At 40.2% G+C, this 144,179-nt stretch overlaps 1 pseudogene; it reads right to left on the bottom strand.

The window, feature by feature from the left end:
• Positions 1-132,648: 132,648 nt before the first annotated feature.
• Positions 132,649-132,986, bottom strand: LOC122898895 (annotated as a pseudogene).
• Positions 132,987-144,179: the final 11,193 nt, after the last annotated feature.

Genomic DNA, 144,179 nt, shown 5'->3' with positions numbered 1-144,179 from the left:
AGAGAGGAGCACATCTGATGAAGAACTATGCCTTGTAATGCACATGTATGTCCGTAGTTCTTGTAAGGCAAAGATTTTTTTTTCTTTTTTGCAAGCAATTATTTGAAAAAGTTAACTTTGGATTTCAGAGATTATAATTTATTATTTTTAAATTATTAATAAATACCGAGGAGCTAATTTTCACCTCTGCTAATGAACAAATATGTAAGTTTTGCACTATTGAACATGTATTTGCAAAGTACATCTCCAGCTGGAGGCTCTGATTTAAATAATTGCTTTACATTTTACCGAATCCAAAGATTAATCTTATGGAACGAGCTCACTAATATGAAGCTCAAAATACTGGCTCAGCATCTTGAGTCCTTTTTTTTTCCCCAAAACATAGTTACGTAGTGCAGAACTGAAAAATGATATGAAGGGGGAGATTACAGCCCTGAGGTCTCTCTTCTCTCATAAAAGAAGCATCTGATTTTTATAATCCTAGAATGTTAGTTTGCCATCTCTAAACACACACACGCTTCTATTTTGAAAATGAAAAATTAAGATTTTTAAGTGTATGAGCTTATTAGAGTGAACATGAAATTTGTTCCCACCAAGAAAAACACTGAATATGAATTTAAGGGGCGCCTGGATGGCTCAGTGGGCTGAGCCTCTGCGTTCGGCTCGGGTCATGATCTCAGGGTCCTGGGATCGAGCCCCACATCAGGCTCTCTGCTTAGCGGGGAGCCTGCTTCCCCCTCTCTCTCTCTGCCTCTCTGCCAACTTGTGATCTCTGCCTGTCAAATAAATAAATAAATAAAATCTTTAAAAAAAAAAAAAAGTGACTCTATAGGAAGTACTGGCTAGAATATCATCTAGGCTTTGTCTCCACCTATGGCAGTGGCCCTGTGAGAAATTGCATTGACTTCTGTTTGTTTGCACGTTCATTCCAGGACTGTGACAGGAAGTTGTCTTAAGAGCCAACTTAAGGGGTGCCTGGGTGGCTCAGTGGGTTAAAGCCTCTGCTTTAACCTCACCGGGCTCTCTGCTCAGCAGAGAGCCTGCTTCTCCATCTCTCTCTGCCTCTCTCTCTCTCTGCCTGCCTCTCTGTCTACTTGTGATCTCTGTCTGTCAAATAAATAAATAAAATCTTTAAAAAAAAAAATTTAAAAAAAATTTAAAAAAAAAGAGCCAACTTAAGGCATAAAATTTAGTAACTTAAGGCATAAAATTTAGTAACTTTCCTAACAGTCCAGGATTTATCACCAGAAAAGCGGCCTTGTGAAGTGATAGAAGAAAATGAGTCACTCAGTCTCCCTCTCTAACTCAAGTATGCTAGACCCAAATAGATATGGCTCAGTGCTTCAGAAAGAGTTCAGTGGCTCTGGTCAGTGGGGTCTGGAGGTCAGTTATCCTGGCCTCTCTCTACCACTGGCTGCCTGGTCACAGGACATCTGTGCTTCTGGGGTCTTCAGAATAGGTGATCTAGTGGCTATCATTTCTTTCGTTTTTTAAAGATTTTTTTTTTTTTTGAGAGAGTGTGTGTGAGAGAGAGAGAGAGAAAACACAAGCTGGGGGACCAGCAAAGGGAGAGGGAGAAGCAAACTCCCCGCTGAGCAAGGAACCCAACCCCAGGGCTCTGGGGTCATGACCAGAACCCAAAGTGGATACTCAACTAATTGAGCCACCCAGGGACCCCAAGGCTATCATTCTAATTGCACTATTAGAAAATTAAAATTAACCTCTATTTGTAACCAGTTCCAATAATTTCTTGTGTATAACCTTAGAAATAATACAGAAATGTTAAGTCTCTATTTCTTCCATTATTAAATGTGGATGATGAAGTCGCTGCTCTGTGATAACAGGTTCAGGGTTCCTCTCCCATTGGGGTGCTGAGCAGTTCTTACATCCACAAGTTGCTTAGGTGCTGTGTGTTCCAGATTGTGCAAGAGAGGAGAGTCCAAGTACTTACACATTGAGTTGACATAATGATTAAATAAATTGGTGTGCATCAAGCATTCCAAATTCTGTATGAAATTTGAATAAATATAGCCTTTTGTTACCTATATGGACCAACAAAACAGCTGATAGATACGAAGCATCCAGCCCAGTACCTGGTTCATAATAAACACATAATAAATATTAACCGTCATTATTATCAGCTTTTCTCTATTGATTATCATAGGTATTCTTGATAATATTAAAAACAAATAAAATATTCCATTTGGAAAAAAATTACTTTTTTTTTTTTTAAAGATTTTATTTATTTATTTGACAGAGAGAGATCACAAGTAGACAGAGCGGCAGGCAGAGAGAGAGAGAGGGAAGCAGGCTCCCTGCTGAGCAGAGAGCCCGATGCGGGACTCAATCCCAGGACCCTGAGATCATGACCCGAGCCAAAGGCAGTGGCTTAACCCACTGAGCCACCCAGGCGCCCAGGAAAAAAATTACTTTTAACAAATAAAATTCTAAAAGATGATGGTTGAAATAAAATTCCACATTAAGGGTATATTGATGTCTAAACAAGGTTTAATTTAACACATCATGTATCACTGTGTGTTTTATGCAACTGATAAATTATGGAACACTACATTTGAAACTAATGACGTACTATGTGTTGGCTAATTGAATTTAAATAAAAAATTATTTATAAATGATCATAGGATAGTTTATTATCGCCCAGAATCTGGGAGATAATAAATGTTTGTTGTTTTAAGCAGCAAATAAATAAATAAGGTTTAATATCTGTATAAAACCTTGATAAAATTTTGTTTTCTCCTGTTCGACAATAAAACAATGAAATTAAATTCTCTGATTTTTTTAAAATATTGTTAATTCCCATCCCTTAGTTTTCTAATGTTTTATTTACAAAACTATACCAGTATTTTCTATTTTCCTTCAGTAGAGTTAGGACAGCCTATCCCAAAACTGATTTTTCCTTTGAAAGAAAAATCTTCATTATTCTATTTTATTAAATAAATTCTTCAAATCTTTGTTATCGTGACTTTTATATTCTACTTCTGTTTTTTCTTCCTTACCTAAAACGAAGAGTTAACATTAGAATCTTCATCGTAGCTCTTACCGTACCTGATTAAGATAGACAGTTATGGAGAATATGTTTAAGTGACAGCCATTATAATTAAAACAAAGGGATCCTCCAAGGTCACTTCATCTTTAGTCAAAGAAGTGTTTTTGGAGCTGATTCAAAAGTCAGTCCTTTGCCATTCAAGGTCTTCCCTCTTCTGATTCAAATTCATCTCTTTCTCTATCCTCATTTCAGGAAAACTTCTTGTAACTGTGGCCGTTTTAGTGCAGTTGTGGTTGACAAAATCTACAGTCTCAAGAGAGTCTGGCACAGCTGGGTAAAGGCGACAGATCCCAAGCATGGTCCGTGGCTGGCAACGGTAAGGCCCACTGCCACCGCGCAGGAGGTAAGTGTTGATCTCAAGAACAAAAATCAGCCACATCATGAACAACAGGTAAGTCACTGGACGAGGCTTTCTCAGCGGAGGAAATACTGTGTGGATTTGCATCATCCACAAAGGTTGTAGAGCAAGAGTAGAGAATTACTGATATAGATCATACTCTCTTTGCTATGATCACAAGCTGTTTTGGCCATGCACTGGAGGGTCAAATTTTTATTATGTTTGGTTTTATTTCTTGGTTTCGGTCAATGTCCCAGCAGGAGACCCACGACTTCACATGCACAGAATTAAGTGAACCAACATGAGACAGGGGAGCCCCAGGGTGTCCCCAGTGGGGGCAGCTGCTTTCAGTTTTGAGGCCTGAAAACTAGGGGCAAGGAGAGCTCAGGCTAGAACCAGGGCCAGAGAAGACGGGCCTCATCGATTGGGCTAATAGCTGTGGCAAAGGAGGGAAGCCACTGTCACCAGCAAGCCAGCAGCCAAGGGCGAGGGAAGTAGTTAGTGTCTTTAGTGTTCTCTGTGACACTACAGGGACGTTTGGGAGATCATAGGTCATCAAGGGGATCTGACTCATAATAAAGTATTTGTCAACAACAGAGAGCTTATCGAACCCCCCCCGTCTGGATGTTTTAATAATGTACATGGAAGATGAAAGTGGGTTTTGAACCAAACATTATCTCCACACCATTGTAAGTGCAGCAAACACTAGCAATTAGATATCCCCTAGGACACATTCTTACCTGTTCCCTTGTGAAAACAGAAATGCCATGTTTTAACAGAGCAAATGGCTACTCACACAGTCTCTAGCTTTGCTGGACCTCCTTGGTAATAGGTATGTTTCCATGTAGCTGAATTCTGTCCAGGTGCATGTAAACTAGAGCTACATGTGTAAATTTAGACTGATGTCCTTAAAAAAAAAAAAAAAATGTTTACCTCCCAGTGTCTGTTTCTTCCTTATTAGGACCTGAATATGAGTGTGGATGTGGGGAGCCAACTCTTGAGACATATAGACCAGGAAAACACCCCTAGAGGACTGCAGGACAACAAGGTGGCAGGCCTTCTGTCCATGCAGTCCTCCGAAAACACAAGCCCCATCAGTATGTGTGTATGTAAGAGAGAGAGAGAGCAAGCGAGCCAGTCAGAGAGCCAGAGAGATGGAGGGTGGGCACAGGAGACAGAAGGAGAACTTCCATCCTATTTATGCCACCAGTATCTGGTGATATGGTAAGGCAGCCAAACATATAGAAAAACATAGTATCCAAAGGTTGGAATGATTAGAATAAAAACACAGAGTTATGAGACCAAAAATAATTTTGGAGGCAACATCATTCAGTCAAAATTTTGCACTCTAGGACCACCCAAAATGTATCTGGAACTTGGTTCTATATCAGCTGTGTTACCTTTTTTTAATGACTTAACCTCTCTGAAACTCCATTTCTTCCTCTGGTAAATGGGAGGGAAATGTCCCAAAGTGTTGTGATGAAAATTAGGTAATATGTGGAAAGTTGTTTTCACAAAGACTGACACATTAAAATCTACAAGTGTTGTTTTCATCAACAGGATCGGTGTCATGAACCAAGTACTGTGATTAACTATTATTTATTATAATGAGTGATACCGGCTCCATCCATTCAGCACAGCTAACATGGAAGTGCTGTAGATACATTGTGAAATACAGATCTTTTGATCTTCTCAGAAGACACTAAGGAAGAATTTAATAAGGAAAACAAGAAGACAGGCAGGTAAGAAGGAAAGAAGCCACATGGCTCATAGCAGTAGAGTTCCCCTAGGACGTATTTTCAAAGATAATTTGGGAGGCACAGCACCAGGCAAGTATCAAGCCCACAGTGATGCAACAGGTGCCAAAGTCACACCGAAGGCCCCAGAGACATGGATGCATCCCGACGGTCATGACCCCAGACAGGGGCCTGAAGTAAAGGACCTTAAACTCTGTGTGCTTTCTGCCAACAAACCTCCTAAACATAGTTTTGTAAACCAGAGAGGTCCAGTTATGTTCAGGGATGAAGGGCAATTCCCTAACACCCCACATGAAGGCAGGTCACTATGTGTGTGAGGCTTTGAGAACCAGCTGATCCCAGAAGTCACCCCAGCTCTTTGTTGTTCAGTGCACTGGGGCTCCTTGCCTCAAACTTTCTGGAGCTTGAGGGAACCGAAGCAGATGAGAGTCAGTGAGAGAAAAGTGATGAATTCCAGATCATTGGTACCAGAGCTGGGGAGACTGCATGGGGGCTGGGGTTATGGGCCCAGGTACAGTACCGATAATCCCAGAGTAAAAGCTGGGAACCTCTAATCATAATATGTAATGTTTACTTGCCTCCTTTTCTAAGAATTCTTTTAATTCTTAAGAAATTAACTGAGAAATAGATTATGATGCTAAAATCACTTCTTCATAATTAGACGACACTTTGAAAACCATACAGAACCCTGCTTTGCCACTTGCCCAAACACAGAAGGGAAGGCTAAGAAGAGATACATGGCTTGTTTGTCCTGTAGCCAGGCCATCAAATCACCATGGCCAATGTCCATACATGACAACCCAGCAGGGTTCCGAATTTGATTTACTGAGCAATAATGAAAATGCATTTTCAAAGTGATAGTTTCAAATACCAATTTTTATGTCCTAGACTTTCTACTCTTTCCATGAATAAGATAGAAATGCATTTAGAATTGTACAGCATCATTTGACACAGGACTCTAGGTGCACAGATTTTGACAGTATGGTAACAGCAGTGGTAGTAGTGATGGAAGGGAGCTTAGTACTAACAATATAAGGATAATTGCGCATTTTGAAGTTAGGACCACTGGAAATGCTTATTGGAAGGAACTGGGAGTGGGAATTGTGTAAATATTTAAAACTTAAAAGGCCAGGAAATATGTTTTTTTTTTCCCTTGATGAAAATCATTAAAAGTTAATATTGAAATCCTCTGTGGTAATTTTATGAAGAAACATGGTAAGTTGGCTCCATCTAGAACTGCCTTTACTCTGGGAAATTTCCAGGTGGGAAACAGTCATATTTAGAAGGCTTGTAAAGAGAGAAGAAAAGAGATCAAAATATAACCTAGACCCTAGTGGAAGAATTTGTACATGTTGTAATACATCCAGAAAGAGTCAAATAAGTTTTAATCATTTTGGATGTTAAGATGTTGAATGAGACATACCCAGAAGGTAGTTGACCTGAATCTTCCATGCATTAAGCACAGAGCAGAGTTTTAGGGTACCACTGAGTTTGGGAAGAGTTATGAATGTGTAAGTGTTCTCCACCCTCCTTCTTTCCTATTAGCTGAGTATAATTCATTCATTGCCTGCTGAGCTTCTCCCTCTTCTTCATGATATGCAAATCTTTCTCCCTCAGAAGGTGAATGATAATCACAGGATGGGTAACAAAAAGAAAACTCTCTCCCTTTCTCTTCATTTTTCTTTCTCTTTCTTCTTTTGTGTCTTTCCATTCTCATCTCCCTGAGCAATGTAAGTCACTGGATAGGGCCAACCAATGCAGATGATGCACAGAAGCAGAGAGGAGAGTCAGTGCCCCAGCACATAGGGATGACCTACAGAGGGTTGGATCCCGGATGGAGCTTAAAGCTCAGGGAGGGAAGAGCATCGTGTAGGAGGGCTATCTGGCTCTATAGTGTTGAATCTCAAGCAAAACAAAGAGTGCACCAAGACATAGATGAGTGTAGCCCAGGACAGAGGTGCGGGCATGTGTAAGAGGAGGGGATAACTGTGCAGGAAGTGAGAGCAGTGGGAGAAGCCCACTTGTGGTGAAGAGGCAACCTCAATGGAGGAGGACGTGTAGCCCCCACAGGAGATTGGTTATATGTAGGAACTGTGATCAAATACAGATACTAAGGACAGAGGAAGCCATAGTCTCACCATCAGAGAATGAATGCACATATGTGGAAAGGAAGGAAACTAGGGCAAACTCTGTTTGAATTGGAAGTGTCTGTATGAGCTCATGACATTTAATAGATGAGATAGATGATAGATCGATCCAGATATCCATATACCAGTTCTCTGTGTGGCTGGACCTATATATCTAGATATTCTTGTAATGGTACATAAAGTATTATATTCTTATTCTCAAAGGGTGGCAAAAGAAAGAACGAATCTTGAGTTAATAACTTACAGGCAATTGTCCTCCAAGCATTTTGCAGAGTCCAGTGCTTCTCATTCAGTTAATTTTCACACCCCTCAGGTCAGAAATTGATGGACTCCATTTAAAGAAAAATGGTAGGAAGATAAACGATCTTCCCAGCTACCCCAGGCTTTATAGTCCATGGCAGTCTTGAATTACTAGATACTCATAGAACCTCATGACATTAGATTGATAGGAATGGTATAAAGTCAGCTGCAAAGATACTGATTAAAGCTAACAAAATGGATAAAAAGAGTGCCCAAATGTATTTAAAGAGCAAGATCCTCTTGAGAAATAATATAAGGCTCCTTAATAGTTAGAAATTTTCATCTCATTTTAAAGTTAGAATTCAAATCGGCAAAAGAAGGTCTTATATAATAACTCAAAAATAGAAAATTTGGGGGATAATATACTAGAAAAATTTCAACATAAATCAGTCAGCTTCTTTTCAGGAGAAATTCATGAAGCACTTACAATTCCTTTTGAGCCTTTCAGGAGGCCACACATGAGAATGACACTGAGTGGGGAGACTGACATGGGAAGTCTGGAGAATGAAGGAAACATCTTGCTATCAGCCCACATCCTCATGTGGAGGAGCCAAGGATGTTGAGACAAGCCAGTACTAGAATCAGAGAAATGGGTTCCAGGGAGCTTCCTCAGTATTTCTCCTCATGTCTTTCTCCCAAAGTCTGTGTTTTCCAAAAATAACAGCGATATCATTTTTCCTCTACTGTAGCTCCATTCCTGTGACCCTCTACTGAGCAGGTTTTGGTGGGAAGCCCAGGGACCATGAGCCATCCTAGGGTCTAATGGACCATGACCATTAGAGCTCATGATGGTTCTTGAACTTATGCTGTTTATCCAGGGTCCGTCGTGACGGTGGCAACTGATTTAATAAGTCTTACAGGCATATAATCCCACTTTTTCTTCCCCATTCCAAACCTAAATAAGAATGAATGATAGCTTATTGGGAGCAAATGCTTTTCTCCAAATCCTCAAAAATTCTAGATCCCAGTTGTTACTAAATATCCATATGCCAGTTGGCCAGAAGAGATGAAAAAGAGTTCTCCTGCAGTGTTCACAGTTCACGTGCTACTTAGGATATATCTTCTAGGCAATGGAATTTATGTAGCCAAACAGAATTGAGGAGTGAGGGTGCATGCTAACCATAGTTTAGGGAAGCTCTCTGTCTTTTTTTGTAGGTATAAGGAGGTTCCTACTAGGCCAATTATTTATTTTGAGACAAATTCTGTGAAAGAATAGCTACATGGACAAAGCTCTAAAAGCAACTGGGACGAAATGAATAAAGAACAAAATGCATACTGACTCTGATGAAAGTAATGCATGAACAGGGAGAGCTGTTAAGGATTTCAGGCTGATTTTTGAAGGAATTGATGAAAACCCTCTCCCTCGCAGCCGTGAGAAGAGGGGACCTTAGGGGATGCTGCGTGGGGGTGGCCTGGGGCTCTTCGGTGTTCAGTAAGTAAATGATTCCCTCTCCAAGTACTAGGGATATAAAAATCCTGATAAATAGTAAGCTCTAAAAATTACCTGTGGGATCCTAATGCTTGTAATCAAGGTGTGGGAAGCAAATGACCAGATATTTAACAGATGCACAGAACGGTGATCCTAATACTCAACAGCACTTTAGGGACTGGTTAGGCTGGTGTCACCCATGTAACCATCCCAAGGACTGAGCTGGTGCCATCAACCCCTTTGTTACCTAGACCAGGGAATTTAAGCACTGAGACTGTGTGATCTCCCTGAAGTCACAGAAATGGTGGAGTTTGCATCACAATCCTGAACATCTGTCTCCTAATGTGGTCTTTTCCTGCCATAATATGCATCGGGGTGCAATTTCTCTTCTTTTCTTTTTAAGAAAATCTAATGATCCATTTACAGCTGGGCACAAATACTTTGATGATGACTGTATGGAATCTTCTGGAAATCAGTCCTACTAGGACCCTTATGTGAAGAGACTTACTCAGCTAGTTTTAATGACTGTACAAGAGAAATGGATTCAGTGCTTTATGTTCTCAAACTTTACACTCAAGCCTATTTAACGAATCAATCATTCCAAAACTAGAATGATTCTTCCTTAAATGTTCTGGGAAGATTAGGTTTCTCATGATTTTCCTGTTGATTGCTTGGCTATTAGGGTCCCTCTTCTTAGGAAACAGCCAAAGCCTAAACGTCCACACAGGAGGACCTTGACGTTTGCTCATGGGTCTCTACCCTTTCCCAGCCCACCATCTTCCCCATCTTCAGTAAAGCACCCTGGAGGCAGAGAAAGACAAATCTTTACTATGGCCTAACGTCTTCCTCTTCATGAGATAATGAGTTTAAATTAGGTGATGAGACTCTGTGTAAAAACAGTTTTCCAGGGGCGCCTGGGTGGCTCAGTGGGTTAAAACCTCTACCTTCGGCTCAGGTCATGATCCCAGGGTCCTGGGATTGAGCCCTGCATCAGGCTCTCTTCTCGGCGGGGAGCCTGCTTCCCCCCTCTCTCTGTCTGCCTCTCTGCCTACTTGTGATCTCTGTCTGTTAAATAAATAAATAAATAAATCTATCTTTTAAAAAAAACAAAAAAACAGTTTTCCATACAACCCAGGATAGAATCAGGGAAACCAGTTAGAAAACAGTTACCTCTTGGAGGTGAGGAATAGGACGTTTCTTTGGACCAAAAAAAGGGGAATGGATATAGTAAGAAGTCAAATCCTAGGTATAGTCTGAAAATAGAATGGAAAGAATTTGCCAGTGAATTGGTTATGAGGTATGAGGAAAGGAGCACAGAGGATCTTACCATTTGTTTGAATCAGGTAAATGAGAAATTGGCTTCATAATAATCTTACTTTGACCCCCTTGCTTAGAGAAAATTCTATTAATAAAAAATTAATAAAAAAGAAGTTTTTATTGATAAGAACCCCCAAATATGGGGTTTCATGATTTTTCAAACATCTTTTTAAAATTGGGAACTATAATATAAAAAGAAAAAATAAACCTATGTAAAAATAGACATTAGTTAATGTATATAATGTATACATTTTGTGCATATTTTTCATATTATATCAATCTCAAAAATTGTTTTTATTATTTTTTAAAGATTTCATTTATTTATTTGACAGAGACAGATACAGTGAGAGGGAACACAAGCAGGGGGAGTAGGAGAGGGAGAAGCAGGCTTCCCACAGAGCAGAGAGCCCGATGTGGGGCTTGATCCCAGGACCCTGGGATCATGACCTGAGCCAAAGGCCCAAATTATTTTAACAATGTTTATTATGATTGTGACATATATGAAAATTTTAATCAAAACAAGAATGCGTAACAAAAAATGAAAATCCACTTCCCATTCTTCCATCCTTTTCTCTTCTACTCTTTGGAGGTAGTCAGAGTTATTTGCTTCTGTAAGGTCTTCTGGAAAATGTTTATGGACATGTAAACACATGCAGAAGTGTTCACTGATATGCACTTTGGTGTCTGGTATTCAGTTATTTAAGTAGATGGTTTTTTATCGTACATACCTTGGTCCTTGATTTTGTTTAAGTGGAGATATTTTCGTTATATAACTTTCACATGTGGCTTCTGAAGTACCTCTTTCTTTAGTCTTTTTTTCCAGCCTGGTTAGATGTTCCATTTCAGATTATTTTATTGATTTCTTCCTTATCTAGGAGTAATTATTGAATCAGTGCTGGGTTCAAATGCTTAAATCACTTCTGTCTTTGATCAGAACTCCTTCTAAGTGTTGTCCTGCAGTCTCTTGATTAAATGTCATCTGCAGAATGATTTTTTCCAAATTAATATTTCCAGACTTGCTATGCCCACTGAACTCTAGATTCACAAGTGCCATGAAGTAGTTGGACTTTCCCCCATGATAACAAAATGGACTCTCCAACTTAACATATTCCATACAGCCTTCTTGGTTCCCAATCTCAAACCTGCTCCAGTAGAATTCACATCAGCTGATAAATGGCAGCTCGAATCTTCTAGTGGTTTAAACACTGTTCAGCAGAGGGTAGCAGACCTTCTACTGTGTCTCCTCCTCAGTGTGCCATAGAATATGACTGACGGGCAAGGGGGTAGGAGATGGACCTATAAGATAAAGAGTCCAAGGAAGGGAGCCTGGCAGGACAGCCTGGCGTGGCTATTGCACTTAGCAGGGGGTTCGGATATGCCTTCCGTAGGCAGGGATCTGAGTTTGAAAGTGGTTCCCCAGCAGTCATGGTTCAGCCTCTCCACCTGGAAACTGCTGATGCAGAATGATGTTTGCTATACCCTGGGCTGCTGCTTTCTCACCTCACTCTTCCAGGGCTCCGCATGGAGCTCCGTGTGATCTCTGATAAACTCTCTTCACGGCTTGTGAACTTCACCTCCAAAGTCCTGCTTGTGTGTTCTTTCTTGTCAAGTGTCCAGTTCAGTTGCTTCCCGAACGCCACACAAAGTGGCGTGACCCCAGACTCTACTCGCCCACTCACAGAGGTCACCTACCTTGCAGCTGGCTTCTTTTGGTCCGTGGGATGAAAGGGAGCTCTTTCTTCCCTATCTTTACAGCTTCCCAGCAGCTTTCGGACAACAGTGAATAAAAGGTCAGCACCTGATGCACCACAGAGATTGAGGACAAATATTTTTTGAAAAAGGGAACTCAGAAGAAATATGAACAGGAGTTAAATCCTGGGATCAGAGAAATGTCCAGTGACTTTTGTGATGTCTGGAACATTTGGTGGAGACAGGACAGAAGCAGATACTGCTGAGTGGGTAAACGGCTTCGTCTCCTTCTCCTGTGTCGTTCACTTTTTCAGCATCAATGTGTGTGAAACACGGGTAGCTGCCACCGTGATGAAAAGTAAACAAATAAACTCTGTTCTTCGGAAACTTACAATAAATATCACAATCAGAAAAGATCCTATTTTCTTAACTGCATTGATTAATCTAGTAGAGAGTATTTGGGGCCATGTTCTCACTCCCTTCGTTGTAAGGAACAGGGGCCTCTCAGGCCTTGTCCTTCATGTTGTCTTAGACATCAAATACGGTGGGAACAGGACAGCTAAACCCCATGGGAACCATCATTGATGGAAACCAGCAAAATGCCAGGAACTGAGGCAGAGAAATGGGGAGATCAGGAGATGAGGCAGGGCAGAAGGCGCCTAGGCCTTCTGCCTAGGTGAGGCCTAGGCCTCAGCATGGCTTAGGCCTCAGTGAGGATTATTATGTTATGCTGCATGCTTTGCTTGGGGGATTTTTGACTCCCCAATAAGTTCCATGATTTCCCCTTTGTGTCTGGTGTAAGATAGAGTCTAGTGAATAGGGTCTAGCAGTAGGTGGGCCCCACCTTCCCCTGACAACTCTCGTTGACTCTCTTGCTCAACAGGCAGCCATGGTGCTCTGTCCATCTCAAGGAAGAACCCCAAGTCCATTCATCGGAACTGACTTACTGAGTCCTACTGTATAACAGGGGGTGACATGCCCACTTGCTTCAAAACAGGATTGCTATTGCTAACATTGGCAGTTACTTTCCCAGCAACTACACCGAGCCCAGCACAGAGAAACATGACTTTGTGCACCAGTTGAGGGACCAGTTGAAGGGAAAACATTACCAAGTTAGAGTTTCTTCCTCACCCAAAGCACCAGACAACATCCTGGGGTCTCTTGTCCCTGTGTCTCTCGTACCCTAGGACCTGCCTCAGTGGGACTGACCCTGTCCCCCACCCATTCTTTCAACCTGGCAGTTACCTCCAATTCATCCACCCTGTGTTCTTTCACCAAAGGCCACGGTTTCTTTACCAAGACCACTTTTTTTCTCCCTCTTTTTCCAAGGCAACAGCTGTCCAATTTCTTCTTATTTCTTTTCCTTCTCTCCCAGAAAAGTTGATCTTTGCGTAGAGATGCCAAATTTTCTATGAAATCTATTTTCTTCTGAGTAAAGAAGGAATCTCTAAAGCCAGGGATCCAGGTTTCCAGGAAGATCGGAGATTCTATAATACTATCAAGTAAATCAATTGCAATTTGTGCTATTTTAAAAAGTAATGGGACATCTGTCTGGGAAGGCAGTCAGTTACACAAAATGTACACTAAATTACATCTATCCACCCATTCTATCCATCCCTTTAATGGACATTCTACTATTGATAGGTAGTTTACTATTCAATCACTTTAATAGAGGTCCCATGAAAATCACTACCCAGTGTAGACGCTGGCAATATGAAGAACACACAGTGTTGCATCCAGTCTGCTGTATATTCTGCACATGCAGTATATGATATCACAGTTGCAAGAAGATAGTTATACTATATAAATATGCCAATATAAATTCACTTATGATCTGTTAATAAGTAAATTAGAGGGGCACCTGGATGACTCGGTCAGGTAAGCATCTGCCTTTGGCTCACGTCATGATCCTGGAGTTGTGAGATCGGGTCCCACATTGGGCTCCCTGCTCAGCCAAAAGCCTGCTTCTCCCTCTTCCTCTGCTCCCCCCCCCATTTGTGTACTCACTCTTGCTCTCTCTTACACTCTCTCAAATAAATAAATAAAATCTTTAAAAAATTAGTAAATTAGAGGACACCTACGTATGACACTGATTCTAACTATAATAATAATAATCTCTATGATGAGAGAAATCAGTTGTAGATCCTAGTAATTAAGGAAGGGTTGGGAAGGTGCATGGTGGCTTAGTTCTTTAAGCAACTTCCTTTCAGGTCACGATCCCAGAGTTCTGGGATCGAGTCCTGCACTGGGGTCCCAGCTCCATGGGGAGTCTGCTTCTCCCTCTGACCTTCTTGCCTCTCATGCTTTCTCTCACTGTCTCTCTCTCAAATTAATAAATAAAATCTTTTTAAAAAAAAGGGTTAGGAGCTGGGATTTTATGTGAGTTTTGAGGGATGATTACTAATTTAACAAATGGAGGGAAAGTGAGACATCATCCTACGTGGGACAAAGAGGAGAACAAATAATACTTTTCCCGGTGTCAAGGCCAATGTTCCAGCTCGTGAATTTAGGCTATGGACTCAAGGGTCCACCCAGAATTCCTACACTGAAGTCCTAACCCCGAGGGTGATGCCTTCTGGAGGTGGAGCCATGGGAGGTCATTAGATAAGGTGGGGTCACGAGGGCATGGCCACGTGATGGGACTCGGGGCTTTGCAGAGAAACCGGGGAGTTTGGTCTCCTTTCCCCCATGTGAGGACACAGAAAAGGTGTACTTCTCCTTTTATCCATCCCTGTCTTCCCCAGCAGTGTGGCTTTGGTGGACTTGCTTCAGATGGTGTAGCCACAAGTTGGAGGAGGGGTATCTGCCCTGCCTTTAGACTCTATCAGAGTGACAAATAGAAGTTTGTTGTGGGATGCCCTTGATATTGTTGGTTTTGTCTGTTTAGCAGTTGAAAAGCATCTACCTCTCCTGTAAAAACACTGATTTAAGATATTCAAGACATATCTTCATCCTGGAGTGCTTACCTCCCTGCCTCTGGGAGATCTACGTGTTCTTCAAAGTCTCCCCAGCCTTATCCTGTCACTGGGCAAGATCCATCTGTTTTCCTTCTCATAACCTCCTGTGTGCCCCGACTGCCACACCTTCTTGGCATTTACGGCTGAGAGCCTGGATTACCGCTGGATAATTACTTACCTCTGAATGTGTGTGCTGCCGTTCTCCCCAATACATTCAAGCAGATGTTTTCCTCAGATAATTTTTTAATAAGTCATGTTTCTTTCTAAAGTTATCTTTATTACACTTTCAGCCTCCCAATTAATGTAAATTGAAACTGATGTGCCGCTGCCTAACGGCTCACGGGAGAAGAATGGGGAATAGACAAGTCAGCTGTAACAGGGAGGGAGCAGGGGACAACAGCTAAAAGGACTGCCACCCTGAACAACTCCTCAGTCCCTTATTTATTAGATACAAGATAACAACCGACAAAGGAGAAGAAGAAGGTTATACATTAGTCATAGGTCTTGTGGGTAAACAAGAAGAAGAGTAGGGTGTGCCGGGGCAAGCAGCATAGAATTTGTAGTCAAGCAAGGGCACTTAAAGGGATCATTCTAACGGCAGGCTTTCTCTGAGGCTGGGGAGACAACGGAAAATGGAAGTAGGAAGTGTTCCACCCTGGGCGGGCCTGGCGTTCCCAGCTGCTTGGCTTCAAGGACGTGTATCATCCTCTCCATCAGAGGCCTGTTGCTAGTACGTGTTTTTCTCAAAGTCAACTTTAAGCATGTTAGTGTGACCAGTACAATTCCTCATTAGTTATATTTTAAGCAGTGTATTATTCTGAGGGACGGTTACACTGATGCAAATGTGCTAAATGATTATAAGTGGGGACGGCCGTGGGTGGTCCTCAGTGTGGTTTGGTGGACATGTCAATGGTCATCTCATGACAGTCTTAAGGAAAAAAATGAATAGTCAGCACTGCACTCAGCATTAGGATAATTAACAGCCCATCTCATTGATCTTGGACATCTGAGCGGAGTGTGTGGGTGGGCAATGTCACACTCACCACTGCCCGTTGGAAAGCAGTTTCCTGTGAACACTCCACCCAGGCTTATAGACTCCCCAAATTAGTTCTACCCATCTTCAGCTCAAATGTTACTCTGATCATTCCACATGCAGAGTCTGTGGTTTTATAGAGAATGGGATTATCCAAAATCCTAGAACAAGTTAGTCTCTGAAGTTATGGGTATTATATAATAACAGATGAACAGCTTTTAAGTTACTAACATTACGATGAGTTCTTTGCCCTGGATTCAAGTCTGGGTCTAGTAAATCCCTTTGAACTTAATGAGATCAGTGTGCTGCTCTCAGTCTCCCCTGGATTTTCATGCTCATTGAACTAATTATTTTTTTTTAATCTTCTCTTATGAAAAGTCAGAAGTCTTATAGCTGACCCAAAAGAAAGCCTCTCTATCTGTTCCTGCACACAGGTGACCAGTTTAAAAGGAAGAGAGTTGCATCTTTATAGATCTGTGAGGCCACCTTTGGAGTTTAGGTTTCTGGTATTTCAGTATTCAGTATTCAGTATTTTTCTCCTACCCACTACATTTTGATTTTGCTATAATGAAGCAGAAAGAATACCCTTGAAATTCCACTTCCCAAGATGACTTTGTCTAAGGCTGGTCAGTGTAGGAGCCTCACCCAGAGAATATTCGAAAATATAAATCCTTTTCCAAGCCGAACTGTAGAAACTAAGTTACCTGTAGTTTCACCTGGTTTTATTCCTTCGATCTGAAAGGTCAAATATATTTGAAATGTGCTCGGCAACTATTCTGTGTAAGAAAGACCCTGGGCTGATGTTTTCATAGACGGTCTACTTATCATCATTGCCAATGAGAACTTTGTAAATTGTCTTTTCAGAACACAAGGGCTATCTAGAGCGAGTTGCCAAGAGGTCTATGGCAATTCCAGGTCTTTCTGGAACATATTCTAGTATCCATGGAATCATGCATCAACCCAACAATAAATAATAAATAAATGCATTATTTTTATATTCCCAGGCTTATAATTAATTATCATTAATCAAACAAAAGATCATTAAGTTATTTTAATAATGGTATTCACCTTTGAGAAATATTCTGACATTCTGGATCAATTACAAGGGGTTTTAAACAGAAACGCTAGATTGCAGTCATGAATGCAGATGACAACCTTGCCATGAGACTCTAAATGAATTTCCATTTAAACAAAACAGTATTAAGTAAGACTGAAGATTGTTTTAAAATGAACTAGTGATTATTCCCAGATCATGTTCTTAAGCAGTTATAATTCCTTAGTCATTTTTGTGGCTTCAGATTTCTCATATTTTATGGTTTCCATAGAGTGATTCCACTCAAACTTTTGTGTTTCATTATGAATACTGAGCCCAAACTTTGTGCTACTTCCCCCTCTCAGAGCATTATTGTTCTTCCCCTTGAAAGAGGGGGAAAAAAAAATGGGTGTCCTTAACCTTTAGGATGGCAGCAAAACTGTCTCAAAGGCATTGATTTGGGACTTTTTGCTTTTTTTGCTTTTGGTTGGATGCAGTAAATAGCATTCCAGTTAAATCAGGGTGATTACTAGTGTTGCAGGCACAAAACGACCCACAATTCCACAATTCCCATGTAAAAATGTCCCACATAACAACCTCCTGTCCTGTTAAGATTTCTTTTCCCAATATGCATTTCTCCTTTGAGGGCAACATCTAGATGATTCTAGATCTTTCTGTGCCAAATTGATCAGAAAACTTACCCACACTGGGATACTCTTGTGAGTTTAGTGGGGCACAATTAATAATTATACCAAGAAAGCAGGTGTCTCCCCAGACTCAAGTGATCTTAGCCTGTGGAGAATTTCTCTTCTATTTCTGTTCTCAAGTCTCCAGGAGTGCCCTGGGGACTGTTCCTTACCTTGGCTCGCCTGATTTTCCTTCTATTAAAGTAACCCGAGTTATAGCTCCTTCCTATTACCTTCGTGAGAGTGAATTAGTGAGGCTATTCAAGCGTTTTTCAAAAATTCCTGACCATTCACTCATTTATCTAGTTAAATATTACAAGCTTTGTGATTTGTGTGGGGACCCAATTCTGAACAAGCAAACAAGTTCAATCCCTGCCTTAAGGCCCTCATGAGACAGGATTTTTTAAAAAACCATGATTCCACGAGATGATTGAAGTGGAAGTGATACACCACAGAAACCGAGGGGAAAGCAAGTGACCCTCATCGCAGAGGCCAAGTTGGCTTCCTAGAGGAGATATTTCTGTACAATTAAAGATGAGTAAGAATTGGCCAGAAAGAGGGTGTTCTAAATAACAGAAACAAATACTGTCCATTCAAGATTAAAGTCATTAAGGCTGAAGACCGCAAAGCTCTTTTGCAGTTTGTTGCACTAATCGTGTCGGTCTCAAGTCAGGAAATTCTAAGGTTGTGTTGGCCTCCTTCCCAATATTTGTCAGTGCTAGAGCACGTTAGAGCTGCAGCCCCTCAGTTCCTGCACAGGACGAGGATCGACCAGTGTGCATCTCGTAGCCTTTACGCAAAAGACTAGCCAGAATGACATGGCTCTTTTTCTCCCAAACCGTGGCCAGTGCGCTTCTAAACAAGGCAACGTGATAAAAACAATCCAGAAAACCCTCCAGTTCTGTCTTCATGATGATGATGATGATGACGATGACAAGGGCACCACCATCTACAGGGTGACTTCTTTACCAAATACTGCGTTGGAACATGTCAGACATTGAATTTTCCCAGAATGAGACCCTAAGGAGAGCCCATAGTAGATGATCCTAGAAATACAAAGCAGTAGGAAGGGAAGAAGCCCAAATGAGTATAAGTGAGTGGTCATTTCTGTAAGCTCAGCCCTTCCTGGGACCCTCTGAGAAGCTTAGTGGCACCCAGTCCAGAGATTTCTCCAGCCCACCAGGCATTTTGAGGCCAGGCCATTTACCCACAGGCTCCAGACCATAGTGGCTGAATGCTGCCATGGAGACCAGCATTATTGACCTGGGCTGAGCCAGAGAGAACAATAGCTTATCCGGTGTATGCAGGCTCTCCAGAAACTGAAGTGTTTCACCACGACGGGCAGGAATTACGTAAAGAATGCGTTGAAACTCAAGCAATTCCAAGGAACAGCTCTGAGTCATCAGTTTGTTCATGAAGCAGCTCCATATAGATATAATACAGAAAGTCCCAGAAAGTGTCAGCTAATTGGGCATGAGGGGAGACGCTTATTTTATGGGAATAGCACATCTGTCCCTAGCTGTATGCAGCCTTCAGAGCCCTTCGTCTCCAACAGATACCTGGCTAAAACTCCCGAAGAACTGGCCACTACTAGCTAAATAACAGGCCTGTTCCCTCCCCATTTTGTTGTTGTTCTTCTTATCTTTTCTAATAGATCGCCGAGTATGTGAGTGGAAAAACAAGGTTTCTTGCCCTGTGCCCACACACAACTTAGCAAGAGCCGAAATGCTGTCTTTAAGTCAGGAATCAAGGAAGAAAGGAAACGACAGAGAAAGCCAAAGAGAAAATAATATTTAATGACAATGCCTCACATTTACTGAAGGCTTTATACCTGTCAGGCAATTTATATGCATTTTCTAATTTCATCCTATTAATCGTTCTATCGCTACACAAGCTTTGTGAGCCCCATCTCGTAGGTAAGATAACGCAGACTCGAACAGGATATTTAATGGCTCGCATTTTCACAGGTAGAAGTCTGCACTTGAAATTGTGTCTATTTACTTTAAAAATCCGAACCTTCTCCCAAAATTGTATGCTGCCTCTAAGGAAAGGAAGGGAGGAGGGAAACAAAGAGATGGAAAATCAGGAAAGGAAAAAAAGAGAGGAAAGTGAGGTGAGAGGAGACTTGGACAGAGGGAGGGATTAAAGGATCAATTCTGAGCCGGCCGAGGCTCAGGACGAGGTGTGCCCTTGGTGGGAAAAACCTCACTGGTGATTTTGACCTGTGAGCAAGAAGGGTCCCAGAAGAAATCGTGCAGAAACGAGAGTGGCTTCCTGAAATGTCATCTTGGAGTTATTTATTTAGAGGCGTTTCATGACTATTCTATCACTAGGATAGAATATGCTATCTGTATTTGATACAATTAAAATTAGAATTCCAGGGCGCCTGGGTGGCTCAGTGGGTTAAAGCCTCTGCCTTCGGCTCATGTCATGATCCCAGGGTCCTGGGATTGAGTCTCACATTGGGCTCTCTGCTCAGCAGGGAGCCTGCTTCCTCTTCTCTCTCTGCTGGCTGCCTCTCTGCCTACTTGTGATCTCTGTCAAATAAATAAATAAAATCTTTAAAAAAAATAAAATTAGAATTCCATGTACATTTAATTAGGTGAGGACTGTGAGATTGCACAGGAAAATAAATAAACCAACCGTGGGATTAAAGTAGAAACAATGATTTCAGATTTCTGTCTCTCTGGTAATTTAGCTCCAGGATTGTTTTGGTAAATTTCTGGATTTAGAGCAAAGATTTAGAACAATGATTTAGAATTAGAACAGAGAATTCCAAATGCTCAATTCATTTCCACAGTCTGAAAGTGCCTGTTTCACATTGTTTCCTGTCATAGCATGATTTATTGCTTTAATTTTCAACACAAATTTTAGGGTTTTCAGGAAAGAACCATCGGCAGGACCTACATTTGGGATTTGTTCTCCAAACCTCAATGTGGCTTGGGGATATTTACTTAATCAGAGAGATAAAGCAAAGCCAATGCATTTCAGAGTGGATAACAGTTTCAAATGTCATCCTAGCTTTAATACAGTTGTGATAACTGTACGTGTCCACTGCCTGTGATAATTTGGAGTGTAAGACCTTAACTCTTTGGAAATTGTTTCCACTCGTGAGTAAAATAACTTGTAAGGTATGGTTATACATGCAAATAATTCTCTGGATATCAGAGTCACTTTCCAATGAAGATTAGACATTGAGAAAGTTTCCAACTCAGTCCAATAACTATCACTGAAATAAAACCACCTTATGAATTCCTGTAGTGAGGGAAAGGAAAAGTAAATGAACTGAAGAAGCAGAGGAATAAAGAAATTTATTGATAAAGATGTTAAAAACAGCTTTTTGGTGATAGTTTCACTCATTTAGAAGAAGACAATAAAATATCCTCCCAAGTGTTCACAAAGACAGTTCTTTCTCCTTTGGTGTTACCCTAAACCTTTGCTTTGGAGAATGGCAGATTCTCAGTCATGGGTGATGGGTTTCTTAAAAATGATGTGAGCTATTGACATTTGCTCATACCATAAACACTTATTGGGTGCCTACTGGAGAAAAGAGTGAATCTATAAAATACATTCTCAGTTCTGTGAGGCAGGTAATCATCTTATATAGAAGGCAAGTCTAGAAAAGTCATAGAACTTTTTTGAAACCACACACTGAGTGAACGATAGGACACATGCAGGTGTTTTTGGTATATATTTGCTTATTGAACCCTGCTTTGACAATGTTTTTATATAAAAAATGTTCAGTGCATGCTTGCCTATCAGGTCGAACGTCCTGCCTCTCTTTAACAGTCGTGACTGGCAAGGTCAGTTGTTGGCAGTAAAAGTGCCTTCCATGTATCTGGTCAGCCCTGCTGATAGGTATTATGCCCTTGATTCCTCCCACCCTTGGTAATAATAAAATAATACCAGAGCTATGAAACCCTTAACAGTAGCTCACAGTTACTAGCTTCGCAAGTTTCTTAGAATCCTCAGGTGGGTCGAGAGCATGGACAAAGTGGCAATTAGGACTTAAAGATTAAAATATGATACCAGAACTCAGGACAGACTTTTCTCTGCTAGTAGAGTTAGTGATAACTCAGAAGTGAAGGTGGTAGAGGAAGTAATAAAGTACTTTTGGTGGTAATAGAAGAAAGGTTACCTTTTGCTATTTAATACTTAAGGAACTGCAGTGCCCTGATGCACAAACTATACAAGAAATTACTCCCTAAGGATTCTTTAAAGGGACACATGGCTGAGAAGTCACAGGAAGAAAAATATTCTAAATTAACTTAATCTGTGCTTTGGGAAAAAAAAATTCAAAACTAATATGCAATGTTGATATGAATTGAATCCCTATGCAATGTCTCCTTGTGATCTTAATTTCTTTTTTTTTTTAAAGATTTTATTTATTCATTTGAGAGAGAGAGAGACAGTGAGAGAGAGCACGAGCGAGGAGAAGGTCAGAGAGTGAAGCAGACTCCCCATGGAGCTGGGAGCCTGATGCGGGACTCGATCCCGGGACTCCAGGATCACGCCCTGAGCCGAAGGCAGTCGTCCAACCAACTGAGCCACCCAGGCGTCCCTTAATCAGTCAGAAAGATTAAGAAATTTTTAATATTCCTTTAGAAAAAGCTTTCCAATGATCTACTTAATCAGAAAAACAAGTATCAGGAAAGCTACAACCACACAAAGTACTAACTATGATGTATGTGCATTATACAAGTTGCATCTAAGAACAGTATCTTCTTAAAGAAACTCATGCTAATTTATAATGGGATAATTTCATTTGAAGGGAAAGAACACATATTAATATCAGGAAGGACATGTTTCAGAAATAGAATGATAATCTTAGAGTTTATGTGTCATGCCTTTATTTAACTAAAGAAAAGCTTTTTCTGAGAGGATAGACTATGAATTGGAAAGAAGAGCAATTTTAATGAAAATAAATACCATGAACTAATCTGATAACCTCTGGGTCAACAAATAAATGTTTCATAGGTTATTGAAATATTTAAAAAAATGAGCCCTGGAGGCAGGCTGCCTTGATTTGAAATTGTTTCTGCCAACTGTAAATCGTCTGACTTTGGGCAAGTGACTTAATCTCTCACTGCCTCATTATGTCCCCTGTAAAGTAGAGAAATCACAGCACTGATTTCATACAGTGATACCTATGCACTCAGAATGACTGTCAGCATAAGACAAATCCTATATAAGAGACTCTTGTTGAGTGTGTGTGTGTTGGAGCAGGAGGGGTTCAGCCAAGACAAATGAGGGAGGATCACTGGAAAACCGAGACTAAGGTAATAAAAAGAGCTGAATGTAACAGAATATCTGCTTCTGGGATAGGCACGTGATAAAACCACTTGCAAGTTCAGTTCATTTGTGAAAAACAAATCCACAGACATATATCAGTACTTTTTTAAGATAGTAAGAGAAAAATAGAATTACATATTTTAACAGAATTAATTTTAAAAGGCAAAATAAATTTTCCTGAATGGAAAATTAGAAAGCAAAAAGCGTGGAGCAAAACCATGTCAGTTTTACGATGTATAGATATGCATTGAAAGTTTAATTCTCTGTTGACTTTGATATAGTGTTTGTGTTTAAGGCACAGGGATACGTGCCTCTGCTTCATTTTTTATTTTCACATTACCCATTATTATTATCTTCCTAAAAATGGAAGACTTCTCGGACAAGTTATTTTCAGAACCCTACTTGAAACTATTCAAAGGATATTTTCTCTTCCTTCCCATAAAAATATTTGATATAAGAAGAATAATATCAGCTTCCTGAGAATATAAGAGTTCCTTTGCTTTTAATCCCCCCTTTATACATAAAATTTGGCATCCATCCATGAACAAAAGTGCCCTTGGGAACTATGGGATGCAGCAACACAGGCCAAGAGGCCTCGCAGGGCTCTCATCCACCTCCCATTAGGCAATAGACATACCTCAGGATAAGCCATGGAACCCACAGGAGTCTGTGAACTGGCTCAACCCAGCTCAGCACAGTATGGGAGCACCTGGGAAACACCACCTGCACAGACGTACACAGAGGATGAAGCCTTTGTAGAAGTTCAGGTTTCCAGAAAAGTTCTAGCATTCCATTTGAGCAATGAAAAAAAAAAAAGAAGAAGAAGAAGAAGAAGAAAGAAGAAAGAAAGGAAAAGAAAATACATATGAGTCTAGATGCATTGGCACGGGTAGGAGGGACTTTGTCAGCATTAGCCTTCCCCTCTGGGTGACACAGCTTGGAACAGAGGAGGCCAGAGTCTTCCTGGCAGTGGAAAGGGAGAGTAGTGAGTGAGCCCTGGTTTCCCACCTGTGCAGAGGCTGCTAAAGAAACCCATTTCTCACCCACAGTTACCTAGAGTATTAAATTGAGAGCTTTGTGAATGGGTGAGGGAAGGTCTGGAAAGAAACAGATAAGAATATTAGAGTGCACTAAAGGGAGACAGTTCCTGTTGACTGATTCCTCACCTCCAGTAGGCAACTGACCCACGAACCACAGGGAAAATCTCACCCAGATATTCCCCCAGCTAGTCCCTGGACAACCACAATGATTTGAGTGCTCAACACACATCTTGTTCATTCTGCAGCTGCCTCCTAGTGTTTGTTCCTAAGGGAAGTGGCTACTGTGAGCATCAGTGGACCATGAGTGTGTATAGAAAGCAGGTCAGAGTCTATGGGCAAGGCAGGGACCACAATCTTGAACTGTAGCCCCACCTTTGGGAAAACAAAAGAGAGATTACCAGCTGCTTGGTACATTATAAGATCAAAAAAAGACATATAAGCTTGAGATTTCAGCCACAAGAAAGAACAAGTGTGGAGGGCAGGTATAGCCACACAAGGTCAGAGACAGTCTCAGAATATAGAGCAAAAACAGTGAAAATATTTCTTACCTAAATGCAGCTAGTAAAGATTGGAAGAAGCAGCTGCTGTTTCAAATGTGAAAACATTTATGCAAAGCTCCTAGGAATGTGAAGAGTGAAGGAAACATGATATCACAAAAAGACCACAATAATCCCCCAGTGACCAAATCCCAACAGTATGGAAATCTGTGGTTTACCTGATATAGAATTCAAAATAACTATTTTGAGGAAATTCTAAGAGCTACTAGAAAACACAGGACAATTCAACAAAATCAGGAAAACAGTACACAAAATGATCAATTTAACAAACATATAGAAATCATAAAAAAAGAACCAAATATAAATCCAAGAACTGAATAATTCAATGAATGAAAGGAAGAAATGCCCTCTATATGTGATGTGGAGGGCATCTCTATCAAAACAGATCAAGGAATAGAAAGAACCTATGAGTTAAAGGATAGGAACTTTGAAATAATCCAGAAGGAGGAGAACAAAGGAAAAAGAATTTAAAAGAGCAACAAAAGCCTATGTGATCTATGGAATCCCATCAAAATAGGTAAAAATCAGGATCACTAGGGTTCCAGTAGGAGAGGAAAGAGAGAGAAGGAGGCAGGAAGCTTATTTAAAGACATAATGGCTGAGAACTTCCCAGGCTTGGAGAGCACATCGGATGTCTCATTCACAAAGCTAATAAGTCACCCCATTATTTTAGTCCAAAATATTCTTCTGCAAGACACTCTAAAATGAAACTGTCAAAAATCAGAGTCCAGAGTGCTAACCATTACACCATGGAACCCGCTGAAACTGTCAAAAATCAAAGACAAATAAAGAATCCTAAAAGCAACAAGAGGAAAAAACAATTATAACCTACAAAGGGACCCTCATTAGGCTATCAGTGGACTTCTCAGCAGAAACCATATAAGCCAGTAAAGTAAGACTATATATTCAAAGTGCTAAAAGGAAAACAAACAACAACCACAACAAAAAACTCAGCCAAAAATATTCTACATGGCAAAATTAACCTCCGAATAAGAAAGAGAAAGATTTCCAAGAAAACGTCAGAGGGAGTTCATCACGTCTAGATCTGCTTTATAAGAAAAGAAGTTTTTCAAGCTAAAATGAAAAGTGCTAATCAGTAATAAGAAACAATTCACAAATACACAATATACTGGAAAAGGTAAATATATAGTCAGATTCAGAAAACTGATTCTGTAATAAAATACTATGTTAACCACTAAACTATAGTATGAAGGTTAAAGGAAAAGAATGTTAAAAATAACTTCAGCAACAGAGAGATCATCCAGACAGAAACTCAGCAAGGAAATGTGAGAATTGATCCCCACTTTAGACCCAGTGGACCTCACAGACATATATAGAACATTCCATCCAACTGCAGCAGAATACACATTCTTCTCAAATCCACATGGAATTGTGGATTTAATCATATGGTAGGACACAAAACATAGAATATTGAAACCATACCATGTTTTCTGACAATGGTATGAAAGAAGAATTCAGCAAGAGAAAAGCTGAAAAACTTACAAATATGTAGAAAATAAACCACACACTCCTTAACAACCCATGGGTCAAAGAAGAAATCAATAAGAAAATCAAAAAATACCTTGAAACATATGAAAATGAAAACACAACAAAGCAAAACATATGGGATGTTGCTAAAGCAACTCCTGGGGACATCTGTAATAATACATGCCTATATTAATAAAGTCTCAAATATAGAAACTTTACACTCATGAAACTAGAAAAAATAGGGAAAAAACCTAAGGCCAAAGTTAGCATGCATAAGGAAATAACAAAAATCAGAGCAGAAATAAGTGAAATGAAGACCAGAAATCAATAGAAAAGATCAACTAAACTAAGAGCTGGTGTTTTGGAAAGATAAACAAAATTTGCAAAACTTCCACTGGAGTACAAAGAAAAGACAAGAGATAGGAGAAATAAAAGCTGAAATGAAAGAGGAGACATTACAATTAATACCACAGAAATACAAAAGATCATAAGGAACTTCTGTGAATAATAATATGCCAATAAATTGGGTAACTTGGAAGAAATAGATAAATTCCTAGAAATGTGCATCTGAATCATAAAGAAATAGAATATTTGAACAGGCCAGTATTGAGATAGGATATTGAATTATTAATCAAATTTGCCCCCCCACAGAAGCGATCATATAATGATCTCAATAAATGCAGAAAAGGCATTTGACAAAATAGAACCTTCTTTATGATAAAAACCTTTAAAAACTTGGTTTATAAGGAACATACCTTAATGTAATAAAGACCATATAGGACAAGCCCACAATTAACATCATGCTTAATGAGGAAAGCTTAAGAACTCCTCCTCCAACATTAGGAACAGGACAAGGGTGCCCGCTCTCACCACTCCTATTCAACATAACACTGGAAGGACTATCCAGATTAATGAGAAAAGATCAAAGGAAAAATGACATTCACATTGCAAAGGAACTAATAAATTGTGTTTTATTTGAAGGTGAAGTGATCTTCTATACAGAAAATCCTAAAAACTCAAGACTCAATCAAAAACTATTAGAACTGATCAACAAATTCTGTAAAGTTTCAGAATATAAAATCAACAGACAGAAATCAGTTGTGCTTCTATACACTAACAGCTTAATATCTGAGAAAAACAAAAAAGAAAACAATTCCATTCAGTTAGTGATAAATTTAATGAAATACTTAGTGATACATTTAATCAAGAAAGTGAGAGATCTGTACACTAAAACTATAATACATTGATGGAAGAAACTGAAAACACAAATAAATGGAAAGATATTCCATATTCATGGATCAGAAGAATTAAAATGTTAAAAATCCATAATACCCAAAGTGATCTACAGATTCAATTCAATCCCTATTGAAATCCCAATAACATTTTTCACAGAAATTTTAAAAAGAAAAACCCTATAATTTGTATGGAACCATAAAATACCATGAATAGCCAAAGCAATCCTGAGACAGAAGTACAAAGCTAGAGGCATCACACTTCTGGATTTTAAACCCTACTATAAAGCTATAGAATCCCACCAGTATGGTACTGATATAAAAACAGACATATAGACTAATAGAGCAGAGGAGAAGCCCAGAAAAACAAAAAAACAAACAAAAACAAAAAACCTATGCAGTCAACTAACATTTGATAAAGGAGTCAAGAATATGAGTGAAAAAAAGATAGTCTTTTCAACCAAATGTAATGGGAAAACTGGATAAACACAGACACACACAAATGAAACTGGACACCTGTCTCAAAGCGCTCACAGAAATTCCCTCAAAATGGATCAAAGATTTAAACTAAGATCTGAAATTCTAAAGCTCCTAGAGGAAAACACAACAACAAAAAAAACTCCTTGACATTGGTCTTGGCAGTAATTTCCTGGATATGACAGCAAAAGCACAAGCAACAAAAGCAAAAATAAATAAGTAGGACTCATCAAACTAAAAGCTTCTGCACAGTAAAAGAAACAATCAACAAAATGAAAAAGCAACCCACAGAGTGAGAAAAGGTATTTACAAATCGTCTGATAAGCAGTTAATATCCAAAATATATAAGGCATTCATACAACTCAGTAGCAAACAACCTGATTTTAAAATGGTCAGAGGAACTAAATAAACAGTTTTCTAAAGAAGGCATCCAAATGGCTAACAACTACATGAAAAGATGCTCAACCTCACTAATCCTCAGGGAAATGCAAATCAAAACCACAAAGAGATATTACACCTGTCAGGATGACTATTATCAAGAAGAGATAAGAAGTGTTAGCAAGGATGTGGAGAAAAGGGAATCCACTTGCACTGTTGGTGGGAATGCAGACTGGTGCAGCTACTGTGGAAAACAGTGTGAAAGTTCTTCATAATTTTAACAGAATTGCCCTACGACCCAAGCAATTGCACTACTAGTATATATTCAAAGGAAATGTAAATAAGATATAAAATATCTGCACAGCCACGTTTATTGCAACATTACTCATCATCTACGTGTCCATCAACAGATGAATGGATTTTTTAAAATGTAGTATATATCTACAATGGAATACCTCTCAGGTACATAGAGAGAGAAGGAAACCCTGCCATTTGGGACAACCTGGGTAGAACTTGAGGGCACTGTGCTAAGACAGAGTAGGCAGAAAGACCAATTCTCTATGATATTACAGATCTGTGGCAGCTCTAAAGCCAAACTTATAGAAATAGAGTAAAATGGTGTTTAACAGGGTGGGGGCGGGGGAATTGGGGAGACGAAGGTCAAAGGGTACAAACTTGCAGTCAGAATATGAATAAGTTCTCAGGATCTAACACACAACCTTGTGATTATAGTTAACAATATTGTGTGATATATGTGCAAGTTGCTACTAGAGTATATTTACATGTTCTCATAACAAAAAGGAAGTGATAATTATGTGGAATTAGCAGGTGTTGGCTGTGCAATGCAGTACCTAAGTATATCAAATCAAGATGCTGGACCCTTAAATTTTCCTGCTGTTATATCTCAATTATATCTCAATAAATAAACAATAGAGACAATAATATTATAAAAATACACTGTATATAAAATTCTTACCAAAAAAAAAAAGTTGAGAGGGAATGTAAAGGATGGTGGGAAGAAAAAGACTGAGGGGACAAGGTGACTTTAGGCAAAATGGTGGGATACACATGTTGCAGCAGAAGCAACCCAGAGACTGCCAGTGGATCCAGAATAGCAGAGACCGAATAGCAGAGATCCAGAATAGCAGGGAAGTTAACAGGCCACTGGATAAAATAAATGCTGATGTTATCGATCAAAGAGCGACAGAATTATTCAGCGGGCAAATGAGATTTTCCCCAAATGAAAGCTTCTCAGGGTAATTAACAGGAAATGAAGACTCACTGTCTAAACAATAGCAGTGGCCTTTGCCATGTGTGAATCTTTTTAAATTTTAAATATTAATCACTTGATTTGAGATCTACTTCAATTTTAGCATGATCTTTGTTAGGAGCGTTCGAAATGGTATCACATAGGATGTAATGATGAAAGCAGAGTGGCAAGCAAGGTGCTGGCCTGCTGTGTGGGGTCTTTGGACAAGCAGAACCAGGACCCACATTGCTTCCAGAGGACTGACATCTCTTTCTTGTTTCCTAGGCTCACCTTGTACCCACACATCATGGGTATCTGAATGGCTAAGGGAGTCATAACTGATTGTTAATTGCTTTGTGAAAAAAAATTTAATTTCAAGTGGGTCTTTGGTCTTGGCTTTAATGGAAACATGTTTGCTATCCATTTTAAAAAGAATTGGGGGATTGCCTGGCTGGCTCAGTCAGAATGTGTGACTCTTGATCTCAAGGCTGTGAATTCAAGCCCCACACTGGGAAAAGAGATTACTTAACAATAAAATCTTAGGGGTACCTGGGTGGCTCAGTGGGTTAGGTCTGCCTTCAGCTCAGGTCATGATCTCAGGGTCCTGGGATCGAGCCCCGCATCAGGCTCTCTGCTCAGCAGGGAGCCTGCTTCCCCCTCTCTCTGCCTGCCTCTCTGCCTACTTGTGATCTCTCTCTCTCTCTCTGTCAAATAAATAATTTAAAAAAAAAATCTTAAAAAAAATTAGGAAAAACATACATTTGGAAACACAGAACTGTAGTGTTCCTAAAATGTTCACCCACCCAATGATGGATGGAATTTCTTAAGAACATCTATCTCTAAGGTCAGAACCCAAGAGAGGTTGAATCAAGTCCATGGGACATTTGAAAGCTTTTAAAATGTCACTTATATACACTATACCTAGATCTATGAAGAACACCCACATATACATTCATAAAGATGCATCTATTTAACTACATATGTATATTTCCCAGTATATAAAATCAGTATATCTAAAACAACATATTTAGTTTGACTTACTAGCAAGGCTTCACTATAGTGTTTTGGTAAACCAGTCACTACAGTTTGGTTGTTAAAATGTGCTGTCATGGGGCACCTGGGTGGCTCAGTGGGTTAAAGCCTCTGCCTTCAGCTCAGGTCATCATCCTGGGGTCCTGGGATCGAACCCCACGTCGGGCTCTCTGCTCAGCAGGGAGCCTGCTCTCCCTTCTCTCTTTCTGTCTGCCTCTCTGTCTATCTGTGATCTCTGTCAAATAAATAAATAAAATCTTTAAAAAAAATGTGCTGTCATAAGGCCAATGGATCAGGTGGAAATATGCAAAATTTTAGACCTTCTATGGGATAGGGTAAGTATATTCTGAATTTCCCTGACAAATTTAATCAAAACATAGCACATTTTAATAAATATTTACTTTAAGTGTACCTGTGTTCCTCCTAAAAGTGCTTGAGGTTGGGTCAAAGAAAATAACAAAGAATTAAGTGAAATAAACACACATCAGTTAAACTGGGAAAAAAAGAACAAAAAATACAGATAATATTCTAAATGTCCTGAATTACTTACTCAGGCTGGTCTGTATAGTATAGATGATTTCTCCTCCTTTTCATTCTTCATCTTCCTCAGGAAAACTAAAGGAAAAGGGGTATTAGCACTTCTTTATTGAAAGAGAATTTTGTGTATATGCCAATCCTCAACTCTTTAGAAACCTCTACTGTTTAGCATAGTATGATGGACTAGAACTCCATTACAGTGTACCAAGTTCTATGGGAATTGGGGCTCAAGTTATATAACAGCTAATATTTGCTCAATACTTAACGTGCTGGGTGCCATTCCAAGAACTCTACCTGATGAAACTCATAATTCTTCCTACTACCCCATGTAATAAATACTATTCTTGTTATCACTTTGTCAATCTTGGGGTCCTCAAGTTTTAGGACATAACCCTACATGGGACATGAGCCAGAACCCAGGGCCTTAACCACGATGTTACCCTGTGAATGTACCGCGGATTGACATATTTCTCTGAAACCAGGTAACTACCAATAATAAACTAAAAATATAATACTGTACTTGTTACTAAGTCAGGCAATAATCACTTATTGAGTAACTATTATTCCCTTAGAAACATATTAGCTTATATGATGAAATGTCCTCTCATGCTTACATTTAAAAAGATGTTGCTCATTATTATTATTATTATTTATTATTATTATTTTGGTTGTTTTGAACATTTCTGAGAAGTCATTACATTTTTATTTCAATGGATGCAAAGAAAATTTCTATACTAAATATTTATTTATTGCTTTCATATTTTAATACTGCAGGATTATAGTCTTGTCCAGAACGTTAGCGGAGTCTGTATAATTTCCACCCTAGATCTCAGGCAATTTCCCCAGATAACTTAATCAGGTGATACAAGTTTCTGTGTCATTTCTAATCCACGTTGGCCGTGGCTCTGACCCACGGAGGCTGGGCAGACCCCAGGGCCAGACCGAGCTACCCTGTTTCCACACCACCCGCACACCAGGGAGAGCATGAGCTGAAGGAGAGGCTTTCATGAGGCTGCATGTGTAGAGCACTGTTGTCAGCACGTGGTGGTTTTTAACAAGCTGTTGTAATGAGTTTCTAAACCATATTGGTCATTGCACATATCTCTCTTTTGACCGTGTCTGTAGCCAGTTCTCCAATACTGGCCTCCTTCATTACTTGCGTCTGTGTCGTGCAAACGTGGAAAACCTCACCGTGCCCCAGGCACGTGTACAAAGAGCTGACTATACAAAACTCTCATCTGGCCCCATCACACCACTGCATATGATTTCAAAAGGAAAGCATAATGCAAGTTAGACCACAGGACCACAGACCTTCTTGGGTCAAGTGTTACAGAAAGGAAGAACAGGGCTCCCTCTCTCTCTGTGCATTTTCTCTCTAGGGACAGTGGTGAGCCGAGTGACACCTCACTGGCTAATGAGATAATTCCCTGAACACTGTCTTCCCGTTCTAGTGACACGAATATGTCAATTATAGGTTATTCCTAAGTACTTTTCCTCTCTCTTGTCCGAGTTGTCTACTGTCTGAATTGGCCAGTTTTATAGGCTTCTCTGTTCATTCTCATTTGGATTTTTTGTTTGTTTGTTTGTTTGTTTTTGTGGTTGTTGTTTCCTGAATGAACATGCAGCAAAACCTAACAAAAGACAGGTGCAAGGTATTTGAACACTCATGAGATTGGGTTTTGATGAATTCAGTCGAAGGAAACCCCAACGACTTGGATCTGGGAGATTCTGGCATCTGTTTTGGGCGGCATGCCTGCTGAGCTAGTTCAGGTAAACACACGTACACAGAAACAGTTTGCAGAAGAAGCTGCCTGGGTGGGGAGAAAAGCTTCTATAAGTGAAGGCAATAGGCTTTATTCGGGCATGTTCTGTTTGACTGCTTTCTAAATTTCCCATTAAGCTGGATATAAGCGTAAATTTGAGCTGTAAAATTGAGAGAAATCATGGAGTGTTTCCAAATTCCTAAATATAAGCATATTCACAGATATGGGTGAGAGACTTGGAAACCATGAGGGAAAAAGTCTTTGCCTCAAGTTTCTTGATAACTACATTCCTTTTCCACTTAAAATCCAATGTTGCAAACAATCGGCTGTGACATTCAACTTGAAGCAGAGGTTATGCAATTTTTTGGCAACTACTTGGATCAGAACTAGCACCTGGCTCGATTTCTCTCCTTCTTGTGGAAGGGCTACAGACACAGAAGGCAGGAGACCATGAGCAGGAAAAAGCAATCAAAATGTAAATTCTTCCTTCAGAAATGCATGTGTTAATGGCATATATGTGAACAGTACAGTCATTAGCTTAAAGTAAACACTAAATACTAGTAATTATTATAGTAACCCAGGTATTGGTCCCTGCGTCTTGAGAAATAAGTAAAATGCTTGGAATGCCCCAAATTTCATAGATTTAGGGTGTCCAAAAGTATTGAAAGGATTTCAAATTTCACATGGGGCTATATGATAAAATCGCATTGAGGTTGGAGGCCATTTTATTTTTCTTCTTCTTTTATTTTTCTTCGGCATCCTCCCCCCTCTCCTCTTTCAGAGCAGATAGGAAGTATTCAATTAAATTGCAACTCATCATAATACATCAGGTTAAAAGCATAATGTCTTGGGCATGTAGCATTTAAGTCAACATTGTTTAAATTAAATTGAATGTAATCTTTAAAAAAAAAGACTATTATTTGAAGCAATAAATTCTGTAATTAAACTTAATTATAAATTATCAAGGTGGTAATATTGTTATCAACTAACAAGGATTAAGCTAAGAAAGGCAAGAACACGGATTTCACTCTGGTTTTGCGTCTAATGTAAATCATGCTGGGACTCATAATAGAGTGCCTAGAAAATGTGACCATTTGAAAGCAGGAAGGCCTTGGATTTTGTTTGGCATTTAAGGGGAGCTGGTCAAATCGGAAAGGGAGAACAGAGAAGGTTAGTTGAAGTGAAAGAAGTCAACTCGGAAAACAGAAACCACAGCCTGGGAGCCGACCAAAACTGCTTCCTGATCTTAATGCTGAGGAGGGAACAGCCGTCTCCCTCCTCTGCTAGTCTGTCTGCTGCTCTGATTATCCCTGACACCAGCAGGTGGCGAATCTTGATTTTCTGTTGGGCAGTGTGAGCAGAAGGCAGAGGGGCAGCCAGCCTTGAGGTCAGGTGTCAGAGACCACTTAGACTCTGCACTCCCATCCTGCCTTATTGTTTTAGAGAAGCATCACTTCATCTAAAGGAGAGACAACTGCTAGGATACTGCACTTGTTCACGTGACGTATAAGAGAGCCCAACGTGCTGCATATCTGCCTTCGGCGGGACACACAGGGAAGAGAGCGGGAGGGGGCCAGCCTCACAACTGTGATGTCTTTACAGCATTTACGACTGCCTTTCCCCTTTGTTCTCAATTGACACATAAATGATAATCAATTTTGCGTTGGTTTCAGGTGTACAACATATGGTCCAATATTTGTACACATTACAAAATGGTCACCAGTGTAAGTATCATGTCCTCTGTCTCCACACAAAGTCGTTACAGGATTGACTATATTCCTCGTGCTGCACATGACATCCCTGTGACATACTCATTTTATAACTGGATGACTGGACCTCGTAATCCTCCTCTTCCATCCTCCCCCCACCCCCTCCCTCACCGCTGTGTTCTCTCCATGAGTCTGTTCCTTCTGTTTCTTTGTTTTGGATATTCCACATATAAGTTAGATAATATGGTATTTTTCTTGCTCTGTGTGACTTATTTCTCCAGCGCCATCCATGTCCTTGCAAACGGCAAGATTTCATTCTTTCCATGGCTGAGTAATATCCCATCCTGCATTTACCACCTCTTCTTCATCCATTCTTCTCTCAATGGACACTTGAGCCTCTTCCATCTCTCGGCTGTTGTAAATAACGCTGCAGTAAACATAGGGGTGCATATCTCTTTCCAACTTAGTGTTTTCATTTTCTTTGGATATATACCCAATAGTGCGATTGCTGGGTCATACGGTAGCTCTGTTTTTAACTTTTTGCAGAACTTCCATACTGTTTTCCAGAATGGCTGCACCAGTTTGCATTCCCACCAACAGAGCAAGAGGGTTCCTTTTTCTCCACATCCTCGCCAACACCTCTTGTTTCTCATGTAGTTAATTGTAGCCTTTCTGACAGGTGTGGGTTGATATCTCATTTTGGTTTTGATATGCATTTCCCTGATGCAAATGTCTTCCCCAGTACAGTGATAAATTTTGAGAGTTTACTTTTGCATTTCTTATCTCTATTCCTGTCACTTCAGATGAGTGTATTTTGAACCTACCATCTGCATTTGTAGGCAATACTCACTTCAATAAACTCAATAAAATGTCACACTGGTGTCTTTCTGACTCTGCCAGTATCCCAGATAAGCTATTTTCCCCCTTAAATGTGTTTCAGTTTCTCCAATGTGAAATATATCAGCGTGCTTCTTACCACAGAGTGATGCTGTGAGTACAGAACATTCTGCTAAAGGTCAGAAGGAGGATATAAGTCAGAAATTTGTCTAGCTGAATTTCAGAAGTTTAGACAGAGACATATTTTAATTGGATCAAATAGGTTATAGTACTAGGAAATCCATTTAGGATCCTTCATGAACATGCTGATACGGTGACTAGCACAATCTATCAGTGAAACAACACCACGTACAGGTGAACTCTAAAGTCATCCCAAAATAAGGACAGATTTATTTGTATTTTCTTACCTACAGTTCATCTACTTTATTTCTTGTTGTTCTTCTTCTTCACAAAACTGATTATTTGCTAAAGTAAAAGCATTGAACAACAAAATCATGGTTTGGAAGAATTTATCAGATAGCGACAGGGAAGGATCTCTTCCCAGGATGTTTTTATGTTTCCTTTCAATTTACTTTTAGGACATCTTGCAATTTCAGTTTTATTGTGTGGTGAGGAGAATAATAACTCTAAAACACTCTGATCCCCAAAACCTATGAATATGTTACTGTTGGGTCCATGGTCAAAGGAGCGAGACTGATACAAAGCGAAGGTCAAGCAAAGCTTTATTTCGCACCAAGCATCGAGAATCAAACTGACCGGCCAGGGCCGTCTCTTGCAAAGAGGCAACCCCTCCCAGTCTCACAGACTAATTTTTATAGAGCAAAGGTCATGCATGTGGTTGAGCCTGGCCACACACAGGTGGCCAATTGAATTACAATTCACCCTATAGTAACTATTTGAACTAGCCTATCACTCTGGTCAGAATTGGCGCCCAAAAGGCAGGGCCCACATTCTTGGGTGGTTAGGGAGGTGTTTTCCTGATTGGATGTCTCCACTTGGCTTGACTCATCCTTGTATTCTGGGCTCTGTTACCTCCCCCTGACCTGACACGTCCTGGTATATGGGCTCTATTATTAGGGGCTGGTCAGTCACATTTTACTGGTTTCCCAGACTTGTTTCTAAGTAAGTTCCTTGGTGAAGGGGGGGGGCAGGGTCAATCTAAGTTTACTGCATAAACAACAAAATGGCTTGCTCTGGCTAAGTAGGCCCTACAGTTACCTTCTGTGGCAACAAGGGCTTTGCAGGGCTGATTAGCTGAAGGACTTGAGATGGGGAGATTGTCCTGGATCATGGATGGGACCCAAGGCAATTGCAAGGGTCCCAGGTAGATGAAGAAGGATTGGCGTTAGAGGCCATGGGAGGCAGAAGGCAGGCGGCTGGAGTGACATGATCACAGGTGGGGGCCAGGAGCCCGAGGGATCGGGTTACCCCCAGCAGTGGGAAAAGAAAGGCCGGGAGGCTCCCATAGAGCCTCCAGGAGGCAGCCCTACTCACACATCGATTTTCACCCCGTAATACTCACTTCACACTTCTGACATTCAGAAGCATAGGAAACTAAATTTGTGCTGCTTTAAGCCACTACATTTATGGTAGATTTTTACAGCAGCAATAGGGATCTAATATAATTGGTAATTCATTCTGATCTCTAGAGTGGACCATATCAGTCTTAATAAAAAATTGTGTAGTTCACGTGAGAGTGTCTACTTAATGAATCAATAGTATAGACAGAGGAATATTTGTCCTCTTATAGAGAAAATCGAATACTGTCCACCTAGTTCTGGGAGGACTCTCTTTACCTTCTGACACAATCTGTAAGTCACTATTCCCACTCCTTAATTTTTTTCCCCTCATTTTTATAGTGATACAGTTTTGAAATATATGTGAGGTTGGGTTGAGTGAGGTCCAGAGCTGATGACTGAGAAAGAATTCTTGAGACATGTCTGGTGCAAAATGTGGGTTTATTGAAGTACTGAGACAGGAACTGAGGGCAGAAAGAGCTGCTGCCCCTGGGTTGTGATGGGTGGGTAATCATGTACTAAAGGGTTATACTAAAGGGTTATACTAAAGGGTTGTGGAACCTAAGGGAATGGGAGGTTTCAAAAGGATTTTCTTTTTTTCTTTTTTTTTTTTTAAGATTTTATTTATTTATTTGAGAGAGAGAGACAGTGAGAGAGAGCATGAGCGAGGAGAAGGTCAGAGAGCGAAGCAGACTCCCCATGAAGCTGGGAGCCCGATGTGGGACTCGATCCCGGGACTCCAGGATCACGCCCTGAGCCGAAGGCAGTCGTCCAACCAACTGCGCCACCCAGGCGTCCCAAAAGGATTTTCATATGTTAAAGAGGACCTAAGAAACTAGAGGCCTTACCATTGTCAAGTTAAGGTTCTTTTCCCCTCTAGCAAGGTATTAACATAAAGATAGTTGGGAGATTCCAGGAAGAATGTCACAATGTCCCACCCCGTGGGGTGTGGAGGAAGGTTGCAGGGTGTCAGCTGGTGCTTTGTGCTCTGCTAGCCTTCTGTTCCCTCATCAGTAGCAGGGTACAGAAAATCAGATCAACCTGAGAGACTGGTGTCTCTAAGAGAGATGCTAGTTAGCAGAAGGCTTATCGGTATAGCAAATGGGCTGTCTTCGGTGGGCACCTGGCGGCTGACATTGCAGAGGCCCCCGGGGTACTGGTCCTGGGATCTGTACTTGCCATCTGACTTCAGAACAGCAGATTAAAAACTCTTAATTCCTAAGTAAGGCCCTTTCATAAGGAAGTTCGTTTCCAGTGCTGGTTGCCCTGGGCCAGGACAAGGGCAGGACCCTAAAGCAATCAGGAAACCTTAGACAAGCCTGGAAGAGATACCCATCTCAGATGGAGCGGGACAGACACTCTTTTCCACACCTGGTTTGAGATTTTTACCAGTTTCGTTGTTAGAGAATGGAGTTTAAAACCAGGCTCCTTAGTTGTATCATCGACCTTGGTGTGGATTTCTAATTTTATTCCATGGATTTAATCCTTTACTATCATAATTTCTTTAGATATGTAAGTGATCCCAGATTTAGGACAGACCAACTATGTGCCTTTGGCAAAGTAAGTGACTTGGAACCTTTTAAATGTCACTGTACTGAAACCAAAAGAATAAAGAGACATGGCATCTCAATACATTGGCAGTTACTAGCTCTGAGTCAGATCACTAGAGGGAAATAGGACTGAATCTGTGGAAGAATGAGGGGAAAACTGATGTTCAGGAAGATAACTGACACCATGTTCCAAAGAGAAAAAAAACCCTCCCCATCTCTCCTCTCCAACTCTCCTGCCATGGGCATTACTTTAGTGGCAATCACAATGCAGAAATAATTGAGTCATTTAGAAAAATTTTTATAGCAAAATTCGCACCTATTTTTGCACACCAATTATGTAAGGTTAGTGAATAAAAATACAAAAAGTCAAGACGAACTTGAATTTCATTCAGCCACAAAAGTGAGTGACATACTGATTAGTGATTCAAAACAGATAAAATCTGCAAATATTATGCTAAGTGAAAATGTTACGGAACCTGGACTGAGTCCTGACAGACGAACCATGTGACACTGAGAGGCTTTAGGGTTTCGGAGGTTTCTTTAACACCTGCAGGCTCTGAAAAAAGGTGATCTCCGAAAGTCTGAGCGGTGAGCGCAAACGGGTCATTTATACCCTTCTATTTCCGCATACTTGGTACTTTTGGTGTGGGCGGGAAGCAGAGCAGTGAGAAGAACCGGGAAGAGCCCTTGGGTGGGGGCGGGGACTCCTTTGCTCACTCAGTCAGCCATCTTAGAACAGATTTTCCTTATAAAAGAAGCCAGAAATAAGACTTCTGGGGAGATGGCTGAGTAGGAGGATCTTGAACTCACCTCATCTCCTCAGACATATCTAGCAAGCAGTCACTTCTGTGTAAGTAACCCAGAAAAGGACCTAAAGATGGGCAGAACAAACTCTCCCAGTTAATCATAGAGAGGAGACCACGTTGAAAAGGGTAGGAAGACAGAGAGAGACATGGCTGGGAATGAACCTCCTGGCAAGAATTATCACAAAAAGGAGAGACACCCCGGGCACAGAGGAGGGAGGGGAACAGAAACGTTCCAGCCATCCCAGATCCCAGACTCAGAGGATCTGCACTGGGAAGATGAGTCCCCATTAACTTGTGGCTTTGAAAACAAGTGGGGCTTAACCGCGTAAGTTCTTAGAATCAGCAGGTTTAACACCTGGCCCTTTAGAAATCAGTGACTTAGCTATGGAGGAGGGCATTAGGACACGGAGGCCTGAACCACCTGACAGACCACCCTGCAGATAGTCAACTGCGAAGCAACTGCTTGAAAAGCCCCTGAGGTATTTCAGAAGGAGATTTATTTACCAATCTCAGTGTGCCCTGGAGGGCAGCTCGGAAGGCATCAAGGAACACTCCACCTAGCTTCTTTTCTACTGCTGTAAGTCAAAATAACATTGAATTCTAGATCATGGTTTTTTTTTTCTTCTTTAGTATTGATGGGGTCCGTGATCAAGGGAGCGAGACTGATACAAAGCGAAGGTCAAGCAAAGCTTTATTTCGCGCCAGCACCTAGAATCAAACCGACCAGTCGGGCTGTCTCTTATGGAGAGAGCGACCCCTTCCAACAGCACAGACTAACTTTTATAGAGCAAAGGCCATGTGGTTGAGCCTGGCCACACACAGGTGGCCAATGAGACTGTAACACACAGAGAAAGTTGCATAGTCATGCTAGGTGGCCAATTGAATCACTTTTTAATCATAAATACTAATAACAATGCTTGGCAGACACATATTAAGTTACTCTCTACAGCTGGGACGTCTGATACAACACTGAGCATTCACTTTCGCCAGCCCAAAACTCCAGATGAGACAGTAATTAATCACTAACTTCATTAATGTAGATTCAACTTTGCACTTTATTTCTCAAAAACTTAATTAACGGAGTGAAAAAATATTGAAGTAATATATAATGTAAATGTGGTTTCTCTCTTAGGAGGTTTAGGCCACTACACCCTTTTTACCTTAGGGAAATGGGTGATGGAATTTCACAAGCGAGGATATGAATCAGTAGCCTTGCCATTTCTCTGAAAGACTCCTGCACTAATGACAGCAATTATTTTTAAGAGACTATTTTGAAATGTGTGGAATTGAGCCTCAGTAATTAAGCTGTCTCTTAATAAATGTGCTCTCCCTCATCTATGAGAGTGAGCTCAGATCTCCAGTTTTGTCGGCAGTGATGTGTCTCGTACTAATTCATCCCTGCCAACTGTCTGTCCATCCAGGTCTCCTTGGCTGAACAGCATGCAGGGTACACAGGCTTGTTGGGGGATGGCTATGCACGTTGACTGCCCCTTCCCCCTGCCCCCAATCAATAAAAGGAGGTACCCTGAACCTTGATTCAAAAGGGTTAGAATCACAATATTCCTTTCTGCTCACAGATTCACCAATTTCTTTCATGTTGTCAGAAGTCTTCTCTTATCTTACAGACTTAGCAAATAAATTGAAATAGGGACACATGGATGTGTGTTGATCTTGTGATCCCAGTCGTAAAGTCAACCCAAAAGGTTTGCACGGTTCAAGCTTGGAGGTGTAGCTTTTCTTTGGCTTTGAGTCCTATACCTGTTTCTGAAGACTGCATTGTCTCTTGTGTTTGTTTGCCTTGCACATTTGGGAGTCGCTCTTGGCCCAAAGCAACAATATTTTCTCTTGTCACTTGGTGTGGTCTGCGGTGTGTTACTGAGAAATAACTGTTAGTCAGAAAAAAATGAATATACTTTGTGGTCCTGCTCCAGAGCCTCAGATATTATAATTTCCTCCTATAGTTAAAGGCAGGGTGAGTAAGTTTTTGCTGTAGCACGTAAATTAGTAAATATCTTCAGATTTGTGGGTCTGAGGTACCAGCTACAACTACTCAATTCTGGCATTGTAGGATTAAAGAAGCCATGGCAAATGTATAAATAAGATGGACCATGGCTGTGATTGTGTTCCTCTAAAGTTTTATTTACAAATACAGGGAATGAGACAGGTTTGACATGGGTTGTATGTTGTGTATGTCAGTATAAAGCTTTACCTCTTTAGAAGGTAGGTCTTCGTAAAATTTTTAAAAAATATTTTATTTGTTTATTTGACAGACAGAAATCACAAGTAGGCGGGGGGGGGGGGGGGAAGCAAGCTCCCTGCCGAGCAGAGTGGCCCAATGTGGGGCTGGATCCCAGGACCCTGGGGTCATGACCGGAGCTGAAGGCAGAGACTTTAACCCACTGAGCCACCCAGATGCTCCAGTCTTGGTAAATTTGAAACCCTTTGGAAAAGAACCATATCAAGTCATGACCTATCTTCCACAATTTATTGTGAATTTTATCAAATTTTAAACCAATTGTCTGAAGACTGGAAAAAATACAGAATATTTTTGATAGAAGAAAAAGTAAGTTCAAGGACAAAGCAGTATTATACAAAATATGATCCTATAGAATGCTAATTAATGTAGGAAATTAAATATAATAAAAAGGTCAATTATGATTATAAATTTGTGATTTTGAGAAGTTAATTAGCTTTTTTTGTTTTAAGATTTATCAGTCTTTAATATGCTAATATATCACAGATCTCCAAGACTGGATTATGATCTAAATGTTTCCAAAATAGTGCCTTTATTTTGTAGTGTACCTGCAACACTTAGAGATATTGATCATTAGCAAATAAACGTAGCCCACATGGGCAACCTTGCTTAGAGCATGCTTGGGTAGCCAGGACATGTAATGTATTCTTGGGTTTAAAATCCAAAAGAGCCAAAGGAAGAATGTCACATGTCTAATGAACGATTTACCTCAGAGTGAAATGTGGTTTCTCTCTCAAAACATCTTACTATTCACCGTTCTTACGATGATGTGAAATAATAAAATGCCCGTGTGATGAGATGTACTGGGTGATGAGTGTTGCGGGCATGTGACCCAGCGCTACCTTATTACTGACTTTCTGCTACTAGGTGAATGACACAGATGTTGTCAATGTAGTGAGGCTGCTACTGACCTCCTGACCGAATGTCAGAAGAAGGATCACCAGCTTCTAGACCCAACTGAGAATGACCTGGGGGACTAAAAACCACAGGGAGCAAAACTACAGGTAAGGGAGGACTATCATAGAACTCACATTTAATCTGTATTAGAAATATGTTTCTGATGTATTACACAATACAACTGCTTACTTTTTTACTTTTTTGTCTGTGAAGAACATCATCAGCCCTTTTTATTCTGGAAAGAATATTTGCAATAATATTCCTGTAGCAGGAGAATGAACCCTCAGTTTAATGAGAAGGAAGTACTTCTCTACTTTAATTTCAGAATAGCATTTCTCTTACTAAACCCCTTTCTAGTATTTATAGAGAAATTGCACTGTACAGGTAAAAATATCAGGAAATGAAATGCCTCATAAAGATGAATGGCATACAATGGCACTCAATTCTAATACGTTCGTCATAATGAAAATTATGGCAATATAAAGGAGAAAATCTAATTGGCATCCATAGTTTCGAATGCTCATCTCTAAAAAGCCATAAGTAAGCATGGAATCCTGAAAATTGCCTTTGGAAAATGAAAGTTACACAACGCTAACTTCAAGTCTTTATGTACCTGTATGTTTTTTTATTTTTGTAATTAACAATGTTTATGATACTGGTAAGAAATCTTCTACTGTTGCGCCGTTCCCATAGTTTTCCACTCCTCAGGGATTTGTCTGGGTTTTGCCAGGTACTGCATGAGGATCGGGAACAGGATACATTCTTCTTGTAAGTGCTTTCTGGTTTGGGGGGCCTCTCACATTAACTCTATTTGTTAGACATGGTTGATAAAAGACAAATTCTTAAGCACTGAATCACCTTTCACTGCTTCTTGTCTTCTCTGCCTTATGTGATGATGTGTTCTCTATTCCAAGTCTGTGGAGGAAAATAACCTAATTCCTACCCATGTATGTAACCAAATATCAAATTCTCCATGGATATATTTTCATTTAAAAATTATGTGAGGGGTGCCTGTGTGGCTCAGTGGGTTAAGCCTCTGCCTTCGGCTCAGGTCATGATCCCAGGGTCCTGGGATTGAGCCCCACATCAGGCTCTCAGCTCAGCAAGGAGCCTGCTTCCCCCTCTCTCTCTGCCTGCCTCTCTGCCTGCTTGTGATCTCTGTCTGTCAAATAAATAAATAAAATTTAAAAAAAAAAGTTATGTGAAAGTAAGTTATTTAAGTTCCTAGTCCCATTTTAATTTAGAGCAACATGGCTCCACATTTTACAGATTCCTCATTGATCTGTATGTTCCTCCATCTGCCTGCTCTCTGGTCTCTGTTATTTCTGTTTCTGTTATTCCTCACGTTTCAAACGTCTGTGTCCAAACTTCAATATCTATCTCAATGATGCAAAAATCCTGATGTTGTTTGTTGAAAAGAGTTGTCCACATATTCAATCATAAAATTATAATTTCAGGGTAATTGTTACAATTGTAGAGACATTATCTTACCTACATCTATTCATTGCAGTCAGGAAAAAGTTCAGGTCTGGAGAGCAACAGCCTAAAGGCCATGCCAAAACCTATTGTTATAGCAGAACAGTGATAGTAGTGGGCGGGACAACTTTCAACTTATTCCTATGTACTCAGTGTCTTTCTAAAAATACATTATTTTATTTATTTATTTATTTTAGAAAAAGAAAGAGCAGGAGGGGGAGGGGCAAAGGAAGAATCTCAAACTGATGCACACTCAGTGCAGAGCCCATCCTAGGGCTCTATCTCATGACCCTGAGATCATGACCTGAGCCAAAATCAGGAGTCCATTGCTTAACCCACTGCATCACCCAGACACCCCCGATGTATTCTACATTTTAAAAAATTATTTTAGGGTATAGGGGTGGCTCAGTTGGTTTGGTGATTGCCTTTAGTTCAGACCATGGTCTGGGAGTTCCAGGATTAAGTTGGGCTCCCTGCTTCCTCCAGCCCTCCACTCTCTCACATGCTCTCTCTCTCTTATTCTCTCTCTCTCAAATAAATAGGTGAAATATTTAAAAAATAATAATAATTAAAAAAATAAAGAAATAAATGAAAAATTATTTTACATTTTATTTTCTAATTTCCTGATACCAACATAGAGAAATACACTATGGATTTTATGACAATATTGCTACACTGGCTTACTTGTTCCAATAGATTGTGTATGAATTCATTGGTGTACTTTACATCTGCTATGATGTCTTGCCAACAGTGGCAGTTTTCATTTCCCTTTCAATCTTCATAACTTTTTCTGTCCCTTGCTCTGTTGCTCTAGCATTAGCGCTTTCTTGAAGAGAGTGGAGAGATTGGACATGCTTGTCTTGTAACTTACCAGGAAGACAGTCAATGTTTCACCATTCAGAATGGTTTTAGCGGTGCTTTTTTTTTTTTTTTTTTGTAAATATATTCTTTCAGATTAAGGAAGCTCTCATCAATTGCTAGTTTGTTGAGAGTTTTTATCATGAAACAGCATGGTGAATTTTGTCAGATTAACCTATTCAGATGATCCTAGGGTTTCTCTTTTGTTTAACTAATATGGAAAATCCTAGTAAATATTTTTCAGAGGTTAATCCAACTGTACACTTCCAGAATGAATTCCAGAATCGTGATGTATTTGTATGGTACTTTAACTTTCCAATGCCTAATTTAGATGCTGGTTTGCATCCCTGTTGATGACAGACACTGATTTGCCTTCCAGTTTCTGTCATGTCCGTTTCAGACTGTGATGTCCAGGCAGTGTTGGTCTCGCTCGGTGAGTGGAGGTGCGCTCCCTTTTCCTCCAGTCTCTGTTGTGTATTCCTTCTTCCGTACCTGACTGGTTGTACTCCTCAGTAAAATCGTCTTCCTAACTGGTTGTACTCCTCAGTAAAACCGTCTTGTCCTGGGATTTTCTCTGTGGCAGTTCTGTTTTGTTTTGCATTAGTGTTCTTTTTTTTAAAGTAGTTTACAAAACTAACTTTTAAACCTGTTCTCTACTATACAAGCTATAGGTGTTGATTGCTGAGAAACAATGCTTTAGTGGCATGCTTCTAATCTGAATTAAAATCCGTATTAATTGAATTTTCAGGTAGTTGCCGTGGGAACACAGAAAAATGTAATCCGTATGTCATTGTCTTCATATGGCTGTATCTGTACCAATCTTATTCTTCTAAAGATCTCGCAAAAGTATCAAGAATTAAGTGATCTCTATACATCTTGTAAACTCAGGTTAAATTTCCATTAGCAATGACAAGAAATGGTATCTATAAAGGCTACCAGAAATCCTGATGTGGTTTCCCTCCATACCTCGTGATGACACTGTGACTTACATTTTGTGTGCCTCAGGCATCACGGCCGTCAACATGACAGTCAGCCTCAGGAATGCACTGACTCTTCATATCAGCTTTGTTTTCTTTTCTTTTGTCTTTTGTATCCTGTATGTTCTTGTATCTTTGTACTTTCAGTTAGGGTCTAGATAATAAAAATATGTGTATTATAAACTGCATACAGTTGTTCCATGGTAGGTTCTTTTTTTAAATCCAATTTTATAATTTTTTCCTTCACACAGTATGTTTACACAGTAAACATTTAGGGAAGAATGGCTTAAGGTAGCCTCTCAACCAAGAAGTATATAAAGTTTCAAAAAGGGGTAACTTCAGTAACATTAAAACAATTAGAATGATATAAAATTCAAACACAAAGAAGAGAACTCAAAAGATATTTTGCTTATTTCCACTGCTATGCTTTTATAACAAAGGAGACAAAATTGTAACAAAAGTTTGAAAGAAAAAACAAACTGCTTTTATTCTCTCTTGCCTGGAGCAATCATTTAAAAGCCAGGCTTTGAAGCAGATGCTTTATAAAGCATTGATACTTAAAAATGAAAAAAGAAAAGTATGTAGTGTAGAATTTCTTTCTAATTGCAGTACATTTCTCTTATAAAAATGTCCTACTACACAAGATAAACTTAAAAGTCAGATGAACTCCCCATAAATTTGAATTGAAGGCCTTGGTGTTCCTACCTAATTTTAATACATAATAAACAAGTTAGCCATAAAAATCTTCAAAGGTAATTTCTAAAGGAATGATTTGCTTTGAATTGTGGTACTGATAAAAGTGGCCTTTATTCGCCTCCAGTAAACCCAGAGGCAAATGTTACCAATGCACAGCAGCTTCTGAACATCCCTGGAAGGCAGAAGTGACAGGTCCTTGGTGCTTACCTATAGGGCGCAGAGTCGATGCAACAGTGGTAGACCTGGGACACGCTCCGCTCCGTGGTGACTGGAAGCCAGTGAGACAGAGCAGGGAGGCCAAGCAGGGAAAGGCCCCTGGCTGACGTTCATCTCCGCTTTCCCAGGCCTTCCGAGGGGCTGACCCTTTAGAACAAATTAGATCATTTCCAAGGACTCTTCTAGAGACAATAAAGCTAACACGTGATTTCTTTAGGAAGTGTTCAAGCTTTGTACTCAACTATGAGAGAGATAGGTGTGTGTGTGTGTGTGTGTGTATAAAACTTCAAAGTGTTCTGTATTGAACTTAATATTTTATGGCTCTTCTGTTTGAGAGACACCCTGGGTAGGTTCCAGGTAAGAAAAGTTCAGGTTAAGGTTAAAGTTCAGGTTAAAGTTCAGGTTAAGGTTAAAAGCAGCCCACTGCTGCTTACGGGGCACTTGTCCTGTCCTCAGATTAGCGGTGCTGTCCACATGTCTGTCTGCGTCTCCCAAGGTGTGAACAGCCTCCAGCCTGGGTCCTGCCGTGGCCGCCCTCCACACCAATACCCGCTTGTTACACATCTACAGTCTGTTTCTTCTGATAGCTGTAAACATCGGGGGCAAAGCACAGAGCTTTTAAGAATATGAGGGCTGAGGGGCAGCTGGGTGGTTTAGTCCGTGAAGCATCCAACCCTTAATTTTGACTCAAGTCACAACCTCAGGCTTGTGAAGATGGGACTCAGTGCAGAGTCTGCTTGTCCCTCTCCCTTGGCCCCTTGGCCCACTCATACACACAATCTTTCTCTCTCTCAAATAAACAAATAAATCTTAAAAAAAAAAAAAAATACAAGGGCTGAGAAATTCTAAGGATACTTACTCTCTCCATATATAATATGGAGAATATAATATGAAATATAATGTTCCATATCTACAGCCCAGGAAGCGAGAGAAGGAAGATGGAAATTGGGTGGATTAAAGTAAATTCAACTTCGTGAATTAGCCTTGCCATGGATTTCTCCCTTCAGGAAAACACAGTGATGATTTGGGCCTAAAATGTTAATTCTCAACAAACAATGTCAAAATTAACTCATGGCAACTCTTTATAACCCAGATGTTTACCAATAAGTTTGTACATGAGTCTACAAATACTAAATATTTCTGAAGCCCATACCTAAAGCAGCAGCGGAGACAGAGAACAGTGCAGTCAAGGTACGGGGGGGGGTCTCATAGAAAGGAAAAAATGTCATCAAATCACAACACAGGCCATAAATTATTTCTATACCATCAAACAGCAAGTCTGGGGTGTTATTCAATCAATAGAAAGATTTTTTTAAAAAAGATTTTACTTATTTATTTGATAGACAGAGATTACAAGTAGTCAGAGAAGCAGGCAGGGAGAGAGGAGGAAGCGGGCTCCCCGCTGAGTGGACAGCCTGATGCGGTGCTCGATCCCAGGACCCTGAGACCATAACCTGAGCTGAAGGCAGAGGCTTTAACCCACTGAGCCACCCAGGCACCCCCAGAAAGATTTTAATATAGGACAAAGTCCCATTCTGCTTTGTGATTGCATTTCTGTTTTATTGTGTTTCATTGTGTTGGCTCATTGTCAGCACTAGGAGATGGTTATCCTCTAAAGAGATAATCTTTCACCAATGACTGGGAATTAGAAACGATTAGAAGTACAATGTAATAGAATAAACAAATTCATCCTTGGGGGACTGGAGAGGATTTTGGTTTTCTGCAAGTAAGTCTTCATCCTTTGCTATAGCTGATCGGGTAGAAGGTTCCATAACATCATCCCAATATTTCTGAAGACAGCATTGTATACATGGTCGTCATCAGTGGGAGACGTGATTGATTTAACATGTTATCACATTAGAACTAACAAGTTAAATGAGGCACACGTGAATACTAATCTGTGTTAACTCTAACTTTGTTATATTTGAAACAGAAGAAATAAAACAGCATACATGTTATAAACAGGAACAGCACACTTTTATAAATTACCATAATTTAAATGTTTTTCAAATGGTAATTTCCTGAAGAAATGAAAAATAAGATAGCTTCCATTTGTTTTCTCAATACTGTAAGTAAAAACAAGTGGTACAATTGAAAGAGAACAGACCCCCAAAGTGTGTATGCACGCATATGTGCGTGTGTGTGCATGTTTTAATTTTTTTTAATTTTTAAAGATTTTATTTATTTGACGGAGATCACAAGTAGGCAGAGAGTCAGGCAGCGAGAGGTGGGGAAGCAGGCTCCCTGCTGAGCAGAGAGGCCCACACAGGGCTTGATCCCAGGACCATGAGATCATGACCTGAGCCAAAGGCAAGGGCCTAACCCACTGAACGACCCATGTGCCCCCACGTGTGTGTGTGTGTGTGTGTGTGTGTGTTTGCTAAAAGAACCAACCTGTCCTACTGAAGGTCTGAAATGTAGCTTCATTTTCCAAAATCATTGGCTGTCATGGACAATGCAAATCTAGAATATTCCATCATTGCTAAAAGTGCGATCAAACAGAGCTACCTTCAGTAATTTGAAACCTTGTTTATGGACACATAACATCCCATGTTGTGGTACAGTAATCACTGAATTATTTCTGCATCATTGTATATTTGCAGGGCTCACTGGGTGACTTCTTGTGTTTCTTTGGACTGATGTTGCAGTTGTTTTTTTTATTAGAAATGATGCTATAATGAATTATACATAATTTTCCTTATGTTTTTATTTTGGAAATGTTCATATATTCACAATTTTTTTTCTTCTGTGGCCATAACCAAAGATCATATGGCAGAATTATTGGCTAGAATACAAAACTTCAGGAAACTATAACTCTAAGTATAGAGAAAGATTATTTGGTATTATTTTGAATTTTAAATCAATTTAGTGGGAGATTTTTAAGCAGTTGTACACTGGGGTTTTTAAAATATTAACTCTTTGGAGCCTGAGGTAGTTGTAAACTCAGTTTATTAAGTGCTAAGGGAACTAGTAAGATTTAAATAGTTTCAGGCTTGTGGCTTCATGCACCATGGACCTTAGAGAAAAAAAGAAAAATCCCAAATAACCAACTTTTGTCTAGATAATTGTTCTGAATAAATATTTTCTTTTAAGTATCTGGGCACTAAAAGTATTTAATGTTCAGTAAACTCAACTGTTCAGTGTTTTGCTCCATTATATGGTTTATTAACAGAGTCATATCTCACTTTTCTTTATACATTTTATACACAAGAAAAATCAGGATAGCAGAGTGGTTGCTTACACACTTTTCTGAGCATACCAGAGGCAAGTAAAGGTTGTGCAATGTAATTATGTGAGAGGGTACACGTGGATTGATCAGCCCCATTATTACCAAGTTCCTATGAAGTGTTTTCTTTGTAATTTTGATTTTTCAAAAGAATTCCTAAAGCTCCTATTTTCTATTAACTTGTAATTTTCAAAAAATGCCTCTGTTTTCCTTCTGATTGAGAGAAGTTGTCCAGACAATAAACTCTAGAGTCAGACGGGACTTCACTCCCTTGTGTGTGTTGAGAGATTGGGGAGAGTTTTTGGACCATCTCTGAATATCACCCTGCAGATTCCCATGTACAGCACAGCGCTGGCAACACACCAGGTAGTTACACAGACCCAGTCTCATATCAATGCTTCAGGACATACTAATTGGGTGACTTGGGGGAAATTGTTTTATGTGATTTATAGTGCTCCTTCCTGAGGTGTTCATGAGAAAAAGAGTAGTCAACACTCAAGAATGACACGTAGTTCATAGCAAACTCTGCTGTTGTCATTGAAGGTGCTGAATCAAATTCACCCTTAAGGAAACCCCTTCTCACCTCTAATTTTAAAATATAAAAAACGTGGGTGTCTGGATGGCTCAGTTGGTCAGATGTCTGCTTTTAGCTCTGGTTGTGATCCCAGGGTTCTGGGATGGAGTCCCACGTTGGACTCCTTGCTCATTGAGGAGCTTCTCCCTCTCCCTCTGCTGCTCTCCCTGCTTGTGCTCTGTCTTGCTCCCTCTCTGTCAAATAAATAAATAAAATCCTTAAAAAAGAAGAGAGGGAGCACAAACAGGGGGAGGAGCAGTGGAGAGGGAGAAGCAGACTCCCCACTTAGCAGGGAGCCCAAGGTGGGACTCCATCCCAGGACCCCGGGATCATGACCTGAGCTGAAGGCAGATGTTTAACCCACTGAGCACCCTAGGTGCCCCTGAGAGATGTCTTTTAACAATATTCTGTCATAAGAATCTTTCATCTTTAAAAATGATGCAATTCTGGAGTTTAGAACTCTACAGCTTTCCATTACCTGGAGATGACATCAATGCAACTACAATCATGAACACAGAGGTATACTATAATCATTGGGAAAATGGGTTTGAGAATGTTCAGAAAACTATTTTCCCTGTCACCAGATAAATGTTACTCACTTTCCTGCATTCAGAAACCAATTTCAATTTTTTTCTGAAAACTTTAAGGCATTGGAAAAATAACTTTTTTTTCTTTTTCTAATTTGAGAGAAAAAGAAAGTGAGCAGGGTTGGGGGGCAGAGGGACAGACCCAAGCATACTCCAAGTTGAGCATGGAGCCCAATGCAGACCAATGCTTGATGACCATGACCCTGAGGTCATTACGTGAGCCAAAACCAAGAGCTGGATGCTCAAACCACTTAGCCCCCACACACTCCAGAATAAAATCTTAAATACAGCTTCTTTCTTGAATCATATTTGGGTATATAAATGCCTTTGCTTAAAAACTGTATTAGTTATACTTTCATTAGTTTCAACTGAATCTTAATCATCTTGGTTTTACAAGTTAACCTAAGTTTGCAAAATGGAAGAAAAAATCAAAAAGAAAAGCATGTAAAATACTACTAATAATTAATTTCCTTGCCCAAACCAGAGTGGTTATCATTAAAGCATTAGGTTTTAAGGGGAAGTTTATCTTGTTCCTAACGTCACTGCAGGAAATCATTTGTGCACATGACTGCTCAGTAGACTTTTTTGTTTCAAAAGGGATGAATGTAGGTACGGACAGATGGCTAGGTTAATAGGATCCTTATTCTCCATTCTAGAGGGTAAGAACTGTCTGGAATCCCAACACATGAACATCACTATATCTAGATAACCTAAAGTAGGCTCACACTCTTGGGACTCCACAAAAATATTAGAGATCTTCAAACATTTTTGTGGGAATGCTAACATGTTTTGATATTGTATTCATAATTAAAGAACACTTTATGATATTTACATCTATATACTGATGCCTTGGCTTATAAATCATTCCTATGAGCGTTGTAAGTAGAATCTTTTCATCAATCAGGGAATTAGCACAGTTACGAGGCTTCCATTTTCAGATGAGAAAATCCAGTGAAGGCATTAAACAACATCATGTGCTCACACGGCTGGGGAATTACAGCTCTGTTCCTTATACCCAGCATACCTGATCTTCACTTGGAATCTCTTTTTCAACTAGCAACTCAGTAGTCATTAAACTCTCTCAGTAGTTAAATGCCTATGCCCTAATCAGTTAAAAGCACATTGTTTGGGTCATTGGAAAATGAGACGCTGAGGATAAAAATATGTTCCCAGTTATTTCTTTAATAGAATAAAACATCCTATGCAATTAAAAGTTGTAAAATATTGTATTACTTTATGTCAAACTTTTATATCTCATTGTTTTTTACCCTCCCTTCTTCCTCTGAGCATTTAATTGATAATCAATAATAATTTATTGAATATATAAGTCGTAGCAGCAAAGTAATTAAATGCATGTAAATATGCAATGTTAGGAAATCCTAAAATAAACACGAGGATAACGTATGGCTGGTATGTGTAGAGTATCTTTGACAGTCCCAGATGAGTTATTCTGTGATTAGCTTTAGAAGGAGTCATTAATGAATTAATGTACCAGGTGAATCCCAGACACAGGGAGTGAAAAATATCTGTACTGATCAATATTTGTGGAAGTAGAAAAAAATTTCATAATCAATCTTCATTAAATTCAGATTAATCCCTTATAAATTAGAAATAAAGAAATAATTTATTTCAGGCTAGATGCTCTAAGTCACAGGATAATATAAGTTATGAACTCAAAGTATTCACAAAGAGGGCGCCTGGGTGGCTCAGTGGGTTAAGCCGCTGCCTTCGGCTCAGGTCATGATCTCAGGGTCCTGGGATCGAGTCCCGCATCGGGCTCTCTGCTCAGCAGGGGGCCTGCTTCCCTCTCTCTCTCTCTGCCTGCCTCTCTGCCTACTTGTGATTTCTCTCTGTCAAATAAATAAATAAAATCTTAAAAAAAAAAAAAAGTATTCACAAAGAGCAGCCAACAAAGAGGGAAATGAAATTTCCCTTATGAAATTTCATTACTGAGAACACAAGGGCTGGCACTTTGAGTGCATGTCCTTCACAGTAAGACAATGAATTTTTTGTTTTGATCCAAGGCTCCATTTCCCCATAGCATTCACTCAAATATGCATGTCAAGAGAGAAATCTGAATTCCAAAACTATGGAATGAAATAAATAAATGGGTGCAAATAATGGCAACGATGCTTGGATGCAATTTTAAATTTATGTAATAAAATTGGTATGGGTTCCAGAATATCTTTCAGCCTTGCTTGGGAGATACATCAAGAACAGTATACATATAGACAAGAAGAAAGTGAAGAGAACAAACAGAAGAATGTATTTGCCTCCCACTTTCTGATTCTAAGAAGGTAAACCTTGGGACCAAAGTGCCCCTCTTGGCTGAGATCCAGTTGCAGGTCCTTGGAGCAACTTTTAAAGCTGCTGTTGAGCACTTGGCTGTCTACAGAAGAGCAAACCAACCCACCAGCTAAGAAAGATCCCCTCATACAGGAGTCCACACTTGACTGAAATGCATGAAGACCACAGTACTCATCCTTCGGGTCCACAGAGGTGGGCATCTTTCTTCAGCTCAGGGAGCGGGAGATGGCTGGGGACATTATGAGGAAGTGTACAGCGGCTCCCAGGACAGCCTGTGGAAAGGAGCAGAGGTAATCCAGATCATGCTGTCGTAATCCGCAGGGAGGGAACGCATTCACTCACTTGGGGAGGAGAGCACGCCCTGAGTTAAAGACTTAAGATCAGAGTTTGAACTCTGCATTGGCTGTGTGAACATTGGTATTTCCCGGGAGCTGATTAGAAATACACAGTTCCTGACTCCATCCCAGGCCTGATCTAGCAGATCATGTGTTTTAACAGAATGCTGGGGTAATTCACATGCACATGAAGTTGGACAAAACACCCAGGGTATCCTGGTGGTTCCCAGCCAGGACTGTACTCTACAATCATCCTGTGAACTTGTTTTAAAAACCCCTAGAGGTTCTGATGTGCTCTGCTTGCCCTGATTCTTCAGCCTCCTTTGAGGACGCACCTGTTAACACCACGCTGATGGGGAGGTCCATGGGACCAGGGGCCAGGTGGGTCAGGGCTGTGGTTGTGAGGGCTGTGGAAATCATCTGCTGATTAGCTTAGGGGCTGTAGACCCTGTGCTGACGGTGGGAATGAAAAGTCAAGTGCGAAAGTGGCAAGGAAGAGCTCAGGATAAAGGAGTTGAGCTGTGGGGTGGGTCGCTGTGTCTAATGCTTCTCTGCTGAAAGACCTCAGTGCTTTCCTCTGCCTCCACTTGACCTCAGGGGAAGAGTCAACCAGGGAAGCTCTGTGACTGTCACTTTCTAGCCGTATAGTGCCAGCCTGCGGCCACCTCCCCCCAATGAACCCTCAAATCTCAGTTCCTTGCAGCTCAAGCCCCATCTAGTTTTATTGGCAGAATTCACTTGACCAAAATCTGGTTCTGTGACTTGGCAATTTTTCCCAAAGACCAATTAGCTAAATGTGCTTGGGTTTTTTGTTTTGTTTTGTTTCATTTCAGTTTTTTCAATACAACTTTCAGCAATTCAAATTAGATTGCCTGGTTTTAACAGCTTTTGAGGTTTCTATACTGTTTTTGTTACTGAACATTCATTTAAAACTGTACATAGATTTTAGAGATTTTCTTCAGTTTGTGTCTTCATGGTGGCCTTGCTGATAAATCTGGTGGGAGCTGAGGAGATATAGAGAGCTTTCATCTGGAGAAGAGAAAAACAAAACAAACAAGAGTTCATTCAGAAAACTGTCTTTTTGATAATTTAGCCATTGGGGTAATTGGCTTTTGGCAAATTAACTCAAAGGATTGGCCTGCTTTCTGCAACCTTAGGCAATAAAGCTAAAAGTTTGCCTACCAACTTTCAAAGTGACAAAAGACAAAGTCTTTTTTTTTTCTTTGACTTTTATGTTAGTTTTCTAGAAAACTTGGAATAAAATCTTGCCAAGGAAAGGAGCTACACACAGCAGAAGTCACTGTATATTTCGCATGCTTACTTAAAATATTGCAATATGCATCAACATAAAAAATTCATTTGTTAAATTAAATAAAATGAGAAAAATTCTTAAGGAGACCGCATAATGGGATCTTGGATATAAATGAAATGGAAATTTGCTGGAGAAAATAAGAATTCTCCGACAACAATCCTTCAAACCCTGGCAGGGACAGAAATGGTTGGGGAGCTTAGTTAAAAGCAGAATCTTCCCTGTTGAAAAGGATCATTTCTCTTTAGCTTGCAAGAAAAAATCCTGATGGAGAAGTGGTAGTGCTGAGACTTTCAGAATGCAGCCACTGTCAGCACCAGCAGGAGGATTTTTTTTTTCCTAAGATTTTATTTCTTTATTTGACAGAGAGCATGAGTGGAGGAGAAGGCAGACTCCCCACCCAGTAGGGAGTACCGTGAGGGACTCGATCCCAGGACCCTATCAGCTTTGAATCTGAGGATAGAGTATAGGATAATCCACTCTTATTTCATTTAAAGTAAATGAGAAATCAGTATAGATTGGGAATCTCCTCCTAAACATTTCCAATCATAATTTTCTAAATTCTTGGGTTTTTTTTTTTCCTGTTTTAAAAAAGAAAAATGATCACAAATACTTTCTCCTCTTTTCACTCCTTGCATTTGCTCACCATCTAGCACTTGGAAGTTTATGATCTATTTATGCTTTGCTTTCTTCTGTCTCCTGACGAGTGTCTCCTGAATAGTAATGGATATTGTCACAATATCCAATAAAGACATGTGTGTCACATGGATTTATTTTTCAATCTGTAGCCATGTAAAATGTATAAAATAAACTAGATTTCTGCAGATTTTGACTACTCTAATAGAAATGATGAGAAGCACAAGAGTCATTCAGGCACAGATATTGAAAGAGCCACTTGAGAACAGTCTCTCTTATATGAAATTGTTTCTTCTCAAAGGATGAGATAACTTGCTAAATTCAAAAATTAATCATAATACATGCTAAGTCATCAGGCATGATAATAGCTGAATTTATGGCTTCTGATAATTAGTTTGGGGAAGAAGAGGGTATAACTAAGTAGATCTGTAACAGGAACTTGAAACTAGGATTATATTATTTTCAGATTCCTCAGTCAAGGCAGATGCTTAGGGGAAAAAAAAAAAAAACAAAGTCAGCTAGATTTATTCAAAAGTTATAAAATCCTCTGTTCTGAGTCATGAGCCTGAGAATGATATGGGAATGGATGTGTCACCTAGAAGATAAGCAAATTACTGAGCAAATAAGCCAAAAGAACTTGGCTTTTGTCTTTCTTCTATGCATTTTCCTGGTCATCGTCCCGGTTCCTAGTGACTCAATGTCTTTTCTGGTCTCCTGGCCGCCCCTTACAGGAGGATTCAGAGTAATAGCTTGAACACTCTTAGTTCCCAGCTCACCACCCTCAGACAAAATTAGCCAGAAATCTCAGAATCACATTTGTTCTTCGAAATTCAAGGGCATAGCTGATGTCACATGTGCTTGCAGGTGGCTTGTGCATTTGCCACTTCTTCCTACCCTCACAGCGGGGTCCACCCACTGTCTGCAAAGAGATTTTGACTGAGGTGGCTTCTGGCACCACTCTGGGCAATATGGGGACTTCACTGTCTCTGGCCTTGGAAGAATTACTCTTTGCCCCAGTTCTAGACATGATGTTGCTAAGAAGGGAAGTCTCTTCCCTCATCATGTGTGCCCTTCCATGTAGAGTCCTAAAGACTCAGTTCTTTGATACCTCTTTCCCCTTTCTTCTCACACCCACGACTTTCTCACAAGTCACTGGGTGGGGTTCCAGAGGACAAGTGACCTCTTCAGCCCTGTGGTACAATCTCTACATCAGGCCTTGGGCACCTCCTCCCTCACCCCGGTTCCTGCTTTATCAAGGACATCTTTGGGGGAATGGATGTAAATGGCAGCCCTTATTGGCTTGTGAATTAGGGGTATTTTTTATGATGAACCGATCTTTAGCCCCAGTGAATCTGGTGATTTCTGTGGGACAGCTCAATACATCATGAAAAAGAAAACAAAACAAGGAACAAACTAACGGAAAGGATGCTTTTTTCCCTTTATTTAATTCCATGATAAGATCTGTTATCAGGAACAGGACTGGGTATGTCTGATTGTACTATGGTTACAAAGCTTGGAGCATCATTGTGTGACAGTCCCAAATCATAAACCAACCACATTGCCTCCTCCTGCAGTATGTCCAAGAGCTTTATGTAAAACCAATAGATGGACATCTCCACTTTTAAATTACTATCCACCTTCTTAAGTGAAAAAGAAATAGACTGATAGTGTAAGTAGAAAAACATACTATTGCATTTAGTTGTTAACATTTGGACTGTGTTAGACTTTTAAAAATAACTCTAGGCCAGTCTTACTATTCCTCCTTTTGCTGATACAAAAATGTGTGATACAGAAAGTTTAAGGGAGTGACCTCAGATTACATGAAAAGTCAGTGGCAGAACCAGAATAGAAACTAATGTTACTAAATCCCTAGTGTCCTTTCTTTTTTTTTTTTTTTTTTTAAAGATTATTTATTTATTTATTTGAGAGAGAGAGACAGTGAGAGAGAGCATGAGCGAGGAGAAGGTCAGAGAGCGAAGCAGACTCCCCATGGAGCTGGGAGCCTGATGCGGGACTCGATCCCGGGACTCCAGGATCACGCCCTGAGCCGAAGGCAGTCGTCCAACCAACTGAGCCACCCAGGCGTCCCCCTAGTGTCCTTTCTATAGAGGACTGCTTTCTCTTATTTCAAAGGATAACCGTGGTTACCCATTCATAAGCCTGATAGGATTTTGTCACATCCTAACAGATTCGGTTTGGCATTTCCTATTGATTGAAAGATTTAAAAGTTATTTAAATATAATGTAAATTATTTATCAATGACTTTGAAGGTGTTGTTCTTAAAGGCCACAAAGCAAACCCCTTATAAAACCAGTGAGTCAAGATCACAGGTGTTTTGATGATTCTGGGTATCAGCAGGCAGGTCTCAGGCAGTTATTTTATTTATTATTTTTGTAAATAATGAATTTATATAACTTTAATGGCTCTCTAAACTCAGTCTTTTGTGAAATGATTACTGAGCACTTACTATGAGATGGACGCATTCCAGGTGCTTCTACTACCTGGTACAGAAAACGTCCCTGCTTTGTGCAGGAGCAGGGGAAATAGATGATGAACAAGATAGGCAGATTAAATGGATAGTGTGTTACCTGGTTACAAAGAGCATGGGCACAGAGCAGGGAAAGGAGATTGGAATTATTGGAAGTCAGAGTTGAAAGAACCACAGAGGACCACATGGAGAAGATGATGAGGGTCCTGGAGAGTGTGAGGTGGGAGCCATTGTGAGATGTCAGTGAGAAGTGAATTCCAGGCAAAGGAAGCATCAGATGTCAAGGTGTGAGCATGAGAGTGTGTCTTATGTGCACAGGTCACAGCCAGGAATCTTGGGCACTGGACTAAGAAGAAGGCAGGCTCATTTGAGAGAGGTGAGAGAGGAAAGAGAACGTAGAATCTTGTGGGTATAACAAGGACTTAAGGTTTAAGAAAACTCTGGGTGAGAAGGGAGTATGAGAGTGGCTTGAGGGTTTAAAAAGTTATCTCTAGCTTTAGGGTTGAGAAAAACTGATGACACCCCCGTCAGAAGCAGGGAATTTGGTTTCTTACAACTGTGCAGACACACATTCCTGCCATTGGATGGTTCACTTGGAAAGGAAGCGCTCTGTACAGTGAGAGTGTGTGGTTATTACAGACGGACAGCATCTGTGCTGGAGAAGTGCTTGGTCTGCGGAGGGAGGTACCAGGTGGTTCCGGTGCTGTTGGCTCTGGGGGCCTGTTGGCCACTTACTGGTAAGTGATGCTAGGACTGCAGTGAGGTGAGGGGATGCGCTTGACCAGTACAGGCATGGAGGAATTGAGGTGAATTCACTCCCTTGCAAATCAAACCGAGTACCAGGTACTGGGAACTACTGGGTTGTCATGACTGCAGTATAGACAGAGTCTGTCCAGGCAGGAAGCTAGAGGTGGGTGTTAAACCAGACAAGTCACAAGTATTCACATAGTCCAAGCACGTCTTTTGAGAGAAGTCCAAATTATGCTAGAATCACTGCCAAACCATTTGGAAGTAACAAAAGAGTTCTTGTCTGGTACTTACAACCGCATCCTTGCAGAATAACTGTTCAAAAAATGACCCAATCCTGTACTTGAGAGAACCCTTAAAAAACAAACATTCCTGCTTGTACAGTGAGTGATGTGGAATGAACAGTCATGATTACTAACTGGGTGATAAGTACAAATGATCAAAAGTATTTTCAAAATGGAAAATGTGAACTAAAACATTTCTATTGCCACAGAATATTGGCAGAAAAGGGAGTTCTCAGTGCATTTCAAAAACCAGTTTTGCATGAGTTACATTATTCCATTTTTTAGGTTCCTTTTGATGCTGCTTTCTCATTTTAAGCTCATTTTAAAAAGGTTGATTAAAATTCTGCCTGCTTCTGGTTTGAGTACTCCCTTTTTTACCAAGATATAAAAGCTGTGAAGTTATTTTTTTCCAGGTTTGTATCTCAATTGTCAATCTCCCCTTACTTGATTCTTCTAGCTCTTTTAATTTTCATTTTTCTTTTGATTAGCTTTGCGATGATGTATTTCTTTTTTTCTCCCCTCTCCTTTTTTGGATGAATACATTTGGGGAAGTCCCTGTGGACAAGCAATAATACTTAATTTTGACAGAACAAAGATTAGTTTCAAATGTTCTTTAATTTTGAGAAGTATCAGTCCTAGAAAGTGTTGCTCATATAAACATCTATTATTTTGTTTTGAGCTATATTCTGCTTTGGAATTAGGTAAATTGGCAGTAACCAATCCTAAATATGTCAGAGGTCGGTGGAAAACAATCTGTGATCTATTTATTGCCGTCGTTGTGATATTATCGTCACAGTCCTTTTATAAATTGAAAAGATGATCTTGTAACTGCAACAGTGTATAACAATTAGGAGAAACAAATGCAATTGTAGAAAAATTGATTTAACAGATAAAAAGCCATCTTTGAGAAAACCGCTAAGGAACATATGATCAGGCTTCCAATGTTACAGAATAAAATTAATTAATTGAATAAACAGGCATTCATTTAGAACCCAAGCCAAGGGCACTGATGAAGCAGAGCAAGGACAGTGTGGAGTTCCACATAGGTACCAGAGAGGAAGAGAAGAAGTGACTCTTGAATGGAGACGTAAAGATCTATGAATGGCGTCCTGCCAGAGGGACTAGTGCTTTAGAAGAATGTTCATCGGGCTCTCTGCTCAGCAGGGAGCCTGCTTCCCTCTCTCTCTGCCTGCCTCTCCATCTACTTGTGATTTCTCTCTGTCAAATAAATAAATAAAATCTTTAAAAAAAAAAAAAAAGAATGTTAAAGCATCCAACATTTAATGTGCCTTATTTATTTGCTTCTTATGTTCAGACCTTTTTCCCCCCAAACCATGTTATTTTCAAGTCACCTTAAGCTGAGTGGAATCAGCTAAAGACAAGAAATTAGGGGAGGTGCCTGGGTGGGAAATGCACAGTGGGGATAGTAAATCAGAAAGAGGATGAATTTCCGTGCTTTGCTCTACAGGACTTCTAATACAGAGAATACTTTAAAAATTATTTTACGAAACACTATGCTTTTTACTTTTTGTAGGGTAATCTAAGTCACACTTCTCTATTAAAATGTGATTCAAAAGTTTCTTCCTCTTAAGATGCTCTTAATGGCTGTCTTATGTGCTATGAGAAGATTTCTATTCTGCCATTTAATGTTTGGGCTGGGTTTGTGTGGACCTTTGCTTGGACATAGGCAAGTGACAGCCTCCAGTTCCACCTGCAAGGAACCACACTCAGAGTCACCTGCATGTGTGTGCATCCTGGGCATTCACGAGGGCATCTGTACTCAGTGCCTGGGTGGTTTTAGTCATTTCATTCTGAACTTGTGTGATGAGCACCATGTGGCAGGGCAAGGGCGTGCTGTACGAACAGAGCACACGTGTATAGAATGTGCACCCACAGCCCCTTGCAGCTCCATGGCCACCAAGCCCAGGTGCTTGTGACACTTGGAGCTCAAGGACACTCAAAGGCGTACAAAGTAGGCATGGATCTTGGTTTGGGCTGCCATCATAAAATACTAGAGATTGGGTGGCTTAAGCCATGTTAGTCTAAAGTTGGGTGCCCCCTGGTTGGGTTCTGTTGACAACGTTCTTCCTGGCTTCTCACTGTGTCCTCACATGGCAGAGAAAGAGGGCCTTCCTAGAAGGACACTAATCCCATCATAAGGATCCCACCCTCACGACTTCATCCAACTGTAATTGCCTCCGTGAGACCCCATTTCCAAATACGGTCACATTGGGGGTTAGGGTTTCACAGGTGAATCTGGGGAAGACACCATACAGCAGGATACACCCATGACAGACTGAGAGGGTGCTCACTACCCTGATAGACCACACCTGGGCCTTGAACCGGACTTCCTTTAAATTCAGAAAAGTTCTGATGCTCTAAGAAAACAGACGACCAAAGAGCACAATCATAACGTCTTACTCACGATACTTCCCTGCATCAGCCAGCTTCGGCTGAGAGTGTTGACTTAGAAGAAAAGAGAAAGACAAGGCAACCTTGTTCATTTCCCTTTCATTTGTTTCTCAGTGAGCCAGTGGTAGTGGGGGAGTGTGGCTTCAGGAAAAGGAATGAACACTTTGAATTAGTTTATGGAACATTTCTATTGGCCTCATAAGATAGATATACATATGGTTAGTCTGAAGCTCGTATATGCTCGTATATGCGTATGTACATCAGACGACAAACTCATTTCAGTGATTGTGTATGTGTATATGCAGTAAACACTCAGACACTTGCATTTAAAGCTGAGATTGGTCAACAAAAAGATGAATGAAATTCATGTTACTAACTTCGTATTTTAATTTTTCTCAGAATGACATTAAATAGCAAATGAAAAGCATCACGAGAGGTCACAGATGTTATGTGTTAGAAGGTCAAGGTCATGTTTCATTTCATGACTAGAAGTAGAAGACATGGGGCAGTGGGGCAACATTTAACTGCAAAGAAGTGATTCTGAGTTAGACCCGCTAGGAAGGAAGGGAACTGATTCACAAGCAGATGTCCCAAGGTACGGGTGAAGGCTGGTTGATGAAGGAGTAACGTCTGTGTTCATTAACGCAGACCTATCTGCAGATGACCTTGGTCTCCACAGCACTGTTTCCTTTACAGTGGTGGAGTTAAGATAAACCGTGTGGGTCTGTGTCTGCCAGTTGTATGGAATGCAGCCATGGGGGGAGTTGTGAGATGGTGTGCTGGCCTTGGGTCTGCATGACAGAGGTGGCATAAGAGATTGGTGGAGACAGGGACTCTGACATCTAATGCTCGGGGGGCCAGACCCTGATTCCACATGGATCCACATCCAGTAGGGACAGTGATGGGAGGGGATGAGGGGTATGTCCATGCTTTCTGGCCAGCCATCCTCCTGTGGCTTGACATAATGAAATCTCTGAGACAAACAAGAGGAGACAAGCACTTGCTTGTGAAATCTGGATGACTTCATCTCATCCCTTTGGGAACTTGGAAATTGCTCAAGGAGAAAGCAGGAGATAACAGTAAAGATATTATTTTTGGTTTATTTTTATTACCTTCCTTCATGAGACAAGGTGTTTGGGAGAGAAAGAGAAAAATGGAAGCAGCAATGTGTCCAGTGTTTGACACAAAATATCCCCACCTCATAAACCTAGAGTCCTGTTGAGGATCTGAGAAACATTATCAACCATTTCAGCACTGTGTTGTGTCTACTCATCATGAAAATGGTCTGGGACCAGATGATGAAGTTCATTTTATCCCAGAAACCAGAGGCTACAGTACAGAGATCACTTCACTGAGGAGATCCTGGAAATGCTGGAAAGTCCATTTTCCTTGAACTTGAAATGAAATTTCTAGGGGCTAATATTTATTTATGGACACAGCAGAGTGGGAAGGAATATTTGCTATCAATAATAACTCCAACTTGCTGCAGTGTTTGACCTTCAGAAATTATCATCAGTGATGTGAGCAGTGCCCAATGTGGTTGAAGGACACAAAGATGGAATGAGGTTAATCTTTGCAACAGAGGAAAATTGGCCTCTTCGGCTCTGGTTGTGAAGTAGTGTCATTCACAAGACTTGTAAGAATAAAGATAATACTTACATTCAGTGATTAATGTCAAGTTGTTTGAATTACCACCTACTTCCTTGTACCTCTGATACTCATTAACATCTCCTTTTCCCTGCACAAAATTTAGTTTCCATAATAAAGCGGACCCTGCCACATAGGAGTGTGAATGTTTCAAGTCTTAGTTCAATGGTTCCGCCCATACTTTGAGTCACTGAAATAAAGAGCTCAGAAAGGAGTGTGACTGCTTCCCCAACCCTCTCTCATTTGCCTAAGTGCGGAGGTCTGAAATACGCAAGAGCTTCCCCGAGGAAAAGTAAAGGCCTGACAATTTCCCCTGTAAGTGACAGACTCCATCCGGTAAAAATACGGTTTGTCGTTTAAAGGCAGTAAGAACTTGAGTGTCATGTTTATATCCTGGGTTTATTTATTAATGCAATGGCAGGACAGTTGAGTCCAGACAGGACAGACTTTTTAAAGCCCTGACAAAATGTAGACTAAATTGAAAAATTGCTTGTCCTTCATAAGGTTGGAAGAAACGAGCTTACTTTCCCCACCAGGCTTCGAACCTTCCGTTAGAGCCCTACGGTTAGTATTTAATCCAACAACATGACTCAAAGATAGGGCATTTAGGGGCTGAGGTATTACCCTCAAAACTTAAAGGTTGGGGTTTACTGAATGGTTACCATTTGGTGTTTGGTGTTAAAGAGCCTGGATTTGAATCCAGCTCTAGAATATTTCCTGTGCCGTCAGATAAGTGACTTACTCTCTAACCCTCAGTTTCCTTGTCTATAAACATGAATAAATTATTGGTAATTGCCTCACATACCATGACTGGGTTACATGACACAGTGTTGGAAACAGCCCATCAGAACTCTGAGCATGTGGGGAGGGCTTACTACCATTAGCTCCACATCCCTGATCTCTCCTACTGCATTTCTTTACTTATCTTAGGAGGGATGTATAGACATGAAAAAAAAAAAAAAAAAGAGAAAAGGAAAATTAGTAGCTCATTAGCACCCTCCTGCAATAGGAGAGTGAAATTTTGTAAACGTATTAAAATTATCCTGTCGCTCAAATTCCTATCGACATAGTAGCTCCATTTCACTACTTTAATTGAACATTTATGATATGTGGGATCCTCATTTGTGATTCTTGCATGTGACTTAAAATATAGACAGATTTGATGTATTAAGGTATTTAAGTAGGAGAATATGACTGAAAGTGTGAGACCACGTAAAACGATGTCTTCTGCTCACCTGTTATTTGGTCGATAGGACTTTCCCTCCTTTGCAAGCGCATCAGTGGAGATTTTAATGGCACTACATGGAACAATATAGTAATAATAATGGATAAAAAATTATTGAATGCTTATAATATTTTAGATATTCTTCTCAGTAATTTTTTATGTATTAGCTCCCTTAATTTTTCACTGCAGTCTTTTTTGAAATTTACACTATTACCATCCTCAGTTCACAAAGGAGGAATGTAGGGCCCAAGGAAGTGAGGCCACCTGCTAAATGCAGAGACCCTCAGTGCTGCTCCGTAGATTCGGTACTTGGACTCAGGCGGTCTTGCTTCAAGATACCCATTGCCCTATAGTCAGTTCACATTGTTATAAGTAGCATGTGGGAGCCACAGATACGTGTGTGTATGAGAGAGAGAGAGAAAGAGAAAAGAGATGGAGAGAAGGAGGGAATGAGAAGGGAAGGGGAGCAGGAGAAAGAGAGAAGGAAAGGAAAACAGAAAATTAAAAATTAGAGAAGAAATCTCAATCGAGAATGCTCTATGGGGGAGCTGCCCTTTAAAGGGACAGTAAGATTCTTAAGTGTGAAAACAGTAACTGCAATAATTTTTTGATTTGTATTAAAATCATATTTTAAAAATCTAAAAGTCACACAGGGTAGTTAGAAATTTGTGCAGTCTTCCATGTAGATTGTTTTAAAATGACAATGCTGATTTGGTTTATTTATGTTAGACTATTTTAAAACTTCTATGTGCTCGCTTCGGCAGCACATATACTAAATCTTCTATATTATAAGAATTTCACATGTAGATTAGTCATTTAAAGTCAAATACACATTTTGATACCAATATTCACTTACAAAATGGGCACTGAATGAGTTCTCTTTTCCATCTTTTGTGACTGTTATAATCCTTTTTTTTCCATCATCATTCCACAATTTGGGTCCTTAGAAAAAGTCTTGTCTAACAAAACAGTTCAGAAATGAGAGATTCAGGCAAGAAGGGGCCCAGAAAAGATGATAGGTTAATTCCTGATCTCAGTCTCTCCTCTCTGACCTGCATCTGTTTACCCCCAGGGTTTCTCTCCCTGACTTGTGTTATTTTCAAAGACTTTCATCAACCAAATCCCAAGAAATGTCCCAGTGCTTGTCTATGACAGTTGAGTTCCTGGACAGTCAGAGCTTTCCCCACCTGACGGGTACAAAAAACTCTTATGAGTAATATTTTAGCAGTGTTGTAGATAAATTTTCAGGAACAATTAAACATATAAAAAGCAAAAACACACGGATATCAAATATATACATTAATATATACATAACTTAATAGGTACACATTTTATTTATATATATACATATATATGTGTGTGTGTATATATATATATATATATATATATATATATATATATTTTTTTTTTTTTTTAAATCTCTTCCCTCCACCAAGAGATATTAATATGTAAAGCTACCAAAACATGCAAGGGACTTGAATACTGAAAGCTACAAAACACTGATGAATGAAATAAAAAAAAGAAAGATTAAAATAGATACATTTTGTTCATGGATTGGAATACTCAGTATGGTAAAGATGGCAATTTTCTTCAAAGTGACACAGAAATTTAATGCAATTCTTATTAAAATCCCAGCATGAATTTCTTTGTAGCTATAGACAAGATTATTCTAACATTTAACTTGAAATGTTGGGGTGTTAGATGACCTGGAAATGTTTTTTAAAAGATGGGGAAATGAGGAGCACCTGGGTGGCTCAGTGGTTTAAGCCTCTGCCTTTGGCTTGGGTCATGATCTCAAGGTCCTGGGATCGAGTCCTGCATCGGGCTTTCTGCTCAGCAGGGAGCCTGCTTCCCCCCTCTCTCTGTCTGCTGCTCTGCCCACTTGTGTTCTCTCTATCTGTCAAATAAATTAATTAATTAAAAAAAAAGATGGGGAAATGAAAGAAATGAATTGACCTCATCTTAAGGCAATCTACAGCAAGGGCTACTGTCTAGCAGTTGCAGAAGGATGGACACACATCAAAGGAACAGATTAAGAATCCTCAAAATTGACCCACAATTTTTAGCAATAAATGATTTTATAAAATTGCAAAAGCAAATTTTTAAAAATACTCCTGGGCAAATGGACATCTACTGGCAAGATAAAGAGTAAAAGAATTTTGAAACTCATGCCTTCATATAAAAATTAATATGGGTCATGGACTTACGTGAAAAACTATAAAATTTTAACAATTAACAGAAGAAAGTCTTTGGGATCTAGAGCTAGAGAAAATCTTTGATTTGACACAAGTACATGATACATAAACAGAAAAATTGATGAGTTGGACTTCATCAAATTAAAATATTTTGTTCTACCAAATATCCTGTAGAGAGGATAAAATACAGGCTCCAGACTAGGGAAATATTTTAGAAACCACATATGCAAGAAAAGTAGTATCTAAAATATGTAAAGAACTTCCAGAACTCAACAGTCTTCTTAAAACACATAACGATCCACTTAGGAAGCATATTTTACTGGAGAGGATATGAGAGATAAGTGCACAAAAAGATATTCGACACTATTCACTGTCAGGGAAACGCAAATTAAAACCAAAGGACTTATCTCTACACACACAGGAGATGACTAAAACTTAAAAAGAAAAAAATAGTAGCAACACCAGAAGTTGGCAAAGAAATGCAGACTCTGCATCGCTCAGAGATCACTGCCTAGCATTTCGGCAAGAAGTCACAGTGAGGAATGATAAAGACAGGATGGCTTCCAAAACGTGGGTTCGGGTTTCAGGTCAGTGCCAGAGTTTAGATGCAGAGAGTGGAAGCAGCCATTCATGGTCCACACCTGTTCCCGGAAGATGTGCCCTGACCTCAGCAGGTGGGACGCAGCGGCCTGGTGGCCCACTGGTTGTAGCTTCTCAGCAGCAGCCAGTGGATCTTGCCTTCCTGCTGCACATGAGGGGTCCTGAAATCCTCCAGGCTGTGAAACAGGTTCCCTTCCACCATGGTGATAGAGACCCTCCTGAGCTAACCTCTCACCAGGGACACACCAAACCTATGCCTGGAGCAATTTCCTTGGAAGGAAATCTGAAACTAACTGTGTGCTTCCTGTGTATCAGGCAAACAGGAAAACACCCGCATCACCCACTTCTGAATGGTAGGAAAAGCTGACACACTCTTGCCATTCCTGTAGCCCCGGCTTGGCGTCAGACAGTCCAGACGGAACTTCCAGTGCCCAGCTTCTCCCCGAGGAGTGAACAGTTTGGACACCTGCCTCGGTTTTCAGGAGGGGCAGGCTCCCCCAAATACCTAGCTCTGAGAGTGAACAAGGCTTGCTTTCCTGAGACCTTACAGAATTTGCTGCTTCTCCCCATGGGTTCAGGGAAGGGGACCAGTCCAAAAGCTCATTGCCAGTCTCTCCCTCACAAAAGCCTATTGCTTCTTCAAAAGCTGCTGCTTGGGGTGATGCTTCCACCTTCCACATTAACACCCACAGGCGCTCACCACCATCCTCTGTGGAGATGGAGGAAGCCGGAAGACACGACCTTCACCTCCTCACTTGAGCCCACTCTCTCCAAACGTCCCATGTCTCCCTGGAAGGAGCTTGATGATACTCAGACATCCCAGCTTCTGCAGGTGTCCCTCACAGGAGAATCGCCCACAAGTGGGTTGCATTTGCAGGTGCCACAGAATTGTGGCAAATAAAGAAGCAGCTAAGTGTAGAGGCAGGAGCCAACTCAGCTGCACACCTTGCCCAGTGCAGAGAAAACAGGCAACACAGCCCATCTCCCAGCTGTCCCCGGGGAGGGCCCAAAGTGCACACCCTCCCAGCCGCTGTGAGCTCTGCCTCCCCTTCAGCCCACATGAAGCCTACAATGCTCCCCTTTCAGACATGGCAGATCCTGGTGCAGCTTCAGCCACTGGGTATCATGGATAACAGAGAAGGCAGGCTGGACAGCCACCACGCTGAAAGACACCGGCAAAAGAGCCAGGCAGGCTGATGGTTCAGGCTCCCATCCTAGGACCACCCCTCCATCAAGACGGAGTGAGGGGGCTGTCTCATCTAATGCACAGAAATGAACACAGAGCCAAAGAGAATGAATGGACAGAGAAGAAGATTCCAAACAAAAGAACAAGATAAAACCCTAGAAACAGACGTTAATGAACGAAATGGTGATTTACTTGACAAAGAGTTCAGAAGAGCAGTCCTAAAGATGTTGTGCAAGGTCAGTAGGACAATGCATGAGCGAAGGGAGAATTTCAGCCGAGGTAGGAAATGCAAGACAGTACCAAACAGACCTCTTCCACCCAAATATTTCAAAATTCTCCTGCTTGGATGCCTGTTAAGAAAGGAGAGACTTGGGGCACCTGGTTAGCTCAGTGGGTTAAGCCTCTGCATTCTGCTCAGGTCATGATCTCAGGGTCCTGGGATCAAGGTGCCACATCGGGTTCTCTGCTCAGCAGGGAGCCTGCTTCCCCCCCACCCCTCTGCCTGCCTCTCTGCCTACTTATGATCTCTCTCTCTCTGTGTCAAATTAATAAATAAAATCTTTTATAAAAAGAAAGAAAGGAAGAAAGGAGAGACTTCCAGAGGTCAAGTTGTCTGCTGAACTTGGATTCAGGTGTCCCTAGATGAGCTGGTGGGGCCAGGGACCCACGACAGAGACTTGCTCTGAGGGATAACGAATCACCCCCACAGTGGACTTTGAGGGAGGGATGGTGGAATGGGGCACAGAAAGTATAGCCAAATTGTGTTCTCTTTGGATTTTTGTTTTCTTTCTTTTGTTTTCCTTGTTTTGAGGTGGCAAAGACCAGTGTGGGTGAGGTGATTTCCAGAGTTTCATTTAATACAAAAAATAAATGAACTTTCCATCATATTTGTATGATTCAACCTTACAGGAATGTCTCTTTAAAAGAACAAACACACAAAACAGGTGTTCATTTGGAGACAAGGCAGCTGGAGCCCATGGATAGTCTGCTGAGCTGAGCACAGACGGTCCAGTCTATGGACCAGTCCACCAGTCCAGTCTATTCATTGTTTTTGCACCACACCCAGTGCTCCATGCAATACATGCCCTCCCTAATACCCACCACTTTGTTTTCCCAATCTCCCACCCTCCACCCCCCACCCTTTCAAGACCCTCAGGTTGTTTTTCAGAGTCCATAGTCTTTCATGGTTCATCTCCCCTTCCAATTTCCCTCAATACCCTTCTCCTCTCCATCTCCCCATGTCCTCCATGTTATTTGTTATGCTCCACAAATAAGTGAAACCATATGATAATTGACTCTCTCTGCTTGACTTATTTCACTCAGCATAATCTCTTCCAGCCCCATCCATGTTGCTACAAAAGTTGGGTATTCATCCTTTCTGATGGAGGCATAATACTCCATAGTGTATATGGACCACATCTTCCTCATCCATTCATCCGTTGAAGGACATCTTGGTTCTTTCCACAGTTTGGTGACCGTGGCCATTGCTGCTATAAACATTGGGGTACAGATGGCCCTTCTTTTCACTACATCTGTATCTTTGGGGTAAATATCCAGTAGTGCAATTGCAGGGTCATAGGGAAGCTCTATTTTTAATTTCTTGAGGAATTTCCACACTGTTCTCCAAAGTGGCTGCACCAACTTGCATTCCCACCAAAAGTGTAAGAGGGTTCCCCTTTCTCCACATCCTCTCCAACACATGTTGTTGGAGAGGATAGTGTTTTATTTTTAAAAGGTAAATCTGTGTGTGGGCAATACTGTACATGGCAAATATGACATTTATGTCAGAAATAAGATATGTGTAGGCACCCAGATTCCACTGTTACTATCACGTTTGGTGTTGAGAGTGCCAAACATCTTGATGGCGGTTTCCTATAGAGATTGACTCAATAAAATGGGAGAGACAAAAAGATAAAAGTCTTCACAGGGTAAAGTCACCTACAAAGGGGGAGAAACGGGGTGGGTGGGGGACGACTTTCTCTCCTTTTGCCAATTTCTTTTTGATATTTTTTCCAACCTGGCACTCTGCTAATTTTTCCAAATCTTTAGGACATAAGCTCTAAAGTGCTTTAAAATCAGGCAGCTTGAATTAGAGTATATGTCAGTGGTCCTGATTCAGTTCTTTCCCCCTTTCACTCGTATGGAAGAGATAATGGGCAGCCCATTTCTGGGTCTGTTTGGCTGCAGTGGTCCAAACAATGACCGTGCTTTTGGATGGGTTTTAGAACATACTCAAACTCCATCCCTGCAGAGAGTTCATCCTCCCACCCTCCATATGCAGTTTTGAGTTTATTCTGTCGGTTCACTGGTAAGTGCCTAAGTTAACTACCATATTCACCAAGAACACTTGAGGGTAGATAAAAGTGAATGTGATTCTAGAGAGAATAGTGATTCTGAGAGCTGGAGGTAGATTTTGTAAAGACTGCACAGGACAAGGATAATAGAATGTCTAATTATTAGGACCACAGCTGAAGTAGTTGATATGCATAAATACATTACATCACAAAAGTAGCTGTATGGTAGTTTTGATGGGGTAGAAACAATTTTAGTGGGTCTCCCAACGTCCACATTTTGCATTGTCTAGATGTGGAATGTTTCTGGGAGACAGAAACAAAGGGAACATTCTCTGTTAGGTATCAGTCTTCATGGACTACATGTTGGACTCCCCCTACCCTGCACACCCACTACCTAATACCACCCGCTGCCCCCTCACACAGCCAAACACCCAAATACCTACACATCTCTACACCCAGTCACACACACACACGACTACATCTACCAAAACATGCCGCCCAGCCGCAGATCTCTCCAGACACAATAAAGGGGAATGACTCATCATTCCTGTTAATAACTGAGAGACTAGGGAAGGAAATGAATGGAATACAGATTCTACTATTAAACCCTCAACCCGATATGAATTCATCTATGGTTTGAAAAATATGGAAAAACCAACTGCAAAAGCCCATTTGCACATATTCCTAAACTATATTTGCATATGTGTGTGTGCATTTTGTAGCTGATGATGAAGTGAACCCAGTCTTTCTACCTGTCCACTCAAAGTGCTGACATTAATCTATATTAATCAGATATTAATCTAAGGTTTAGACTCTGAGTCCGTCTGTGGAAACCCCTAGTCTTGGTGTCTAAGAAGGGTGTCAGAAAGGCACAGGAACAACTTTGCCTTTCTCACTGAAGTTTTAGGACAAAAGCAGTCTCCTTTCTCTGCAGATCCCGTCTCTGATCTTGACCTGGAGTGAATTTTATTACAATTCTGAGATGTTGTTTTCAAGACACTTGGAAAGCCAGGTCTCCAGAGAAAGAGACAATGCTTTGCTCCCAGCTGTTGACATTCTTCAGTATGTCAGTGATGGTTTGGTTGTGCACTTGACCCTTCAGAAGCTGGTTGGATAAGACTTCTGGCCCTACCCCTGGACATTCATCTATAGTGAATAAAAACATTAGACAGCCCTCCCTTGAACTTGGTCATCTCTGTTGTTTTAAAAAATTGTTTGGCAAAGAAGTTTTAACACTGCACTATTATGTATCTTTTCTTTTAAATGGGATTTCAGCTCCTGGACAGTTGAAGATGTTCATAATTGACTCTGAATTCTCTTTCTTCCTGGCTCACTGAGGTTACAGAGCATTTGGTCAGTCTTACTTCCACGAACTTATCTAAAAGCTATTATTCCTTCTCTAGCATTATGTCCTTAACTGGAAGTTGAAAACTCTAAATAATAGCACTTCTCCCCCATTGTAAATGTGACTCTTAAGAGGGTCATTACAATTCTGAATTTCTTTCCTGAGTTTAAAGCATTTCAACATTCCACTGAGCATAAAAACTTTGGTGTGATGCTCATAAGAGATGCATTAAGTCACTGATAATATGATTCTATTACTGTAGTTAATGCTTTCATTAAAGACGATAAATCTTGCGCTCCAACTTTGGTGTGCTTTGTAGTTTTTCCAAAATGCTATTACATTTTTTTATGATCTTATGAAGAAGCTATTTTAAAAAATACATGTTCTTGGTAGAAAATTGAAGATAATAAATGCTAAAGAGATGTAAATATCTCTTAAATGACTTATCTTTTTTTCACAGTTTTAAATTATCTTGTAAAATGAGAGTTTTCTGAAGGAGCCTCCATACCCAAGTATAATGTCAAGAGTGTTACTATCCCACATTTTGAAATCTGACAGACCTTGAAAAGACCTCTGACCTTGCAGCATAGGAAAGAGATACTTTATATTTGGCAGTGACTGAACATTCATCGTGTCATTTATCCATGTTTGGCATAATCAGATTATTAAGAAAACAGTAATTTCAAAAATTTGGAAATAAGCCAAAGGAGGAATTTATGCCCTTTTCCAAGATCCTGATGTGTGGGCCCAATGGCCCCACTCAAAGCTTAGTTCATGTAATTCTCTAGGAGTGTGTACTGATCTCTGACTGTTTAGGACTGGGTAGAATATTTTGCAACTCTTTGAAGGTTCATCTTTAACCTTTAGAAAAGTGAGAATTGTGCAAATAATCTTTGTAAATAACAAGTCAAATGGATTTTGACCTGTAGAGACCCATGATTTATGCCAGGATGAAAGATACTTCCAAAGGTCACAGGTCAGTCCCCCTATAGGACACTAGCCAGTTTTGAATGCATGTATCAGTATCATTCCAGTGTCTTTCTTTCAGTGTCTATAAGGAATTTTATTTCTCCTATACTCATCTGAACAAGTATTTTCTTCTAGCTGATTCCTTCATTAATGATTTAAATAAATCTTTGGCATATATCTATATTTGTAAGAGATGTTCTTTACCTTTTGAAAGTCATATTTTTTTCATCTGACTCTTACCTCTTGAAATGCTAGATATATACAGGATATAAGTTGCAGGAAATTGGCCACATATTTCTACAATACTGCTTCTGGGCTTACCCCTTTCAATTACTGTTAGGTCTCCTAATTTTATTCCTCAATACCACTTATCCTCCATTACTTTCCATATCTTCAAGTTCCTCAAAAATCTTAATTTCTAAACTTTTTTCCTGTTAGTGTTACCCCTGAACATGGGCTCCTCCTACCTGCCACTATTTTAGGGTTGAGGACCTACATTGGGCCCCTGATCAAAGACATAAATCTTCCTTAGAATATTTGTATTTTTAGGCATAGTTAAAGTGTTTCAACACTTCCAGTTTATATAGGTTTCCCCTTATGTTTTCTGCTTCTTCATGCCAGCTTCATTTTATTACAGTCCTGGTGTGGGTTTATTTATTTATTTAGTTAGTTAGTTTTGCCTTTATTTTTTCTTTTTAATGAAAATCTCTAAATCCATTTGGACTTTATTTTTGTCATGGTGACAGAAAAATAGGTTCATTCATGCCATTTTCTTGTTTTTCTTCCTTGGTCCCAGCACTAATGGCTGACAGCAACCCCTGCCACACACACTGTCACAGCAGACAGCTGTGGACCCCATAGGGTGGCACTTCCCTTACCCCAACATCTCCTCCTCCCACAGGAGAACCTGGAGTGGATTTGCAGACATGGATGCAGAATGTGTGTTTATAGTCATTTTGGCTTCCTTTTCTATAGAGGAGGATATAGGTTTAATCCTCCCTGGCATCCTTCCTACCTCGGACTCAGGATGGCTATGGCATTTATTAGTCCTCGGGAAGTTTTCTGACAGGAATGGAGGGAGAGCGGAGAAAAACAGAGTCCAGAGAGATGCTTAGCACAGGGCTGGAGAAGCCTGAAGGAATGGGAAACGCCTCCATCACATATATGATGACACATTCTGGACACCAGTCTGACCACAGGGCCCACAGTCGGCATCCCCCCTGAACCGCTGCTGTCCTCCATGCGGTTCAGCCCCCAATGCTTACACGGCTTCCTTAGAGAAATCAATCCCATCCCATAAGTGGAGCTATAACTGTCCCTGCTGTTCCCACCCCACTCACTATCTTGATTTAATTGGGTGAACCCATGGAAGCCAGTGTTTTTCCATGAAGGCATCTCATAGGCTGCCCTTTTCTGCCTGCTATGGGCACAGAAAATAAACTCCTGCTTTGGAAAGTGAATTCTCAGAGACGGCTATTAACAGCTGGATTCAGGAAGCCCTGGTCAAAACCCCTGTATCTTCATTTTTAATAAGTTCTATGCATCATTGTGCTTCCTCTTGGTAACTCAAACTTTCTCCTATCTTCCATGATTTCAGTTCTGAACCATTTCTGCATTTTACCAATTTATCTGATCAACACTGTAGCTAAGGCAACAGCAGCTCGGACATGCTCAACTTTTCAGAACCAGCTTATGCCCCAGGTTTAAGGACGGTCATGTGTTTAGACCACACTTTCGGACAAGGGCAAATTTTTCCATCTAACTGGAGGACTGACTGGTTTTTGTTCTCCTATGTCCACCATTCTCGCAGGGCTGAAACTGTGAGCAGTAACTGGGTCCCGCTTACAGGCTCGGTCGAAACCTCCTGACAGTCCACGTGGGAGGGCAGGGTATTGGGACACAGACCCACAGGAGAGTCTTGTAGTCAGATTGAACAGGGGAAACAGAACATTTGGGACCTGGAAGGGGCAGCTGGATCGTTGAGCAGGAAAACAGGCCACTCCTCTGTGTCCTGACTTCAGTCACCACATCTCATGGCTGGAGGGACCCCTGTGAGCTGGTTCTCTTCCCGGTGGTGAGACCAGGGCTTCTGGGTGAGGAGGGCACCTTCTCTGGCACAGCCTCCCAGATAAGGCAGGCTGTTTGGCTTTCTCTCCCAGTCACTGGCATGTTTTCAACAGGCCAGTGTTTAGCAGCAGTTTGTGTCATGCAAGGAAGCATAAGCAATAATACGCCAGCCACCTCGTCAATAACTAATAATGTCTCATATAGCTCATTTCGTGTATAACATAGATCTAATTCTCTAAATTCTCTAAAATTAACTTTTCCTCTGAATATGTAAGACAAATTTTATGAAAAATATTACATGAAAATCATTACTACCTTGACCTTAGACCGCAAGCCTCGATGATTTGTTTGGAAGAGAGCCATGAAAATACGCGGCCCTGCTGAGGGGCAGGAGTAGAAGCTTCTAGAGTTTGGGAGAGAATGCCCAACAATCTGCCCAAACTCAGAGAGGAAGCATTTGATCCCAACACCAAGAGCTATTAAATGAACATGGGCTGAATGAGTTTTTCTTTTACTTCGAGGCCCATATTCAAAGATTTCAGGATTTAGGATTGAATTATTTTATTTATATTCTCCTATCTTTTTAGAACGCTGTATTTTTCATCCCTATATACACCTTACCAAAGTGGGACCAGATAAGGTGTTTGGTCTCCTTTCTTTTTCTACGTCTCTTATTGACCAGATAATTCAATCAGGGAAAACAACATGCTTTTGTTTTCAGCTATGCTATTTTCTTCTTGATTACTCTGGTCCTGTAGACCTGAAACAAATCTTCTCTGGTTCCTACCAGTGGCTTTGCTTTCCTTCTGTTTGCTTCATTACATTCTTGAATTGATTTCTTTTGTCTGTTGGGTACATTCTGCCCTGATGTTCTATTTCTCAGAAATAGTTAAGTGGGTGACAACTGTAAAAGGAAGAAGATAATTTATACCTATTTCCTTTGTCTCAGAGTTTACCACCACCTTTTCTCCCAAAGCATCAGACAGTCCCGATTACTCACTTTGACTTCTGTGTCAGTATTGGGGGTATTTACGAAAGTGGTGGTTTTCCTGAAGGTCTCTTGTTTGGGCTGAACATTAATTATCAATCAGTTTTCACGGCTCATTTTGTCCTCTTGTTGATGACACCATGAGGGTGAATGTGTTTTGTTTGTTGAAGCTGAAATTCAAATTCTAACAAAGACAATAAATTTTCTGACTTTGAGTCAAACCTGCCACCTTCTAGCCGGATAGTCTGTCCTTAACAAGAAAGTATTCTGGAGTGAAGGCCTCAACGCAGATATCAACCTTCCAGCAGATTTCTGATTAGCACTAAGTTTTTAGTGACTCGGAGTCTGCTGGGGGGCTTAGTGATATTTAGAGCTTGGGGTTCTGGGATCTGGTGCCAAATCATACGGGTCTAAAACCTGCGCGGCCACTCAACTAGCTTTGGACCTTGAGCAGCTGACTTCAGCTGCCTCCGGTTTTTACTACGTAAAAAGTCCTGTGTCGCTGGGTTAACTAGGGTAATGCACATAAGTTATTTAGGATGGCTTCTTTCCAATTTTAGTATATGTGTTGCCGAAGCAAGCATGAGGATGGTTTCTAACACATGCTTTTTTATTATAAAATAAAAGTTAGTTATTAAGTTACGTGCAATGTGAGGACCCAGAAGTTCCTGCAAACATGACATCTCTCAAGTATTAACAGCTTAAAAAAAAATAAGCTTACTTGAACACTATATGTAGCATCATTGTCATTGGTGGTCTTAGATTTTTGCCCAAATCCCACCTTTCTCTGAATGTTGCTGCAGCTCCTCCTCTTCTCTCTCTCAGGAATTGCAAATTATGTGAATTTTGTTAAGATGTACACGGGACACAAGACAACTTAAAGCTCCCAGATTAGTTGTTTGTCCTCTCTAAGATTCTCCTCTGGTTGCTTAGTAAGTCTTTTTTTTTTTTTTTAACTTATTTTATTTAAAGTCAACTAGTTAACATACAGCATATCCTTAATTTCAGATGCAGAGTTCAGTTATTCATTAACTTTTTTTTTTAAGATTTAAAGATTTACTTTATACTTTGCTTAAATTTACCTTACTTAGAACTGTACTTAGGGAAATTTTTTTTTCCAATTTATTTATTTTCAGAAAAACAGTGTTCATTATTTTTTCACCACACCCAGTGCTCCATGCAAACCGTGCCCTCTATAATACCCACCACCTGGTACCCCAACTTCCCACCTGCCCCGCCACTTCAAACCCCTCAGATTGTTTTTCAGAGTCCATAGTCTCTCATGTACTTAGGGAAATTTTTACACAGCTTGCAAGCAACAAGGAAATCAGAATAATATTTCTGTCCAGGAAGAAATTGTCTGGAATCTGCAGTTTAGTTCTAAAGAATTGGGTAAGTTGGGAGGGCTACACACAGCTCGGAGTGGAAGCCTCACCATCTAGCCAGAACTTCCTGCCACAAATAAGGACTCACCGGACAGTTTCTAAATGTACTGTAGGAATAGGAACTTCTTTAACCAACCTTCTCTTTAAATTTTCTCCATTAAAGGAAGTGATTCTGTTTTCAGAAATACATACTTCCCCTTTTTAGTGGATATATTTTTTTAAGATTTTATTTATTTATTTGACAGAGATCATAGGTAGACAGAGAGGCAGGCAGGTGGGGGTGGGGGAGGAAGCAGGCTCCCTGCTGAGCAGAGAGCCTGATGCAAGGCTCTATCCCAGGACCCTGAGATCATGACCTGAGCCAAAGGCAGAGGCTTTAACCCATTGAGCCACCCAGGTGCCCCATTTAGTGGATTTTTTTTTATCACTTACACAACACAACTCGAAGTCCATCACGATCACAAATGTCTATACCAGTGACTGCCAAGCAGGTACCCCACGTGCACAGAAGAGCTGCCACTTCACCACACATTGCTACAGCCTGGCACCAGGAAGCACGTTTGCACAACTACAGGAAGCAGTGAAGCAGGGTGGTGAAGAGGATGACGGACATGGAAGCTCTGAGCTAGCAAAGCCAAATTCATTAATCTTCCTGCGTTAGTGCAGTAGGAGAGATCACCTCAGCAGTATCCCAGAAAGAAAACATCTGGGAGGGATATTTATGAAATTGCAAAGCCAGACATTGGTGATGTTCAGGAAGTGTTTTAAGACAGCGAATGGATTAGGACTGCATCATTTATAGTACTTTTGGATTAATTGGCACCATGAGCAAGTGTTTTGAAGCCGTTTTTGATAAGCAACCAATTAGTCTTAGCAAATAAGCTGTTTCAGTTAGTTTCAGTCTTATCTTTCCGGAACAAGTATCTGCTGGGTCTGGTAGCTTACTCAATTTTTCTTATTTTCAGTATTATTTAAATATATATAGGAAAGTGTGCCCTGCCCATGTATTGTCCAACGCACAGAGAGGAAATTATGTTGACTTCAGTTTTCAAGTTGTACCATTAGAAAGGGCAAGCTTTTAAGTTCAGATTTTTCTTCCTACAAACTCTTTTAGGAGTTAAGAATTTTTCCTGAGGAATGAACTGTCATATTTATTTACTGAATCCTAGGACAATTTTTACTTTTGTTATTACATTGGTTAATGAGTTCTGTGGTAAAATATTTATTGGAAAATCAGTCTAGTGAACCATCTACTCTGTGTGAGCAGATAAACCAGGATGTAAAGAGAGAGAAAATCATGATATAAATATTCAGTCAGAAAGCATACACTTGAAAAAAGAGAGTGAAGTCATAAACTATGATGAACTACTATCTATCTGCAAGTGAGGAAAACGAATAAGAATCACTTGCCTCACTTGATATTCCAATACTAACAGATGTTATTTCCATGTTTATTTGCTTTCAGTCTGGCAGAGTGAATGGAACGAAATTAAGTGAATAAATATCCACTCCCCAAAACTTTTCTTTTTTTATGAGTGTTAGCCTAGCGTTCTGTAATTTCAAGCAAGCTATTCATGCTTTTGTCTGCAATGTTCACAGCAAAATATTCTTGTAGATGCACAGCTTTATTTAAAAAAAAAAGATAAAAAAGAAGAAAGCTTTACCTGCTTCTTGGTAAACACATGGTATTCATATACCGAATAGTGCTTAATGGTCTATATTGCATCCACAAGACTATAATTCAAAGTTTTTTGCTCAATTTATAAATAACAAGAACATCTTTTGAGGGCTTTTATACCGACTTTAAAATCCTGAAGGTAAATTCAGAACACTGGAATATTTGCCATATATACATCTGTTTGTTTCCCCCAAATGTAAGGATTAAAATGTTGTATGTATACATAAAAGTTGTCATTCAAGTATTTAAATATTTTTACTAAAAGGAAGGAAAGAAATTTCTAGTATAAATTTTAGAAACTATATAATCACATTTCTGTGTCTTAAAAAGAGGAACAATGAAGAAAATTATCCTTTACATGCTTGGAATTATATGTGTGGTTTCAAATAAAGGAGACTTAACTCCAGAGTGAGGATCATTTCCTTCTGTCCCTGTGGAGAATGGCGACATCACTAGACCTCAGGGAATAGAGAGATAGTCCTGATTCCCTCACGCCCCTCCCATGCCCAGGTTTGTGCCCAGCTTTGTGTCTGATCAGTTTACTGGGCAGTCTCACCTATATTCTGGGAATACGTTTATCAGGGCTCTTGAGAGCCCTCACAACCTCCATGACCGTTAAGTTTCTTTCTTTATTAAAAAAAAAAAAAAAGAGGGGGCACCTGGGTGGCTCAGTGGGTTAAGCCGCTGCCTTCGGCTCAGGTCATGATCTCAGGGTCCTGGGATCGAGTCCCGCATCGGGCTCTCTGCTCAGCGGGGAGCCTGCTTCCCTCTATCTCTCTCTCTCTGCCTGCCTCTCTGTCTACTTGTGATCTCTCTCTGTCAAATAAATAAATAAAATCTTTAAAAAAAAAAAAAAGAGAAAAGCAAAGCAAAGCAAAGATAAGAAAGAGGGACACCCAGGTGGGACAGTCAGTTAAGCATCCCACTCTTGATTTCAGCTGCGTCCTGATCTCAGGGTCATGAGATTGAGCCCCACATTGTGCTCCCTGTTCAGCATGAAGTCTGCTTGGGATTCTCTCTCCCTCTCCTGCTGCCCCTCACCCCATGCTCACTCACTCTCTAACTCTCTCTAAAATAAATAAATAAATCTTAAACAATGAAAACAACAGCAACAACAGTAACTACAAGAAAAGGCTGGGATGCATCGGCCTTGCTCAGGAACTCTCCCAGGACAGGTATCTGTGGCCAAGGGAAGGAACCCATGAAGGTGGGAAGCTCCCAGTCAGCCAATACAGATGTGAATAGGAGAGGGTCATTTTTGGAGAAGGGACAGATGCTCATCAGCAATATCAGAGCCATTGTTCTCATCTCGTCTGAGAAAGGTAATCAGCACTGTTCTTCGGAGACTTGACTCAGACTGGCTTATACTGGTATGGACAGGATTAAGAAGAGACATGACATACAGGAACGACTCAGCAGTATCTTTGGCAGGATCCAGTGATTCAGTGATGCTCTTGAGAGCTCCGCTGCTCTGTGGTCCTCTGCTGCACCTCTGTGATGTCCTTTTCAGCCGAGGGAAGGCTGAGCCCGGGCACACCGCTCGGGGGCTCACCACTCGCTGGGAGCCAGGGAAGCAATTCTATAAGCTCTCCAGGACACAGAAATCTTTGCACCAGTATTCCCACCAAAAGTCCCACTATTTACCCTTGTTTGAACAATTTAGACTTTTATCTTCTCTGGGAGAGAGTCCATTGAGGAAAGAGACAATGTTCCCACAAACTGTCATTGTATCACGTCTTTCAGTAAAATTCCTGTTAGGTAGGAGCCACAGTTATATATGGAGAAACCTTGCCCTTTCATCCTCTGTGAGAGCTGTCCACATTTACCAGGAACTTCATCCTGCAGAGTCTGAGCTAGAATGCAGGAATTGGGAGGAGAGAAAACATACCAATAGCAGCTCACAGAAATGGGACCTTTCCTGGAGCTGGGGGTCGGAAGAAGGAAAAACAGGCAGAAACAAATTCTTCAACAAGTTTATGTACTGTATTGATTATAGCATGATAAGCTTGTGCTCATCTTCATTACAGACAGTTATTCCTAAGCCATGGAAATTTATTGTTCCATTTGAGAATGGAAACTGGCTAACTCCCCCTCCTCGTCCTCTCCACCTCCTCCTCTCCCTCCTCCCCCTCCTCATCTTCCCCTTCTCCCCCTCCTCCCCCTCCTCATCCTCCTCCCCACCTCCCCCTCCCCTTCTTCCCCCTCCTAATCCCCACTTCTTCCTCCCCCTCCTTCCCTCTCTTCTCCCTCCTTCTCTCCACTCCTTCCCCTCCTCCCCCTACCCCTCCTCCCCTTCCTCCTCCTCCTCCTCTTCTTTGATCTTTGGTCTTTTGCAGATGTAATCCATCAATAAAACTCATTTTATGTGCAGTGGGATCATGGTGCTTGGAAAAGAAATAAACAGAGAATAAAACCTTGACCCAATTCCTGAAAATACAACTGAACTTCTTTTCACCACTTCTACCATTATTTAGAATTGAGTGATTGATAAAGAGGTATCACTCATCCTCAGGGGGCAAGGAAGCTAGTCTCACACCAGTCAGCAGTCATTGTATAAATCAGGACTGATCCCTGGAGACTTTATATAAACATACTCTTTTTTATGCTCTCCATTAGTGGGATTTACTTACTATAGTATTTCATCTTAGAGATTTCTGATGGAAACAAGAAGCAAGGACACAAAGGACGCATGGTAGCCTTCCTAGGTTTTGTCTCTTGTGTTGTTATTTGACTCTAGCACTTAGAGTCAAAATGTTAAAAAGAAAAGACTCACGGGAAGTCTCAGCTTTTTAGATGTAGAAAGGTTGATGGAGAATAAAAGGCCAGGTGGTAGGCAGTTCCAGTTAGCAATCTGTGATGCTTTAAAGGGATCCAAAGGTCTTCATCAGATGTTGAAAGTATCAACACAAGACCTGTTTCCACACAACACTGAGAGACCTCTCTGTTTTGCCCCCTTCCCTTGTCATGTTGTTTTCTGCATTCCAGAGAAACTCTGCTAAGGGCAGTATTTCTCTTTCTCTAACTATGTGGTCAGGAGCTATCTCATGGGCCTAACTATCCTCGAAGGTGACCCTCACCAGATCTGTCCTAGAAGCCTGAGGCTTTATTATTATTATTATTTACTTACTTATTTCAAAAAAGAGAGAACAAGTTGGGGGGAGGAGCTAAGGGAGAGGGAGAATCCCAAGCAGGCTCCATGCCCAGCACAGAGCCTGATGCAAGGCTTGATCTGACAACCTATGAGATCATAACCTGAGCCAAAACCAAGAATCAGATACTCAACCAGCTGAGCCACCCAGGCTCCCCGAAGCTTGAGGCTGCAGCCTGGATGATTTTTTTTTTTTTTCTTGTCAAGTTCACTAGTGCACATGACTGGACTCGGGTTTCAAATGTTCCCATGTAGAGTCCATCACATCTTAAAGTAAGTTGATATTGACTGCTCAACGAGGATATTACAGTTTTCCTTTAAGGAGAGTAATATCAGTGGTCCCTGTGTTAATTTCTTCTTTTTTAAGGGTAAAGGAAAGTAAGATTTTGGGATTTGATTTCTGACAAGACTCCACATCTTGTCACCCCAGGTGAACAAATTAAATGACCCCCCGCCTATGTTTTCTATCACTGTATTTATTTTGTTTCATAGATATCTGTGTTAGTCAGTCACTGTATAGTAATGATTCTAATTATCATGTATACTCTGAGTATAAATCTCATTACTTGGTCATCACAGTAAATCTAGGTAACTTTATGTTGATAAAGGTGTGCCAATTCAGACCCATGCAGTTATGTTTGCAGTGTTCTTAAATATTCATAGTCCTATAGACTATAGTCTTATAGAAGTCTCATTCTAAAATAGAATTGGAAGTGGACTAGAGCAGAAAAGTCAGTATCTGCTACCTTTCCTCTGATTCCTGTTCAAGTCTATTAATGGACGATGGCACTGAATAGATGTTATGTTTGCACAACAACATTGTGTCCTTGTTGCCCCCCATTGGTTGTGCTAGGATGGGCATGTTAAACCAAAGCACCTTCAAGTTTGGAGAGTGTTCATGGAGCTCAGTATCTGAGTAGACAGATGGGTCGCTAGCCGGTTACACTGATGCTCCCCGTCTTGGCCTACAGGACCATGTGCTGCCCCATCTTGAAGCTGGGCTGGACCTATGACTCGCCTGAATGACTCTGCTTTGGGAAAAGCAACACTGTCTAGAACAGTGTTGGGGGCCTAGAAGTCCCCACTTTTGCAGTTGGCGACCCTGCTGGGGACTCCGTGTGGACAGATAACTGGGGGAAGGGAGTCCCTGGTGCCATTTCAGGGCCCCCACAGAGCTCAGCCCCTACTCAACCCCCATGTGTCTTAGTTTCAATGGCTTTACCTGACATCTACACAAGGACGGTGAGTGTGTGCACGTGTGTGTGCGCAATGGGACACGACACTTTGCAGAGGCCAGGATGACTACAGTATGCTCTCTGGTTGCTTATTGACCACTGAGTATTTTTATCTGAACCAATACAGGCCAATTTCACCATTTCATTTCAGAATGAGTGGTTTTGCTGAGAATATTGAGGGCTTTTGCTAGAATAACTTTTTTTTTTCATTTTCTTCTATTTTATTTCTTTTCAGTGTTCCAAAATTCATTGTTTATGCGCCACACCCAGTGCTCCATGCTATACGTGCCCTACTTAATACCCACCACCAGGCTCACCCAACCTCCCGCTCCCTCCCTCCAAAACCTTCAGTTTGTTTCTCAGAGTCCACAGTCTCTCATGGTTTGTCTCCCCCTCTGATTTCACCCAATTCACTTCTCCTTTCTATCACCCAATGTCCTCTATGTTATTCCTTATGCTCCACAGTAAGTGAAACCATGATAATTGACTCTCTCTGCTTGACTTATTTCACTCAGCATAATCTCCTCCAGTCCCATCAATATTGATACAAAAGTTGGGTATTCATCCTTTCTGATGGAGGTATATCTTCTTTATCCATTCATCTATATCTTCTTTATGGACCATATCTTTTTTTTATTGCAAATTTTTTTAAATTTATTTTTTATTTTCAGCATAACAGTATTCATTATTTTTGCACCACACCCAGTGCTCCATGCAATCCGTGCCCTCTATAATACCCACCACCTGGTACCCCGACCTCCCACCCCCCGCCCCTTCAAAACCCTCAGATTGTTTTTCAGAGTCCATAGTCTCTCATGGATTATATCTTCTTTATCCATTCATCTGTTGAAGGGCATCTTGGTTCTTTCCACAGTTTGGTGATTGTGGCCATTGCTGCTATGAATATTAAGGTACAGATGGCCCTTCTTTTCACTACATCTATATCTTTGGGGTAAATACCCAGTAGTGCAATTGCAGGGTCATAAGATATCTCTATTTTTTCTTTTTTTTAATTATTAATTGTTTTATTTTTTATAAACATATTATATATTTTTATCCCCAGGGGTACAGGTCTGTGAATCGCCAGGTTTACCCACTTCACAGCATCTATTTTTAATTTCTTAAGGAATCTCCACACTGTTTTCCAAAGTGTTGGCTGCACAAACGTGCATTCCCACCAACAGTGTAAGATGGTTCCCCTTTCTCCACATCCTCTCCAACACTTGTTGTTTACTATCTTGTTAATTTTGGCCATTCTAACTGCTGTAACGTGATATTCCAATGTGGTTTTGACTTGAATCTCCCTGATGGCTAATGATAATGAACATTTTTTCATGTATCTGTTAGCCATTTGTATGTCTTCTTTGGAGAAGTATTTGTTCATGTCTTCTGCCCATTTTTTGATGTGATTATCTGTTTTGTGTGTGTTGAGTTTGAGGAGTTCTTTATAGATCTTGGATATCAGCCCTTTGTCTTTAGTGTCATTTGCGAATATCTTCTCCCATTCCATGGGTTGCCTCTTTGTTTTGTTGACTGTTTCCTTTGCTGTGCAGAAGCTTTGATCTTGATGAAGTCCCAGAAGTTCATTTTCGCTTTTGTTTCCTTTGCCTTTGGAGATGTGTCTTGAAAGAAGCTGCTGTGGCTGATGTCAAAGAGGTTACTGCCTATGTTCTCCTCTAGGATTCTGATGGATTCCTGCCTCACATTGAGCAGGAATCTGTCAAAATCCTAGATGAACTTTTTAAAACATAATTTATAGATATGCCAAAAACATGTTGGTTCTCATTATATTTAGTATAAATTAACTCTTTTTTAAAAGATTTTATTTATTTGACAGTGATCACAAGTAGACAGAGAGGCAGGCAGAAAGAGAGGTGGAGAAGGAAGCTCCCTGCTGAACAGAGATCCCAATGTGGGGCTTGATCCCAGAACCCTGAGATCCTGACCTGATCCGAAAGCAGAGGCTTAACCCACTGAGCCACCCAGGCGGCCCATAAATTAACTCTTTATGAGATTAATGTATAAGATTAATGCTATGCCTATGATGAGCTTAGGAGTTTTGAATTTCGACAAGAAATACTTAGGTATTAAATTAGAAATAAAATACTAATTCAGTGTTTTTTTCGAAGTTTAGTATATCAAAATCACATGGCAAAGTGGTTGAAAATGCATCCTTCTAGCTTCTGATGAATAACATACATTTCTACAGAATGTCATTTAAACATGCTTCAAAGCTATTTCCTAATTACTTAGCAAGTGAATTAGAAAGGATAATTAAAATATGATATGAATAAATTATAAGAACTATCTGATTAGAATTCTCAGGGACTTGTTCAGTAAGCAATCTGGTTGTAACAAAATGCTGTTGGGACTTTCTATCTGTGTATTTGCAACCTCTGCACTTTTGCCCTCGATGTCTTGTTTTTGTTGCATTATTTTTTTTTAAGATTTTATTTATTTATTTGACAGACAAAGATCACAAGTAGGCAGAGAGGCAGGCAGAGAGAGAGGATGAAGCAGGCTCCCTACTGAGCAGAGAGCCCGATGCAGGGCTCGATCCCAGGACTCCAGGTTCATGACCTGAGCCGAAGGCAGAGGCTTTAACCCACTGAGCCACCCAGTGCCCTGTTTTTTTGCATTATTAAAGTTGACTTGCGTTGGTCTTGGGTTCAGTTGCTCTTTTTCTGTTTTAAAAAACACAAGTAATTGTTATGTTTAATTAATACACTTACCTTGTAGGTTCTTGCTTAACAGTGTGTAGAGATGGCATATTTTCGGCAACATCATTTTTAAGCTGCAAATTTTATTAACTAGATTTTTACTCTGATAGTAAAGTAGATTTAAACAAAATGTTTTTAAAATTATTAAACTGTGAGACATCGTTAATGATGTGCTACTTATGAATTTTTGGTGTCTTAAGAAGGCAGAGTATAATATCAGAGCAACAATATTAAAATTATTATTTTTTAATTTATAGGGAACATGTTAGTAATATAAATAATGTGTTAAGCATATATCCATTATTAAGCGCATGCTGAGCAATTTGTTTATTAAAATGTTACTGCTGTCAGTGGAAAATGAAGAATTTTTTTTTTTTAATGTTAAAGAGAAGGGAAAAGATTGTTATTGGAGCCCCAGTGAACACGGCTGTCTGCAGTACACAGTCTTCACAAAGAAGAGAGCGTCCAGGGAAGGAGCATTTGGTGTAGGGTTGTATGTGGTTTTTACCTTAAGAAGTTACAAATCATCATAAGGAAGGACATTCCAGAAGGTTACAGACTGTATCCTATGTTTTTGTTTTTATTTTTTAAATGTTTTATTTAGTTACTTGAGAGGGAAAAAAAGAGAGAGAGGATAAAGGCAGAGAGAGAAGCAGACTCTCTGCTGAGCAGAGGGCCCGATGCAGGGCTCTATCCCAGAACACTGGGATCATGACCTGAGCTGAAGGCAAACACTTAACCAACTGAACCACCCAGGCACCCCTGTTTTTTTGTTCTTTTAATAAAGCAGATGTACAATGTGTGCTCGGGGCAGAAATAGAGCAGGTGCTTTGAGGTTTTGTCAGTCATACTGACCTTGGTAACTGTTACAGTTTAGCCTCCCTGGGGTTGGGAGTGGGAGGCAGAGCTCACAAACACTGAGAGTTGAAAATTTCCTTTATCACTATTAGTATTTATATCATTGTTGAACTTATTTTATCATAGGACACTGGGCACGTCTAAGTAACAGTATTCTGGAAAGAAACCGTACCCTCAGTGAGACATCACAGCAGAGTTCATTAATGGCCAACTGGGGAAACCACAGGATGTATGCAGGCCCTATCCTAGCAATACTGGAAGCACAGACGAACATGGGGGACCCAAACTGGTGGAATCCTCAGAGCTCAGAGAGGACAATGCATAGAAATGGCCTCCTGCCAGAGGCTTGGACAGGGAGAGCAAATCAGCAAGGAGGGAGTGAGGAGAGTAACTCCCTCCCCCAACACCCATCGCTCTTAGGCTGGTGTCCAGCTCTTTCCACTAATCCATGCCAGACATCAGGGGACCTGCTGTGTGCTCCACAGAGGTCAGTCCCCAGGCCTCAGAGGCTTACAAAGAAGGGTGGGGGTGGACTTAAGAGAACACATGGAAATACTCAGCATTCGTGGGTGACTGAAACTTCTTGGGGCACCACTGTCTTGATAATTGGATGTTCACATAAAAAATAAAGCATGATGCCATTAATGTGTTACATTTTGTTGGAAGCACACCACAGGATTGACTTCACTGTGAAATGTTGACATCCATCTCTCTAAAAGCTGGGTCTTGGTCCCATAGCCTCTTGGAAAGCTTTTAACTAAAGAATTCTTCTAAATCTTGCCAGTATTTTTAAGGAGTTTCTCTCATTTTTCAAGGTCACTTTATACTGATTGTATATCTTGAAGGAATGAACAACTCTATACACTTAAGAGCTAAATGGAAATTTACCAGCATTGTTATTCCTTTCAAGAATTTCAGATGAATGACATTTTGAAACTCACATCTTTGTAACTTTCAGAAGTATTCGTTCATGATACTAATGAATCATGATTGTGATGTAACTGAAAAATCACAAAATAATGATTTTGTTTGCATACTCTGTGGATTTATTTTATAAGAACAAAAGTAAAAGTAGTGAATTTTCCCATAGTTATGATACAGTAGTTCATAGGTTACTCTATATTCATATATATTCTATATTCATTTAGAAGTTTATAATATTAACATTACTATCCCCAGTTAACATCATGTTTCTCTGTATAAAGACTATAAACTAAATATATGTTTTCTAAGAAACATCCCAAATAGCATGAGTTCTCCATCAATTAGGGAACGAGTCATAAATTTAAATCAATTTTAGCCAAACTTTAATCCGACATACTGGGCTGAGAAGATGTACCTCCTTTCCATTCAGTCCTGCTTTCCATTTCTTAGATTCTTTTTTTTAAAAGATTTTATTTATTTATTTGACAGAGAGAGATCACAAGTAGGCAGAGAGGAAGGCAGAGAGAGAGGAGGAAGCAGGCTCCCTGCTGAGAAGAGAGCCTGATGTGGGGCTCGATCCCAGGACCCTGAGATCATGACCCAAGCTGAAGGCAGAGGCTTTAACCTACTGAGCCACCCACGCTCCACCATTTCTTAGATTCTTGATGGTCTCTTTCTTTCCTTTTTATGAAAAAAATATTACTGATTCACTGTCATATTCCTTCCAAATCAACATGGGGATCTATATTTTCTCCTCAAAACCCATGGTTCTCGTTGACTGGCAATATCACCATCACCTGGGAAACTTGTTAGAAACCCAGGTTGTCAATACAGAACAATTTAATCAGAAAATCTGGAGGCAGAGCTCATATTAGGTTTTTGTTGTTGTTTGTTTTTGTTTTTTTTTATTCCTAGGAATGACCTTTTCCCTCTTGTCCACTTAACAAATTCTTACCTTTTTCTTTCTTTTTTTTTTTTTTTTTATGATTTGGTTCAGATTCTGTCCATTCGTAACATGATTGTAACTTCTTCCTCTGGAGGAGAATTTTGTCCTAGTGATGTATTCATCCCTAGTGCCAGGCACAGTCCCCAAGCACAGGACGATCCATTCATAATCCATAGGGCTAAAACTTTATTATGCCTTTGAATCACCCACAAAGACCCCAAAATATGAACGAAAGTAGTAATTCAGGTCAGTGCACAGAGCATCTCACGTTTCAAGCCCCAGTTCAGGGTCACCTGGGGCGAATGGGAGGTGGATCAGCATGGGTTGTGGGACAGCATTGGAGCGTCGGTGCTTGGCCTGAAGGCTCAGGGGAAATTGGCAGCAGTACAGAATGTCTGAGCAGTTCACGTTAGGCTGAGGTCTCACAGCAGGGCTGAGGTGGGGAAGAGCCTGCAGCAGCTGAAGAATCTGACAGATTTGCAGAGAAGCATAGAGGCCTTGCAGCCAGAAAAGAGAGTTGTTTAGCTTCTTTCATCTTCCCTTTGGTCGTGGGGAAGGTTGCTGAGCAGCGGCAGCTGTCCTCTGGCTTATGTTCCAATACTTTTAAATTTAGAGGAGGGAAATTTACCCAGGGAAGGCACAAACAGCAAGAGAGAAAATATTTCTGAGAACACAGAGGGTCAGGCTGGGACACCCAAGATCATTTGACACGTGTAAGAATTACAGAGACAAAAATACTGTGACCGTCTCCAAGCAGGACAGAAAATACTGACCAGGAGAAGGAAGTTCAAACATGAGAGCAGGTGGTGTGCAAACCAAGGCCCCGGGTGCCTTTATCTTGACTCAGTCACCTCCTTCCCATCTATGGGAACAGGCCTGGCTGGCTTCAGTGACAGAAGCAATACTGGGGAAACATTGGAATAGAGGCTCTGAATTCGAAAAAAATAACAATAAGTGGGGTCCCTGGGTGGCTTGGTTTGTTTAGCAGCTGCCTTAAGCTCAAGTCATGATCCTGGAGTCCCAGGATCAAGTCCAGCATCAGCCTCCCTTCTTAGCAGGCAGTCTGCTTCTCCCTCTGACCCTCTCCTCTCTTGTGCACGCTCTCTCTCTCGCTCTTTCAAATAAATAAATAAAACTTCAAAAAAATAACAAGTGAAGCATGTATATGCGATTTTAAAAACTGATGTATTCATGATGCACTATCTCAGATGGTGTGTGGTGCACATCGATATTCATAATCTCAGGAAATACCACGATACCCATTCCTTCCAGTAAGACTCCTCAGAACAGCATGGCCAGACTAGTGATTGCCTATTTAATTGCCTCAATCACGAGAGAACCTTAATGCAAGCCGGCTCTGTGACACAGACCATGTGTCTGCCGAAGGCTTGAAGAGGTCTGATGAAGCATCCACTCAGTTAACTGTGACACCACTGAATGGAAAGTGAAGCCAGTGTATTCTCATTTCCCATTTAGCAGCAGCATGTAAAAACAGTTTTTGACAGCGTGCCTGTGAATGATCAGCCCAGTGAGCCATGTGTAACCACATCATAATGACGCCTTGCGTTTCACGGTGTCTTTCAAATGGATTTCCTCTGGCGGTATCACTACCTGGAGCTTACAGATCAGAGGGACCTGCACACACACAGATCTTGTGGCGTGGCCCAAGCAGCCATCACTTCAGTGGTTTTGAAGCCTAAGTTCCTACAGCTTGTCCTCAGCCTTTTCTTAGCTTCCTTTTCTTGCTGCTGGTATGTGCTTCTTATTTCTGAGCTGGAAAGGCCAGGAAACCCTCTGCACCCCTCAGCATCTGCACTGGACCACAGGCTACACACAGAGGGGAGCTCTCCTCTCTGTGCTCCTACTGATTCTTAAGGGCATCTCACAGTGCTCTGTAGTTAGTTTGAGATCACTTTTCATCAGATCTGGTCCTACAACAGAAGTAAAGGAAATAAACATAGAAAAAAAGAAATCAACAATGATGATGAGTTTAATAGTAATGTTCTAGAATGAGCTAGAAGCTTTAAAAATGATCCCCTGGTTTGAACATTACAGCATCCCTAGTGTGGAGGTATGATTTGGGGTGGATATTAAGAACTGTGTCTCAGAAGGAATAGGTAACTTGTCTAAGATCAAACAGTAAATGGCATAGCCATGATTTGAACCAACATCTGTCAGACACTAAAGATCTTGTTTAACCGTATCAAAGAATTGACTACATGGGATCACAATTCACTTTTCCAAATTTGTTTGTCAAATGTTTCATGTAACAATGACTTACGACTTCATTCATGAACAGTGTCCATGTCTTCTCCAGCTGATCTTTCAGTGTCTGCTTTGAAGGCTCACTTTTTCTCTCTTTGACTATACCTCATGCTATCCAAAATATTTCACTTGATTCAGATTTGGTTTCCATAAAGAAAGGGGGGGGCGCTTTCTTAGAGGGCAGCATCTTTAGCCAAGAAAAGTGAAAGGAGACACGCTGAGCAGATGTGGAGGACCATTTCTGCTCAAGGTGTGAAGGGTTGGGTGGACATTTGTGATCTGGGGGGAAGCAGTCTCCGTTTCTCTAATGTACCCATTCCCATTTCCTGGAAGCAAAAAGGGCATGTGTTAATGGCTAACATCACAATATTATCGCAGTGCTGTCCTGGCTTCTCCCCGCAATGTCACAATGCACTTCTTTTTACCCTTAAAAATGTGTCTCTTCCAGGTTATCCTCAATACCATTTCTCTTAGGTCTCCAAAAGGGGAAACATTGGCCAACCCTCTGATTTGGGTTGTCTGCATCTTTTTCTCTCTTCCTGAAACTTATTTATAATTTGCTGTCCTCCAAAACTCATTCCCATTTCTAGGTTTCTCTACTGAACGTTTTCTCTCGTCCTTCTCAATCTCTCTCCCTCTCTTCGCCCCCACTCTCTCACTGTCATGGATAAAAAGGCTGCCATGGCTCAGAATGTGGTCATCTTTGCAAAATAGAATCATAGCAGAATGATAAATATGAAGAATGTATTTGGTTCAAGAATAACAGCTTTGCTCCATCGCTTCAAGTTTTGTGTGATAATATATGATTAATTTTGGATTTAAATAATACTAGAAGAGGGAGGGAGATTTTTATGAAGTGAAGTCAGGTTCTAAGTGACGGCAAAGCCCTGCCCTGGTGGGACTCAGAGCCAGAGAGACACGTCGTATTTTAGCACCTTCATTTCCTCCGTATGCCCATCATACTTACATTATTTTCCTAAGGTCTTTCTACTGACGGGATATTGGAACAACTAGTGATATCGGATGATGAAAATTCAATTTTCAGTTTTCCATCAGACATTTCAGTGTTTGTTCTACACTAACATTTAGGGGGGCAGAAATCAACTTATCTTGATTTGCCTCGATGGGATGTAATAGTGTCCTAAATGATTTATGTTCTCATACTGTTCCCCTCTTGGAAAGGAAACAGCTTTTGAAAAGAATCGCATATACTTTTTAATCTCTAAGTGGAATCTATAAGGTTTATTTTTTCAATTTGGACTTAAGAAATAGAGGTTTCAGATACAAAGTACTGGATCATTGCACTTACTGGTGGCTCATTGAATACACAAACAATCGGTGTTTTGTCCAATTGAAAATTAAATGTCTTAAGTTCTGTCACCCCACCACCAACATCTGCTATATAATCAACATGTCATTAAATCAAATACCCACAAGATGCAGGCATACCTTGGCTGTAGATGACAAGTCTGAGGATACATCTGTGAGCAGGCATAGTGGAGGGGGACACACAGAGCTAATCATGCATATCCTCAGAGTTCTGATAAGTCTGAGCATGTGTGGATGGTGCCTGAGGGATCTAGCTACAAGAAGTTTATGGGAAGTTGTTTATCTGTATGGAAGAAAATCACATTAACGAAATTGAATGATAACAATTCCATGTAACAGAAAAAGCAACAATTTAGAGGCTACACGAATGACCTCATGCCAAGGACCTTATACCCAATGCCTCCAAGGTGAGGCAATGGTGAGACCACCCTGCAGCCCAGCTGCCAAGGTCCTGTGGCTGAGCAAGGGCTGCGCTCCTCTCGGGAGGGAGTCTGAGGGCACTGCTGCTGTTGTCTCTCGGATACCCATTCAGTGGGTTCTGTAACGTATCCAGAGCTTCAGCTGATCTCTAATGCATGTGTTTCTCTGTCCAGGTTCCTGTGTCTGTTGGTTAGATATCCTGGAAGCCTGAGGTAGAGAATCTCTAGAGGAATGCTGTTGCATGAGCGTTAGCTTGAGATCGAAGGTTTTCCCGTCCTGGGACCACTTCTCTGAGTCTGTCAACTTTTGCTTACTTCCCTTGTCTCCGGTGTTCTAATCTTTCTTCATCCATGGACCATCCACCCAAACTACCCTGGTTATTCCTACCTTGGCTATTCTCTCTACACAAGATGAGTGAAATAGTGTCCACTGGGTTGCTGCTTTTTGCCCTGTTGATCTTCAGGACCACTTCTCATGCTGGTTTCAATGTGGCCCACCTCCCATATTAGCTTGCATGCTCTACTGACCATGCAAGTAGTAAGCGAGCTTTGCCTTTCTCCTTCTCAGTTGCAAGTAATAGGACAACCCAGCGTGGGCATAAGTTTGAGCTTAGGAAGAAACCACCATGGGGCAATAGTGGATAACAGGGAGGTAGCCTACCCAGGAAGCTGATTTGAGTCCTCTCATTCTGTTTGTTCCTGATCTGGAATACGCCATCTCTACCTCATGACAGACATCTGCTGGGTCACCCTCACCTTTGACTTGTTGTCTTTCCCAGAAACTGGATTATGACAGACCAGTTCTTCTCTCATGGTCTCTTGAGGGAGGCAACTGGATGTCAGACTTTCAGGTCTATAGCTCTCAAGAGCTATTTTTTAAATCATGTACAACGATGTGCTGCCAGTGTCCCAAACTGGGTCCATCAGCCTAGAGTTCTTTGTGGTTTTCATGCTGGGGATGCCAGGGTATTTTCCAACCTCATAGAGACCTTTAATGTCCATAAGAATTCTGTTGTTCCAGTGGTAGGGCTGCTTGAATTGTCCCCTGGACCTCAGAGCCCTTTCAGATTCTGAATCCCACTCAGAACTGATGGTCTTTCCTGTCTCAGTCAGCTCAGGCTGCTCTAGCAAAATTCCATAAACTGGGTCTGTGTCGAACAGCAGACATTTATTTCTCACAGCTTTGGAGGCAGCCAAAAATCTTTCCAGGATTATTTATGAGTCTTGAGTTTGTCTGCTTATTTGTGTTGTCAGTTGTTTACAAAGGATTTTTATTATCATGATCAAATTAAAATAATGAATGTGTGATGCATGAAACTGAGTTCTACCATTTTGGGGGTTTGTCATCTAAGGGTTCAATTTCCTTAACAAATTAAACAAGCGTTACCATTTTTATTTCATATAATTTGTTGTAAGGAAGAGGAATTAAATCAACTAAATATATGCAGGGCAATATATTGTTTTAAATTATGTATTTGAACACAAAATCAAAATTGATATAAGTAAATTTACATTAGTAATAGCACAAGATCTATCATTCTCTATAAAGCCATATCTCAGCATCTTCTGGGCATCTGTGAAATATAATCTATTCTGAAAGACTACTCTTTTCATTTTTCCCCAGATTGTTGGCACTGAGGCATATCAGAACACCAATTGGGCTTACTTTGGTAAATCATATATTAAATGTGATCTCTGGCTAATAAGCACATGGATAGTATTATGCAAAATTATATTTCATTTAATTTAAATGCTTCAATTTATGTGGTTGACATAATCCTGTAGCTTCACATTTATAGCTAGGACAAAACCATTCTTTATTCAAGGATTTTTTTCAGCAGAATGGATTGCATTTAAATATAAATTCAATTTTATGAAGCTTAGGAAATGTGTTTTTTTTGACATGGAGAAATTTGAAAAAGATAATGAAATGAACTGATGTAACACAGAACAAGAATAATCCCTCAAATCTTAATCAGCTAAAGAGGGGGTATAGTTTCATAAAAAAAAAAAATAGTTATATTAAAGTCAGAAGTAATTTAAATGTGATAAAGAAAAATAAAGAAAAATTATATCATCACTATATTTATGTGAAAAGAAGGAATTAGCTGACTCTAAATTATTATAGTAAATCATCTGCTGGAGTTTTCTGAAGCTTTTTATAGTAATATTTTCAATTTTTGCACATACCTTTTTTGTGGTCTAAGCCTGTACTCTCTGTGTTTTTATTATTAAAAATGATAATATATTGCTGCTAGAAACTGGGTATGTCATGTGCACTTAAGTTCAATAAATTTTCTAAGGGACAGGTGCTATCTTGTTATACGTACATAGATGAAAAACAATAGGAATAATGCTTAGTAGTACTTCGGGGTAGCAGAGTAAGAAACCATCAGAACAAAACATATAATAATTCTCATTTTGATTAGGGATAAATTCAATTGAACTGATACTCCGAAATGTTTAAAAGCCTGCTCACTTGTATAGTTGCAGTATGTTACATAACTTCCAAAGAATACTTTTACATTTATAGATCATGTAACATACGAATATTTGATTCACTTGTCAAGTGGAGTGAAATACATGTATGTTATCTTTGTGTTCCAAGGAAAAGAAAGAAGGATCCTACTGAGGCCATTCCATGATTAGCTTCCATAGTCACATTGAAGGTTCTTAGATCACATGGAATTAATGTCGGGGTTATTAACACCAACAGTGAGTTTCAGGCTTTCAGTTTATGGAGATTTCCCACTTTTGCAACTGTGTCTAACTTATGAAAGTTGTGGAAATAGTGTTGCCTAGCAACATTTTTATTTCTATTGTTTATTTTCTTTATTTCACAGATGGTCACTCTAAGAGTGTAGAACCTATCACAAAGTAACAGCAAGAACTACAGGATGCCTCAACTACATTAGTGTTTTTACTGGGAATACAGTTGGTCAGTAGGTAGCAGAGAAAAGTATAATTTGAAATATCTGACATGTGCAGTCTAGGGATTCGACAAGTGAGTTATGCTGTCTTAGAACATTGAACTAAAAAAAAAAAAGTTTTTATTTAAATGCCAAACAACTAAAAGCCAGCTTCACATTTTCCTTCCTGTGGCAAGAAAACTTAGCTGTACAGTGTTTTAGAATCTAAAATGCATACCTTCAAAACATTTATATGGACCAAGTCATCAAGTTATTAGAGAAATTTTTGTCAAACATAATTCACAGAAAGTGTCTGAGTACACTGCATAAGTAATAACCAAAACTCATATAAATTTATTCAGTGATGGTTCTGCTCTGCTTTTGGAAGCATTTCCTATGGCAGGGATATTAATGTACACTCTTCCATTTGTTAGAAAAAAAAACTGGAGTCAATAGCTGGTGCCTCATAAGGTCCATTTTTAAGTAATGATATAAATGGTATGGGATTTAATCACCGCTCCTATGACTGAGATTTTTCCCCTCTATTGAGCTTACTCATTTTGGTATGAAAAGCCCTATGTTCTCTTTGCTTTTACTAGGGGTTCTGGGAAACCTACAGATTAACAGATAGATCCTACTAATAGGGTTTCAGTGGAAGGCACACATCTTGAGCTGATCACATTTTCTCATCTCATTTTATAACTTAACACTGTGGTAAATGCAGGGGTGCAGATCTAATGGCTTTCTGAGGCATACTGTTATAATATCAAGGTGTAAACCCTCTGAAATTCTTCTTTAATGTCATGTGTGTTGCCCTTGTTGGGGTCAGATTGCTACATAAATATGGTAGGTTGATTGGGCACTTTCACTTCCACCTCCACTGAATCCCACTGGTGACAGGAAGGGACTTTTCAAAAGACATAGGATCTCAGGAAAAAAAGAGAACAGAAGAGGGGAAAAAAAATGTGAAGACTGAAAGACAGATGCCTAGTCCAGAATCCTAAATTAGCAGTGGATAGAGTAAAACAGGTTACCCTACTGCATCTTCCAGGAGGCACAGAATAGCAGCATCTAGGACAAACTGATGGCCAAAACTGGGGATAAAACTGAATGCTTACATTAAGTTTGTTTGTTTGTTTGTTTATAATGTTAAAACCCCCCTATACCTTCTTTACTTTGAGAATCTGGACGGTTACTCCTCTCTCATGGGACAGAATATTCGAAGTATGTTTTCTAGAAAACATAAAGCAGAATGGGGAACAGAAGGCACAGAAGCAGTGTAATTAAAACAGGGCCATGGGGCCATGGATTGAAATTTACTTTGTGAATACTGAGTTCCCACCCTTTTCTCTCATTTGGTTCCTAGAATGATGGCGGCCGTATCGACAGCTGTTGTATTGCGATTTGGTGTACAGATGGAATATCACCATCCAAAAAAAAAAAACGTTAAATGTAGTAAGATTCCCCCCATGAACAAACAATACCAGTGAATCCCACAGTCAACAGCAGCCCACTGTGGACACCAAACCTCCACTCCGCTTTTACCTAGCCGTCTCTTAATAGAGGAGCAGGCTGATAAAGACTGCCATATACTTGATGAAGCCACTATGTCAAAATCAGAGACTAAACAAATGAACACAAAACCAATTTGGAGGAAAGAGAAGAAACTCAAAATGTATTTCAGTAATATAAATAAAAGCATCATTAAGTAGGAAAGACAACACTGGGCCATCTCACATGCGAATAGGTGGCTTTTCCTTGCCTGCCCCTTACTGGCCCTGGAGGGAGCAGACAACAGCCTGCCCAGCCGAGCAAGCCAAGAAGAAGCCACTGACATGGGCTGTGCAGACTGCTTTCTTGGTCTGGGTACCACCATCCATAACAGCTCTGCCAGGAACATACGATTTACCCTTGTCCCAGGGAACTCACGATAGTATCAGGTTTCACCGTCAACTGTTTCCAGTTTGGAAAAACACTTTGATGGTCATCTTACTCAGAGTGCAGCCCGCCTATCTCAACTCACTGTTAGCTCAGCAGTCTGAGATCAGAGAGCGAAGTTCACCAGGAATTCCTCTGGTCATTACTGAATCCGAGCCGTTGAAGGATTCGGACCATGGCTCCCACCATAGGATGGCCAGCAGGCTCTGTTCTGAGCTTTCGCCTGCCAGGTGTGAGCTCTCTGCAGGCTCTGCTCTGTAGCCAGGACCAGGAGGCACTGCATTGTCCCAAATCCAGCCCATCCCGTGATAGCGTCCATCAAGGACCAGCAGTGGGTCCAGGACTGTGCTGGGCTTTGAGGATAGAGGTTTTAGCTACATTGATTTCTTTCTTCTGAAAATCTTCTAGTAAGAAATCTTTGAAAGGGCATCTTTAAATTGCTGAATAGAGAATTAACATAAATGAGTTCTCCATTTCTGCATTGGCTTTGTTAGTTGGAAAGAAATTGTTTTACTAATGAGCCAAAACACGCCATTAAATGATGTGAATTCACCTTCTCTGGGTGCCTGGGGGTCCAGTACAGAAGAATTTGATTCTTTGGACTTGAGTAGGCTAACAGCATTTCTGTCTTCCCTAAAATGATTCCGTCCTGGGACCGAAGGAGCCAATAAATCCCACTGACCACAGTGCAGGGTGACTAGAGATCAGAAGCACACTGTTTTCTCCTAGAGGAAATCCCTCATGGCATTATCATTCCTTAAGAACAATGAGATTTATCCTTCCTTTCAAAACCTACAGCTCCAGAGGGAAGAGTCAGCTCTGAGAGATAGTCAGCCCAGTGGGGACTGTTGAATGAGTGACTCTCCTTTGGCACCTGCTGGAAGAGCCGAGGTCTAGGCAAGGTGTGCTCTTGGCCATGAAGAGGAGCCAGTGGACACACACACAGCCCATTGCACAAGGCTGCACATAGAGTCCCAACAGGCATCCGTGTGGGGAGGCTTTCTGGAAGCCCGGTGCCTGAAGCCAGGATGGATGGCTCTGACATGCCTCACATGTGGGGGCGCTTGTTAGTGCTAACTTGAGGCACCTGAGCAAATGCTGAGTCAGTCATATTTGCTGAAATGAGTAGCATCCTCTGCTTTCCTTGTGGTGTTACCGTTCATCACTCTACATTTCAAAAGTCCACATGTATGAAATCACACCTCATTTTGTTTTTTCAGAGCTTAAAAAATGATAAAAAGTAAAGCGATAAAGTGAAAGATCCTGGCTCATATTTTCTGTTTCACATCAAAGCACCAAATGAATTTTCTAAATTAATGTTTTGTCAGAACTTAAAAAAAAAAGGTTACGTGGAGCAAAGATGAGTCGTTCAGAGTACGGCATCTGTGGCTTCTTTAGACCAGCTGCTGGTCAACCAACCCACGTAAGCAAGAGGGCAAATGAGCCAGAAAGCCCACCCACACCGACAACGATACCCCACAAATTCATGAGCCAAATAAAGACTTCCTATTTTATGCCACTGATGTTTTGAGTTATTTGCCATGCAACGTTATCATGGCAGTAGACCACGGATATAACTACATGTACTTAAACGTTGGAATTGTCGCCAGACGCACAACCATAGACAGATTTGAGAACAGATGAGAAGGACTGATGCGAGCAGAGTGGTGAGCAACTGCTAGGGATGAGCCTGCGAGGGAAACACGCAGACAGGGCATCGATTGTGCGATCTCTAGGGAAGTAGAGGTAGGTTACTGTACTTACCAATTATTTGTATGTAAGTATATACTATGCTTATAAAATATATTAACACGCATTTGGGATGCCTGGGTGGCTCTGTGGTTAAAGCCTCTGCCTTCAGCTCAGGTCATGATCCCAGGGTCCTGGGATCGAGCCCTGCATCGGGCTCTCTGCTCAGCAGGGAGCCTGCTTCCCTTCCTCTCTCTCTGCCTGCTTGTCATCTCTGTCTGTCAAATAAATAAATAAAAATTAAAGAAAAATAAAATATATCACACATATTCATATTTTACATACCATTTTATATACTTATGTAATTTCTATATAATACAGATTGTATTCATATTCATATTATGTACTACACATAAGTCTATAATATACTGGTCAATATACTACTGTATGTTGACCACCTAATATTTACAATTGTTGTTGAATGAGGGAATGCATTCCACTTAATGGGGATCGAGCTGGGGTTTTTAGAGGTTAAATAGTGGGGCTGATGTCAAATTAGCAAGAAGAACCAAAACCCCAAAATATACCTGATTCCAAAGTCTGCATTTCTTTGTCTCTACATTGTATTGATGGCATATCCTGGGCCCAGGACTATGCTGGGCTTTGAGGATGGAGTTTTTAGCTACATTGATTCCTTTCTCTCACATTAACCACAAATATGAATTGGTTTGGGTATTTCTAAGGGGAAAACATTTTGTTTTTGTTTGTTTGTTTTACCTATTTCAAGAAGGACACATTCCCAAGATCTGACCCTCTCGGGAAACAAACATCCTCGTGTAGCTGACTGTTAATCCAGAGACCCCTGGACACCTTTATATTGAGGTTCACGGTCAGATGTCAGAGTCAACATGAAGTGGAAAACTGAGGTAAAAGGGAATAAGGTGCGGGGGTGTTGGGTTGAGGAGTCAGGAACTGAATTTAAAGTTAGAAACAAAAAGTCCAGGAAAGAAACGTTCTCATGTCTCACAATGGACAGGTAGTTGGGCTCCCACACAATGAGTTCTCAAGCAATACACTTGTTTTACTGGTTACTCTCAAAATACACACCACACACTCACATCCACGCACACACAATAGGTCTAAACTACATAATCCTATTTATTAGGGAAGGCACGTGTTCTTCATGTAACCTATGCTATCAAACACAGAATTACAATTAAACAAATGTGTTTGGAAAATTATCTTCTGCTGCAGTCATGCACTTGAAAGCTTTCTTATTTACAGCCTAATGTGGGTGGCTGTTAAAGAAAATTGTAACACAGCATTAAATTTTTTTTTAAGATTTTATTTATTTATTTGACAGAGAGAGATCACAAGTAGGCAGAGAGGCAGGCAGAGAGAGAGGAAGGGAAGCAGGACCCCTGCCGAGCAGGGAGCCTGATGCGGGACTCGATTCCAGGACCCTGAGATCATGACCTGAGCCGAAGGCAGCGGCTTAACCCACTGAGCCACCCAGGCGCCCCAGCATTAAATTTTTATAGCACTGCTCAAGTCTCCAGAATAGAGGCTTAGCAAAATTCTTTTGTTTTCGGTGAGTTTAGTGCTGGACTTTGACAGGTTACAGAAGAAATCAAATGTAACACTGTCTGTGGGCTATTAGCCATTTGTACAAATCCAGATTTGTTTTTGGCCCTGTTTATTTCCCATGGCCTCATAAACATATAATTCCAAATCTTCTGTTTGCTCCCCACTCCTAACCCAGAATGTGGCTAATCATTGAGGAAATACATTAGGAGGGAACTTTTGAATGTGGCATTTGTTCTTATGTGTGTGGCAGAAATGACTGATTCATGTTGGCAAGTGACTATGTCTAAGATGAATTTGCTGGGGTGTCTCAGAATGGGACCCACCATTTTGAATATAGATAGATGGACAGAAATACACGTGCATACATGAAATACACTTTCTATCTCTGTAATCTCTACAACTTCACTAATAGCTTGCACATTTGGAAAAGGAACCCAGGCACATTCTCAACAGGGGAGTGGTGTACCTGTTCTATATACAGCTTGGATATTACTTGAATATTGGTGCATCAGTAAGACTTCCTCAAGAATATGTTCTTTTCTTGCTAACAATCTGGCAACTACTCAGTTGAACTGCCCGCATTTTTAGTTCGTTACAAAGCCAGTAGATTCCCCAGAACCACATTAAAGTGCAATCATGCAGGCAAACATTTTTTTTTGGATTCATTTATGTCTCTTGTGAGAGTATTGATATATTGCGCTTTATCCTTAATATAGTGGATCTAATGGAAGTTTGAGAAAAATAGGAAAGAGTTTCCTTATTTACTTAAAATAAGCTCTCACTCAGACACTTACTGGAAAATATTAATTGGGCAAAATCCTTTATTCCTGTTAGAATCCTATACCTGTAAAATTTATAATTCTTAAATATGAATATAGATGTTCACCAGAAAGATAAAAATAAATTATAGTAAAGGCAAGTTAATATGACATCAGTATGTTTATGTGATTAAACACATTTATAGCATTTTACAGATTTTTGTTAAGTTTATAAAACATACCATGAAAAAAATCTCATTGTGGTCTTGCATTATATTTTTATTAAAAAGTTAGAAAGTTTTGAAACTATAATGTATTAAATTAATAAAATAAATTTATGAAACTTAATCCCATCTCTTTTTTAAAAGATTTGATTTATTTATTTGACAGACAGAGATCACAAGTAGGCAGGGAGGCAGGCAGAGAGAGAGGGGGAAGCAGGGTCCCCGCTGAGCAGGGAGCCTGATGTGGGGCTCCATCCCAGGACCCCAAGACCATGACCTGAGCTGAAGGCAGAGGCTTAAACCACTGAGCCACCCAGGCACCCCAAAACTCAATCACATCTTAAAAAAACTTTCTACCTTGCGATTCATGTTAGTAATATTCCTTTCTGTATAGTGATTACATCACTACTCTTGCAAAAGCAAATGCAACCTCAACATTATGCATATGTAATAACTATCTACTGAAAAATGGCTAATGAGTTTGCATCAACAATGTGCAAATATGTGGTGAAATACAGTTATAATACTAATGAGAATTGCTTGGTATGATTCTGCCCTTAGACATCTAGTAATATGTTTTCATATTTAGGTCAACACTTGTTATATTTCCTGCCATCCTATTGGCAAAACTGTGCATTTACTATAGGGCTAAGACATCAAGTAAAATACACCATTGAAGAGTTCTTTGTTTTTTTCTCAATGAATTCGATAAATATTGACATATCAGTCATTAAATTCTAGTTTATAAAATTGGCTCATATGGTTTAAAAAAGAGATAATTTCTGTCCTCAAACAATAAGATAAAATTAAAGTGAGTAAGGGGAGAAGTTCATATTTTGATACTTACATGTGGTGCTGCAGTGGAGGGAAGAACAGGTCTGCAAAATGGAAGGATTTGAGGCCCCCAAGGTGGCAGGAGGGTTACAACGATGGAGAGCAGAACAGGACCCAGGCTCACAGTGTGCACCCTGGTGCCTGAAAGCATAGTTTACTTACTTCAAGATTCGTTTGCTGTTCCCATGGTTGGTGGATGAAAAGAAATTTCTTCCTCTTTCTGATTGTAAGCACCACCGATTTCCAAGTAGCTAGTGAAGAAGTTGCATTCGTGTGTAATAGACCTTTTCTCCCAATGCGAGAGACAGCAGCGTACTGAGTGGTCTTACTAACACTGCACGTTTGCCCCTTGGGGTCCACCAGCCACGTAAACATACATTTTACAAGTGTGTTAAAGACTTCTTCAAAAGCACTCAGTGAGTGAGGACTCATGTCCTAACTGGTATTTAATTTACTACTTAGCTTCAAATACACAGAAAACTCTCAAAGTCTTACACTTTTTGAAATTTTTTTAGAAAAATTAGTTTTTCCCAGTAATTATTGATCAAGAAATTTTTCATCACATGGAAACACTGACAGTCCTTTGTTGTTTGTTTACAAATGTTTCCACAGCTGGCCTGTTTGGAAAACATTTAGGAAGTTTATTCAATTTCTTTGAAGAACATTGCAGCCTCATACTGACAACTTCGTGTGTGTTGAATGTAGAATACAAACACTTTTTAATGTTGAATCCACTGGTTGGTAATACCTAGTTTTAAGAAGCAGTCCCTTCCCTCGACTGTGTTTTGTTTTGTTTTTTTTTTTAAGATCAAGCAGATGTTGTTCAAGAGGACAAACTTGCAGTGAATAGTGAATAATTCCTAGAGATCTAATGCACAGTACAGCAAATAGACAATATTGTATTACAATCATTAAACTTGCTAAGAGATGAGATCTTAATTACCCAACCACTAAAAAAAAATTATAATCATGTGATGTGATAAGGTGCTAATTAGTGCTACAATGGCAGTCTTATTACAGTATAAATATACATCCATCAACATGTACTATAATGTACACAATGTTATAGATCCAATATGTTTCAATTGGTATATATATCCAGTATATTTATGTTATAAATATTGGATACATATTATATATAATATATTACATATTAATATAATATATAACACATTAATGTATTTTAATATAAATGAATAAATCTATTTATTTATGTAATATATACACTATACTTCTATATACAATAAAAATAATATACTATAATAATTAGTATTAGATATTAATATAATATTTTATATATTATGTAAGCATACATATTATATATAACATATATCTGATATATTTCAATTATAGAAAATATACTAACCAAATTCTTGAGGATCAGAGCTCTTGGTAAGATTTATAATTTTAATAAATATTAAAATAGAGTATTATAAGTTAAATAGACTCATAATTTTATTGCAAAAAATGACTACTTTCTTTTCTTTTAAGATTTTTCTTTATTTGAGAGAAGGAGAGAGAGCACAGGCAGGGGTAGCAGCAGGCAGAGGGTGAAGGAGAAGCAGACTCCCTGCTAAGCAGGGAGCCGGACCTGGGACTTGATTCTAGGAACCTGAGATCATGACCTGAGCCAAAGGCAGATGCTTAACCGACTAAGCCACCCAGGTACCCCCCAAAATGACTAATTTCTAATCTAGATATTAACATTATAGATAAGGGAACAGATCCAGAGAAGTATATTTTTGGAAATTAAGTGCCATGTATTACAGAGAATGTTGCTGCTTCTATCTGTAGTTCAAATCGGTTGAAGAATATATTTGAAAATACTATCCTTTGAAAAGTAACAGAAGGATAGAATTCAATCCAGTTTGACAAATATCATTGCTTAATGGAATGGAAACTATTTATTTAAAGGAAAAATTACTATAATTTTTTATTCGCAGTGTTAGTTTTATCCTAGATAACAAAATAAAAACATATTACTCAATTTTGGGGTTTGTTTGTTTGTTTTGTTTTGTTTTGTTTTTTAATGAGAACTGTTTTCCCCAATCTGATGTTATTAACAGTTTTGGGTTGTGTGTGTGTGGTTTGTGTGTGTGTGTGTGTGTGTGTTTTAAAGATAGAATGTACTGTTCTCATATAAACAACTGATGTCAGGAAAATATCCAATCTTGTTTATCTCATGTTTCGCCTTGACAGTGGTTTCATACAAAAAAGGTAAAACAATATTACTCTGGTCCTTGTGTTTCCATGGGAACAAGCTGACACTAAAATATTTTAGTGTAGCTTTGTTGTTTTACTTACTAGCATCATTCAAATGTGCTCCAAATTTTCCCACCTCAAAGGAAGTTCTGTGATACATGAGGGGAAATGGGCGGTGGGGACAGAACGGCTTGGGACCCCTCCACCCCTCCTCTCCAGGGAGCCATCCCCTGGGTGCTGCACCCAAGGGTCCCTGGGACCCTGAGCTGCTCCTACAGTCGCTCCTGGTTGGGTGAGTAGGCTGGAGGTTCTATGAAGACGGGAAATGGTGCTGGGCTAGAGCCTCTCAATACTTTTGACTTCTTCTTCTCGCTTCTGGGGTTTGTCCTGGCTCTTTCCCCACTTCAGTAAGGTTGGCACTGATATTTTTGTGCTGCTCAAAATCTCCACCAACTGACACCAGCACATGCACCTCAGTGTGTTGAAATGAATTATCAACATCAGCAGCTCCTAAATTAGGATTTATTTAGAATTTCATTGTACTGACAATTTCCAGTATATTCATCTATCTTGTCTAGTATTCTAGAGTATAACTGGGAAGGTGTATTTTAGATATGTGACACAGGAATCAAGGCTATTACATGTGGCTTTAATTAAATAGTTTCTTTAAAAGCAGTGACAAGATTTCATGGGCCTGCATTTTTCTAGTAAGGGGCCATTTAGTTTATTGTATAAATGGGGAAGAGCCTGTAGGTAGGCAATTAATGTTGGTAATCTCATCTGAATTGGTTTAGGATTTTCTTTTCTGTTTCAGTTAGACCTATACTTCCACTGAATTGGAAGAAACTTATCATCAGCCTTGCTCACTTCCTTAAATCGGTGAGATATGTGCCCCCCACATTTCTGTTCTTTTTCTCACTTCCACCACCCTCTCCCAGGTCATGTCTTGTACCTCGCTGTGTCCTTGTGCCTGTTAATTATGCAAATCAAGGTTTATGCCTTTGAGATAGGTTTGTGTCATGAATAAAACTTAAGTTTCTTTTAAAAGAGCTATGATTAATAAAAATACTGATTATTTTAGCTAATGTAAACAAAACAGGCAAGAAAATTATATGAGAAAATATACATGTAAATTAAATATGTCACAGTCCACCAAAAATCTGATCTTATCAATATTTCTATACCACACTTACAAAATTAGAGAATAAAATATCAGTAATTTTGACAGTATTTAGAAAGATAAATTTACCCTCTAATTCTGTAAGAAATTACAGAATAATTTTGTTTACAGAAAACAATAATGTAGGGAGAGGGAGACATTTATTAGAGCAAGAAAATACAAAGAAAAAGAAAATAAAAAGTGTTGTCAAGTATTTCTTTTTTTTTTTCAATTTATTTATTTTTAGAAAAACAGTATTCATTATTTTTTCACCACACCCAGTGCTCCATGCAATCCGTGCCCTCTATAATACCCACCACCTGGTACCCCAACCTCCCACCCCCACCCCCACCCCCCCACCACTTCAAACCCCTCAGATTGTTTTTCAGAGTCCATAGTCTCTCATGGTTCACCTCCCCATCCAATTTACCCCAACTCCCTTCTTGACAAAGGAAATCACTTTCCTCCCAGCAGCAGTCAGGCTCAGATGCAATGATGAACCCCCACCTTCCAACACGCTCTTCTGAGAGTGACTTTGGGCACTCAGCATCCTTAGTAGAAGAGATGCCCAAATTGTCCTGCACAATCCTTTTAGTGGTGGTGAGAGAGGCAAGACAAACCAAGTCACAGAACTCTTATCCAACAGGAGTTAATTTGCATCTTTCCTCAAGTGGGACTTAGGCATTATTTCCTTTTATTTCATGGAGTTCATTCCATGCCTGGCTCTCAGCACTCACGCGTGCGCGCGCGCGCGCACACACACACACACACACACACAGAGTAATTTTCACGACTTTACCATTTTTTAAAAGATTTTATTTATTTGTCAGAGAGAGTGAGAGCACGCGCGCACAAACGGGGGAGTGGCTGGCAGAAGGAGAAGCAGGCTCCCCACTGAGCAAGACGCCAGATGTGGGACTCCATCCCAGGACCCTGTGATCATGACCTGAGCTGAAGGGAGATGCTTAACTGACTGAGCCACCCAGGCACCCTATAGTTTTACCGTTTTAGAGATAATTCATATATATTCTCACAGAGGAAACACGATGTTATAGGCAGAGATGAAATAATCGGTAATGGATCAGGGCTCAAATCCTAACTGCATCAATCATTTGTCTGTAGATGGTTCACCTAAATTTTCTTAACATAATTGCTTTATGTGGGAGCTTCTCACATAACTGAGAAGCTCACAGGAAGTGGACTAAATAAATTGCACCATCTTTCGTGTCTCATCAGTCTGTCCGCATTTTAAAGCGATATCTGTATTGGAAACTGCAGTGTCCATTGCAGTGAATGTGTGCGTATGCTCATCACGTTCCCGCGGACGCAGCTGCATTTCTCTCTGCTGCTGCAGGGCATGTTACCATGAACTTAGCGCATGAGGCAATACACACTTACTATCTCACGGTCTCCATGGGTCAGGATCAGGGCCTGGTCTTGTTGGGCTCTTGCTCAAGGACTCACAGAGAGAAATCACATGTTGGCTGGGCTGTGTTCCTATCTGGACCCTCAAGGAGGGACATGTCCATATCTGAGCTGCTCAGGTTGCTGGCAAATATATTTCCTCATGGCTACAGAATTCATGTCAGTGTGCCTCTTCAAAGCCCACAGTAAGGAGCAAAGTGTCTGCTTCTTCAGATCTCTGCTTCCAGAAAAGGCCTGGAGCGTCTTTTATCTCACCTGATTCTGTCAGGCTCACCCAAGAAATGCTCTCTCTGGGGTAACTCACTTGGTTGATTAGGAGTCAACCCAACTCACATGCAAAGCCTCTTCACCTCTGCCATATATGATGAGACAGTCTTGGGGGTTATATCAGGCAGTCTTGCCATATTTTCTTGTTTGATGCAGACTGCCTGTCCCACGCACACTCCAGGGAAAAAGATTGCATATAGACATGAGCACTAGGGAGCAGAAATCATGAGGGCCTCCATGGGGTATGCCTGCTACACCAGCTCTGTCACAAGCACTGTGCTAAACCCTAAGATTAAGAAATATGAGTAAGACAATGTACTTTCCCCCCAAGAGTGTATTATCTAAGCACTGGAGACACAAGTAACACGCACACAGGCATGTAGGGATAATCAGCACTATGAGAGAAGGGACATGAATGAGCAGTTCCTCTGAAGCTGGAGACCGAAGTGAGTGTGGAGATGGTGGATGGGTTCTCAGGAGAGGGAGGAGCCCCTGTTCACAGACATGACAAGCATTAGATTGAAGGAGTGGATTTTCTTTAGAAGAAGAAATAGCAAAAAAATAAATAAATAAAAATAAAAATTGAAAATTGAAGAAGAATTTAATGAAGGGTGGGGGATGTGGGAAAGCTTTCTTGATACCAGCCTTAGATTGCAACCTTTCAGAACTTCTCTCTACCTCTTTAAAATGCAAGTTTGGGGAAGTAGTTAGCTGTGAAGGAGTAGTGCAGAGAATTTGATTAGCCTTTCCTCTGTTCTGCCAAGTGACACGTTCTAGTTTGATTGTTTTTAAAGTTGTTGCAAAAGCACTAACATTTCTCCTTCCACCTTTAAACTTCAGTTCTTCAAATAATTTATTAATTTGTTATCATGAGAGGCACTCAATAAGAGTTTAACAGCAAAGGAAAAACACATGCTTTGTATTAATATTTGTTTTCTGTTCTCCCTTCAAAAGGAGGTCAATATGCTAAGGCAGAATTGGGAACACAGAGCTTGAAGACGTTGCATATGACATGTACACAATCCATGTACCTGGGGAGGCTGTTGTGTGAGAATTACAAGAAAAAAATACTTGAATTTGGTGTTTTTACTTGTTGACCTACAATTCTAAGTTATTAGATTGGCATTGGATTCAAATAGTGTTCAATATTAATAATAGAGATGAAAAAAACCAATCAGTCCATCCATGTATGAGAAATGACAGCCCTGCATGGAATTTGGTTTACCCTATCAGGAAAATTTCATTTACTTCAGCTAATAACAAAAGCTGCATTTGGAAAAAAAAAAAAAAACACAGTAAGTTTAAGTAAGATCTTTAATTAATAACATTTGCTTATAGTGTCATACAGGGTAAAGCTAAAGATACACGCCCATCTGGATATTTCCTGCAGAGGGTCCGATGGAGTGGCTCAGAGCAGAGCTAAAGTCATCTGAGTGCTTCCTCACCATGCATCAGACAGTTGATGTCGGGATGGCACAGACAGCTGGGGACTGGAAACACTGGCGGCTTCTCGGATGACCCCATTCCATGTGGTCTCTCCAGCCCAGAAACTTCAGGGAACTATAATTCTTATGGGTTAGCTGAGGAATTCCATGGAGCTTGTTGAGAGAGAGCCCCGTGGAAGACATATTGCTTCTGAAAACCTCAGTGTGAATATCAGGTGGCCTCAGTTGGGCTGTCCTGGTCCATGGGGTCCCAAAGTTTTGCCCAAGGGGAGAAAACAGCCCTCCTGCTCTCATTGGAGGTGTATTAGTGTTACAGTCCAAGAACAACACTGAAGATGGGCTGTGTATTGGTACAGCCATCTTTGGTCACACCCACTTGGTTCAGCATTAAGTGACTCATTGGAACAACTGGGGTTAACATTACAATGTTCTAGTTTAAAGGGTCCATGGACAGTTTTTCTAAAGTTACTGATCTTTTTTTTTTTTTTCAAATTTTATTTTATTTTTTCAGTGTTCCAAGATTCATTGTTTATGCACCACACCCAGTGCTCCATGCAATACCTGCCCTCCTTAATACCCACCCCCAGGTCACCCAACCCCTACCCCTACCCCTCCAAAATCCTCAGTTTGTTTCTCAGAGTCCACAGTCTTTCATGATTTTTCTCCCCCTCCAATTTCCAACTGACTTCTCTTCACCCAACATCTTCCGTGTTATTCCTTATGCTCCACGAGTAAGTGAAACCATATGATAATTGACTCTCTCTGCTTGACTTATTTCACTCAGCATAATCTCCTCCAGTCCCGCCCATGTTGATACAAAAGTTGGGTATTCATCTTTTCTGGTGGAGGTGTAATATTCCATTGTATATATGAACCACATCATCTTTTTCCATTTATCTGTTGAAGGGCATCTTGTTCTTTCCACAGTTTGGCAACTGTGGCTATTGCTGCGATGAACATTGGGGTACAGATGGCTCTTCTGTTCACTACATCTGTATCTTTGGAGTAAATACCCAGTAGCGCAATTGCAGGGTCATAAGATAGCTCTATTTTTAATTTCTTAAGGAACCTCCACACTGTTTTCCAAAGTGGCTGCACAAACTTGCATTCCCACCAACAGTGTAAGAGGATTCCTCTTTCTCCACATCCTTCCAACAGTTGTTTTTTATTGTCTTGTTAATTTTGGCCATTTCATCTTGTTAATTTTGGTATCTCAGTGTGGTTTTGATTTGAATCTCCCTGATGGCTAGTGATGATGAACATTGTTTCATGTGCCTGTTAGCCATTTGTATGTCTTCTTTGGAGAAGTATCTGTTCCTGTCTTCTGCCCATTTTTTGATGTGATTATCTTTTTTTGAGTGTTGAGTTTGAGAAGTTCTTTATAGATCTTGGATAACAGCCCTTAGTCTGTAGTGTCATTTGCGAATATCTTCTCCCATTCCATGGGTTGCCTCTTTGTTTTGTTGACTGTTTCCTTTGCTATGCAGAAGCTTTTGATCTTGATGAAGTCCCAAAAGTTCATTTTCACTTTTGTTTCCTTTGCCTTTGGAGACGTGTCTTGAAAGAATTGCTGTGGCTGATGGTGAAGAGGCTACAGCCTATGTTCTCCTCTAGGATTCTGATGGATTCCTGCCTCACGTTGAGGTCTTTTGTCCATTTCAAGTTTATCTTTGTGTATGGTGTAAGATAATGGTCAAGTTTCATTCTTCTATACATAGCTCTCCAATTTGCTGAGCACTATTTATTGAAGAAACTGTCTTTTTTCCACTTTTTTTTTCCTGCTTTGTCAAAGATTAGTTGACCATAGAGTTGCAGGTCTATATCTGGGTTCTGTACTCTGTTCCATTTGTCTGTGTGTCTGCTTTTGTGTGAGTACCATGATGTCTTGGTGATCACAGCTTTGTAATAAAGCTTGAAATCAAGCAATGTGAGGTCCCCAGCTTTGTTTTTCTTTTTCAACATTTCCTCAGCAATTCAGGGTCTCTTCTGGTTCCATACAAATTTTAGGATTGTTTGTTCCAGCACTTTGAAAAATGTCTGTAGAATTTTGATTGGGATGGCATTTAAAGTATAGATTGTTCTAGGCAGTATAGATATTTTAACAATGTTTATTCTTCCAATCCCTGAGCATGGAATACTTTTCCATCTTTTTGTGTCTTCAATTTCTTTCATGAGTGTTCTGTAGTTCCTCGAGTACAGATCCTTTACCTCTTTGGTTAGGTTTATTCCCAGGTATCTTATGGTTCTTGGTGCTATAGTAAATGGAATTGATTCTCTAATTTTCTTTTCTATACTTTCATTGTTAGTGTATAAGAAGGGAACTGATTTTTGTGCATTGATTTTGTATCCTGCCACATTACTGAATTGCTATATGAGTTCTAGTAGATTGGGGGTGGAGTCTTGGGTTTTCCATATAAAGTATCATATTATCTGCAAAGAGAGAGAGTTTGACTTCTTCTTTGCCAATTTGAATATCTTTTATTTCTTTTTTGTTGTCTGATTAAAGTTACGTATCTATTAGGAAATATCAGGTGACGTGATACATACCATAAGCACAATATCTTATGCTATCTTCCCAATAACTTTATGAGACGTTAACTAATGTTTTTCCCATTTTGCAGAAAATATTTAGTAAGGTAGATAACTTTCCATAGGTCCATGGGAATGGACATTTTGAATTCACATTTGACTTCTGAGTAGTTGCTCCCAACCACTCTGCTTTACCATCCTGGCCCCTCATTTAAGGAGACAGATTTCAGAGATCATTGGGTTTACTCATGATCACACAGTTCTGTGGCCACTGACCCCAGACTAGAGCCTAATATTCCTGAATCCCTGCCCAAACCAGACTGTTCCTAATGAGTAATATTGAAGTGAGCAACCTTGATGGTTTACTTGCAAGAATGTTTTGGAAGGTGACATAATATTTAAATGGATCAGAGTCGGGCCAGAGTTTACTCTGGATAATAAGCTGGGCAGGCTGCCAGATCCTTGATGATCGGTTCTCTTGATGGAAATGTTTACAAAATTGCTCTTATTATAGTCTCCCAGAAACTGTGCCAATATGTGCTTATGCACCCCTCTTACCTCCAGATGGTGCCCTCAGCCTTCCAGAAAGCCCTCAGCTGACCCTGGCCAGTGAAGAGAATTCAGTGTGAGGTGTGCCCCCTCTCCTGGCCACCTCTCATCCTGTGACCTTCCCTTTCTGCCTTCCTTCAGCTTCAGAAGGCCATTCTCTTTTTCTTCTATGAAGATTGGATTTTAATCAAACCAAAAGAAACCTGGGTAGTTTTTAACTCTGTGTGTGTGTGTGTGTGTGTGCATGTACATACACATATACATATACATATACACATACATATACATATACATATACATATATGTGTGTATATATAAACAACTGAATTTCAAAACAACCATTTGTAAAAAAAGATTTAACCCATTTTTAGGTTAAAACTTCTGGGTATGAAAATAACATGCTAAGTATCACACAAAGACAGAAGATTTCAACTTGAGATTTTGAACTAAAAAAAAAAGTTGTTTTCACTCTCCAAATTTACTCCTTTTATGTGAAATAAATCTGTCTTCATGTCCCTGATTTATGCTTGTTGTCCTGATGTCACTGGAACCAAAGCACTCTTTGACTCTCAACATGTCTTAAAGACAAAGTCAGCCTTCCTTGATGCTCTGGAAAACCAAGCCGAAGCCACTGCCTCCCATCCTGGCACCCACATGGTGTTGACCTGAAGGGTCTCTGGTTGGCTGGAACGATCTTATTTCTGTAAAGGAAATTCAGACATCAGTGAATGTGTGTGCACATACACATAAATTTTCCCTCTTCAAGGGTTTGTGAGTGTCATGATCTCACAATCCAACTGAGCACTTCTAGACCCAGTTGAACCCCTAAACCCTTTCCATGATGTTTGATCTGAACCTTAATGCACATGGCCCATATGTTTTAGATAGAATTGTATTAGCTATGTTGCAAATTATAAAATTGGCCTCACTTAAGCCAATTTAAACCAACAGAGGAATTTAACATTACATAACTGAGAAGCTCACAGGAAGTGGTCTGCCGGAGCCACTTTGGAACCAGACCTCCAACAATGTCCTTAGTTCATTTTATTCCCTCCTTCCCTTCCCTCCACCTCTCTCCCACCTTCTCTGTCTCTCCCTCACTTTCTCCATATGTGCTTGCTCTTTTCCTGTAGGGGCCCTTATTATTCTTCTCAAGAAGTCTCATTTACTGCAGTGACCAAAAAGCAACTCCGGGCTTAGCTTACACCAACTATACCTCTCTTTTTCACTAATACCAGCAAAAGCTCTAGGGTCTGATTCTTATAGGGATGATGTGGGTCACATGCTCATTTCTGAACCAGACTCTGTGGTCAGGAATAGAGAACATTCTAGTTTACCAGGCATATCATCTTGTGTTCATCCTTGAGTCTATAAGCTGATATTATTTGATACTAACCCAAAGACATAGCCAGGGAGTGAGAGAACAGTATGTCCCTAAAAGAAGTAAGAATGGGGAAGTGGATGGGTGCTGGGAAATTAAACACTGGCCATGCATGTTCTGCTTTGTTGCTCAAGGTAAAAAGCAGACAACTAAGTGGGCTGGACTTTGTGTACTAGAAAGTTGTTATTTTTTCCACAAATGAAACAAATTGACACCCATAAGTTAGTTATATTTTAGGGAAAAATAGGTATTTCCATGCTTTTTCAGATTTATGGCTCTAGCTTTTCTGTCCTACTTGTTCTAAATACTTAGCACATGTCTTTCCAGCTTGGGACACACTTTACTTTTTTTTTTTTTTTTTTTTTTTTTTTCCTTTTGGATATGATTCCCCCTCACTCTCTACCTCTTAACACTGAGACTCTGGTTAAGAAATATTCCTTTCCTCCTTTGCCTTATGGGGTGCGTTGAGACCAGACTGTGTATGTCTCATTCTATAGGACAACAGTATTGATGGCAGAACGAAGTTTTCATGTTTACTAAGGCTGGGGATGTCTCATCTTGGTCTCACCCTGCACCTCCTACTAGCTCCTTGTACAATATGCCTCCCCTGTTGTAGGCAAATAGCAAATATCATAAGCCTTTTGAATGGCACACATCTGTTCTCAAATTTTTAGTACACTCTCAATAAAAGAAGTGATTAAAAAGAAGATGCATTTTCTTAGGAACAGTGCTTCATTTTACAGGAAAAAAAATCACACTGTCAAAAATTCATATTTTTTTTCTGCAAGAGAAATTAATAAAGAATTCAAACCAGTTTGATTTATTTGTGATAGAACAATTTACTGGGTGCCTCCATTTTGCCAGATCTGTATTATCTATAGTGAATTGCAAAAGGTCCCTTGTCTCAGAGAATAGTCTGTTGACCGAGGCACACAGATGGAGAAAACCATGAGCTAGCAGATGCTCTTAATAGGGGTGAATATCAGAATTATACAGGGAACTTTATCAAAATGCACAGGCCTTGGTGGGGTGCCCCCAAACTGGGGAGGTCTGGTGAGAGTCCCGAGTACCGCTGACTTGTAAGTTTCTTTTCAAGTGATTTTTGGAAGACATGCCTCATTAAGTCTGTATATTGTTTTTGAAGGTGTTCCAGACAGAATGGCTCCAATATCCCTTGAGCCCTTTCCAGCTCCACGTATGCAGGTAAGTAGCAAGCCATTCCACTCAAACACCACTCCTTGAAGGGATGATGCAAACATTGGGATTTCTCAGGATTTTCGAACTATTGACTTTGTGGGGATGAAATACACAAAATCGTGCAAATAAATAAAAGTGGTAGTTAACCTTCCATTTTGTTATGTTGAGGGTTAATTCACTGAGTTTGCTTTTGTTTGCGGGTCTTAAATTTAGATCTACTATATTTCCCAAACATTAATATTGTTACAGTTATTTGTATGTGAGGCAGGGGACCATTGGGAAGAGTCATTAAAATGCCACCATTGTCCAGGGGAGTTAGAAACACCTGTAATTGGAATTCAGACCTCCTCCTTCTCCTTTTTCTCCTTTTTATTTAAAAGTGGCAGAAACCCAATTGAGACAGAATGGGAATTTATTAACGCATGTAGCTCAGTACAACCAAGATTAGGGGAACAAATCATGTGCTGTGTCTCCCAGTCTCCCAAACTCTATATGAAGGGGAAGGAGGGGGGAAATGGCATGGTCAGCTGCAAGTTTGCATTATGCCAGTGGAACAGCCTCAGAGAAAAGACAGTCTTCTTCCAAGTGGGCATCAGAAACGGAGGACAGGCTCTGCTCAGCCCAGCGGGTGTCATGGGCCCAGTCCTGGGGACCATCACCATGGCTGGTCAACGGCACACTGTGATTAGAAACTTGGCCAGAATTATGCGGGATGGAATCAAGAGTAACAGTTCCCCTAAAGGGTGTATGTGTGTCTGTGTGTTTGTCTGTGTGTATGTGTATGTCTTTGTGTATGTGTCTCTGTGTGTATGCGTACCTGTGCTGTGTGTCTGTGTGTTTTTGTGTATGTATGTGTGTGTCTGTGTGCATGTGTGCATGTGTATGTGTGTGCATGTGTATATTTCTGTGTGTGTGTGTGTGTATGTCTGTCTATGTGTGTCTGTATCTGTGTGTGTGTTGGGGAAGAGTCGATGTGGGAGTTACCCCTAACAGAAGAAGGAGAGGACAGGCACTGAGCATAGTAAATCCACAAATCCACAGTGCCCATTCTAAGCACTAATTGTCCCAACTAAGAATGTGCTTTGCAGTGACACTCAGACCCAGCAGTGAGAATTCCTCAGCAAGAACTTTGTTCTCGGGGGTGGTATATTAGAAAGCCTACAGAATTCACAGGAAAATATTGGCTTAATTTTATGCTTAAAAGAAGGTATTACGGACACTAAAACAAAATACAGAAGTCAAAGACTTCATTTAGTCGTATTGAGGGTATATCCAAGGGGCTTTTAGTTTGTTCGTCTGTTTGTTTGTTTTATAGCTTTCCATTTGTTGCCAATGTAGCCCCAGATGATGTTAGTGTTCATTGCTGGTTTCTGACCTGAGATGGGGCAGTAATGTCAGCATCAGGGTGCCCAGCTCCGGCTGTCCTGGCAGCCAATCCCAGAACCCAAAGCCCCTGACCAGGGGAAGCTTCCTTGATTGTCCCTTCTTTTCTCCTCCATCGTTGAAATCTGCCCTCTTCAATATACGCAAACTTAACCTTCCTCACGTAGCAAGCAGAGCACAGCTGCTGTCACATTTTGCACTCCCAGACAGGACACATAAAAGTGTCCTCATGTTTCTAGTCGCCACTTAAAAAATATTTTAAAATCTATGAACTAAACTGAGTTTCACATTTGCTATCAAAAGAGATGTGCTAGCTTATTTCTCTTATTATCTCTTCTTGAAAATTTCTGATGGATATAATGGTGCAGATCACAGTGGATAGCATTGTTTTACCGGAACACTATGAAACTAACTCTCATTGAATGGAGGACCTGAACAAACATGTCTTATTCCAGAATAGGATTAGAATGCCTGGAGTTTAATTTCCACTTCTGCTTTTTAGAAGCTATTTTCCTTGGGGCAAATAATTTCGTCTCTTTGTCCCTCAATTTCCTCACCTATACAATAATAATGCTATGGTTCTGTTACAGAATTGTTGTGAGAGTTATATTAGTAGTGAACTGCTTTGGCGCAGTACTTAGAATGGTGCCTGGCATGTAATAAGGATTAATATGTATCGAGTATCGTATCTGCTATCTTACTGCAATTAGGCTCATTCTCATTACTGCTCGACTGTTGTTAAAATTCAATCTGCAAAGAAACCATTTATGTAGCAACAGAAGAAGCCGATGCTTTGTCTTGCAATGGAGATAGGTGGACTGCTTAATCCATCTGCTAGTAAAATATAGAACACGAGTGGACTGATCAACTGTTGTACAGAAGGGCACATCTTTTATTTTAAATTTAAAAGAATAAAAATCAAAAGTAACTAAGAGTTGGATAATAGGAAAAGTGACAAAGTGACATTAGCTAACGGACGTTACTGTGCCATCTTCAATAGTAAGCTTAGTCAGGAAATAACTGCAACTCAATTTTTAAGAAGCCTACAGACTAATGCTTCGGCTTTTGACTATCCGCTAATCTACTGGTACAAAATGTGAGGTTTTTTTCTCCCACGTTTTAGAGTCAGTTGGAATAACAGTACACCTAGGAATGTGTGAAAACTACAACAGCAATACAGCTTGATGACCTCACTGAAGCCTGATTGGATTTTCACTGGTGGGCCCCTCTTGCTATGGGGATCTGAGATCCTACAGTGACACCACACACATCATTCCAGCCATAATATGCTATGATGCAAATCCAAGGGATTTCTTTTTGAGACAGAGGGGGAATAATTTTTTGAAAGAGATACATTCGGAGGAACATTACTTTAAACATAAGACCACTAAAAACACTTTGACTTTAACATAAGACCCATTTCTCTCTCTTTTTTAAAGATGTTATGTAACTTATTTGAGAGAGAGCATGCGTGTGCATGAATGGAGTGGGGAGCAGCAGATTCCCCACTGAGCCGGGAGCCCACTGGGAGCTCAATCCTGGGACCCTGAGATCATGACCTGAGCCAAAGGCAAACGCTTAACTGACTGAGCCACCCAGGTGCCCCAAAACCTGTTTCTCTTAAAAAAAGAAAAATAAAAGAAAGAAAGAAAACATTTATGTCTAGATCCTTTAGAGACATCTGTTCACTATGTGGAATATCTTTTCCACTTAGTTTGTGTCATTGTTAATTCTTGATTTTGTTGTTGTTGCTGTTGTTCTATTCAATGTAGGGTTCTAATTCCATAAACTTGGGGTTTGGTGGTATGTTAGAAGGCTGGTGACATAATTATAATAAATAATAGCATACTTTTAACTGGCAGAAAAAAATTAGTGCACATTTCTGTAAATCGAAGACTTTCAAATACATTCCAGTCACATGTGTTTGTGCGTATGTTTCTGCATAATATATTTGTAGAAAAATTGAAAAGGTTTTTGTACATCTTAATACCCAGCAATTTTGTATGGAAAAGACTTAGCATGGACCAAAGGAAATGTCCACTATGTGTAACACTGAACACAGAGCCCAGACAGGCTTTAACATACAGCAAAGCACGGAGAATCAAATCTTGTTAAGGAACAGTTGTTTATCTAATTTTGCCTTATTTGGACACCAGACTCCACGATGACATGGTACTGTTATCTTTTCAATTCTCGAAATGATTCCTTAATTTGGAATTTGAGAATATATGAAAATAATTTTTGGAGAGTGTGCTGATAATAATATATCATTAAAAACATAACCTGGTTTACACTGACCCACAAGAATATGTATCAAATTTTGGCATCAGTGTTCCATTCCTCCTGTTCAAGAATTTTGTGATAACCCTTTACCCATTGACAGAGGCAACGGTTCTCATCTGATCTGGTGTCATAGCCCCCCTTCTGCACCCCACATCGTTGTGTTCAGTACCACCCTATGCATCTGATTCTTTTTTCTGGGTTCTAATCAGAGACAGAATATAGCTGCTACATTGCAGAATTTGGCTGGATATTCACAGACATTGATAATTTGTCATACTTCAGAAGATAAATATAAGGGTTTTAGTACAGTGCCTTTTAAAATTGACTTCCGAGCCTTCCTTCCATAGCCTTTTTAAAATGCTGGCTGCTTGCTTCCCTCCTGATCTCAGGAATGTCTCCAAGAAGCTTCAGATCTTGGTCCCCAAGCCATGTGTGATCTCCTCCCAGATGGGTTTTCTCCATCCTTGTCAGCAGCCTTCATACAGGGCCATGAAAGTCCTGTTTTAGAATCTCTTTGGTGGAAAAATCAGTTTTTGTTTGAAGATAGCGTTGAAAATTTTGCTCGTATTATCACATAAGCATTCATGTCAATATTGCAGAACACACATGTATTAAAGGCTATAAAGTCAAGAGAATAATATTATCATTTAATGAAACATTGACTCTCAACTCTTAACTGCCAAGGTCCATGTAGAATACCAGAGAAGATGACCAAATAGGGAATTTACAGTTTTTAACCGCTTTAGCCACATCACAGTGGAAACACTGGGGCGTCTGATTAGATGTTAGGTATTTGGTGGGAATGTACTAGTTTGGAGGCTTCAGTTTCCACATTTTATCTAAACAAATTAGACCTGAGAAAATAAAATGAGTCATTTAGCCTGGAGGTGGCACAAGGGGACCACCATATCATCTGGCACGTGCAAGGCTGGGACTGGACTTACAGGTGAGGTACATCCAAAGGTATCCATAACTTAATGCCTATTTTTAAAGGGATCTGTCATCAATGAATGTTTAAGGACCATTCTGATAGTTCTGAGGCCAACTAAGTAGAGGAAGAGTGACTGCACCAAGAGTCCTGAAAATACCATGTGAGTTGAATAAGAAGACCAAAAACTGCGTGCACCCATGATAAAGGAAATACATATGTTTACCTGTGAACAAGGAAAATAATTGCAAATCTACTAAATATCTCATTAACTTTTAAAATTCCAACTCAACAGATACTAATTTTTCACCAGGTCCCCTAAAAATGAACTTTTAGGTCCAATAGCAGAAAAATAATCCTTGTACTTTCTTGTTTCCCCAAATCCCTTTGTGTTGTGGTAAGGGATTTAAGGTTTGGAAAAGTTAATCATTCTAGGCCTCAGTTTCTATGAATAATGAATAAGTACACAACAGAGTGAGGAGGATTAGATGAATAAATGTATGTAAAGTTTGCGCAGGACACTACTTAGAACTTGCTAAATTCTCGATAAATACTAGCTGTGTTGTCATGAATGAACAGATGATGTTTTTCTCTGAACATCTTCAGAATGTGGAAAGATTATTTCTGCAATCTATAATTATAAATCCACAGTGTAACAGTTGCTTTGTGAGATTTGATTGAGTCTCTGTAGACCTTGATCATTTGTCCTACTTCAGAGCCCCAGTAGCACAGCAGAAGTTCCAATCTAGTTCAGAATCCTGATAACAACTCCAAGGGAGTCCCTTTGATAATACCAAGAAGGATGAAAAGGTTAAAAAAGGATGAAAAGACAAACTTCAGACTTATTTGCTGACCATATATCCAACATAGGACTAGTATCTAGAATATATAAAGAACTATCAAGATGCAACAGTAAAAACAAAGCCCAGACACCTGTTTCAACTAGGAAATGAGCAATGGGCATGAATGCACCTTTTACTTGGAAGCATATATAGATGGAAGATATGCCCGTGAAAGGATTTTCAGCATAATTAGCCATGAGGGAAATGCAAATTAAAGCCACAAGGGGATATCACTGCATATTTATCAGAATAACTAAAATAAAAAATTGTGACAACACTGAATAATGGTGAGCATGAAGAGGAGCTGAGTCCCTCACAAATTGCTGACAGGGAGGTCAATGGCGGGGTTACTCAGGAAGAGAGTTAAGAGCCCCTTCAGACAGCTAACTGTAGTTCTGGAGTTGATCTCTTGGACATTTAGCTCACAAAAATAAAAAGGTATGATCATATAAAAACCTCTCCACAATGTCAATAGCAGCTTTTTCAAAATAGCCCAAAAGTGAAGACAACCCAAATATTCTTCACAGGATGAGCAGTTAAATAAGCTGTGACACATTCATACCATGAAATTCTTCGCAGCAGTGAAAAGACTCAAACCCATGACTCCTTGACCTGGGACTTCCCATCCCTCGTGCTAATGGAAGGGTTCTGTGTTCTGACTGTGCTGTCGGGAGTCTGCTAACCTGTGCATTCGTGTGAGGAAAGTTGACAGAGTCAAATACACATGCACACACACTGAACCCACGTAAAACAGGGAAATCTGAATGACACTGTAGAGTGGATTCAGGGCAATATCTTGGCTGTAATATTAGAGTATCGTTTTGCAAGATGTTACATTTAGGGAAAACTAAAAAGTATGCAGATTCTCCCTGTATCCTCTTTATAATTGCATGAAAATTTAAACTTGTACTAATACTTTTTTTATTAAAAATGACTTAAAAATAGGGGCCCTTCATCCTCCTTGTTAAATTATTTATACCTATTTTTATAATTTGTGTTGTTATTGTTATCAGGATTTTTTTTACCAATTAATTTGGACAGATTATTCAAAGGTAGACAAAGTCAAAATAGTCTTTATCTGAGGAAAGTAAAGATAATTCAACATCATTGAACTACCAATATAGTTTATTCTATTTTCAATTATGGGAGGAAAAAAGCATTCTTTTAGTACTGTAGGTGGACCTCATCTAACAAATTCCAGTATGGCTGTGAAGTATAACCTGACTACCAGCATAGGTTAACTCCTGCCTCTGTCTGTGTGAAATCAGCTTGAATTATACATTATGTCTACACTCCACCTGCCCGTGGGGATTTAATCTAAGTCACTTCAATTTCATGGGGGTGAGGTGTTTGAGGACCGTCGTGTCACACAGTGTCTGTAGGGAAGAGTTCCGGCTGTTCTTTGTTACCTGGATATGCTGAATCCTTTGAGATATGTATTTCACTATTTCGTACTGTCTTTTATCCACATAACTTATTGATAAATCACCCTTTTTATCTGCGCAAGGCCTCTGAGGTTTTAGCTTTCTCATAATAAATGTCATTCCGCTCTCAAGGGTACAGAACCTATTTGGTTGTTCTCTCTGCTGTCCCCATCATTCTGGGTCTGCATTAAACTTGCTGCGACTTAAGACTGTGCACTTGCTCAGGGTTATCTACAGATAGAGCGGGTATCATTCCCCGGTATCAGCACCGGGTAAGAGCCTGTGGCAAATCCATCTGCAGAAACAGTGCGGGTCATGAGAGCTGCATGAGTTTTCTATTGTTTTGTAAAACAAAATAAAACGTAACACCCACACACACACAAAAAAAAAATCAAAGATAACACCTCAAGACTTAGTGGATTAAAAGCAGAAACATATTTTCTATCTCCCTGGGATCAGGAATCCAGGCCGAGTGGTGTCTCGGCCACGGGGTCTCTCACCACTGCAAGCAAGATGGCGTCCGAGGCTGGAGGCGCACGGGCCCGTCTCCCATGGCTGCGGGCAGACCTCACGTCCTCACCTGAGTTCGAGACTTGTTTCCTCCCTGGCTCAATGAAGAAAGCAGCCATTTTAACGGAAGACCACCTCACAAGGAACCGCGGGCTGACTCGGGAAGCCGAGCACCTTGTCTTACTACTACAAGGACCACGGTTCAGCCGACAACCACACACGCTTGGAGGGGAGCCTGGAGTCTCCGAGGAGACGGTCGTCCCCTGACACCTTGACTGCAGATTCACGACTTTCCGCCGCAAAAGACCCAGTCCGGCGGGGCTCAGACTCGAAACCCATGGGCGCTGAGATAAAAAGGTATTTTTGCTGTAAGCTGTGAGCTGTGAGGTAATTGTTTTCGCAACACCACAAACCTGATAAAGAGTTTGATGCCTGGAAACACCGGGGCATCTGAGGGCAGCTGTGGAACAGGCAGTAGCAGACGCTGAGGTAGGTTTGAGGAACATGAGAGAGAAAGTCTAAATTACCTTGAACAGCTGTTAGTGCAAATACGGACGTGGAAGGTATTGCCCGTGAGGGCCGGGAGGAGGGGGACACTGTGCTGGACCCTGGAGGAAGGGCGGTCCTTGTTGGCCGGTGACAGGAAGGCCAGTGACAGGAAAGCAGGGCAGACAAAAAGGTCTCCTCCAGGCACTCGGGAAGCAGAATTTAACAGTATCGAGCGTCTTAGGTAGCAAAGGGCATTTCTAGGCAGTGTTGAGAATGCCACCCAATTGCTTCTTGCTGTTTATAATAAAACAGGAAAGGAGAGAGATTGAGGAAAAAAAAAAACTAGTAGACAAACAATGAAACCAAGCAAAACCGGGGCTAGATGGTTTAGAAAATTCTGTTTCTTCACATGGCAAAAGCTGTTAAAATTAAGAAATTGCTTCTGAAAGTATGACATAGAGAAAGAGGATGTGCCTGTAAAACCTTACTAAAATCGTAGGAAAGTCAAACGGTCAGAGTTCACTCACACACAGGCCTTCAGAGGGCTTACATGGTCAAACCACATGGTCACACGGCAGGGTCTCTGGGAATCTTGCAGGCACTGCCCCTCGGTCATCAGAAGTGCCAAAGATAGGGAAAGGGTTTTCATAAAGTGATATTATCAAGAACTGGAAAACAAATCCATTGCAGACCCCCAAAGTTCTTGAGAAAACCGTGTCAGCAAAACACACACCCTATTAACCTGAAAATACAAGGAACACAAAATGGTGGGACCTATTGACCCTCCAGTTGCCATTGGTGCAAAGCACTTTGATAAAACTACTCAGCTGCAAACAGATCCAAACTATGTCATACAGCAAACAGCTCTACCATGGACCTTGTGTGAGATGGGGACAGCTATTTGGAATGTTCAGTTTGCCAAGATGGTATAAATGTTTTCCACTGAGAAAATTCACTGGAAGAATGGGTGGGGTGGGGGACTGTGTCTTCTACCGTCCTCTTCGCAAAGTTTTTCAAGATCTTTGTGATACGATCAGTTTTCTCAAACTGCACAGCCCCCCCCCCCTTCCATGGCAGGTGGGGGAAATGATAACCAAATGGGGCTTCGTGATGCATAGTTTAATTATAAAAAAGCATTTTGAAAAGGATGGTTCTGTAGAATGTTTACTAACAGTATGTTTTTCTGCAGAATGCTCCCCAGGGCAAGAGATCGGTAATAGAGAGCACAAGAATGTAATTTACAGAGGTGGTTTGTTAAGTCAAAGCCAGAAGCTTCCTGGCCAAGATGGGACCAAGGACCTGAGCTACCACCGAAACCTTGGCCCCTGGATTAGGTTCAGTACCCATCACCATAAAGACCAGTGTTTCAGGGGTAGTTGCACAGTTTATTAAATTGTCATTGGTCTGCATGATTCATTAAATAACATATTATTTAGTAAGTCCTGTCTATGTGCTAGTATAGTTGGGTAAAATGTAAATTAAATTATCCTTATATAAAAACTGTAAGTGACTTCTGATCACACTCTGGATAACATTTAAAAACCAGTAAGATTTTACACAATATACTCCCTGCCTATATGGCTGCCCTTTTTCTCTTATCACGTCTGACTAGGTTATGACTTTGTTATTTTGTATTGTTTCGTCTCTGTTTCTTCACTTGGATCCTCTATGTGCTGGAATGGTCACATCAGGATTTTCAGAAAATGTAGTTTTCTCTGGCTGCAATCCTCTGATTTATGCTCCCTCCTTACACACACACACACACACACTCTCTCTCTCTCTCTCTCTCTTTCTTACGAGATCTCCTTACAAAGCAATTCCTGCTCATTATTTGGCAGCTTCTGCAACCCCACCTACATTTGGTCTCCCTCATAGCATTTCTTTTCCGTCATTGCACTAACTGGATTTCACTATCATTGTGAGTTCTATTGTTCTATATGTCATTCCTTTTAGGCTGTAATTTCCATGAACAGAAGGCTTTGCTTTCCTTTTCATGGTTCATATGTGTAGGGTATTGTACATGGAATATGTAAAATATACAATGAGTATTTGAACATAAATTAGAAATGAATTATTAAAAGATATTTTATATAAATACATGTATGCATATATATTCATCCTTAATATAATATCTGCATTAGCACTCTTCCTCTCCTTTTTTTCTTAGGGACCTGATATCTTTTGAATGTATTAGAAATTTTAAACTTTTGCTTACTTGATTATACTTTGCCAATTCCCAGTTAGACATGTCCCCTTTCCCTCATGTGCTCCGCTCCTAATGGGAACATCCTCGTCAGAGGGGCAATACTGGAGATCCTGAAACTAGGAAGCAGCAAGTCTTGCATGATGTTGGAACCAGTAAAATAATTTTGATTAAAACTCTGATGCAGAGATTCTCTTTTATATTCTACTGTTTATGTGAGGACGATTCTTGCTCAGCCTTCGCATCCTGTCTCAGTTAGATTCTTTCCTCCATCAGCCTGGCCATAATTGGGAGCCTAGAGAGCACATTTGTTCACTGCTGCTCATGTGTTTCCAGCAAAGTCCTTATCTGTCACCTTCCTGCCACAAAGAGCCCCTAAAAAAACCTCCAGCGATCCAGATTCCAGAGCAGAACACTGACTGTACCACTTGATACACTGCCTATGCAAAGGTGCGCTGTTGGGAGAAAGCGGAATTTGAATCATTTAAGATTTCATCTATATACCCTGTTTCCTGGCAAAAGATACCCAACAGTATCAACCTCTACATTTCTATGTTTGTTCTTGTTCTTTAAAGCTTTATCTACCAGCATCGTGTGGGAGAAGACAGGAAGGATGAGTTTGAGGTTACTCTGACGGACTCATTAATTTAGTTAAGATATTCCCTCTCTTTTTCTAAATTCCAGTGTTCTCATCCGCAAAATTAATAAAATATGTTTGCCTAAAGCCAGAGAATAGAGAAGGCCCTCTGTCACAGGATCAGCCCCTGCTTACAGCAGGGAACACAGGGCATGCCTCACTTTTCACACCAGAAAAATCTCAAATTGAAACGACAAAACAAAACAAAACAAAACAACAACACAACAAACTCTGTTTGTTAAAAGAATTTTAATTTAAAATTCACTGTAGATGTCTCCTCTTTTAAAATTTTGGTCTTTCCTTCAGCCTGTCAGTTGATTGTGTCCATGTTGCTTAATAATGATTAAAAATGGAAACTATTGTTTTAAAAATTCAACAAAGACTTGCCTATTTAATTACTCAGGCTTTCAATTTACTTTTCTCCTCTCAAAGTATGCATTCTCATGCAAAAATGATGCATTAAAAACAAGTGAATATTCAACCATTTTACACTCTACTTCGAACAGGGTCTTGAAGTCTGTGAATACTCTTTAATGCAACAAAAAGATTCCGGAGTCTTGGCAATCCTGGGTGAATGGATTTGACTCAAACACACGGCAGTTCTAAGAACTGTCATTGTCTGATGGCTGCTGGTTGCTTAAAATGCCTGGAGTTTATGACTTTATCCATCCCCCGCTGGGGAGTGGATGATGACTTTAGCAAGAAAAAAAAAAAACAACAAATTTTACAGGATCTGTAATAGGTCCTGAGCCGTGAGGTCTTGGGATTTGAAAACAAAGTTGTGGGGGGACAGACTGTACCCCACATCAGGAGCCAGGGCTGCTGTTGGTTGGCATCTTTGGGGCTGGTACAGAGTAAGGCATTTCTTTTTTTTTTTAAGAGATTTTATTTATTTATTTGACAGAGAGAGATCACAAGTAGGCAGAGAGGCAGGCAGAGAGAAAGGAAGGGAAGCAGGCTCACTGCTGACCAGAGAGCCCGATGCGGGACTCGATCCCAGGACCCTGAGATCATGACCTGAGTCAAAGGCAGCGGCCCAACCCACTGAGCCACCCAGGCATTTCTGATCAATAACACCCAAAGCCCATGCCAGCAGCGCTGCTTGGTGACTCAAGTACTGAGCATCTGTGTTTGCTCCCTAGACACAGCTCCCTTCCTCTGGCTGATCCCCAGAATCTCCACGATGCTTTTGCTACATTATTAGTTGCCAGGACCCATTACTAAAATGGGCCTGTAGTGGGGCCTTGGGATCTGAGCTTTTCAAAAACAACTTTCCAAAAGCCAACATAGATTTAAAAAAAAAGAAAAGAAACTTAACTTGGCAGAGGCCAAAATAGTAGTCTGTCCTATACCTCAGAGATGTCTTTAAAAAAAATTTAATTCTAAAATGAATATATGAAGTTATAGAAACAAAGAACAGTTGCAAAATATAGTAAGAAAAAAAAATCCCAAATCATTTATAACATCAAAGCAAAATATAACTATTGTTTTTATTATTATTGTATTTCTAAAAATGCCCTATTACATGAAAAATGTACTTTATGCATATCATAAAAATATGGTAGCATTTTCTCATGCCATTAAAATTTTTTTAAAATTATCTTTCAATGGTGACAGTTTTTCATAATACAGGATTTATGCGGTAAGTACAGTTTGTCCTCTCCTTTTAGATTTTTGTATTTACGTAAAGGACTCTGACAAATTCTTCCGTCCATTAAGGTTGGTCCACATTTTCCTCACCTCCTGGAGCAGGAGGTTGAAGACTCACACTGCAGTGGAGAACCATGTGGAAGGCAGCCAGCACCTGCTCCAAGTCTGACCCTGCCCGAAGGGTCTAGAAGGTCAGTGGGACAGGACAAGGTATGTGAGCACCCCAATAGCATCCTAGATTCTCCTTTACATAGAACACAATGAGAGGGTGTTTGTCTTCAGCAAGGCTGTACTCCATGGGTAAAAAGGTTGCAGCATTTATGCCATGTAAGTTATCTTCCCTGCTCCCTCCCCCTCACAGGCTCTTTGCACACCTGTGGGCATTCTCAGAAATTTGTTGAACGCTTGGTTAAGAGAGGTTAATATTTGGCGAACGCTAGTTTGAAGTGTATTTGATTATGTTTTTCTGAGACAGGTTATTTCAGTAATTCGGCAGTATAATTGCTAAATCCAGGTACATAATTGAAAATAATTGACCTGTATCTTTTAAACAGAAAGGGAAACCATTTCTGAATATCGAACAGACAACCTTGAGTTAGGACTTCTGACATAAGCTTGAGACCGGCTCTCTTTCTTAATTTTTATAAATTCTGTTGTTATTTATTTTATTTTCTCAGTGGTTTGGTTTCTGGAGACCTTTCAAGCTGTTTCAGTGCTTCTCTGACAAGGGATTCCCTGGTGAACCCGTGGTTCTGCAGTGAGGCAAGGTTGCCCAGTCTACCTAGGACTAGACTAAAAGTCACTCTGGAAGAACTCATTTTAGTGGTTGGTTCTTAATGACAATTTCTAGGCAGTGAAGTTGGTTTAACTGGCAAATACAACCATCAGAGTGAGAAATGATTAAAAATAAAATGGGGATAAACGTTAAATTGGCACATATCTCTTATACAAGATAGGCTAGACTGAACACTGTCTCCCTTCATCTCCTGGGAAGGGATTCAGGCACTAGCTGGCTTGAGCCTTGTCTACACCCCTGTGTGTGGCTGCTGTATGCAGAGAAGGGGGTCCTGGATGGACAGTCTATTTGCAACCTTTTGAAAATACCAGTCTGAGCTGAGCTCCAGCTGAGCTCCATAACAGCATGCTGAAAACACCAGCTTTCTAATGACAAGACAGGATTTGCAAGCCCGATGGGCAACAGTCTTCCACTAAGACTCGCTGGGTAACAGGAGGCAGATTATTCTCAGCAAGGCAGCTTGTTGCTCCTACATGTGTGGTTTTGTCATTGTCCACCCCCCCCACCCCTGCAGTCCCCTTGGTAGGGAAAGGGCCTCAATATGCATTATAAGGAGAGCAGCCCCAGATCCTCGCCAGCACCTGGGCCCTGCTAATTGTACGTGCAGCTCCTAGACAAATAAATAACAATTTCCAGTATTTTAATTATGCACTTAAAAATTCATGAGAAACTTCCTCGTGTCATACTTAAGAGAAGTCCAGAGAATCAACATGGCCTGTTGTAGCCTGGAGAGCTAACATGGGGCCCATGTCCTCACTGTGATTTTGGTGCCTGCAGTAGTCTCTGCTCACACTGTGGATGGAGACAGGCCTGGATAGTTGGGTTTCAGTCTGCTGGGCTGTCAGATCCTTCAAAGCCTCCTGGACCCACATCTGCTTTTTTTTTTTTTTAATTATTTTTATTTTATTTTACACAGAGAAAGAGATCACAAGTAAATGACAGGGGGTGGGGCCAGGCTCCCCACTGAGCAGAGAGCCCGATGTAGGGCTCAATCCCAGGACCCTGAGATCATGACCTGAGCTGAAGGCAGAGGCTTAACCCACTGAGCCACCCAGGCACCCCCCGTCTGCTTTTCTTATCAACTGTTCTTGTTTTGCAGAAAACCATTGTTTCTCTTCTTTCAGAGTAATGAAGAAGCAAGAAATTATGGACAGAAATTTAGAGGTTAAACCCAGAGCAAATGTTAGCGTGGTTCTCATTATGACACTTAATCCAATTTCTCAACCTGGTTCAAACTTCTTAGTGTGTTCTGTGTATTTTTAAATATATTCTCAAGGATATTTTATGATCTATGGCTTTAAAGACAAAATTCTGTTTTAATTAATGCAGCTTATCTTTCTATTTTTTACTTCTGCAAGTGTTATGTATCTACAAATTATATGTTATCACAAGGCCCAAAATCTCTCTATTTAACTCAAAGTTTCTATTTAACTCAGCAGAATGGCAAAGTTTCTATTTAACTCAGCAGAATGGCAGTACTTCCTTTCCTTTTTTTATAAAACGAGAATGTGCCTAAATATATTCCTAGTAAAAAATATCTTGTATGGAATAACTTGGACATTGAGTAAAATATAGATTATTATTATGCTGCCTTTTAAAATAGTTTCATGTTAAGTAATCATGAAAATTTGAATAACTATATGCAAATAATGTAAATTAATATATTCTGTTAGTATCACCCGAAAAATTTCGCTTGCCCAAATTTGATCTGTTAACTAGATGGAATTCCAAGCAAAATCTTGTGGGTTTTTTTTCCCCCAGAAAAATTGAAAGGCTAATTCTTTTTTTATTTTATTTTATTTTATTTTATTTTATTTATTTATTTGACAGAGAGAGAGAGAGCACAAACAGGGGGAGTAGCAGGAAGAGGGAGAAGCAGGCTTCCTGCAGAGCAGGGAGCCTGATGTGGGACTCAATCTGAGGACTCGGGGACCATGACCTGAGCTGAAGGCAGATGCTCAGTTGACTGAGGAACTCAGGCACCCCTGAAAGGCTAATTCTTAAATTTATATAAAAATATAGAATAATAGTTAAGGTAATTTTGAAGAAGAAAAAGAAATTGTAGCACTTAAAATACCCAATATAGTTTTATGATAAATGTGTGGTAATAAAAGTGCTATGGTAATTGCTCTCAGATGGAAACAGACAAATGGGAAGAATGAAGTTGAGAAATGATGTTGTACGTATGTGGGCTTGTAGTTTGTTACAGTGGTCTTCCTGAAGAACACAGTCAGAAAAGGACATTCTGATCAATGTCCTGTATAAAATACTAACATTAGCCTCTTCTTCATATCATCAGCAAGCACCAATTCTATGTGGTTTTTAGATTTAAATTTTTTTTAAAGATTTTGTTTATTTATTTGACAGAGATCATAAGTAGGCAAAGAGGCAGGCAGAGAGGGGGGAAGCAGGCTCCCCACTGAGCAGAGCGCTGGATGTGGGGCCTAATCCCAGGACCCTGAGACCATGACCTGAGCAGAAGGCAGAGGCCCAACCCACCAAGCCACCCAGGCGCCCCTAGATTTAAATTTTTTAAAAAATCGTTTCATGACCTTGAGATGGGCAAGATTTCCCAAACAAGATACAAAAGGTCAATAACTGTAAATAAAATCACCATTAAAATAAACTGCATTAAAATTAGAATAGTCATTCATCAAAAGACACAATTTAGGATCTGAAAGAAACAGTCTACAGAGCTTGCAAAGATCCTTATAATACTGAGTATAATTCACAAAGGACTTGTATCAATTATATGAAAAAGGCTTCTACAAAGCAATCAGGAGAAGACAGACAACCTGACAGACGATGGACAAGAGCTAAGGATGAACCCCTCATAGAAAAGGTGATCTAAGTCAGCAGTAAATGCAGGCACAGCAGCTCGACCTCATTAAAACCAGGAGGCACAGAGAGAAGTCTCAGTCCCACACCTGCAAACAGCCTCAGAGTGGGTGAACTCAGGCACTGAGGACACTCAGTTTGGGCAAGGCTGTGTAGCAGAGGGAACGTTTGCATGCAGCTGGGGCAGGGGCACTTCTTAGTGTGTAGATTTAGGAAAATTATTTATGGCTCCTTAATGAAGCTAAAAACACAGCTCCTCTTTATACCACTGTGTAATATTCCACAGATACGCAGATGCCACAGTTATCACCATGAAGTTGTTCACAGTTTTTCATCATTATCTTGTAATGTCTTGAGGATCTGCTCTGGTGTCCCTCTTTGATTTGTAATGGTTTTCCCTATCTCCCCCCTTCCCCTCCTCCCCCTTTTCCTGCTTCTCTTCCTCCTGCTGCTCCTTCCTCTCTTCCTGCTGTTTCTCTTCTCTCCCTCCTCCTCCTCCCCTCCTCTTGCTCCTCTTCCCCTTTCCTGCTCCTCCTCCTCCCTTTCTCCTTTCCCTTCTTCCTCTCCTCCTCCCCCTCCTCCTTCTTACCTTGTCCACCCCTCCTCCTCCTCTCCTTCCTCTCCTCTCTCTCCTCCTCCTCCTTCCCCCCTTTTTCTTTTTCTTCTCCTCTCCCCCTCCCTTTCTCCCGATCCTCCTCCTACTTCCTTCCTCTCTTTCTGTCTCTCCCCTCCAGTATTTTTTAACAACTGCTAAGCTCTAAGCCTATACAGAGCCCCCTGTCTGCTCTCTGTGCTCCCTGGGTTAGCTCTTGATTATACAGATCCAGGTATCTGCTCCCTGCTTCAGTGCTCCTTTCTCCCTGTTCCCACGTATCTCAGAATCACAGAAACTTGGGGCCTTACCTGCAAGCAAGAAGCCGCCTCCTTAGAAATTACAGAATTACAGCCATTCACAATTGAGTATCTTTTTACCCCTGTCATAGTGAGACTACAATTCCAAATCTTCCTAGCAAAATTTATGTATAGAAAGAATAACAAAAGACACTGCTATTCATCAGTACGTCGTGATTTAAATTTTCAGACACATTTGGGAAATAGAATCTGCAGGGAGAGGGAGAAGAAAAACAAATCATGGAAGTTTTAATGAGGAGACTGTCATTTTTCATAGAGGTAAGAACAGGGCAGGACTCCAATGTACATAAAAAGAAAAGACTTGGTATTTGATAAATGGTCAAGAGGACTTGGTAAGGAAAAGGGACACATTTTATTTTCCATCTTGCCTTGTACTAAATTGTTCGTTCCTTACCTCTAGACTTAAAAAGAGAAAAGTGTTCTGCAAGCCTTAACTCACTTTGTTTGAGGTCTGATTACTCAAAAGAGAATAAGAAATTAGGTGACATAACTATGAAGTCAACGAAATAGTATTGAAACATAGACTAATCACAGAAAAGTCTACATTTATGAAAGTGTGCATTTAAAAATTTTCTATTGTAAAACTGGCTCTGTTAGTATAATATTTAAGAAAAGTATTTTTTAAAGGGTAGAATTAATATTTTATTGTCACCAATAATCAGATGGCAGTTGGGTATAGAGTCTTCATAAAGAACTTTTGTAAATAAATTTTTAAAAAATCAGAAGTTTCAACAGCCAAGGGCTGCTTATGTTTTCAGAAAACATAATTAGATTAATTCATTTATGGTGGCTTCAAGTTTTTCCTTATTAGCTCCAGAAAATTCACCCACCTTCTGTTCGTTTTTAAAAATACTGGAAGGTCAGCATGCATTTGACCTCACAGTGAATGGACCTCCTGACAGCCATCCATGTCTACTGCAAGGAACACCACATCAGAATACTTCTCAGAGAGGGAATGAAAGAAAGGCTTGATCATTGCAAGGCCCAAACCATGTGGCTGAGAAGTCAACTACTAACAGGTTTATCCCCTGCACCATCCAAGGCTTCCTGAAAAGCATACTTGCTCTCAATCTGCCTCATCGTTTTGGCAGCTGGTGGTCTGACAAGCAACCGTAAGAACTGATGAAAGTGGATCCAAAATACAGGACGGAGCTTAAGAAAAGTGTTTTGATTTTCTTTCTCTTTCATAATATTCCTTATTTTCTCATAACTTAGAAATATTCAGTATCCCCAAATCAGGAAGCTTCTTGTCATGGCATAGTCATTGCTGATCAATACTGAGTCTTAATAGTTTGCAGCATCCATTCATGGCCCTTTCCGTATGTGCCCATCCACTCATGACTCACTCAATCAGGTGAAGCAAGTGAGTCTGAAACCCACTGGAATGAAGCCACAATAGAAATTCAGTATTTCCACTATTCAGTAATTTCCCCCAGAAATGAAAACAAGGCATGCAGAGGTTGTGTTACAAGCCTGGAAGGAGTTGTGCATTGGTGGGGAGAGAAGAGAATTAAAACATACACTACAAGTAATGATCAGTTTGTGCTAACATGACAGCTAACATCCCATGGGGAGAAACAGTAAATGTCTTCCTAACCCTACAGTGCGTGGGATTAACAGCTTTGACTGTCCGTGTTCTCCTGGACCAAGACCAGGAGCAATTTAAACCTAGAGTAATCTTGGAAGATCTCCACCACAAGCACCAGCAAAGTCCCACAAGGGTTTTATATTACATTGCACAGTGAAAGACGCCAGAGAGAACTTCAGTAAGCTCATGGTTGAAGAACTTTAATTTTTAAGGACTGTTGGTCCTGTTAGCATGATAGACTCCATCTACTAGCATAATCAGCATTGGGATTCAGCTTTGTAATATGATAGGTGAGATCATTTGTTTACTCCTTACAAATGCAGTTCCTGTACAGTTACTGTAGGCAGGGTTTTGTTTTTCTTTTAAGATTTTATTTATTTATTTGGGAGAGAGAGGGAGAGAGAACACAAGAGCGGGGTGAAGGGCAGAGGGAGAAGCAGGCTTTCCACTAAGCAGGTAGCCTGATGCGGGGGTCCATCCCAGGACCCTGGGACCATGACATGAGCAGAAGGCAGATGCTTAACCAACTGAGCCAGGTTTTTTGTTTGACGAGGTAAATGTAAAGATTGATGAAATGTATTTTTTGCTGTCGGGAGATTGTAGTCTATGATCCTGGTTTACAGGTTTGTTATCTTTGGGCTGTTCACTAATATTCGAGACAAACAGTAGGGCATATGCCTTGCCCTCATTTACAAAATGTAAATCTTGTGTTACTTCCCTGTGATGACTGTTCCTTTACTCTTCACATGGTAACAGATAAGTACCAAATGTGAATGTTTCATCAGCCTAAATGTATGATTTTTTTTAAAAAGTGTCAAGCAGAGTCCTCTGACACATCAGATGGCTACAAAGTTTGAACAAAAATCTATTAATATTTGCTGTTTGAAGCCTGAAGTTTCATTGTTGTTGTTATTATGGCATAAAAGAATATACCATATTCTTTTTCTCTTATAATTCTACTTATCTCCAGGATCCTCATCTCTCCTCTAGATGGTTCTATCCATGAGCTTACTTACTGGATCTGGGATCCCTGGCTTGCAGGCAGCATACCCAGAAACACAGCCATGCTCCCATGAGTGGAGAGAGAAAGAAGGTGCAAAAGCACTGGGGCTCCATTTGTTACTGCTCACCTGGGGACAAGTTTGGCACCAGAGGGGAGACTGAATGTGGTAACAAGGCACAAACCAAACATGTAGTCTGGCTCTACAAAAGAAATGGGAAAAGAAGAATGGATTGGAAAAGTCTTACAACAGTGGGAGAACTCAGGACTCGTAGAGATGAAGGTCCAGAGAAAGTAAGGAGCCTGGTGCTCATCTTGGATGACAATGGTATTGGTAGTGGTACCAGCTGACATTCACTGTGCCAGAGGGTTAGCTCAGTACACTCTCTACTCAGCCTCATTTATCCCCCGTAACAGCCTTACAAGCCCAGTACCATTATTTCTGCCACTTTAAAAATGAGCTTACTGAAGATCAGAAAAAGTTGAACATTTGCCTAAAACTGTCATTATTAAGAGAAACTATGATTCAGGTCCTTTCAGGGTGTGTCCAGAGTCAGTACTCCTAACCTCCAGTGCTGTTTTTCCTCGATTAAAATGGCAAAGAAGAAACCCATGCACTTTTTTACTAGGAACTGTGGACAGACATCAGTTTGTACCTTTGCTCAAACCTGAGACCTCCCTTTTCATGTTTCTCTTTCTAATTTAGTTCCTACCAGCTGCTTATACCAATTCTAACTTTGCGGGCACAGAATGATTCGTAGAGAGTTGTTGGCTTGCACTGGCTTGACCTGAACCCCAGAATCTTGACTATCAAAGAGTGAGATGAGCACCATCACATTTCAGGAGCTTTTACAACTCAGGAAATTAGAAGGAAAAAACATTTTAATTGCTTAAAGGCTGAACTTACTCTTTTAAGGAGAAGAACGCTTATTACACCTCTTTATTCTTAAATAATATATTTTTTAATTTACTATTTCTGATATTGGTACTTATATTTATTGCCATTAGGCTTAATTTTCTCAGCCAGTCTAGTGGGAGTAATAATTTGAATGCTTGCCTGGTGCATGCTGCTTCAAGGTATTATTGCAGAGCCTTACACTTCATTAATGTAATTGTTTTTAATATTGATCATTATAAAATTGATTTCTATGGACAATACTCCTTCCCAAATATCCCCCAGTCCCAGCAGCACAAGCACTGGAAACCTAGTCAGCAAAGCATCTAGTCCGTGCAATATGCCCGGTTTGCAGAATGTTTGCCATAGCCAGCAAGGACTCTGTGGCTTGTCTGTCTCTGTTAACTCTGTGATTCAACAGTAGGGAGACTTCCTTCATTTGGTATAAAGAAAAGAACTGCTGTGTTGACATAAAAAGTTACCAGTTCTGTGCAGTTCCCAAACTTCAAAGATAATCTGGTTTTTTCCCATGATTTCATAGCCCAAAGTTTTGCTTTGCAATGATGTCAAGCCAATTACATCTTTGCCAATCATGTGTTCATGTGGCCTGGAGCAGGGACAGAAAATGGTGTCTATTTACTAGGCCAAGATTAGACATTTGGGAGCAACTACCTAACCCAGGCTAGAAAGAAAATGAGGTTAAAAAAAAAATCTATTATGCCTGTCATGTTGTAGGAGGGGAAAGACAACTTTAATACATTAGCATTTCTCAAAGACATTTGAAATGTGATAATATTAACTTATAAAGTCCATTTGTCTTCACACTTGTTGTATACATTACTTTTTATATTGTTGAACAGACTTTAAAATGATATATATGTTCATCTTGTAATGTGCTTTAACATTTGCATTCAACAAAAAAAAGACAAAAAAACCTTACTCTTCTAGAAAAATTCAAATCAAGGAAATGTTAGGTCGCGTCTGTATCAGTCTGTGGTCGTGCTCACTGCTGTTAGCAGAGCGTCAATGACAATCATCATCTTAGTGAAGGAAGTGATTCCTGGCTCAGTCAGCTGTGTGTGCCCTACAGACTTCCCTGGTTCTTCCAAGCCCAGAAAAAGAAAGAAATATCCATTCACTGTATGCAAGGAAAATCCTCACCAACAATGTGTGAGAAGAGAGTGCCATCTGCCTTGAGCTACCAACATGGGAGTGGTTTTTCAATTCCTTATTTTCATTCTCCCTGAACACTCTTGTTAGCACAAATGCTACGTCTTACTGTGGAATTATGTATTCATGTTATATCAGTCAATGTATGATAGGCAGTGTAAACCCATGCAAAACCAATGTAGTCTTTTGTAGGCCCTTAGATGGACATCTTTAGTGCAATTAATATTTAATCAGTTTGAGAAAGGTGTTATAATTTGCTATGCATGCTTTTTAATTATTGTTTTTTTTTTCTTTTGGAATAACAAACAACAAAATGCTGATGAATTCTGTAATTTCCCAGATGCTGTTTTTCAGTGAACAATGAACAATGAGAAGTACCTGCAGGCTCTCAAATGATAAATACAAAATGATCTTAGTGAGAAACAAACAACTGAAGACATTCCAGAAGAATATTTTATGGGGTCTATAATTAGAATAATCTTTCAGCAAAGCAGGAATTAGACATTTCTTTGGGAAATTATTTGCTTTGAAAGTACTTAATTTTTAGTTCATGTTTCGTATGTCTTTATACCCATCCTTCTGATCAACTGTGGGTTTGAGTATTAGCTATATACCTGCGGTTGTCCCATAACATTTGTAAGTTTCAGTTTTTACTTTAGTCACTAGTAAAGGCTGTCATGACACTCAGAAGAAAGCATGAATATAAAATTATGGGATGGGCAGAGCTGGGTGGTTGACTGCATGGGACTTATATTCATATAGGCCCAGCTTTAGCCTGGATATCCTCACTAGCTCTCAGCTGGGTGTGGTACCTGAAGTCTCTAAAAGTCTCTAAACCTTAGGTCCTTCCTTTGCAAAATGAGGTTACCTTTAGTACCACCTCACAGAGTAGGGTAGGATGTTTGGAGATAATGTCTGTAAATGACTTAACCTGGTGCCGTGTGCATAGAGACCATCGGTGGATGCTGGCTCTTAACCCTTCAGTTGTAGAAATCAGAACATGAGAGAGATTGTACTATTTCTCATTAATCTTTTTTCTTTTACTTCTTCCTTTTTTTTTTAATTTTCTAAAATTTTTAATTTTTTTAATTTTTTAAAAATTTTATTTTATTTTTATTATGTTCAGTTAGCCAACATATAGTACCTCATTACCTTTTATTGTATTAAGGAAGGCACGTGTTGTGATGAGCACTGGGTGTTCTTTGCAACTATTGAATCGTTGAACACTACATCTTCCTTCTTTCATTATTCAGCAGCCTTAGGAATGGTCAGCTCAATCCCGAGATTGCTTTCTTTCCATCATTCTTACACACTGGTCTTTCAGTGGCCTTTCTACCCCTCCCCTCTGTGAGCCTAATATGGTAGTCTGAGCTCTTGGAGGCAGAGTTGTGTGTTGTTTCAGTGGTCTGGGTATCTTTTGTGTTCAAGTAGTAACTACAGCAGAACTTAGCTGTTACTCCCTCTAAGCCTCAATTCATTCTTATGTAGGAAAAAAAAAATAAATGTGAATCGGTACCCTGTAGGGTTTTATACAGTCAGAAAGGGATAATAAAGCTCTTAATACAATACTTGGCATATAAGGTCTGTTTGGTAGATGCTAGCTAATTGTATTCTCTTGGTAAAGAGCACCATTTCAGGAAGTTTGTCCTCCGTCTTCAAAGTTTTCCTACCTCCCACATACAGTCTTGGGTTTCTAGTTACCCTTTGGAGTACCATTGGGTTTTTTACATTCATTTACAGTGGACATTTCTTCAAAAGCTGTTTCTTAATAAGAATGTTTGAGGATGACTGTATAGTTTGCTTTAACTATGAACAAAATACTACTTCTATTTATTCAAATAGACATTCCTGTCCAATGATCTATGATGTTTTTAAGGGTCAAGTCAAGAATGAATAACAAAAATCTGCAGAGAAATGCTGATGGAAAACTAGAAGAGAGTGGGAGAACTCTGCTTAGAACAGATGAAAGGGAAAATCATATTGGCGTCCCTTTCCATTTTTCAGTTGCTTCCACCAGTGTCGGATACTATTCAGAGTACAGGTGTTTCGTTGTCTTTGAGTAATTTTACAACTGTGTGAATCATAGGAAACTATTCTTGTACAGAGAATTGTAAATTGTGTGACGAAGAATGTAATTGATTATTGCCCTTTGGATATTGACCCACTTTTGATCAATTTATAATTCATTTTGGCATTCCTTATTTGACTCCCTATGTGTGGTGATTTGATGTCCTTTCAATCTGGTGATAAATCATTGGTCCCTGCTCTAATTAATGAATTAAGTAAAATCTTTGACATTCAAAAAGAAATTGTGTCTCTTTCAAGCTTCGATTACATGTGTGTTACCAGAATTTATCTACAAGTTTTATCAAGCTTCCCAAACGCATATTGGTTACATGCGTTACCAGAAGAAGGATTGCCCGAAAAATGCCACCCCGCAACTCTGTGTACCTATCAGGATTGATATGTAACAGTTAACCTATGCTAGTCACTCTTGAGAATGCATATTTTATGTCATTTCATTTTCACAACAACCCCATGAGTTAAGTACCATTATTATCCCCTTTTCGAAAGGAGACAAACAGGGAGAGTAACTCCCAAGGTCACATTTTCCGTAAAGGGTAGAGCTGTGGTGAAAACGCAGGCAAGAGGCTAGTTGTAGTACCCATGCTACATTTCCTCTTAAAATACAACTTTAAGACAATCTTTTGGGATTTTACACTAGGTATTAATGTTGATCTCAGTATTTTTAGTCGCATGTTTATTTGTTAAATTAAATTCTCTAAATGTTGCTTGCTGCTTCTCCTTTCCCCACCCTTTTCTTCCATTTGAGTGTTTAATCCCACCCTTGCTTGGATCTCACGTGAAAAAAAATTTTTTTAACTATGCCAAAGTGAATCCTATTTCAGGAGTTTAAACTTTCTCCTGGAGTGCTTTTTTTAGGTTTCTTATCACTTCTTGAAACCTCAAAAGAGGTCATAAGCAAGCACTTCCCAGAAATTACTCATACATTAAAGGCCAGAGAGGGTAGTTTAAAGACAGTTTTTTGAGAAGATTTGCACTGTGAAATTTTAACTACATCTGAGCCAGTGAAGTATGCCAAACCATGAATTTTCTTGAAAATCTCTCTTTGATTCCATTTATTGGGGAACTATAAAAAAGTGTTAATAGGATTAATAGGAGTAATTCAGAATATTTCTAAATTTTCCTAAAGACAAGGGAAACATATTTGTAGGATTTGATAACAGCACATGAAATGTATACCCATGTGCTGATGCAGTCATTCAACCAATATTTACTTACATAAACAAGTAAGGGTTTGAATTTTGGCTTATAACTTATTAGCTCTGTGATCTGGAACAAGCTGCTTGATGGTTTGAGTTCCTATAAAATAAAATAAAAATACAAATTGTACCATCTTCAAGGAATACCTGTAGGTCATTTAATGAGGAAATGTGTGAAAAAGCACATAGAAGGTTTGGTGTATATAGTAAGTTACTAAATTTTTCTCATCTCTTATCTTTCTTTTACGATCTACGCAAAATTTCACTGCCATGTGAATAAGACTGTGTCACAAGGCCCATCTGTAAGTGTCACAGTCATCTATTACTGCATAAGAGATAGTCTCCAGACTTACTACCTTCTACGCAGCAGACTTACTATACGCACAGTTTGAGGGTCAGGGATCTGTGAGGAGTTTGACTGCAAGGTTCTGCTTGGGATCTGTCCTGTTGTTGTAGTCACAATGCTGAGTGGGACTGTCATATGGGATGACCTGCTGCCAGACCACTCCTATAGTCGCTGGTGGGACGTTTCAGCTCTTCACTGTGTGTGTCACTATAGGGCTGCTCACGGTATGGCTTCCCCAGGAATGAGTGACCAGATGGGGAGACAGAGGGACAGAGAGAAGAAGATGGAGTGTACTTTACCGCCTACTCTTGGAAGTGGTGTGCATCCATCTGCCGTGTCCTGTTGGTCACACAGACAGAGTGGGAGGGTACGGAAGCGTGCCTCAGAAATGTGCGGATCCTGGTGAGCTGCGATCACTGCAGGCTCTCCTGGGGTGAGTTCAGTTCCCCTACTAACAGAACTTGAAGAGGCTCTCTTGTTTTTCTGATATGGCATTTCTAATTCTTGTTTTCCATCATGCTGACAAAGGTCCTTGACACCATTCCCCTGTGTCACCACGCTCCTGTCTGGTCATGTTTCCCATGACTGTCACCTGTGGGTGGCACAGTCATCCTCAGAAAACCATCCATACCACACAGTTTCAGGATTTTGTTTACTACATTTTTTCTGCTTAACTTCCCTATCCCCTCTTTGCCAGGGATTGAAACTCTCCCTGTGGTTGAAAGTCCATCTAAATTTTGTCTTCTCCACAAGAATTATCTCATTCTTACAATAGCTGGCTTCTCTCTTTGTGAATCCTGATTGACTGCTCTATAAGTTTCTTGTATGGTAATTTTCTTATGCTAATATTCTGATATTTCTGTTTTACCCTCATCCTCATAAACTGATGAGGTGAGGTCATGAGACCCAGTCATCTTTGAATCCCCTTCAGTGTCTAACACACTGTGTTGTGCATATAATACACACATCAAATATTTGGTCAGTTGAACTAAGTGAATTAATGCATGCTGGTGTGGAGAATATGGTAAAGGAAGGGCAGTAGCAGGACCTTCTGTGTGACTGAGTTTTTCGGCTGTGGTCATTTACCTTTACTTTCACCGACAGATGGGCAGGTAGCAGGCTCATTAGGTTAATTTTAAGGATGTGGATTTGGTTATGATATTGGATGGACATCAGCACATTTTGTTGTGGATAACTGTTGAAATGTCATTTAATGGGATGCACTTAAGCAGAGAAATGTTCATTGAAGGCAATGAAGAGCAGATAATAGCATGGAATCTCTACTTTTTATCCTCCACAGCAATTTTCTAAGTATGGCTATCTACAGGAAAATTTAGTATATTGAAAAAGTGGGTCACTAGGAGCTTAAGTGGCCGCTGTTCCCCAAGACCATCTCCCTAACCCACTTCTTATCCAAGTCCCTCCCTGAAATCCTGAGATCAAATGAAGTCCTTACAGCATTTGACCCCATGGTGAACAATGGCCATCTGTCTTTAGAGGCAGTATGAAGAAATCCGTCTTGAGGTGCTCAGTCTAGTTGATGCTGAACACCCTTGAAAGGTTTTGGGGGGAAGCATTCATGAGTTCTCACATGTTGTTTTCCACAAGACATCCCCTAGTAGACACCCTGCACCCATTTTACCCGAGTGATTTGTACACATGGTCAGAAATCGAGCCACACTCTCATGAAGGGCATCTCTGGATGGTCGTTAGCCATTTGTGGGCATGAGAGGAGCAATATGTCTGCATGTGGGAGGGTTACAAGGGCTGCACGTCCTGGCCAAGCCTCACAGCATTTGTGACACTCAAGAGCACACTGGGGGGCATTTGTCTATGTCGGTAGAAGGAATCAAAAGCAAAGAATTGAGTTTTGGTCTGGTAACACATGAGAGTGCAGAGCTGAGGTATAGCAGGAAACTGTGCAGCTGTCCTCACTTGAGGACGAGAATCAGACTCCTGTAACTATATTTGCCAAAAGGAAAGACAAAAAAGTTTGGAATCCCTATATATTTTTTAATTACTTATAATCATGGAAATCTTGATATAATTATGCCAGTAGGTCACATTCCTTTCTTTTCCCTATAAGAAAAATGTTATGGTCTGTTGTCCAAAAAATATAGTCTGGAAGAATAACTAAGAAGTCTAAGATAGGAAGTAAAAATATATCATGGAGTAGTATCTAAGCAATCTAAGATAAAATGCATCCTACTATTCTAATATTTGTCTAGATTTTAACTCCAGGAGATTCTAGATGTGGAGGCAGTAGTTTGTATATAAATTCTAGGTGGAATTTTCCATCCCATGTAAGTTCTAAGTCTCTCATTACAAATTAACACTCAGGATCCTATGACTTAATTAAGGTAGGAGTTTTACCATTATAATATCTAGGCAAATTTAAATTATATTTGCTAAGAACTTAATATTAAAATGTATTGTTACCAAGTATTAAGTATTTCCTCAGAGCTAAAAATTAAGCATATAACAGTCACTTTTCTCAGTTAAAAAGTACAGAAACATGTTTAGAAGAACATAAATGTGCCTGTCATGTGACAGGCACTCCAGACACCATATTGATTTTTGATGCTGTATATTTCTGCATAGTTGACTACTCCTAAAACATTATACTAGTGAATTGAGTACAGCATTTATACTACACCTCCGCTAGGCATTTCCTTGTTGATAAAATAGACAATGGAGTACAATTAGTTCTTTGGCAGAACTCTACATATATAGCCTATCTTGACTAATCTTGTCTTAACTCCGCATTGCCTGAGTGCATCTCAGCGACAGGTCAAAAGACACTATTCATATGAGCCATTTCTTATTTTAGGCTGATATATTTCTTTCTGATAGTTTTTCTTTCAGCATTTACTCTTCAGTGCTACAGAATTTGAAATTGAATTTAAATCCTGAAATTTAATATCACTTGTTCCTATTAATGTATCTTACAATCACACTTGGAAAATCACTGTTTCCTCTGCTTCTGAATTTAACACGTATATTTTGAACAATTTTGTTACAGTTTTAGACAAGAAACTTCCAAAGCAACAAATGTGGGAAGGTGATTTTTGTGCTTTTGGGGAGATATATCACCTTCTTTAAACAGGTGAAACTCAAAAGACCTATTTATGTATAAATAGGGTACCGTATTAAATAGTATAATGTATAAATGGGGACCATGGACACCTACTTTTTAATTTCTATCTGTTACCCCAGCATGATTATAAAATATATTTCCTTTCAGGCCAAAATATATTTGGTTTGTAGGACAAATTACATAGTCATCCTAGATACATCAGTCTGAGAAGAAAGTGACAATCACCATCTATTTAGGTACTATAAAGGAGAAAGTTGTACTGAAACCAAATACTGCAACATCTATTTGTATATGAAATAATTCATATATCAATTGAATTGTGAATTTAATAAATATTTCATTAAGTCTCCATAAGCCAAGCAGTATGCCAGGCATTTGCTAATTATTAGTAATACTAGGGAGAAGATGGTGACAGGATGGTTTTACATCTCGCTGAATACCAGGATAAGACAGAGACATCTGGTGAACCATGAGAGACTATGGACTCTGAGAAACAATCTGAGGGGTTTGAAGTGGCAGGGGGGTGGGAGGTTGGGGTACCAGGTGGTGGGTATTATAGAGGGCATGGCTTGCATGGAGCACTGGGTGTGGTGAAAAAATAATGAATACTGTTTTTCTGAAAATAAATAAAGAAAGAAAAATGGAAGAAAAATGGAAGAAAAAAAAAAAAAAAGACAGAGACATCTGGGCACCGGAAATAAAGCAAATGGAAAACAGTCACAATGGAACAGGCCATAGGCTCCAAACACCAACACAGATGGCTACAGAGGTAGCATGCTATCTGCATCTGCTGGAAAGAAGATGTTTCCATGGAAACAACAGGGTGTCTGGAGATCCTGAGATGCTGAGAACCCCCAGACTTCTTTCCAGCCAGCTCTAGAAGGTTCTGCTGA

The sequence above is a fragment of the Neovison vison genome, chromosome 2 (assembly GCF_020171115.1).
Source record: "Neovison vison isolate M4711 chromosome 2, ASM_NN_V1, whole genome shotgun sequence".
NCBI classification, from domain to species: Eukaryota; Metazoa; Chordata; class Mammalia; order Carnivora; family Mustelidae; genus Neogale; species Neogale vison.
This window is presented reverse-complemented; position numbering and strand designations above follow the sequence as displayed.